Source organism: Oncorhynchus clarkii, chromosome 4 (genome assembly GCF_045791955.1).
Source record: "Oncorhynchus clarkii lewisi isolate Uvic-CL-2024 chromosome 4, UVic_Ocla_1.0, whole genome shotgun sequence".
NCBI lineage: Eukaryota > Metazoa > Chordata > Actinopteri > Salmoniformes > Salmonidae > Oncorhynchus > Oncorhynchus clarkii.
The window spans coordinates 37,628,496-37,740,328 of NC_092150.1; the positions used below are offsets into that span (position 1 = coordinate 37,628,496).

General features: G+C 42.5%; 2 protein-coding genes and 1 pseudogene across 3 annotated transcripts; 2 read left to right on the forward strand and 1 right to left on the reverse strand.

The window, feature by feature from the left end:
- Positions 1-1,912: 1,912 nt before the first annotated feature.
- LOC139407976 (fibronectin type III domain-containing protein 7-like) lies at positions 1,913-25,392 on the reverse strand. The gene is given in 14 exon segments (XM_071151832.1): positions 1,913-2,211; positions 14,817-14,854; positions 15,017-15,046; positions 15,373-15,633; positions 15,943-16,077; positions 16,080-16,196; positions 16,386-16,643; positions 16,827-17,084; positions 17,371-17,625; positions 17,932-18,186; positions 18,453-18,710; positions 19,409-19,669; positions 20,023-20,280; positions 25,245-25,392. Coding segments are annotated over 13 exon segments (2,526 nt in total). The 3' UTR covers positions 1,913-2,211; positions 14,817-14,822.
- Positions 25,393-30,869: 5,477 nt separating this feature from the next.
- Positions 30,870-44,393, forward strand: LOC139407977 (syntaxin-binding protein 3-like; annotated as a pseudogene).
- Positions 44,394-45,126: 733 nt separating this feature from the next.
- LOC139406784 (G-protein-signaling modulator 2-like) lies at positions 45,127-68,669 on the forward strand. 2 transcript variants are annotated; one of them, XM_071149818.1, is made up of 14 exons: positions 45,127-45,309; positions 59,042-59,263; positions 59,730-59,865; positions 62,930-63,069; positions 63,282-63,405; positions 63,593-63,708; positions 63,966-64,121; positions 64,321-64,429; positions 64,735-64,906; positions 65,339-65,415; positions 66,363-66,560; positions 66,818-66,980; positions 67,280-67,518; positions 67,742-68,669. In XM_071149818.1, the coding sequence occupies exons 1-14, from the start codon at positions 45,281-45,283 to the stop codon at positions 67,925-67,927; spliced, it is 2,067 nt and encodes a 688-aa protein (XP_071005919.1). In that variant the 5' UTR covers positions 45,127-45,280; the 3' UTR covers positions 67,928-68,669. The 2 variants fall into 2 exon arrangements, with proteins under 2 accessions (XP_071005919.1, XP_071005918.1); XM_071149817.1 differs by lacking the exon at positions 45,127-45,309 and adding an exon at positions 54,279-54,717.
- Positions 68,670-111,833: the final 43,164 nt, after the last annotated feature.

Here is a 111,833-nt window from a genome sequence, read left to right on the forward strand (position 1 = left end):
TGAACACTGTTCTGGCCAAACCTGTTCCTCTTCAACTAGAAAAGAGATCGTTTTGCACCAGGTGAAAGTTGATTGTATTAGTTTTGGAACAGGGCTGCCTCTTGGGCGCACAAAGTACTTAAGTAAAAATACTTTAAAGTACTACTTAAGTAGTTTTTGGGGGGTATCTGTAATTTGTATTTGACAACTTTTACTCCACGACATTCATAAAGAAAATAAATGTACTTTTTACTCCATACATTTTCCCTGACACCAACAATTCTTGTTACATTTCAAATGCTTAGCAGGACAGGAAAATGGTCAAATTCACACACTTATCAGGAGAGAATCCCTGGTCATCCATTCTGCCTCTGATCTGGCCTGGCTATCCGTAAATTGAAAACAAGAAAATTGTGGCGTCTTGTTTGCTTAATGTAAGGAATGTCAAATCAAAATCACATTTTATTAGTCACATGCACCGAATACAACATGTGTAGATTTTACAGTGAAATGCTTACTTACGAGCCCCTAACCAACAATGCAGTTAAAAAAAAAGTCTGGGTAGCCATTTGATTAGATGTTCAGAAGTCTTATGGCTTGGTGGTAAGAAGCCTCTTGGACCTAGACTTGGCCCTCCGGTACAGCTTGCCGTGTGGTAACAGAGAGAACAGTCTATGACTTGGGTGGCTAGGGTCTTTGACAATTTTTAGGGCCTTCCTCTGACACCGCCTGGTGTAGAGGTCCTGGATGGCAGGAAGCTTGGCCCCAGTGCAGTACGCACTACCCTCTGTAGTGCCTTGCGGTCAGAGGCCGAGCGGTTGCCATACCAGTCAGGTTGCTCTCGATGGTGCAGCTGTACAACCTTTTGAGGATCTGAGGACCCATGACAAATGTTTTCAGTCTCCTGAGGGGGAATAGGTTTTTTCGTGCCCTCTTCACAACTGTCTTGGTGTGCTTGGACCATGTTAGTTTGTTGTGAAGAGGGCACGACAAAACCCTGTCCTGGAGGGCCAACACACTTGTGGTTTTCATCCTGTCCTTCTAATAAGGGACTAATTCAGACCTGGGACACCAGGTGAGTGTAATTCACTACGAGGTAGAAACAAAAAAAGTGTTTTCGGCCCTCAAGGGCCGTAATTTAACAGCCCTGGAGGCAGAAAAAAATCAGTGGCAGAGCAGCAGTTTAAGGGTTAAGAGTCTACTCAAGGGCTTAATGGCAGCAGATGGCACCTGAGATTCTGATGTCAGAAATCCACTGGTTGCCAGCTCACTCCCACCAAATTTCCCCATCAGCCCTGGGATTTGAACCGACAACCCTCCGGTTACTGGCACTGGAGATGATGAATACATTACATTATTAATTTGTTTAAAAGGTTTCATCACTTTAGAATACGCTTTCTTAGGAGTTATTGCGTTCATGTTTGTACGAAATGCTTATTTGCATTTGATTATGTGATTAAATAAATGTCAGGCTGTATGAAGAACAACACAGCATGGACATTTGGAATTGGTTGCAGCCAGGTTGTGGTTTTGAGAGCTTCAAAGTTGAGAACCCATAGACCTTCAGAAGTGTGTCAATTTATTGGAGGAAGTATTAGAGGAGGTCCAGCCATGGTGGATTGGGAGTTGAAGGGAAGTGAGTGGTGATTGGGTTGTCTGCAAGTCCATCAAGGAGTGTGGTGCTGGAAGTGAAGCATGATGGGGTTGGGCTTGGAAAGTACTTTTCTATAACAGCCTGAACTCTTTTTATCAATCTCTGAAATGATATTACAAATATCCAAACAACAAATAATTAATGTAAGAAATGTGTTTTATTGAAAGGAAAATGCAACAGTTTATACAACTCAAAAAATACATACTCCAAAAATTCCTTATCTTTTAAGTAGCAGTAGTAGTAGGTACTTTTTATTGCATTTTGCTGACATATATCCAAATAAAAACATTTAATTTCTCATTCTTATTAAAAACGATGCAATCACGTAATAAAAAAAGTGTTAGATAAAAAATAAAGCTACTTATTCAGGATGAATTTGTTGTTTTAATTCAGTATATTTGTTCAGATCAGTAACTGTAGATGTTCTGCACATCCAAAAACAGGTCTTAAACTAAACTATAATTTAGGCTGGGATATTTTGTAGAGAGGTTGGTTCACTTCCTCTTGGGGTTTAGGTAGACTTGTTGGGGGAATGAGAAGCTTGTTTCTGCTCCTCCTGATATCTACGGGACTGGGAACTGTGAAAGCAGAGAAGAATAACATGAAAAAAAAAACATTTATTATGCATGTTAAAAGGACAATTGCACTTCCTGATTTGGCCCAGTTTTGAAGATTGCTCATTAAGTAATGATTGCGGCCATGACTGAAGCCAAACGAGAGTTGTCTTGGTGGTGTGGTTTGATGTGGGTATGTTATGTTTGGATATTGTACCCTGGCAGGTTATGTTTGTCCCTCATGAGTCACCATAGCAACAGCATAGCCATTTCTTTAAAATAGCCATAATTAATTTAAGATCAATCAAAAAAAGCTGTAACTAATTTAGACGTTTTAGAGGTCTTAGTAGTGCAATTTGACATCGAGCTAAGGTCTTTGGTGCAGTATTTCTGAAGTTAAAACATGTGCATGAAAAACTGGTCAGTGCACTGCTTAGCATTCTTTCGAGTTGGGAAAGTCTGGCTGCGTGCTCAGGACTGATTTCTGAGAACAATAACATGTCTACAACTTCATAATCGGCAAGCAGTAAAACTATCATAGATAAAGCACAAGCTACACACTGTTTATCAGTACCTGAATCACTTAATAGCTAGCTAAGTTCCAACTGTTTGTCAATGAAGCTAGCAAGTAGTAGCGAGCAGGCACATTGAGCAGCCAGGCCACAATCAACTTATTAATGGCAAATGGTGTGTAACGGCTTTCTTCTATCTCCTCTTCTGATGAAGAGGTAGAACAAGGATCGGACCAAAATGCAGCATGTAGATTGCGATCCATGTTTTAATGAACAAACGTAAAACACGAATCAATGCAAACACTACAAAAATAAAGAACGTGATGAACGTAACGAAAACCTAAAACAGCCTATCTGGTGAAAAACACATAGACAGGAACATAGAATGCCCACTCAGATCACACCCTGACCAATCAAAACATAGAAAATACAAAGTAAACTATGGTCAGGGCGTGACAGTACCCCCCCCCCAAGGTGCGGACTCCGGCCGCAAAACCTGAACCTATAGGGGAGGGTCTGGGTGGGCATCTGTCCGCGGTGGCGGCTCTGGCGCTGGACGTGGACCCCACTCCATGACAGTTTTAATCCCCCTCCTAAACGTCCCTAAATAGGTTACCCACCACAATGATAACATGGGACAGAGGGACAGCTCGGGACAGAGGTAACTCGGGACAGATGGGTAGCTCAGCACTGAGAGGAAGCTCAGCACTGAGAAGAAGCTCAGCACTGAGAGGAAGCCCAGGCAGGAAGTAGAAACTACCAGAACCTGGCTGGCTGGCGGTTTCAGCAGATCCTGGTCGACTAGCAGATCTGGAAGAATCTGGTCGACTGGCGGATCTGGGAGAATCTGGTCGACTGGCGGATCTGGGAGAGTCTGGTCGACTGGCAGATCTGGAAGAGTCTGGTCGACTGGCAGATCTGGAAGAGTCTGGTCGACTGGCAGATCTGGAAGAGTCTGGTCGACTGGCAGATCTGGAAGAGTCTGGTCGACTGGCAGATCTGGAAGAGTCTGGACGACTGGCAGATCTGGAAGAGTCTGGTCGACTGGCAGATCTGGAAGAGTCTGGTCGACTGGCAGATCTGGAAGAGTCTGGTTGACTGACAGCTCTGGCTGCTCCGTGCTGACTGGCTGCTCCATGCTGACTGGCAGCTCTGGCTGCTCCATGCTGACTGGCTGCTCCATGCTGACTGGCAGCTCTGGCTGCTCCATGCTGACTGGCTGCTCTGGCTGCTCCATGCTGACTGGCTGCTCTGGCTGCTCCATGCTGACTGGCTGCTCCGGCTGCTCCATGCTGACTGACTGCTCCATGCTGACTGGCGGCCCTGGCTGCTCCATGCTGACTGGCGGCCCTGGCTGCTCCATGCTGACTGGCGGCCCTGGCTGCTCCATGCTGACTGGCGGCTCTGGCTGCTCCATGCTAACTGGCAGCTCTGGCGGCTCCTTGCAGACTGGCAGCTCTGGCGGCTCCTTGCAGACTGGCAGCTCCTTGCAGACTGGCAGCTCCTTGCAGACTGGCAGCTCCATGCAGACTGGCAGCTCCATACAGACTGGCAGCTCCATACAGACTGGCAGCTCCTTGCAAACTGGCAGCTCCTTGCAAACTGGCAGCTCCTTGCAAACTGGCAGCTCCTTGCAAACTGGCAGTTCCGAACAGGCGGGAGACTCCGGCAGCGCTGTAGAGGCGGAAAGCTCTGACAGCGCTAAACAGGCGGGAGACTCCGACAGCGCTGAAGAGGAGGGAGGCTCTGGCAGCGCTGGACAGGCGAGGCGCACTGTAGGCCTGATGCGTGGTGCTGGCACTGGTGGTACTGGGCCGAGGACACGCACAGGAAGCCTGGTGCGGGGAGCTGCTACCGGAGGGCTGGGGTGTGGAGGTGGTACTGGAAAAACCGGACCGTGCAGGTGCACTGGAGCTCTTGAGCACCGAGCCTGCCCAACCTTACCTGGTTGAATGCTCACGGTCGCCCTGCCAGTGCGGCGAGGTGGAATAGCCCGCACTGGGCTATGCAGGCGAACCGGAGACACCGAGCGCAAGGCTGGTGCCATGTAAGCCGGCCCAAGGAGACGCACTGGGGACCAGCTGCGTAGAGCCGGCTTCATGGCATTAGGCTCGACGCTCAATCTAGCCCGGCCGACACGCGGAGCTGGAATATACCGCACCGGGCTATGCACCCGCACTGGAGACACCGTGCGCACCACTGCATAACACGGTGCCTGTCCGGTCTCTCTAGCCCCCCGGTAAGCACAGGGAGTCTGCCCAGGTCTCCTACCTGGCGTAGCCATACTCCCTGTTAGCCCCCCCCCAAGAAATTTTTGGGGCTGCCTCTCAGGCTTCCATCCGCTACGTCGTGCTGCCTCCTCATATCTGCGCCTCTCCGCTTTCGCCGCCTCCAGTTCTTCTTTGGGGCGGCGATATTCTCCTGGCTGAGCCCAGGGTCCTCTTCCTTCTAATTCGTCCTCCCATGTCCATACCTCCTCTTTGGGCTGCTCCTGTTGCCTCTTTGGGCGGCTACACTCCCCTGGTTTAGCCCAGGGTCCTCTCCCGTCGAGGATTTCCTCCCATGTCCAGAAATCCTTATTGCGCGTCTCCTCGCGCTGCTCCTGCCTGTTGACACGCTGCTTGGTCCTTTTGTGGTGGGTGATTCTGTAACGGCTTTCTTCTATCTCCTCTTCTGATGAAGAGGTAGAACAAGGATCGGACCAAAATGCAGCATGTAGATTGCGATCCATGTTTTAATGAACAAACGTAAAACACGAATCAATGCAAACACTACAAAAATAAAGAACGTGATGAACGTAACGAAAACCTAAAACAGCCTATCTGGTGAAAAACACATAGACAGGAACATAGAATGCCCACTCAGATCACACCCTGACCAATCAAAACATAGAAAATACAAAGTAAACTATGGTCAGGGCGTGACATGGTGACTATACTTCAGTGCTGTTTAAAAAAAAAAAAAACGTTTACACTATCTATTATAGGCCTGCCGACTTTTGAAGATAGGAAATTTCACTCCAAGCTATCTTGAATGTCAATGCTCCTCCCCTAGCCGGGTCAGCACCCCTACTTCCCACGGTTAGGAATGCAATGTGAATATAATGTAGCCTATGGATCTGGGCTAATTCAAGTGGTGGGTTAAATCACTAGTAAGCCTAGTAGGCTGTATAGCCTGTTATCACATACTGTCATAAGCAGGGATGTAGTGCTGCCATAGCGGGAGTCACTTTTTTCAGTTTGAGAATACACAGAGCTGCATGGTAAAATAATTTATGGAAAATTAATTCTGATAAATTCTAAATAAAACATATTTAGGCCTGATTTCCACTAAAATGCCATGAAAATGATAGAACGCCAAACTAAATAAATATGTAGGCTATAGATGCCTATTGGTAGCTAGTCTAAATGGCAGTCTGGTGTCATAGACTGGACCTAACATAGTAAACATAAATCCCGGAGACTCAAATTAGTTTGATATGTTGCGTTTGCTATGGTTACATAAGACAGATGGTTACTTAAGGCAAAAACGAAAGTAGGGTGGTTGCTCGGGGTGGAAGGTGGTTGTATAAAAGGAACGTCTAGCAAACAAAAGTTTACGAGTTTGAATCTTATCATGGACAACTTTAGTATTTTAGCTAATTAACTTTTCAACTACTTATTACTTTTTTATCTACTTTGCATCTACTTAGCATGTTAGATAACCCTTTCCGTAACCTTAACCCTTTTAGCTAACCCTAACCTTAACCCTTTAAACTTAACCTCGCTTTCGTATCGTCTGAGGTTCCCATAGATTGGAAAGCTGCCTCGGTCATCCCCCTCTTCAAAGGGGGAGACACTCTAGACCCAAACTGCTACAGACCTATATTTATCCTACCCTGCCTTTCTAAGGTCTTCGAAAGCCAAGTTAACAAACAGATCACCGACCATTTCGAATCCCACCATACCTTCTTTGCTATGCAATCTGGTTTCAGAGCTGGTCATGGGTGCAGCTCAGCTACGCTCAAGGTCCTAAACGACATCATAACCACCATTGATAAGAGACATTACAGTGCAGCAGTATTCATCGACCTGGCCAAGGCTTTCGACTCTGTCAATCACCACATTCTTATCGGCAGACTCAACAGCCTTGGTTTCTCAAATGATTGCCTCGCCTGGTTCACCAACTACTTCTCTGATAGAGTTCAGTGTGTCAAATCGGAGGGCCTATTGTCCGGACCTCTGGCAGTCTCTATGGGGGTGCCACAGGGTTCAATTCTCTGGCCGACTCTCTTCTCTGTATACATCAATGATGTCGCTCTTGCTGCTGGTGATTCTCTGATCCACTTCTACTCATACGACACCATTCTGTATACCTCTGGCCCTTCTTTGGACACTGTGTTATCTATCCTCCATACGAGCTTCAATGCCATACAACTCTCCTTCCGTGGCCTCAAACTGCTCTTAAATGCAAGTAAAACTAAATATATGTTCTTCAACCGATCGCTGCCCACACCTGGCCGCCCATCCAGCATCACTACTCTGGACAGTTCTGACTTAGAATATGTGGACAACTACAAATACCTAGGTGTCTGGTTAGACTGTAAACTCTCCTTCCAGACTCACATTAAGCATCTCCAATCCAGAATTAAATCTAGAATTGGCTTCCTATTTTGCAACAAAGCATCCTTCACTCATGTTGACAAACATACCTTCGTAAAACTGACCATCCTACCGATCCTCGACTTCGGTGATGTCATTTACAAAATAGCCTCCAACACTCTGCTCAGCAAACTGGATGCAGTCTATCACAGTGCCATCCATTTTGTCACCAAAGCCCCATATACTACCCACCACTGCGACCTGTACGCTCTCGTTGGCTGGCCCTCGCTTCACATTCCTCGCCAAACCCATTGGCTCCAGGTCATCTACAAGTCTCTGCAAGGTAAAGCCCCGCCTTATCTCAGCTCACTGGTCAACATAGCAGCACCCACCCGTAGCACGTGCTCCAGCAGGTATATCTCACTGGTCACCCCCAAAGCCAATTCTATCTTTGGCAGCCTTTCATTCCAGTTCTCTGCTGCCAATGACTGGAACGAACTGCAAAAATCACTGAAGCTGGAGACTCATATCTCACTCACTAGCTTTAAGCACCAGCTGCCAGAGCAGCTCACAGATCACTGCACCTGTACATAGCCCATCTGTAAATAGCCCATCCAACTACCTCACCCTCTCTTATCCTACCTCATTTGCACATGCTGTATATAGACTTTTCTACTGTATTATTGACTATGTTTGTGTATTCCATGTGTAACTCTGCGTTGTTGTATGTGTCAAACTGCTTTGCTTTATCTACGACCAGGTTGCAGTTGCAAATGAGAACTTGTTCTCAACTAGCCTACCTGGTTAAATAAAGGTGGGGGGAAAAAATCATAACCCCTAGCCTAGCTAACGTTAGCCAGCTAGCTCACTTTAGCCACCTAGCTAGAATTCATAACATATTGTACGTTTTTGAAAATTAATGAGCATCTCGAATTTATGCACAGAATAATACGAAATGCTCTGAGACCAGGTTGTAAATGGTTGTTTCTTCCATGTATTCTTTCTCTATGGCGGTGGCACAAATGATGAACTGTAGGCGTGTGTGCAAAGACCAATCGATCGGAGGCTTGACCACTGTGTGGACCAAATCCAACGTAACAAGAACAACCACAGGCAGAAAACTCCACCAGGGGCTTGCTAAAACGGCTGTCATCAAAAGAGTCTTCTACAACGCACTTGAACTCGCCCTACTGTCCGAGTACTGTCCTTACACCAACGAGATCTAGGATCCAATTCACCGCGTGTCTGCCATGAAGTTCCTAAAACCCCATAGACCCCCTTGCGCAGTGGAACCCAGAACGATACGTGACCACTGCTGCCTTTCAGCACCACAATTCGAAGGCCGCTCAAATCGTTTAAAATAACTCTTAAAACCTTTTGTGACTAGGGGGCAGTATTTTCATTTTTGGAAAAATAACGTTCCCGTAGTAAACGGGATATTTTGTCAGGACAAGATGCTAGAATATGCATATAATTGACAGCTTAGGATAGAAAACACTCTAAAGTTTCCAAAACTGTAAAAATATTGTCTGTGAGCATAACAGAACTGATATTGCAGGCGAAAGCCTGAGAAAAATCCAATCCGGAAGTGCCTTGTGTTTTGAAAGCGCTGCGTTCCAATGCGTCCCTATTGAGCAGTGAATGGGCTATCAACCAGATTACTTTTTCCCCGTATTCCCCAAGGTATCTACAGCATTGTGACGTAGTTTTACGCATTTACGCATACATTGCGCAAGTGGTCACCTGATGCTCTCAGAGTGATTCTCGTGTAAAATACAGAGGTAGCCATTATTCCAATCGGTCCTACTGAAAAACCAATTGTCCCGGTGGATATATTATCGAATATATATCTGAAAAACACCTTGAGGATTGATTATAAACAACGTTTGCCATGTTTCTGTCGATATTATGGAGCTAGTTTGGAATATTTTTCAGTGATTTCGTGACTGCAATTTCCGGGTGATTTCTCAGCCAAATGTGAAGAACAAACGGAGCTATTTCGCCTACAAAAATAATATTTTTGGAAAAAATGAACATTGGCTATCTACCTGGGAGTCTCGTGAGTGAAAATATCCGAAGCTCATCAAAGGTAAACGATTTAATTTGATTGCTTTTCTGATTTCTGTGACCAAGTTACCTGCTGCTAGCTGGACAAAATGCTATGCTAGGCTATCAATAAACTTACACAAATGCTTGTCTAGCTTTGGCTGTAAAGCATATTTTGAAAATCTGAGATGACAGGGTGATTAACAAAAGGCTAAGCTGCGTCTCAATATATTTCACTTGTGATTTTCATGAATTGCAATATTTTCTAGGAATATTTATATCCTTTGCGTTATGCTAATTAGTGTCTGTCGATGATTACGCTCCCTCATGTGGGATGGGGAGTCACTAGAGTAAGACTAGTAGGCGTAGGCCTCATCACTTATTATTATTATTACTAGCAATACAAATATGATTACTTCTCATAATGGTGCTCGCTGCTCATTTAATAAAGTTAAATCAAAGCTGAATCAGATTCTGTCAAGATCACAATGATAAATTAGTATTTTACATAACAGATCCAAATATAATAATAGCATATAAGCAGGGGCACAAATTTCACTGGGGATGGGGACATGACATATAACCTATTTAGTTTAAATGGTATAGAAGCAAACGTGTAGATCAATCAATCAATCAAATGTATTTTATAAAGCTCTTTACAGTGCTTTACAGATACTCAGCCAAAACCCCCAAAAGAGCAAGCAATGCAGAAGCACAGTGGCTAAGAAAAACTCCCCAGAAGGCAGGAACCTAAGAACAGACCTAGAGAGGAGCCAGGCTTGGAGGGGTGGCAAAGTCCTCTTCTGGCTTTGCCGGGTGAAGATTTTATGAGCACATGTGGCCATTAAGGCAAGATCGTCAGTCAAGATGTTCAGAGATTAGGGCAAGTAATAACCATAAAAACGTTGTAGTGCTGATCATTGTCTCTGAATATACTGAAATTGTCTTTAAGGCCTTCGACTCCTCTTTCTATTCTGGTTAGAGGCAGTTTTTTGCTGTTCTATGAAGGGAGTAGTACACAGCGTTGTATGAGATCTTCAGTTTCATGGCAATTTCTCGCATGGAATAGCCTTCATTTCTCAGAACAAGAATAGACTGACAAGTGGCCATTTTGAGCCTGTAATCGAACCCACAAATGCTGATGCTCCAGATACTCAACTAAAGAAGGCCAGTTTTATTGCTTCTATAATCAGCACTACAGTTTTCAGCTGTGCTAACATAATTGCAAAAGGGTTTTCTAATGATCAATTAGCCTTTTAAAATGATACACTTTGATTAGCTAACATAACGTGCCATTGGAACACAGCAGTGATGGTTGCTGATAATGGGCCTTTGTACGCCTATGTAGATATTCCATTAAAAATCATCCGTTTCCAGCTACAATTGTCATTTACAACATTAACAATGTTTACACGGTATCTCTGATCCATTTGATGTTATGTTAATGGACAAAAAAATGTGCTTTTCTTTCAAAAACAAGGACATTTCTAAGTGACCCCGAACTTTTGAACGGTAGTGTATGTGCTGTCTTTCCAATTGATGTAAACTTTTCAAACAAATATTCATTTGAAAGAATCTAAAGACTTTCACAGTGTAGGTCTGTTGTTTTAACAATGTAATAACAATTTCTAATGTTATAAGTGTCTTTAACATTCAGTAACAGTAAGAATACGTTTATAGCAGTGTAACAGAACTGATCTACCAAGGCACAGATGCGTTTCAAGAGCATAAACTATTTTGTTTTTGAATCCTCAGACCTCTGACTGGGAGCAGCATGGGGGACGGTGTCATCTAGCGGAATAGAAATTAAACTATTACTCAGATATTATTTAATGAAGATTACTGAACTTCCAATCATTAATTCCTTTTCAACTAATTCATATTTAGCATTGTTTTTTTTAATACACATTTTGATGTCCCCTGATTTACATAATGTTAATTACCTTTTTGAACATGTACTGAGGGCATATTTAATTTAATTTACCCACCTTGGCAGAGCGCCTATTTACAAATAACCACCAGAACTCAACAATAAGCCTCAATAGCTCTAAAATAGCATGAAAAGTAGAGGGTAGGATTAGAGCAACAGAACGCATCTTAAAGCATCAATCAGCAGTAGAAACAACAGCAAAGCGGCTTCCCTGGTTCAGTAAAAAACTGAGGTATGGGGCTGGAGAAATTGTATCAGTCAAATTCATAGACAGAGCTATGGATGCAAGGATTGACCATCAATGATACAGTGCCTTGCGAAAGTATTCGGCCCCCTTGAACTTTGCAACCTTTTGCCACATTTCAGGCTTCAAACATAAAGATATACAACTGTATTTTTTTGTGAAGAATCAACAACAAGTGGAACACAATCATGAAGTGGAACGACATTTATTGGATATTTCAAACTTTTTTAACAAATCAAAAACTGAAAAATTGGGTGTGCAAAATTATTCAGCCCCTTTACTTTCAGTGCAGCAAACTCTCTCCAGAAGTTCAGTGAGGATCTCTGAATGATCCAATGTTGACCTAAATGACTAATGATGATAAATACAATCCACCTGTGTGTAATCAAGTCTCCGTATAAATGCACCTGCACTGTGATAGTCTCAGAGGTCCATTAAAAGCGCAGAGAGCATCATGAAGAACAAGGAACACACCAGGCAGGTCCGAGATACTGTTGTGAAGAAGTTTAAAGCCGGATTTGGATACAAAAAGATTTCCCAAGCTTTAAACATCCCAAGGAGCACTGTGCAAGCAATAATATTGAAATGGAAGGAGTATCAGACCACTGCAAATGTACCAAGACCTGGCCGTCCCTCTAAACTTTCAGCTCATACAAGGAGAAGACTGATCAGAGATGCGGCCAAGAGGCCCATGATCACTCTGGATGAACTGCAGAGATCTACAGCTGAGGTGGGAGACTCTGTCCATAGGACAACAATCAGTCGTATATTGCACAAATCTGGCCTTTATGGAAGAGTGGCAAGAAGAAAGCCATTTCTTAAAGATATCCATAAAAAGTGTCGGTTAAAGTTTGCCACAAGCCACCTGGGAGACACACCAAACATGTGGAAGAAGGTGCTCTGGTCAGATGAAACCAAAATTGAACTTTTTGGAAACAATGCAAAACGTTATGTTTGGCGTAAAAGCAACACAGCTCATCACCCTGAACACACTATCCCCACTGTCAAACATGGTGGTGGCAGCATCATGGTTTGGTCCTGCTTTTCTTCAGCAGGGACAGGGAAGATGGTTAAAATTGATGGGAAGATGGATGGAGCCAAATACAGGACCATTCTGGAAGAAAACCTGATGGAGTCTGCAAAAGACCTGAGACTGGGACGGAGATTTGTCTTCCAACAAGACAATGATCCAAAACATAAAGCAAAATCTACAATGGAATGGTTAAAAAATAAACATATCCAGGTGTTAGAATGGCCAAGTCAAAGTCCAGACCTGAATCCAATCGAGAATCTGTGGAAAGAACTGAAAACTGCTGTTCACAAATGCTCTCCATCCAACCTCACTGAGCTCGAGCTGTTTTGCAAGGAGGAATGGGAAAAAATGTCAGTCTCTCGATGTGCAAAACTGATAGAGACATACCCCAAGCGACTTACAGCTGTAATCGCAGCAAAAGGTGGCGCTACAAAGTATTAACTTAAGGGGGCTGAATAATTTTGCACGCCCAATTTTTCAGTTTTTGATTTGTTAAAAAAGTTTTAAATATCCAATAAATGTCGTTCCACTTCATGATTGTGTCCCACTAGTTGTTGATTCTTCACAAAAAAATACAGTTTTATATCTTTATGTTTGAAGCCTGAAATGTGGCAAAAGGTCGCAAAGTTCAAGGGGGCCGAATACTTTCGCAAGGCACTGTATATCAATGTAATAGTTTTAACCATGTTTTGAGGCTATATTTTATTTGTTTACATGTTCTTTGTTTACTAACATTGGAGTAAAAAAAAGCTTATATTTGGGGTTCTGATGGGGTAAGACATTTGAACTAAACTTATGAGTTATTTTCTTCTAGCCTTTTAAAACAGGCAAAATATACTACGATTTGTGAACTTGTGCTCAAGTAGAGGGAGGAATTTTATTTTGAAGCTTTTTGCATGATGTCGCTGATTTCACGGAGCTGTTCTAAGGGGCAGTTGACTTTTAAAGAGTCAAGGAAAATTTCACTGTGAACTCAAATGTAATGTGGAAATGTTGCCTTCCTTGCAATGTCTGTGTATGACCAGCAGAGGGAAACTGATACTCTTAATCCCGAGAGAACCACTACAGCAATGCACTCCATAGGACTCACATTTACACCCTAAAGATATGAGTATATTTGTTGGGCCCCCATCCTACACACATTGGTCATTGTAAGGCAGGAGCGGACTGGGACCAGAAATTGGCTATGGCATTTCTAACATACCAGCCCATTTTTCCCTTGAGGCACCCACACTGGACCATTTTCTTCCCTCAAGGCCTCCACACCGGACCATTTTTTTCCCCTTGAGGCCTGTGTTATTAGCCAGATAATTATAATTTCACCCCCCAAAAAAACTAGTTAGACAGGCCCATTGGGCAAAACATTTGCACAAAATGCCAGATGGCCAGTCTGCTCCTGTTGTAAGGTGGAGACTTGTAGGGAGGTGGCTATCTGAGTCAGTTTTTGTAATTCTCATAATAGTGTTTTATATCAACTATCTATTTAATAGAAAGTTTAATTTTCCCTATATCGATTATGTTACTTCAACTATACTACAGCTGTCCCTGTAAAATAACACACCCTGATCTGTTGCACCTGTCTTTGTGATTGTCTCCACCCCCCTCCAGGTGTCGCCCATCTTCCCCATTATCCCCTGTGTATTTATACCTGTGTTCTCTGTTTGTCTGTTGCCAGTTCATCTTGTTTGTCAAGTCAACCAGTGTTTTCGTTCTCTGCGCCTGCTTTTCCCAGTCTGTCTTTTTCTCGCCCTCCTGGTTTTGACCCTTGCCTGTCCTGACTCTGAGCCCGCCTGCCTGACCACTCTGCCTGCCCCTGAGCCTGCCTGCCGACCTGTACCATTGCCCCACCTCTGGTTTACTGACCCCAGCCAGCCTTGACCTGTCTATTGCCTGCACCTGTTGGATTATTAACCTGTTGTTAATTCAACGCTGTCTGCATCTGGGTTTTACCTTCATACCTGGTACACTGGATAGGTGCAGTGAAATGTGTATGTGACAATAAAACATATAAATACTGTATATAAAGGTCTATGGCTGAAAACCCTATTCACTCTGACAGGGTATTGACCCATAAATTCAGTTTAATACTTCCTGTTGTGCTCTGCTGTGATTCGATCTGCAGCTCAAAGGCTATTTATTCCTAGAGTGTGTTCAGCTGGGATGACACGGGAGCTACTTTGGGAGATAATGGTAAATGCAGTAGTTATAGTATTATGAGTGTATGTTTGGATTGTGTACTAGGGGTGCTCTGATTCAAACTGATGAGAAATTGCATGATACATACCATCTGCTAGTCCAGACTTCTCTTTCCTCGATAGATTACTGTGGGAAAGAATATATTTGAGAAATGTTAGAGAAGTGAATACATTTTGCACTGATGCATAATTTCCCCTCCATTTTATCCCACAAAATACCATAGGCTTGAGTCTGTGAAAACCAATACTAGGCTACAGATCATTTATGAAAAAAAAATCAAAAACATACCCATTCCAACATTGCTTCCCGAGCAGGAAACTGAAATCAGACAAGAATATGTTAATCACATTTATTTGTAAAGCCCTTTTTACATCAGCTGATGTCACAAAGTGCTGTACAGAAACCCAGCCTAAAACCCCAAACAGCAAGCAATGCAGGTGTAGAAGCACGGTGGCTAGGAAAAACTCCATAGAAAGGCCAAAACCTAGGAAGAAACCTAGAGAGGATAATAATCTGGTATATGCCAATGACTTTGTAAAACCATGCTATACAAACAAAGCAAAATGAATTTGACTGAAATGTAATTTCCTTTTAGATTATGTATGTAGATCTTTCAAGTGGTATTGTGGTATTGAGTAGCCTACCTGAGTACATCCTCTGGGGGCAGAACTGGACCATGGCTCCGTCCTGGGAGAGAGGGGCCACCACTACGTTGTAGACGTCCCCACACATGATCTCCGGCACTTCACAGGTGTTGCCCCCGGGGGGAGGGGTGCAGGTGTAGTTGGACTGGCTACCAACCATCTTGGCCGTGTAGTTATGGAGACCGCCAGTGGAACGCCAGTATACACGCAGTGTGTTGTTGGCCATCCTGTACAGCTTCACGCCCGATGGACAACAAGCACCTGGGAGGGAAAGATAGTTCAGTAAGGCACTAGAGTGGCAACTGTGCAGGGCGCAATGGTATGTGGATGTTAAAATGTACTTGGCTATGATCAAACTCTGACACTCTTCTGTAACTTAATGCTATAGAAATGAATTGTGTGTAATTCACCTAGAGTGTAATTCACCTAGAGTCAGTAATTCACCTAGAACGTTTTCCATTTTTCGATTCCACTGACTCAGTGGTCCCATTGTTGCTATGATAGGTGCCTCTGTCTTTCACTCATTGGATGAGAAGCTGGGATATATTAGTCTATCTATCTGTCACTCACTGGATGAGAAGCCATGATAGGTGCACTCAGACATGTGTCCAGTGCGGCTGATGGCCTCCATGCTGACGGTGTAGTTTGTTCCGCAGGTGATGCATCCCATCAGGCAGTGGGTGTCCAGGGTGTGGCAGCGGGCGGGCCTTTCGGTGAGGTCAGAGAGGTCATGTAGGTGTGTGTGCCTCTCGCCATCGACCAGGTGACATTTGTCATGGCCTGAGTCACCTGTTCAACGTTAAAGGTTGCCGGGCAACAGGGTGCTAGAGGACGAATGGAAAGCACAATTGTGAGAAATGTATACTTCTTTTTTTTAATCTATCTGCAGATAACTGAATGAACAACTTCATAAAATGTTCACCACAACATCACCAGTAACAAGTGATACCAGTAGTCCAAACGAATTAACCAAAACCTTTCCCTTTCTCCATATAGTTTCCATGGTTCCCTACCTGTTTCCAGTGGAATACTGTAGCTGGGAAAACTGTCGCCCACGGTGGTGGTTGCTATGGCGCTGACCTCATAGACCTTGCCACAGGGCAGGTCAAGTATCTCACAGGACGTTCCTCTGGAAGTGCAGGTGTTTCTGTTGTCCTGGGCCACTACGCTCACTTTGTAGGTGGTACCTGCTCTGTTGGGAGTACTAAAGCTGACATTGACACTGGTGGTGTTGATCTGGGTCACATTCAGGATCTCTGGCATACAGGGAGCTGAGAAAGAGAAAGTGAAGGAGAGAGGAAGTGGCATGGGCAGGGTTAGCGTCACAGTGATCTTTTACCTGTGGGTGTAATGACACACATCATGTTTTCCCATTCATCCAAATAAACTGGTGATATGATTAGTTAGCAGACACTTTTCTATGTGGCAATTTTTCTTAAAGATGTTTGTGTTACCTGTCTCCTTAGTGTGTGATCTGCAGGTGTGGTTGCACCCTCTAATCTCATTACAGGGGATCACCACCACACTGTAGGGGCTGTTACAGGTGAGGTCGGAGAGAGCGCACACTGGTGCTGTGTCGTTACACAGGATGACCTCTGACCCTTCCACCGCCCGCGTCTCGTACACCTCAGCCCCGCGCACTGCTGACCACATGATCTCCAGGGTGCCGGGGGAGGCCAGGGAGATGAACACATCCTCGGGACAACAGGGTACTGGGGACGGACAGAGAGAGAGAGAGGGAGAGAGTAAGAAAGAGAGAGAGAGACATGGAATATATTTATTTCAGTATTTATATCATTGTCAATATGAACTGATGTGGGCTATCTGAAGAACATCTATCAGCATTCATATTTATTTAGATCCCCCATTCAATGAGCTGAATGAGACTTGTGTGAACGTTTTTTTATTTATTTTTTAAATAGCGTGATTTCAGAGGCACATTATGTGTGCTGGGTCTCTGGCACACCGCTAGACTGTAGAGCTAAAGCTTCTACTTACAGGTGGTGTAGTTGAGCACGGGGCCCGGTGGGCTGGATCCAGCCAGGCTGAAGGCGAACACAGTCATCAGGTAGGTGTATCCACACTGGCAGTGATAGTTACAGCTGGTGGAGCTGGTGTTGCACCTCTCCTCCTGACCATCATCCCTCTTGATGAAGGCCACGTAGGTGTCGGTGTAGGGTATGGCGTCCCACAACACAGAGCAATTACCTGCCTTGGTCTCCTCCACACGCAGAGGCTCTGGTGGGCAGGGAACTGAAGGGAAACACACGGCAGGGTGTGCAGTTATTAGATGTTCATCATATGGTTATTACATGTCTGTAATAGTGGCTAAAGGTCGAGTTATTCACGTTACTTTCAATGAATTCCTGTGTTGTTAGTACCTTACATATGCATCTCATGCGTTGATGAAATAGTAGAATGATCTCAAGTGTATCAATATGCTGTGCTTTACATAGCAGGTTTGTGTCTTCTATTACTAGATGTCACAAACCTGCCATATAACAAACAATCGATTTGTTTGCTTGATTGATTGACTGATTGATTGATATGTCTACGCACAGGTGATGAACTCCTCAGGAGCAGAAGGGATGCTGGGTCCTCCCTCGTTGATGGCTGTCACGGTGACGGTGTGTCTCTGGCCACACCCCACGGGGGCCAGGGTGCAGGCGCCGGTGGTAGAGGTACAGTTCAGCCCCTCTGAGCTGAAGGCCAGGTACTCCCCTGCCCCCTGAGATGGAGCCCAGGACACCGACAGACCGGCCTCAGAGCCCACCATCCTCACCTCCAACTCAGTGAGCACAGGGATGCATGGACCTGGAGGGAGGAGAGAGAAATAACATGAGCACACACACAATTAGGTACAGACCTAGACGAATCCTAAACGTGCTTACAAATATACTGCACAAATTGGCGCTCTTGCTTGCCATTTGCTCCACCCTATCCCTATCAGGTCTCGAAAAGGCCTCATTAACTGAAAGTTAAATAAAGCTAGATCAGGTACATTTTCTGAAGAAAATGAAACAGGGCAGTGTAACACTGAAGAGTGTACTTGCTAACCAAAAATCCCCTCTCTTCCTTACGTGTGATCTGGCAGACGGTGAAGTCGTCTCCCTGTCTTTTCTCGGGGTCCCAGGCGTTGCCCTTGATGCAATAGGTTGTCCCAGCCTCCAGGCCAGAGAAGGTCACGCTGGTGTCAGTGGTGTTGAGCTTCACCCTGCTGTCTGAGCCCTCCATGATGATGCTAATGGTGTACAGGAAAACGTGGTCCACAGGCTCCCACCCCACCACAATGGTGTCATTGCTGGGAGAGGTGGAGTTGAGCTTGGGTGCAGCAACCACTTTAGGAGAGAGTCAGCAATGAGACATGTTATGTAGAGTGTGTATTTGTTTGTCTGTGTTGGGGGTGTTCATGGTTTGCCTTTTAATTGTGTGATATCATTCAGAAAGCTCTAAAGTGTATTTTCTGTTCTGTGGGATCACTTTACAATGTATTACAACATGACTGAGATTTGAGACGATCAAAATTCTCTCCCTCTCCTCTGCCTTCTAAAGAAGGTCAAACCACAACACAATAGGATGAAACTGCTGGTGGCTTGTTTTGGTACATGAAGATATCCGATAGGCTGACTAACTCAGGTCCTATTCCCAGGGTAACCAACGCAGTGTTCTCAGTTGTCAACCCAGTTAGGTTTATTCTTTGTGTATGGAGAGGGGTCAGATATAATTACAGCGGATACCTCCCTCCTCAGGGCAGCAAGATCATCTCACTAATAGAGGAAAGTACCGGATTTGCAATACCTCATCTGAAATCAAGTTTTTAAGGTCAGGTATGTAGCTACAATCCTCTTCCTGGCTTTGGCTCATTTACGTCAGCAAAGAGATCGAGTGACTTATGGTGGGGGCACTGGAGATAAAGGTTGTTACTGTTTTCCCTATCAATGACTAATTTCTTTATACCAGGCTTTCATGCTCTTGTGTTTTTTTTTCTTTCCCCCAACAGACGGTGAATGTGAATGTGAGATACAAGGGACAATACCTGTCTTTGCTACCACAGGGAGGGAAGGCTGGCTCCTGCCTCCGCTGTTGATGGACATGACACTGAGAGTGTAGTCAGTGTAGGCCTGAAGGTTGAGCACGGTCCCAGGGGAAGAGGGCACCTCGGTTTCGTAGAAGAAGGACATGTCGGCGGTCTCGGCACGCAGGATGTAGGAAGTGGCACCGGACACCTGAGTGAACTCCACGGTCATGCTCTCACTCTGTTTTGATGTTGCCATGTTGATGGTGGGCACCTCAGAAGCTACAGAAGGAGAAAAAAACAAGAAGAGGGAATTGTTGAAACTCAAGTAAGGAGATACCCACATGAAAATGTAAGGATTGTAACCCGTTACACCACAATAATCATACCTGGTTTTATTTTTCACTATAAGCCCACTGTTATAATACACTTTATATTTCTTATGAGAGGTTGTACCTTAACATTGCTCTAAATATTTTTTTTTATATATTCCCTTATAGCTCTGATGAGAGAGAAAAACAGAACTGGCCCTGGAGCGGTGATTAATGACAGAATGTTACGAGATCACAACATAATGTATAGCCTATTGTTTCACCATCATCTCCTTAGGGTCACATAGGAGACACTGATTTTACCGGTGGTCTCTTCTACTTCAGCCTGGCTCAAAACATTCAGGCTGTTATCCATGGCCTCAGCCCTGATGATGTACATGTTGTTGGGGGTTAGAGAGTTGATGGAGCCCATCACAGAGTTGGCACCGAACTGGGCGAAGGCTGAGGCATCCAGGGAGTTCTTGGAGGTTGCTGTGATCTTGTAGGAACTGGCTCCTGAGCATCTGCTCCACTGCACTGTCATACTCTTAGATGTTACGGTGAATATCGACACTGTGATTTCTATATGAGGTGAGAGATAGAATCACTGTCAAATGCTGGGTTCATGTCTGGATCAAATTAGAAAATATTATAGCACTGCTATTGCATACATGTATTATAATTACATGATCATTCTAGTGTAATAATCAGGATTCTTTTAATCCACTTTCATCCGACCATCATTTTCTGCAGTTGAAAAAACTGTTTAGGAATTGTATTGTGGAATTGAATTGGAATTGAATTGTATTGTGACAAAAAATATAAATGTTTTACCTGATGAAGCTGAACTCTGGAAGTAAAAACAGAAAAGGAAGTAAAAACCGTAAAAAAAAAATATATATAATACTTTTAAGGGAATGTAAAACAAATTATATTACACAATGTTCATACCATGAGAAGTTTTATGAAATTCAAGCAATCACTTTCCTGGAATGAACGTTCCCTACTCAAGGTTAATCTTACAGTACACCTGATGGCAGGTATGCCAGTCAATAAGGCAGTGTTCCCTCTAGATAGCTCATTCCTTTTCCTCCAACAGACTATTCATGTTCTTCTGATGTTATTGCAATAGTAATGTATTTGAAATATATGCTATGTCCTACACAAATAGCACAGGTATAAAGCTTCACAGTAAAAAAAAAAAAGAAGTAATCCTTCTTACCTGAGAGCCTATGCCTATCAAGGCGAAAATCACCATCCAATGAATAAATCCCATTCTGTTTTTTTCTTCTTGATGTTATCCTTTTCTGTTGTTTCTTGCACTCCAGGGCTTCTCTTGATTAGTTGAAAGGAGCTATTTGAGAATTGCTTCACGTTCTACGTTTATCCTTTCTTTAACACATTTCTGGTCTGTGTTGACTGAAATACCTATATGTGACCCCGCCCACTGCAGCCAATCATTGGCAGGGCCAGAACAGCTACCTGCAGGCAGGGTTGTGTTCAGTTCGCTCCAACGTTTGCTACGTTTGTATTGAATGACACATTTCCCCCAAAACGGTGCACGGGTACGTTTCTGTTTGCTCCCGTTTGGTGGGTGTGGTGAGGTGTGGCCTGATCAATATGGGTGTGACCATATGGGTATGACATTATCTCACATTTCTTTTAGACTAACATTTAGTTTTCAGCAGCCAATCATTGGCAGGGCTAGAATTTGTATAAACCTTGCTGTCTGTCTCTCTGATATTTGCAACATTGTTTCAATATTAAAATTTGATCTCCAGCTGTCCATAGTAATGAACGTGCTGGGAGTCGGGACGAGACAGACAGGCAGGCAGAGTTTCACAGCCAGTCGAAATCATGAATCAACGAAACGAAGTGTAGCTAGTTTGCAGTCTTTCCAGCTTCAGTTTGAAGTGATTGTGCTAGCTATGTTGTTGGCTAGCTCCTCTGAACACCAGTGTCCTGACGAGAAAGTACATTTTCTTGCCAGGAGAAATCGCACCTCATTGGCTCATTGTTATTGATGTATCCAAATAAATGTTACAAGAAAACAGCATAAACAATTAAAAATGCAGCTACTGTTGTTATTCTGGCTGCACTGTTTGACGTGACTAAGTTAGCCATAGTTGGCGAGCTAGCAAGCAAGGGATAAGAACATTGCCAGCCAGTTTGGCAATAAAAAAATTGAACATTTCGAACAAAACAACAAGACTGAACTACTGGTTCGTGTCTCTGGCAAACGGATAGAAAACGAACGACCACCCGACTTGGGTAGCAACCCTAAATTTGTGTCGGGACTGTTTCTTGTGAAAGGATGAAATAGTATGAATAAATTCATCCACATTTTTTTTTTAAATTAAAATATGTAATATGTTATTTTAATATGTTGGTAACCCATTGTATAAAAGTAATAATGCCATTTAAGTCAGTGTTTGGAAAATACAGTAAATTGGCATGGGTGTTGTTAGGCCCGAGACGAAGTCGAGGGCTGGCAAAACGTGCCACTATATCCTCCAAAGACCGGCTTCTTGGGCATTATCACTTAATTATGAGTGCGATATCTCATGTGGGGATTTGCTAGGATCACCTACTCTCGGAATAACCTTTCAAAAGCATTTGTTGGAGACAAGACAGGTAGAATGGTGAATTAGGTTGTCCCACACATCCTTTAATAGGAGGTATTTTCCCACCTTCTGGTTATTCTCAAGCATCCTTCTCTTCCTCATGCTCTTGTGAGCAGGGGAATACGGTGAGATATCTCACCCCTAATATCAGTGAAACTGGGGTTATGCAAGTAACCTTAAGTTGTCCTTCAATTATTTGTTTTGATATCTCACATATGGGGATATGGCCAACTCCCATATCGCAAAGACATGCTCTACAAAGCAGTGTTAATTTCGTCAACAGCAATAGTGGGAAAAATATTAGTTAAACACCTATTTTTCTGTGGCAATTGAGAAGACTATAACTGACTATACCCAAAGAAAACTAAAAACAAAAATAATTGTTCATTTCAGTTGACTAAAATGAGACGAGAGGAAATTACCTCTGTGACAAAAATCTGACCAGAGAGTTTTTGGACAAGAGTTGAGAGCTTTTCAGTGAGTAAGCACAATGAAATATTAGCAGTACAGATGCGCAGCTCTGTTCAGCAGTGGGAAGGACATGCCACACCCGGCACACACAGCCTACATCAGCTGTTGAGTTGCGGGGAAGCAAGCGATGAGTGTAGGCAGACAGGCAGACAGGTGCCACCTCCGCCTCCAACTATACACATTGTGCAGGTGACTCTCTTGCTTCCCCGTAGCTACACTGTTTGCCATTTTTGCAATTTTATCAGTAGCTTACTGTATTAATCAACTGTATAAACTGAACACAGTAGATTGCACAGTAAAATATAAAAAAAACACTGCAAGACTGCAAGACCTTTCTGTAATTTCAACAGTAAAACACTGTAAACTACTGTAAATGTGTTTTACAGTATTAATTATGGTGCATTGTGGGAAAATGTTGTGGGTGGGGAAAGAGTCTCTGCCCCATTAAAATATTTTAAGGCGTGCCTTGTAAAAGGCTATATTTGTCAAGTACCCCTGACTGCAGTGGCCAGGCTCAATGTGGATGGAATCAAACATTTGACTCCATCCAAAACGTTAGACTTTTTTTTTGTCCATCTGAGGTCGTTTGCGCAAGGCACACGTTGAATACAAAAGGTATTTCATTTTTGAAGATCGTAAGAAATATTATATGAAGTGGTAACAGCAGATGTGTTGTAACACTTTTTGCTTCATGCTATATTTGAGACAAGCTACTGATATTGTTGCAGTGAACAACAGACTTGTAATGTATGTCATGTACTGTTAAAATTGTATTTATAAATGTTATAACGTTGTAATTATATTATTTCATTGAGCACATATAAACATACAGTTACTACCTATCCTGATTTATAATGCTATTTACTTTCCTCATGAGAATGGACACAGACTACAGCTGAATGTGCTTTGTACATTAAGTCATACCGGCTCCAGTAAAGAGATCAGAGACTCGGGTGACTTCTACAAGTGATTTTAAGGATGCAAATGAAACGTTTTTATAACGTTCAAGACTTCCGGCAAGGGAAAGTTCTGCAGGAGAACTAGGCACCACCATTGCCTAATTTGCTGCATGTTTTCCTTTGAAAAGGAAAATCACACAATCGGATGGGTATCCCAAAAACCATTATATCCACTAGTGATGAGAATTTCATAATTTATTACATACCTCAGTGAATGCATCAGGAATATATTTCAGGATGTAGAAGACATCGCCCCCCCCCCCTCACAGCATGTCACATCAGCATCCAGCTCTGCTGGAGTTTGATGTATGAATTGTGTACGTAGTGTAAAAACTGTGGGAAATAGGTCCCAAAAAGTGTCAAGAATAATAAACAAGAAAAAGTATGAGCAATAACAGTAGTGTGCTTTGCGTGCTGCAAGCACAGAAATAATAATCACTTTTCATATGTTATAACAGAAAATAAATAGGACTAATATAATATACTGAATAGCCAGCATCTTACCGTCACAACAAACACCCCACAGTTGTTTGTGAAACCTTGCTTTGGTAGGCCCTGTGGTGTGAACAATGTACCATATTCAATAAAGGAATGACAATTAAGACTTTTGGTACAGTTCAGTGGAATCATTTAAAGGAATATCTAACCTGAACATCATCCACACCAAAAGTCCTCAAAGGTCCAGGGGACAAGATCCGAGCACTGTTTCTGTGAACAGTGTATGTGAAGTAAAGGAAAAGTACAATTCAACAGCTTTTTATACTCCAGCATGCTTAACAGTTTTGAACACAGTTGGAACTGAATTAGCCCAAGTATGTTTCACAACATGTATGGGATGTTGCTGGACCAGAAAATGTATTTTCGACTGCAAACACACCATTTCTCACATCAATGCACTCACATGTCAAAGATCTTTCATTGGACACTGTTTCAAAGCAATGTGTATACTTTCTTCGTAAATGTGTTTTGAAGTTTTTCTTATTTAACTTCAGTTTGCAGTGTGGACAAATTACAATGACTTTTCTTGACTTGCCATGTATGTTGGGACCAGGTGATTTCATTATTGAATATACTGTGTTTAGGCTGTGTAGACTCGCTATGTGTAACTAAGGGAATGGCATCAACAATAAACATTTAGAGCCAAACACAACAAGGCAGACATTGAAGAAACACAGAAAATCAACACTCAAATCGATTACATAACTGTACATGGCTGTACTAGGCTTATTGCTCAAGTAGGCAAATTTGTCCAAATAAGATTCCCTCATTGTGAGCAATTAGCTAGCTCACGTGCAAATCGGTGCTAATTAACGCTATGCTAACATCGGTACGGTATTTGGTCATATAAAAATATACCACTGCACTGGTATAACATGAATATTACAAAGTACATTACACATAATGACAGTCTCAGTTACTTCCATGGTTTATATTTTTATCCATGTAGGTTAGGTTAGGTTTGATTAAGGTTCGCTTTCGTTGACGTTGATACCTTCGACGTTTACCTCAACTTGGGTGACCTTGAAGGAGCCGGGAAGGGTTCGGGTTATATGCGTTTGACTCCGCCCACATTGAGCCCGGCCCTGACGTTTGACTCCGCCCACATTGAGCCCAGCCCCGACGTTTGACTCCGCCCACATTGAGCCCAGCCCCGAACTGCACACTGCAGTCAGGGGCTTCTCATATTTTTTGCACCCTTGAGTGAGAATGCGGTGCCCCCACAAAATATGGTATTATAGTGTATTTCAGAAATTCTACAAACCTCTACAGTGACTTACTGGCCAATTGCTGCCAGTCATTTACTGTAATTCAGAATACATTTTGGAGCACCAAAAACCTTTTGAACATTAGTGGGTGTGTGGTATTGGTTCTCACTCATTAACATATTTTGAGGCGTGTCTTGTAAGAGGCTATATATGTTGCTGCGGTGAGGGAGATTGCTGTACAGATGTAAGTAATACTTGAGTGTTTCCCCAACAAATACCTTTATATTTATAGGGGACACATCAAAGTGGCAGGAAATCTCAAACCTTTAATGTTTGAGTGGCTAGCCATATCCTTTTGATCTGTTTTGCCCTGTAGTCACTGTCATTTTAGAAGCCTTTGTTAAGGCCTAAAATGCAAGCGATATAAAACCACCAAATATAAGTTGGTATGCTGTAATATATCATTAAAGTGGAACTAACAGCGTTTAAAATACTTTGCAGATAAGAAATAAACAGATAATTATATCAATAAAAAAAATCTAATTCACAGTTTATGCTGCAAAACCAACTTTATAAGAGGTTTTAGAAAAAGGTTATATTTGGCTCAACATTCCATGACATACACTAAGGCATTGTTGGCTGAATAGATGGATGCAGTTCAATGCATGATTAATATAATTCACCGATACTTTTCTTAGTAGTCCAAAAAATATTGCTATCAGGTTGTAAATCACAGTTGGCATGGTACATTGTTTGCTGTCTCTATTCGGGATACACTGTTTCAGTTTCAATGACTCAATATGTTCGACAAAAACGGACGATTGTAACTAAGGCTGGGAATATCAATACAATCAAACTAGCAAGGGCAATTGTCACAAGTCAGTCATAACTTTGCTAATATGCTAGTGTACATATTTATGGATCAAGCTAGCTGCTAGGAGGACATCATGTCATTGGGTGAGTGACTGACCTTTTCCCCTCGTATTGTTTTTCAGTGGCTACACAGCTAGAGATGCACGTGTCATTTGGTTTGGTGGCAAGAAATGTGACTCACTTTGCTAGCTATGCTAAATGACTGTTATCCAGTTAGCATATCTCTTGTGTTTTAAAATTCACTCTGGCTAGCTATCTACTCTGATTTCAGAGCACTCTTGTTTGAGTGTGCCAGAGTGCAGAATAACTGATGAATTTACAAAGGCACAAGACTCGCTGAATATGACTGGTGTCAGTAAATGTAGGCAAAAAAGTAATAATTATTGTTAGAGTTCTGGTATCTGGATAAATATGACAATGAGTCACCGATTGTATACTATGTATTTTTTATTAGCTAAGCAATAAATGGCAAATGCAACTTTTGTATATACGGGCTCACTGTAATACCACGCAGGGCAGAACAGGGAACTGGCAGGATGTACGTAAACAGTGTTCTTATACTGTGATAGACGTAGTTCCAACCCATCAGTTGGCCTATCCCAGTAGAGGCTGAGCGTGGTTTAGACTTGCTCAGCCTATCGCAGGCGCTCAGGCTGGTTCCCGCCTCTTGGCGCTTCTTGGAGTCCTCCCTCCGTCGATGTATAGATTCTTACTGTTCTGGTATCACAGCCTAGTTATAACAGTTGCTCAGTTCCTGCTATTGTGTTGTTCAGTATTTGTCCATCTCAGTTAAACCTCGTGATGACCACCCCTCCCTATACCTGATTAACCACAACTTTGTAAGATACAGCAAGTCACACCATGTGCTCAATATTGTCACATACAAACACAAGGACAAAGCATCTGCTGTGTTGTTATCTACAGTTTTGCAACATGCAGGTCACACCATGTTACTCAGTTCTTGTCACACACACAAACAGGCAAGTAGATGTAGCAAGCAGTTGTTTAATCTCAAGGTGATGCTCAAGTGCACAAATGCAGATACTTCACACAGCCAACATCAGATAATATTTAATCATATATATATAATATATATATATATTATATATATAATATATATATATAATATATATTTTATATATATATATATAATATATATAATATATATATAATATATATAATATATATATAATATATATATATATATATATATATATATATATATATATATATATATATATATATATATATATATATATATGGTAATGGCTATAATGTAAAACACAGAATCCCACATTAGTCAGGAATGCTCTATAAAACATGTGTATAGGCTAACCAACTCTGCTAGGGCGAGTAAAAGGATAATTGAGGTGTTCTCTCATTTGTGTCTGGAAGTAGCTAGCAAGCTAGTCAACTTCAGCCAGTTAGCTTGGTTGCTTGATTGGGACAACACGTGCATTATTAGCAGGCAAAACCGCATTGCTGCTTAAGGGCTTGTAAGTAAGCATTCCACTCTAAGGTTGTATTCGGTGCCTGTGATAAATAACATTTTATTTTATTTGAAGCTGCAAATCAAATTGCATTTGTCACATACGCCGAATACAACAGGTGTTGACCTAACAGTGAAATGCTTACTTACAAGCCCTTAATTAACCGACAATGCTTTAAGAAGTTAAGATTATTTTTTTTAAATAAGTTTTAATAAGTAGAACATAGAAAATAAAAGTAACAGATAATTAAACAGCAGCGGTAAAATAACAAGCGAGGCTGTATACAGGGGGTACCGGTATACAGGGGGTACCGGTATACAAGGGGTACCGGTATACAGGGGTACCGGTATACAGGGGGTACCGGTACACAGGGGGTACCGATACACAGGGGGTACTGGTATACAGGGGGTACCGTTATACAGGGGGTACCGGTACATAGTCTTAACTCTTAATTAACTCAATGTGTGAGGGCACCGGTTAGTCGAGGTAATTGAGGTAATATGTACATGTAGGTAGAGTTAAAGTGACTATGCATAGATTATAAAAAGAGAGTGGCAGCAGCGTAAACGAGGGGTCTGGGTAGCCATTTGATTAGCTGTTCAGTCTTATGGCTTGGGGGTAGAAGCTGTTAAGACACTTTTTGGACCTAGATTTGGCGGTCCGGTACCGCTTGCCGTGCGGTAGCAGAGAGAACAGTCTATGACTATTGTGGCTGGAGTCTTTGACAATTTCTAGGGCCTTCCTCTGACACCGCCTGGTGTAGAGGTCCTGGATGGCAGGAAGCTTGATGCACTGGGCCGTACGCACTACCCTCTGTAGTGCCTTGCGGTTGGAGGCAGAGCAGTTGCCATACCAGGCAGTGATGGTGCAGCTGTAGAACCTTTTGAGGACCTCAGGACCCATGCCAAATCTTTTCAGTCTCCTGGGGGGGATAGGCACTGTCATACCCTCTTCATGACTGTCTTAGTGTGTGTGAACCATGATAGTTTGTTGGTGATGTGGACACCAAGGAACTTGAAGCTCTCAACCTGTTAAACTACAACCCCGTCGATGAGAATGAGGGCGTGCTCGGGCCTCCTTTTCCTGTAGTCCACAATCATCTCCTTTGTCTTGATCACATTGAGGGAGAGGTTGTTGTCCTGGCACCACATGGCCAGGTCTCTGACCTCCCCCTATAGGCTGTCTCATCGTTGTCGGTGATCAGGCCTACCACCGTTGTGTCATCAGCTGATTTGATGATGGTGCTGGGGTCGTGCCTGGCCTGCAGTCATGAGTGAACAGGGAGTACAGGAGGGGACTGAGCACGCACCCCTGAGGGGCCCCCATGTTGAGGATCAGCGTGGCGAATGTGTTGTTCCCTACCCTTACCACCTGGGGGCGGCCTGTCAGGAAGTCCAGGATCCAGTTATAGAGGGAGGTGTTTAGTGGTGAAACATAAGATATTACAGTTTTTAATGCCCCGTTGGTAGGATATACGTGCTCGTAGTTCGTCTATTTTTATTATCGATTGATTGTACATTGGCTAAAAGGACTGATGGTAAAGGTAGATTGCCCTCTCGGCGACAGATCCTTACAAGGCACCCGGATCGGCGTCCACGATAACTCTGTCTTTTCCTCCTGCGAATGACGGGGATGAGGGCCTTGTCGGGTGTCTGGTGTAAATCCTTCTCGTCCGACTCGTTGAAGAGGGGTGTGGTATTGATGGAGTTTGATGCGCCATGAGTTTGTGCTCATGGTGCATCAGAACATAACAGAACATAAAAACATTGTGGTTATTTATACATATAGAACATAATTAATGAGAGACTGGGTTAGCGAATCGTACTTGCAACCATGAATCTCAATGTATGACCATGAAATTCTAAATACAATCTCAGGTAGTTCTGTCATCATTATAATCCCAATTAAAGTTGTGGTGTTGCAACTGCTTGTACACACACAGTCCAGTTCAAAGTGAATGATATCAGGCCCTTGTTGGCAAATACAGTACAGAGTGTGTTCTTAGTGCCAGCATCATTTTGTGTTGGTAAATGGAAAGCTACGAAAAATATAGATAAACTCTCTTGGTAAATAGTATTGTCTACAGCCCTCAAACTCAACTCTAGACCTCGAAGCCAGTTCCACTGAATTTAATTGTTCCCCTATAATCAGGGACTGATTTAGACCTGGGACACCAGGTGTGTGCAATTATTTATCAGGTAGAACAGAAAACCAGCAGGCTCCGGACCTCGTAGGGTCTACAGGAAAAGGAGGCCCGAGCACGCCCTCATTCTCAGCTGATCATAGGGTATTCTAACTCAGGCGAGCAGAACCTCAAATCTTCCATAATATTTGAGATCGCGCACTAGCTGTTGTTAACAGAGACAACCCCCCCCCCCTCCCGAGTTTAACCAACGCTTCCTTTCTGTCCTGCCGATTGTATAGAAGAACCAGCTCGGTTTATGTTTTACACGTCCTTGTTCATCCATGTCTCGGAGAAACATAGGATATTATAGTTCTTCAAATCACGTTGACAGGATAGTCTTGAACGGAGGTCGTTCAGTTTATTCTCCAGTGATTGCACATTCGCCAATAGAATGGAGGGTGGAGGCGGTTTATTCACTCGCCGACGTAGTCTCGTCAGGTATCCCGCACGCCGGTCTCTATAACGCCGCCTCTTCCTTTTTGAGTGTCAGGGTTTTGGGCCTGGTCTGAGCAGAATGTCCTTCGCCGCCGACTCACTGAAGTAGAAAGTCTCGTAGAAAGGATTGCGGAAATGTGTGGACAAAAGTTAAGATCTCTTATGCAACTGTTTGGACTAATGATTGCACCCCTTGACAGACAGCTAGGTCAGTGTATAGCCTTGGTCAGCATTGGTCAGTGCACTGTCAAGAAATATACAAATATAATGCACTTGAGTGTAGGGTACCTTTTCCAATATATATATTTTTTTATGGCCTGAGAAATAGTATCTTTCATTGATTGTTTTGCCAGTTGGATCGTTTGTGGGAGGGGGCAGCTCTGACAGTCAATAACGTAGCCTAGGGATTGACAAGTAGAACGTAATAAATGCTAAAGTTAAGCTATCTGCCATTCATCTTTCAACTAGGAATAAAGGAAACGATCATTGAGGATTGCAAGAAGTCAGAAATATGGAAAGTAATGGGACTGGACCTGTTTATTTTGACACAACCCTCACTATTGCATTCTTGAATGCATTGACTGCATTCCTTCACCGTTCCATCACTTAGACCATGTTAATTGGGTTACGTGCTGTATTCCCGACTGCACACTACCCAGTCATTGTTTTGATACACTGCTGCGTGGGAATGCATTGTATGCTCTGTTTATGATGGACATCTCTCTTGTCTAATGTGAAACATTCAACACAGTGTCTTAATCAAAAGGTATCATATCAAGGTCATAACATACATATTTTCTTTCTCAGATATTGATCCTGGGCCACTTCACCACCAAGCTTCTGTCGACATGCTGCAAAACGTCTGACCTGATGCAGGAGGGAATCACCAGTATGTCACACTAATGGGAATTATAATTTTCATAGATGTCTACCGTTTGGCCTTACTTCCGACCGTTGCGGATTTTAACCATGATTTCAGGACAACAATATGACAGCAATTGTGGTGGTGCACAATCTGTGGTTGACTTCGTTTGTAATTGGAGAATTACATTGCGTTTTCACACCTCAAAGTGACGCTTCTGTTTCATGTAGAAGGGATGTGAAAATATTAGATCCCTGTAAGGCTGTCTGTTTTGTTACATGCAAGATGGATATAAGAATGTGTCCCCACAACAGCATAAGCAAGACTGACATATCATTAGCATAGAACTTATTATGTACTCAATTAGTACAAATAACCAAAGGCTACTTAGAATATGTTTAAAACAGTTGAAAGTGGTGTTATTGATATCCGCACCATGAACTGAAATTAAACTATTTTCTCTTAGTTGTGGAGGACCTCTACAAAAGCAGAGAGCCTGTACTGGAAATGAAGGCCATCTACTTCCTGAGCCCGACAGCAAAGGTTCGACATCATTAAATGTCTCTACACCATACTCCACCTCAATATGAAAACGTCTATATTGATCATCATTCCAAACAAAATAGTACAACTTGTTCTTCACGTGTTCTAGGTTTGACAGGGCTGCGAATGTGTATTTGTAGTGAAATATTTCCATTCAGTGTTGACAGTGTGTGGATGCCTTCATTGGTGACTTCAAGCTGAAACCTAAGTACAAAGCAGCCTATGTTTATTTCACTGACTGTAAGTATGTACTGAGGGAAGAAATATTCAGTCTTTTTTTATTATAAACCCCTTTATTGATGGTCAATTCTGGAACTCTCCCCACATCAGATTGTTCTGATGAGTTGTTCAGCAAGATGAAACAGTACTGTGCAAAATACATACGTGTCTACAGGGAAATAAACATTTCCTTCTTGCCCCAGGAGTCCCAAGTAAGTTTTTTTTCATTTTCCATTCACATAAGAAACTGTTACTCTCCCTTACAAAATAACTTGCACCATGTCAGTTACAGTAGGTTATTCATTTTTGTTGGTCTGTGAGTGTCTGTTGGTGCTGGATATCCGTAGGGAAAAAAGGTACACAAAATCCTGGAAGGGCGTTGCTCTAAAATCTTAACATGATGTTATGTGGCAATCTGTCAACGCTAGGATTCTGTAACGGAATATCTGGATACAGTAACACTTGTAGATTTATTCAAAAGACCTGTTCTGTTGTCAGGAGAAAATGCTTGAGGGGGGTGACTTGGATTATATGATCTGTGTTTTATCCCTCTAAAAAAAACTGCTTTTAAGAATGCAGAAGCATGGGAAGATTATCAGTTACCGTGTGTTGATGGCACCTAGTATTTGAGAGTGAAGCCGAACACGATGAATTCAGTCAAAATTATTGGCTTTTGTAAATGGCATAAACACTTTTCTGGATGTTCCTCTCATCCATGTACAGTGGGGAGAACAAGTATTTGATACACTGCCGATTTTTCAGGTTTTCCTACTTACAAGGCATGTAGAGGTCTGTATTTTTAATCATAGGTACACTTCAACTGTGAGAGACGGAATCTAAAACAAAAATCCAGAAAATCACATTGTATTTTTTTTTGTTTTACCCCATTTTCTCCCCAATTTTGTGGTATCCAATTGTTTAGTAGCTACTATCTTGTCTCATCGCTACAACTCCGGTACGGGCTCGGAAGAGACGAAGGTTAAAAGTAATGCGTCCTCCGATACACAACCCAACCAAGCCGCACTGCTTCTTAACACAGCAAGCATCCAACCCGGAAGCCAGCCGCACCAATGTGTCGGAGGAAACACCATGCCCCTGGCAACCTTGGTTAGCGCGCACTGCGCCCGGCCTGCCACAGGAGTCGCTGGTGCGCGATGAGACAAGTATATCCCTACCGGCCAAACCCTCCCTAACCCGGACGATGCTAGGCCAATTGTGCGTCGTCCCACGGACCTCCCGGTCGCGGCCGGTTACGACAGAGCCTGTGCGCAAACCCAGAGTCTCTGGTGGCACAGCTGGCGCTGCAGTACAGCGCCCTTAACCACTGCGCCACCCGGGAGGCACATTGTATGATTTTTAAGTAATTCATTTGCATTTTATTGCATGACATAAGTATTTGATCACCTACCAACCAGTAAGAATTCCGGCTCTCACAGACCTGTTAGTTTTTGGAGGGAGCTGAAAGTCCGTATTGCCCAGCGACAGCTCCGAAACCTGAAGGATCTGGAGAAGGTCTGTATGGATGAGTGGGCCAAAATCCCTGCTGCAGTGTGTGCAATCCTGGTCAAGAACTACAGGAAACATATGATCTCTGTAATTGCAAACAAAGGTTTCTGTACCAAATATTAGGTTCTGCTTTTCTGAGGGGCTTTGACCCTGTGACCCCCATCCTTTTAGCTTGCCATGTACCTTAAACATGTTCTTGAACAGAAATACAGTGCCTTCAGAAAATATTCATCCTTTGTGTCACTGGGCTACACGCAATACCCCGTAATGTCAAAGAGTATGTTTTTAGACATTTTTAGACATTTTTACAAATTCATAAAATATGAAAGGCTTATTTCACTTATAATTCACTGTTTCACAATTCCAGTGGGTCAGAAGTTTACATACACTAAGTTGACTGTGCCTTTAAACAACTTGGAAAATTCCAGAAAATGATGTCATGGCTTTAGAAGCTTCTTCTAATTGACTTAATTTGAGTCAATTGGAGGTGTACCTGTGGATGTATTTCAAGGCCTACCTTCAAACTCAGTGCCTTTTTGCTTGACATCATGGGAAAATTAAAAGCAATCAGAGCAATTTCCAAACGCCTGTAGGTACCACGTTCATCTGTACAAACAATAGTATGCATGTATAAACACCATGGGACCACGCAGCCGTCATACCGCTCAGGAAGGAGACACGCTCTGTCTCCTAGAGATGAACGTACTTTGGTGCGAAAAGTGCAAATCAATCCCAGAACAACAGCAAAGGACCCTGTGAAGATGCTGAAGGAAACAGGTACAAAAGTATATATATCCACAGTAAAACAAGTCCTATATCGATATAACCTGAAAGGCCACTCCAAAACCGCCATAAAAAAAGACAGATTACGGTTTGCAACTGCACATGGGGACAAAGATCGTACTTTTTGGAGAAATGTCCTCTGGTCGGATGAAACAAAAACGGAACTGTTTGGCCATAATGACCATCGTTATGGTTGGGGTAAAAAGGGGGAGTCTTGCAAGCTGAACAACACCATCCCAACCATGAAGCACGGGGGTGGCAGCATCATGTTGTGGGGGTGCTTTGCTGCAGTGGGGACTGGTGCACTTCACAAAATGGATGGCATCATGAGGCTGGAAATGATGTGGATATATTGAAGCAATATCTCAAGACATCAGGCAGGAAGTTAAAGCTTGGTCGCAAATGGGTCTTCCAAATGGACAATGACCCCAAGCATACTTCCAAAATTGTGGCACAATGTCTTAAGGACAACAAAGTCAAGGTATTGGAGTGGCCATCACAAAGCCCTGACCTCAATCCTATAGAACATTTGTGGGCAGAACTGAAAAAGTGTGTGCGAGTAAGGAGACCTACAAACCTGACTCAGTTACACCAGCCTTGTCAGGAGGAATGGGGCAAAATTCACCCAACTTATTGTGTGAAGCTTATGGAAGGCTACCCAACGTGTTTGACCCAAGTTAAACAATTTAAAAGCATTGCTACAAAATACTAATTGAGTGTATGTAAACTTCTGACCCACTGGGAAGGTATGTTTTTTGTTAGGGAGAAATGTTTCCTCCTGTGTCACCAGCAAAGCACCCCCACACCATCACACCACCTCCTCCATGCTTTACGGTGGGAACCACACATGCAGAGATCATCCTTTCACCTACTCTGCGATTCACAAAGACACGGCAGAACCAAACATCTCAAATTTGACTCATCAGACCAAAGGACAGATTTCAACCAGTCTCTAATGTCCATTGCTCGTGTTTCTTGGCCCAAGCAAGTCTCCTCTTCTTAATGGTCCTTTTAATAGTGGTTTCTTTGCAGCAATTCGACCATGAAGGCCTGGTTCACGCAGTCTCCTCTGAACAGTTGATGTTGAGATGTGGCAGATACTTGAACTCTGAAGGCTCCAATTTGAGGTGCAGTTAACTCTAATGAACATCCTCTGCAGCAGAGGTAACTCTGGTTCGTCCTTTCCTGTGGCAGTTCTCATGAGAGCCAGTTTCATCATAATTCTTGATGGTTTTTGCGACTGCACTTGAAGAAACGTTCAAAGTTATTGAAGTTTTCCGCATTGACTGACCTTCATGTCTTAAAGAAACTGTCGTTTCTCTTTGCTTTTTTGAGCTGCTCTTGACATAATATGGACTTGGTCTTTTACCAAATAGGGCTATCTTCTGTATAATAACCTTATCACAACACAACTGATTGGCTCAAACACATTAAACAGGAAAGAAATTCCACAAATTAACTTTTAACAAGGTACACCTGTTAATTGAAATGCATTCCAGGTGACTTCCTCATGAAGCTGGTTGAGAGAATCCCAAGAGTATGCAAAGCTGTAATCAAGGCAAAGGGTAGCAACTTTGAAAAATCTCAATTGTAAAATGTGAACTCGGCAAAAACAGAAACAACCATTTTTCAGAACCCTGTCTTTCAAAGATAATTCGTAAAAATCAAAATAACTTCAAGGATAGGGTTTAAACACTGTTTACCATGCTTGCTCAATGATCTACAAACAATTAATGAACATGCACCTGTGGAATTGTTGTTAAGACTAACAGCTTACAGACGGTAGGCAATTAAGGTCAGTTATGAAAACTTAGGACACTAAAGAGGCCTTTCTACTGACTCTGAAGAACACCAAAAGAAAGATGCCCAGGGTCCCTGCTCATCTGTGTGAACGTGCCTTAGGCATGCTGTAATGAGGCATGAGGACTGCAGATGTGGCTAGGGCAATAAATTGCAATGTCCGTACTGTGAGATGTCTAAGACAGCGCTACAGGGAGACAGGACGGACAGCTGATTGTCCTCACAGTGGCAGACCACGTGTAACAACACCTGCACAGGATCGGTACATCAGAACATCACATCTGCGGGACAGGTAGAGGATGGCAACAACTGCCCGAGTTACACCACGAACGCACAATCCCTCCATCAGTGCTCAGACTGTCCGCAATAGGCTGAGAGAGGCTGGACTGAGGGCTTGTAGGCCTGTCGTAAGGCAGGTCCTCACCAGACATCACCGGCAACAACATTTTGTCTCACCAGGGGTGATGGTCAGATTCACGTTTATCGCCGAAAGAATGAGCGTTACACCGATGCCTGTACTCTGGAGCGGGATCGATTTGGAGGTGGAGTGTCCGTCATGGTCTGGGGCGGTGTGTCACAGCATCGTCGGACTGAGCTTGTTGTCATTGCAGGCAATCTTAACGCTGTGCGTTACAGGGAAGACATCCTCCTCCCTCATGTGGTACCCTTCCTGTAGGCTCATCCTGGCATGACAATGCCACCAGCCATACTGCTCGTCCTGTGCGTGATTTCCTACAAGACAGGAATGTCAGTGTTCTGCCATGGCCAGCAAAGAGACGGATCTCAATCCCATTGAGCATGTCTGGGACTTGTTGGATTGGAGGGTGAGGGCTAGGGCCATTCCCCCCCAGAAATGTCCGGTAACTTGCAGGTGCCTTGGTGGAAGAGTGGGGTAACGTCTAACAGCAAGAACTGGCAAATCTGGTGCAGTCCATGAGGAGGAGATGCACTGCAGTACTTAGTATCTGGTGTGGCCACCAGCTGCATTGACTGTTACTTTTGATTTTGACCCCCCTTTGTTCAGGGACAGATTATTCCATTTCTGTTAGTCACATAGTCACACGTCTGTGGAACTTGTTCAGTTTATGTCTCAGTTGTTGAATATTGTTATGTTCATACAAATATTTACACATGTTAAGTTTGCTGAAAATAAACGCCGTTGACAGTGGGAGGACGTTTCTTTTTTGAGTTCATTTCTTTTGGTTACTACATGTATTATTTCTTAGTTTTGATGTTTTGTTGTCTTCACTATTATTCTACAATAAAGACAAACCCTTGAATGAGTATGTGTCCAAACTTTTGACCGGTACTGTACGTTTTGGGGTATGTTTTTTTTTAACGTACGCACGGTTTATAAATGAGGCCCCAGGACCTGGTGTCCCTGGAGGTGTTAAAAGGACAAATGGATGAACAGGTTGTTGGGACATCTAGTTGTCACCTGATGTCCCTAGTTTACGTGGCCTTTTGTAAGGAAGCATGTTTTACTTTACACACACCACACATATGCCTACACACACGTCCACTCACTGTTTGTTTACTGTTGTGTTTGTGCTGTTGGCAGTGTCTTCAGTCTTTGTCTGTTTTGTCTTAAATTGATTTTTTTGTTCGTTTTTATCCCAGCCCCCGCCACCACAGGAGGCCTTTTGCCTCTTACCAGGCCTTCATTGTAAATAAGAATTTGTTCTTAATTGACTTGCCTGGTTAAATAAAATAAAGTAAAATCATTGTTTTTATCATTATTTTCTGTTTTCTAGATCACAATAAGTGGCTTATCGCAGCTTATGAAAAAGATGCCCCACTCCCGCAAGCAGGTGGCTCAGGTATGTAGCACCATGTAACCTGGTCCGTTTTGGTTGTCATCCTGAGTTGGTCTGCTCTGTTTGGGTGTGATGCCTCTGAGGCCCAGTATATTGTGGTGTTTCTTTTCCACCTGCTCTCTATGGTAATGATACTGTGGAAAAACAGGTCAGTCCTCTATTATGTGACTGGGTTTGTATGGAAATTAAAGCTGTTCACTTATACTGCCATGTGGGAAAATGTATTGATATTAGAATAAAATATTAGACTTTTTCTCAGCCATGTTTCTATGTCAACCACAGAAAAATGTCCATCTGAATTTGACTGAAGACTGTATGAACCACTTCCAGAGGAATGTGCAGAAACTCTGCAAAGCTGAGCAGGTATGCGTTACAGCGTCTCATATTTTTGTGAGATGTCACTGTTGTAATGTACATGTCCCTTATGTATGACTTTGTGGTTTCTGACTGATGCTGTGTGTTCACTGTTGTGTATGACCTGGCAGTAGGGTCTGATGTGGAGGGTCAGAAGGTGAAGGACCCGATGAGGACACTGCTTCCTGTGCTGTTGCACCCCCACGACATCTACGGCAAGATCAGAGCTCTTCTACTCTACATCTTCAGCCTCAACGGCAAGTCTGCTGCTTTGACTCACCCTGTGCCCTCACAGTTTTAAAGAGGATCTTTAAATGTACATGTAAACATTTAGACGCTTTTATATGGCATCTATTCAATTGAAAATTCAAAAAAGTTTACAGTTTTAAAATGGAAGATCATGAATTCCTTATGTGCCCCTTGACAAAGGTACCATTGGAGCTTCAGCTATAGGAATATTCCTTCAATAGAATCTATTTTCATTTGGCCTGAGGTAACTTTAGTCAATTACTATTTTTAAAACCTTTTTCTTTCTGGTTCTGAACAGGAACAACAGAGGAGAATCTGAACAAACTCATCCAACACCTTAAGATCGAGGAGGACAGAGTTTATTATCAACTGTAGAGAACTGGGAGTCCCCATCACATCTTCGGTTAGTGGGATTTTATAGGGCATAGCTGTATGTAGTTTGCTAGATCTTAGCATGGTCATAGCCCAGGTGGATTATACAGTACCATCAGTGTATTGTATTATAGAGTGGAACTTAACTAGTTTTATGTTTTTTATTGCTATTCTTATTTTGTATCTTCTTACCTTAAACTTTACTTTTATTTATGGTTTCGTTTCTATGTCTCTCTTTCACTCTCTCCCTCTCTCCAGCCAAGCTTGTTCCCACTGCTTAGGTCGTCTCGAAGGGAGCGATTTCAGGAAGAGACATACAACCTGTCCAGATGGACACCTGTCATCAAAGACCCGATGGAGGTCAGCGTAATGCAGATGATGATAACGTTGATAAACCGTTTCTTTGTCTCACAGAACAGAACTGTGTCACTTAGCTTTTTTCAGGCACAGGGAGGGAGGGAGTTACAAGGGCAGGGTGGAGCAGGAAGTGATGGGCTCAAACAGAGCCTGTATTCACAAAGTAGGAGTGCTATTCTAGGATCAGTTTACCCTTTTCAGATCTAGGTTCCATGGACAGTTTGGACCTGATCGTAGATCAGCACTTCTTCTCTGAGACACTTTGTAGAGTTCGAGGTGTCAAAAAAGCTCTGAATGTGAAGTTTTATTACAGTTTTCATGAGTGCACCCCATAAAAGACACACCGGTAGCCTACACACCCGTTTCACACGTCGTTTGTTGTTGTTATCTGTCAAAGCGGCACTACAATCAGAAGCTCCATGTGTAGCAACTGAAGTGGGAGATGAATAATCAATGCCGAATGGAAGGAGTAGGCTACAATGATCAGCCAACAGTTAGGCTGAGGTATACTATGAATAGAGTGTTGATGCAGTCAAGACCGGCACTACCAGATGGTATGATAGATGGCAGCAACAACTTTGTCAAACTAATGCCAGTCAGGTTGGCCACTTTGTTTTCTCTATTTCTCTCCCTCCTTGCCACACACACCTGCCCCTGAGTCTTCATTGAAATTTCCCACCCCCAAAAAGGTTTTCTTTAAAACGCATGTATTTCGATATCCGAAAACACATCATGATATTATTCAAATAGTGAAATCATTTCAAATGCCCATCCCTAAATTGAACAAAGGCTCTGGTTACTCTGCTAGGGATGGGCATTTGAAGTGATTGCACTATTCAAATGTTCAGATAGTCCAAATACATGTTAAAATTTCAATGGAGACCTGCTCACGCTACGAACTTGTTGCTGCCATAGGTTATCTATCATACCATCTGGAGGTAGTGCCTGTCTTGACTGCATCAAATCGTTGTAAAGAACTAGCTAGCTACAGTAGTCCGCTAAGTTAGCAAGCTAGCTCAAGTAGCAAGTGTAATTTAGGCTATTTTGCTACGCTCCCCGTACTGGTCTACAACAACTCCTTTCATATGAAACAGCAGCCTACCTTTTGATCATTGTAGCCGCCTCCTCAATTAGCCAACTTCATTCTGTCATTTTTTAAATTACCCATGGAGCCTCTGTAGCACCTCTGATTGACCGACAATAAGCTACACATGTGTAGGCTACCAGTGCGTACTCATAAAAACTGTCTGTTAGGAATTGTATGAATAAATGAGTAAACAATATCCCCATTTTAAATAGAACTTTAACTATCTGATTATTAATGTTAGTTCATAAGAAGGGATTATGTGGCATGAACAAGGAGTAATTAAACATAATGAACACCATTCCAACTAGTCTGGGTAGGAATGGGTTGTGGGTTAAGTAAGCAGATAGGTTAATGACCCTATGGTTGAACCGACAAAACTTAGCTCTGGGGTGTTTTAGATAAGGCAGTGAGTGCATTCCTAGGTTTTATGTTAACTAGAACTGTCAGCTAAGTGGTGATCGATAATGGTGAGGGGTCAAGAGTTAATTCAGTTGTGTTGTGTGTCCGCGTTAGTGAGTCGGAATGAACCTTTAAACTTGCTTTGTCTCGGTCGAGAGGAGGAGATTCATTCACCAATGACGTCATATTTTGTATATAAACTGTTGTTCGTGGTAACATGTTGTAAGGGTTTTCTTCTGTGGACGAAGGATCGGACCAAAGCGCAGCGTGGTTAGAGTTCAACATGTTTAATAAAGACCATAAACACTACAAAATATCAAAACAGTCCTATCTGGTGCAAAGACAGAAGACAACCACCCACAAAACCCAACACAAAACAGGCTACCTAAATATGGTTCCCAATCAGAGACAATGACTAACACCTGCCTCTGATTGAGAACCATATCAGGCCAAACATAGAAATGGGAAAACTAGACACACAACATAGAATGCCCACTCAGCTCACGTCCTGACCAACACTAAAACAAAGAAAACACAAAAGAACTGGTCAGAACGTGACACATGGTAGCGCGCTCTGAGAATAAATACTATTATCTAGTATTGATAAGACTGGTCTCTGTCTATTTTATGCAAACAAGAATCTTACAAATTCTCATAAAATAGATTAAGTGAATTCAATTAATGAAAACATATTGGAATAATGAAATTACGTTAACAATGTCATAGAACAATTTTATTAACATTTTGAATGTAGTGGCCTTTCCTTGTAGGCTATGTTTATTTAATTTAACTAGGCAGGTCAGTTAAGAACACATTCTTGTTTACAATGACAATGTTTACAATGACAATGTGATGCAGTGCCTTAGACCGCTGCTCCACTCGGTCCCCTTATGAAGCAAGGTCACATTGATAATTTAGTTTAATTTTAGACAAAGCCTTTTCATTGTTAAAATAGGCCTACAGAGAGGATGGGGTCCATCCAAATCATCTTGGTGCCTGGACCCTGTCCTCACATTTCAAGGCTGTGCTGAGACATTTACTTATTAACACTCCAAGTCCCCCTCAGGTAATCCCAACTGTAAATTGTCAGCATTGTCTTTATACTGCCGGCCTGCACCAGGTAACCTTCATTGACTCTTGTTTTAACCCACGTCCTCGCTCGAGGCATAGGCCCAATGGTTCAGTTCTATACAATCCTGTACCTATTCCAATTGAAACCAATCCCATGGTATTTTCAAATAATGGGACTCCATAACTCCATCTGACCTGAAATCCCGCAGCTGCGGTCTTGGAATTTGTTCATATAAATGCCAGAAGTTTGATTTCAAAGATGGATTTGATTTTAAATTCTAGCTTCTCAATCCAACGTGAACATTCTGGTAATTTCGGAAACTTGGTTGAATCATTCTGTGCTGGACTCTGATGTATCTCTGTCTGCTTATAATATTTACAGATTGGACAATTTGCAGAGGTGGTGGTGTAGACATATTTATAAAGGACAATTTAAATGTTACAGTTTCTCTTGCTGCCTCTCTCCCTAAGCAGTTTGATTGTCTTGTTCTTAATGTGGGCCTTGGTCATAATAGCCAGCTGACACTAGTAGGAGTGTATCGCCCTCTCTCGGCTCCCTCATGTTCTCTTAGCAATTCAGATACATTTATGTTATCTAAGTATGCTAAATCTGAACCATTCATTTTAGGCGATTTCAATATTGATTGTGGGACGCCAGTGTCAGATACATTGAAAGATATTTGCTATGAGCTACACCTGTCTCAGCCTATAACTGAACCTACATGGCCACATCCTAAAGATCCATCAATCTACCCTGATTGATATTATTTTGACGGATACTCCAGATAAATATGTTGCTAGTGGGGTTTTCCCAGTGAATTTGAGTGACCGTTGTCTATGTCAGAGATGTGAGAATGCATCAATCTAAGCTTCGTGTCATCACTAAGAGGAACTTTAAAAACGTGTGAACAAGCTTTTTTTTACATTATTTTAGTGGCCTTGATTGTATCCCAGCTATCCCTGCCTGGACCTGATTTTGCTTTAATCTTTTTTGCAAATGTATTCAATACTATTGTAGATAATCATGCATCCTTTAAAACTAAGAGTTAAAGGTAGATCGAATGCCTGGTTCACTCCTGAATTATCCGAAGTCATTCATAAGACATGTTGCGTGGGTCAAGGCCAGGAACACTGGTTTAGGCCCAGATTGGAAATATTTTAGGCCTCTGAAGAATCAATGTGTAAGACAGAAAGGCTAATCAGAAAGGCTAAATCTGATTTATTATGTAACCACTGTTTCTGATTCAGGAAAAATTCAGGAGTGGCAGGGAGCATTGACACTCAAATTAAACTCAGAGGCTTTTCCCATCCCTGGCGTGTGTTATGCCAGTTTGTGACAAAGAGTGGTTCACGTTATTTTGCTGCATGTAAGTTATACAAGCTGAACTCTATAGCAGAAATTATCAACTAGATTCAGCAATTTATTTATAGAGCAGCTGATGGGGGGGGGGGGGGGAACTACAATTTGTAGACCGCAAATTGACCACAATAATCCCAGATATAGTATTTAACTAAAACACCATTTCAAATCTTGCTCACATTTGTAAATGATCTCTCTATAATGCTTGGTAATAGGGATTGGGACCAGACTTCCAAAATTAAAATCCCTTGGAGACAATTTCTGGTATTGTTAGTCTTATGTCCAAGAATGAAAATCCCCCCAAATATTAATTATTTTGTGGATTTGTTTAGGGCTCAGAGAACTTTTGTGGGGTGGGGGGAGGCAGGCAAATAAAAAAAAACACGTGCCAAATTCGGGTCTGCGGGCCGACAGGTCGGGAACCCTGCTTTATAGTCTAGGTCTCGGATATGAAAGAGATGCAGATAATTATTTTTTAATTAATAAAATCATATATGATAATGTAACTTATTAATAAGTTTCAATCTCACACACACCCTCTCCATATCTTAATCCCTCTCTCCTCTCCTAGTGCCCGTCAGAAACACAAGGCCAGTTCTCAGGATGAGCGGAGGAGTGGCTCCAGGCTCATCATCTTCGTCATCGGAGGGATCCGCTACTCAGAGATTCGCTGTGCCTACCAGGTCACACTGTCCATCAAGTCCTGTGAGGTCCTCATAGGTGGGTACCAACAGCAGTGGGTGAATCTCAAAAGTATTCACGGTTAGTTGCGTCCTCTCTCGTCGCTTCCAAGGTGAATTGAGACTTTTGAGATTCACCCAACCATTGCTATTGTCCCAAACTACAGCCCAGTCAGTACCTGTTCTAGTGCTTGACACCCCCTGCTGTAAATACACGGTAGTACAAAAAACAAGAGGTAATGAATGAAAAATGAAGATTCACAGTACAACAGTATGGTTCTGTCATGGTCTTGAATGTCAGGAAAAGCAACACTACAGAATCTTCTTCATCTGTGATTTTTATGACATTATTTTGTTAGTAAACAAACATGTAATTTTCATTATATCTCCAGGATCATCCCACATTGTGACACCGATCAAGCTCCTAGACGATATTCAGGCCCTGGGCAAACCAACCTCCACCAAGGAGTCCTTTACAATAGTGAAGGAGTGACCCACCCTGTAACCCTTCCCCCTATGTAACACCAACCACACTCCCCTTTCCCTGTACCCCTTCCTCAAATGTAACCCCCCCCCCCCCCCCCCCCCCCCCCCCCTTCGTTTTGGTCTCCCCTTAAAACACTCATAATGTTCCACGTTGGAAAGCCTGTGAGAAATGCTTAGAGATGTAATTTGGATGAAATAAGACGTTGAAGAGCTGAGCTAATGTTGTACATATCTGCTGCTTGCTAAACTCTCACCTAAACTCTACTGTTTATATTTTCTCACCTGTATTATGATTATCAACAGTGTTTTTAACAGATTATTTATCTTGCTGTGTTGAACAACTGATAAACACATGGATGTGGTTCAATGGTGCCTTATTCTTTGGAGTGATTGCTCACTTTGTTAAAAAGTTCTGCTATGAAAAACAACTATACTTTAGTGCTAAAGCCATTTAGGTGGACATGCATGTAATGTCTTCCATTTGCCTCATAACAGAGTCTTGTGAATCAGATTGCATTTCTTATTCAAATATTAGATTAGTTTATAGACCCAAGTCCATTGACAGTAGTAGTCTAATGCTGCCTTTGTTTCCAAATTGACCTTGAAAACAGTAACAGAAAAGTAAAAATTACAATGTATCTCGACTATAGTTATGTCGAAATGTAATTGGTCAAGGATACCAGTGTTACTATAAGGCGTGGTTTGCTTCAAGTTGTGTTTAGCGCCATTGGCCAATTTGGGATTTTGTGGGGGGTGGGCACTGGCGAAAGTAGTGAGGCAAACATTTTTCACTTCAATGAAACGGTCTATTTGCTAAAAATCGACATTACCGCGAAATTGAAAATATGTATAGGATATGCTGTTAGGTTTCTGAAGTCTAAGCCACATTGAATAATGGGCGAATCCGAATACACAATTATAAGGTAAGTTTATCAGGCTACTAATGCGAACGTGCCAGACGACTCCACGCATGAAAACAGTTTCTTATTAACTTTGGGGCTCATATGGAAATGTGCATGGAATTGAAGTCTAAATGCATGAATATGTACGCTACACTATGTTTTATTGTTCTGTGCTTGAGACGCCTCTTGCGTACTTTGTACTGATCTGGTATACACTAACAGCGAAAAATGGCATACTACCAAGTGGACCAATCAACAAAATGTAAACAAGGGAGTAAAATGCTTGATTGGTCCTAAGATTATGATAAGGGTAAAACAGTTTTAATCTATAAGGTAGGTCATATATTTCGAAATCAACTGGTATATTTCATTAGGTTTAATTACTGTCTGAATAGGACACAATATTGGGCAATGGGTGGTGTGTCAGATCTGACTTTGTACCAGTTCCTGACTCCAGCATGGTGGGCATGTTCATGATGTTTTCATGTTATTTATTTTTTTTACCTTTATTTAACTAGGCAAGTCAGTTAAGAACAAGTTCTTATTTACAATGATGGCCTACACCAACCAAACCCGGGCAAATTGTGTGCCGCCCTATTGGACTCCCAATCATGGCCGGTTGTGATACAGCCTGGATTCGAACCAGGTTGTCTGTAGTGATGCTTCTAGCACTGAGATGCAGTCCCTTAGACCGCTGCACCGCTCGGGAGCCCATTCATAGCCACACAGTGCAACCCAAATCCACAGTACAGCAAATTTCCCATCAGGTCTTGATGACTCGTTTGCTTATCTGTGGTGTTTCGCGCTTCTTTCCATCCATCTAGAAAACCAAATAACTTGCCCTGGCCCACCAGCTTGTCTTTAATCAGTCTTGAAAGTAGGTAAAAGAAGCTAAAACCAGGGTTGAGAATGAGAAGCCTTCCAAACATCCAAACCAAACATCCAAGCTGAAATGCAGGCAACCCTAATACAAAGTCTTCTATGAATGGTTGCCTTTTACACACTACTGGGCCTGCAGTCTCACTCCCTTGTCCCCTTGTTGTGATTACGTTGAACCCTCTACAGCAGGGATTGGCAATTTTGATGGGGCTGGATGCCACAACAAATCTGAACTCCTCATGAGGGGCCGTAGTGACTCTCCGGTCTGCATCCTCTCATTCAGAGTGACTGACAAATCAATGTGGGCCTCCCTGTCCATAATTCGAACTTGATTATTACAAATTCAGATAGCTGGCTCGGCCAATAGAACATGTTTTAGCTGACATGGGCTAATTGAGTGGCTGACATAACAAGAGAGGAACTTCTGATGCACAACCAAATTTGTGTATTATACTACTCTAACCCAGTAAATTGACACCCTGACTTTTATTAGGGCATACAAAAGGGGGGTGGTTGCCCATCCTGCTCTACAGGATTCTGGCCCTAATCCTTCCAGTACGAGGCCTGGTCTTACTGTATGTTACTGAGAGAGCACATTGAAACTTCAATGCTTTTCTCTGTTAAGCCACCATAACATTGGAGTTAGTGTGCTTTACAAATGAGCCGTTTTGCCTATAGGTGAAGCTTGCTTGATATATGAAACTCTCTGACCTTGACTTTTGGCGTACACAGTTCTGTTCAAGCCCCTAACCCTTTACACGCTGAATGTGTGTATTCCTTCGTTGAATGTCTTGCCCGACCACTCTATAGTCTGGTCCAAAAAAACTCCAGGTGTTGTGGAGTTTAACTGACAGACTGCTCAGCTGATTCCGCTTTGTCCAGCTGATTCTGCTTCTGGTTGCTGCTACTGTACCTGTGTCACTGAGTCTGTGTTGCTATTGTGCTGCACATGGAGAATAAGGCCTTTTTTCTCACCCAGAATCTCCAGTTTCTCTCTAATGAAACGGAGAGGGGGTAATCAAGAGATATGGGGGGGGGGGGGGTTACTTGTGAGGTCTTTGCTGTTGTTTTTCCCCTTGTGCAACGTTTGTGTGGTGTATTTTTCCACTGTCTCGCTTACCCTTTGGCAGTCGCACAGCAGTGTCTGCCTGACTTCCTTTTGAAATGGTTTGCATCTGGTTTAGTTTTTATTTGAGCTACTACATTTTATTTCTTCCAAAGTGTATGGTTGGCTGTGATTCCTCCACCATGCTCTCCAGCTCTCTTTTTCTCTGCCTGGTTTTTAATTTGGATCATAATGACTTCTGTACTTGTTATGCACCCAAAATGGACAGCAGTGTTTCTCTGCTTAGCGCGCAGGACGAGGAGCAAGTGCTTCATTCCCGCCACATATCTATATAAAGTATGTGTGTTCTCTCCTCTTATTTTGGGGCATGTAACTATGCCACCCTTTTGGAATGTCATTTGATGTATTGGTTAGTTCAATCTGTGTTCCCTGTGGTGACAGTGACCGGAGGTAGGCGATTCTCTCCTTCAGTCTCAGTACACCGACATCCCAGTGGTAGGCCAGTGATATGGAGTTGAAGTAGCCTTAACAGGCCTGAGGTTGTAAGCAGTGTTAAAAAAAACTTTTTTTTTTAGTTTTTTTTTTTTTTTTTTGTCTTTATAGTTTGGCCTCGGTCCTCCACAGTGCAGACTGAATGTTCTGCTCTCCATTTTGGAGCTTGTCTCTGAACTGAAGCACATTTCAAAATGTGTCCAACTGTCATCCGCAGACCGGTTTGCCTGGAAATGGAGCAAACCGGTATAGTGTAGATTACATAGCAACGTCTCTCTTCCTTGTAAAAAAAATAACCCGCCCCATTTTACTGGGAGTAAAGATCCTGGTCAATAGACAAATAATCTGTCATTGCCATGTGCATGACTGAAACCTTAATTCAATACAATTTAGACCGGAGGTGTGACCTAACCAGTGCTTTGTTGCCACCTGTCCTTGTGAAAGCTAATAGGTAAACATAGTGGTTCACCGTAGCATACACCCAAGCCGAGGGCACCTTGGGCCAGGACAGTCATTACGGTCGTTCCATGTCATTTCACCAAGCCATGACAGCCACCAACCTCGGATTGTTCTGAAATTATTTCTGTATTTAGAAACAGATAAGATTCACATTCCTGTAACATTATTTTGTCAATATAATATATTTTAAAAATTCAGCTAATTGATTGCACCCAAATTGGCCATTTTAATTTATACGATTCATATAATTTTTTAATAAATACAGTACCAAAATCTGTTTTGGACCAACATTTGTTTTTAGACAGTGAGTTAGACATATTCCTTTCAGACATAGCTGATACTATATACTTGTTGAGGTGGGATTGGCGTTGGGAATGGAGGGTCCCTGGGTGGCTTTTAACCATTTCATTGGATTCCTCATGTCTAACTTGGTTAGAAACATGTTTGGTACAAATCAGATGTTAGGGACTATATTTATTGAATATTATATTAATCCGATTTTTTTTTTAGTTTTATTTTTTACATTTTTTTTTAAATGTGTATATATATTGTAACAATGTTGCAGGAATTATAATCTTATCTGTTTCTAACAGAAACAATTTCAGAACAATCAGCGACGGTGGGTGTCAATCCAATTGTATTTATTTTTGTGCTTTTTGAAGTGGAACAACCCATTTTTAATGAGTTAATGCACTAAATACAGACAAGTGGATTTCTTCAGATTGGCCTTATTTACCCAACTGGAGGATAAGTAGTGGGCCACCACAGTGCCTTGTGGGAAATTGAGTTCTTACCCTGTTCCTGTTGTGCTGCTGTAGTTGTGCAGCAGATACTATCTCCATCATGGACATTTGACTTCGTTATATCCGTCAGTTGAACCTTTCTCCAAAGTTCATATCAGGGGTGACTGAAACTCGTGTAGGGGTTACCTGAATCATGGGCATTAATATGGAATTGGTCCCCCTTTGCTGCTATAACAGCCTCCACTTATCTGGGAAGGCTTTTTCACTAGATGTTGAAACATTGCTTCGGGGACTTGCTTCCATTCAGCCACAAGGGCATTCGTGAGGCCCAACACTGATGTTGGGCGATTTGGCCTGGCTGGCAGTCTGCATTCCAATTCATCCCAAAGGTGTTCGATAGGGTTGAGGGTCAGGGCTCTGTGCAGGCCGTCAAGTTCTTCCACACCGGTCTCGCAAACACCATTTCTGTATGGATCTCGCTTTGTGCACGGGGGCCATTGTCATGCTGGGACAGGAAAGGCCCTTCCCCAAACTGTTGCCACAAAGTTGGAAGAACAGAATCGTCTAGAATGTCATTGTATGCTGTAGCGCTACGATTTCCCTTCACTGGAACTGAGGCCTAGCCCGAACCATGAAAAACGGCCGCATACCATTATTCCTCCTCCACCAAGCATTACAGTTGGCATTATACATTCAGGCAGGAAGCATTCTCCTGGCATCAGCCAATCCTAAATTAGTCCATTGGACTGCCAGATGATAAAGCTTGATTCATCACTCCATCACTTCAGCCGACGCATGGCATTGCGCATGGTGATCTTACCCTTGTGTGCAGCTTCTCGGCCATGGAAACCCATTTCATGAAGCTCCAGACGAACAGTTATTGTGCTGACGTTGCTACCACAGGCAGTTTGGAACTCGGTAGTGAGTGTTGCAACCAAGGACAGGCGATTTTTATATGCGCTACACGCTTCAGCACTGCGGTCCTGTTCTGTGAGCTTGTGTGGCCTACCACCTACCGCTGAGCCAGTGTTGCACCTCGATGTTTCCACTTCACAATAACAACTTGCAGTTGACCTGGGCAGCTCCAGCAAGGCAGAAATTTGAGAAACTGACTTGTTGGAAAGATGGCATCCTTATGGCGGTGCCACGTTGAAAGTCACTGAGGTCTTCAGTGAGGCCAATGTTTGTCTATGGAGAATGCATGGTTGTATGCTCCATTTTTATACACCTTTCAGTGACAGGTGTGGCTGAAATGACCAAAGCCACTAATTTGGCCATGTAGTGCATCTGTCAATAAGTGTCCAGTATTAGGCCTATGACTAACTCCTTTATTGTGACACCATTCTTGCCACCTCAAAAAGCACAAGAAAGAGGAAAAAGATGGGTGGGGTTTAGGCTGAAGAGGGTGTGACCGATGCTGAATAGGTTTAGACAGAGAAGCTCTCCAGTAGGTGTACCAAAACATCCAAGAGCCATTTCTTCCAAAGTGGGGTTACAAGTTGATCAACTTTCAAAGCATAATTACTTTCCCATTGTTCCCCAACTGCAGTGTAGGATATACCATTTTCTATAGCTCTGAGCTATATACCATTTTGTATATATACCATTTTGTAGCTCTGAGTAAAAACACAAAAAAAACAACACTTTCAAATTTTACTACATAAGATCGAGGCAGTCGGTCACTACTCACTTCTACAAATTGTGCAGATGGTCTCTGTTTCAAAATATAACTTTTTCCTAGAATATCCATGGATCTGTGCGTGTTGCTCAAAGGCTACTGGTGACAATCAGCTATAGACATTTCAGAAAAATATCAGATTTTCTTCTGTTATATTCTTACTGTTAAATGTGTATTGACAAGTTGATTTCATTGGCATGCCATAGAAGAGCATGGCACAGCCATAGCCTTGGCTACTAAGCACAGATAAATAAAACTCAACATGCTATTCTGTTCTTTTCTATCATGATTTTCATAACCTTCCTCAACTAAATATTGATTGATTTCTTTGTGATTGTGTATATTAACAGTGAGATTAGTACCGAGCAGCCTCTAGTAAAGATGAGGTCAAGCGCATTGTCTTGTGAGTTGGAGGGGATTTGGGGAAGGGTGAGGTCAAACGAGGCAAGAAGGGGGAGATGGAAAGAAATGAATTGAAGGCAGACGTCTGGAAGTTGGAAGTCGCCCAGTATGAAGAGCGGTGAGCCATTGTCAGGAAATTAGCTTATCAAGGTGTCAAGCACATTGAGGAACTCTCCAATGGCACCTGGACTGTTTTTCGATGATGATCAAATAGCACCACAAATGCCAGCCAGAAGGGTGGTTATAGACATGAGCAACCCACTGAATGATTTTGATGAAATCAATTTCAGGGACCGTTTCCGTATGTACAAAGAAAATGCAGCTAACATTTGTTTGCTTGAGTCATAACTTTCATCAGACTCTCTTCTGGGAAGGCCCATCCCTCCTTCACTTCACTGGGATTTTTGGCAGGGTGTCACGTCTGCTGCAGGTGCAGTTGATGAAGTCAGTTGTTCGACTGGAGCTAGCTAGTGTGTTCATGTTTCAAACATGTTCTCAAATGCCATTGAAATGGCAGCAGCGGTATGACGGCTAGCATATTCATGAGCCCGACATATGACTTCAGTACAAAATCCTCGACGACCCACTGCGCTGTCAGACTCAGCAATGCTCATGGGGCTGATATCGCTGGTCCAAATGTCAGTCGTGAAGCTAATGGCAGTAATGCTATTACTGTGTAACTCCGGTAGAGCAACATTTGGAAAAATAGCGTGTGAACCGGTGATCGACCAGTAGGCGAAGAGCCAACATCACCCACGACAGAGAACAGTTGATTGTCAAGGGCAATGATTTCCATTATCTTGGTGTTAATGGATTTCGCCTTTTGATTTGTCTCGCTGAAATTGTTTTACTCTTTCAAATGACTGCTCGACTTGTTGACTGCTTGATCCACACAGCAGACATTGTGGGCTAGGTTAGGAATGCTGTGTAGCGCTACATTTTACGTGGCGTCATGTACCTACGTTATAGAGGTATGCATGTCAGCTTTGACATCAGCTTTGCACATTGGCGTTAAACTAGACATCGGGTCGACGGTAGCATTTTTAGCTAATATCATCTGATTCCAATATATCGTGCATCCCTATAACACATTGTCATTGTTAGAATCTTAATATGACAAAAATGTAATGGTTATAACCAGTTTGGACATATCATTTTTTTTTAAATGGTTTTTCCCATTGCCCCTCCTGACATTAGGGCCTGCTCCACTCCTTTTTCCTAGAGTTGAAGGTGCTGTGCCCAGTTGATAATCACCCCCATAATTGCTTCAAAACTGAATCAAAACTAATTTCACAGATATAACAATAGATTAAATAAAGTACAGTAGCATGGGGGAGAATGGGTGTTGATGAGCGAGGGGAAGCGAACAATGCATAATTATGTAATCACCAATTGTGAATGAAGAACAGGGCGGGTCATTGTATTGCATTCATCTTTTCTAATTATAATCTCAAAATGGTGTACCCACTATCACTCCACCAAACACCAGCAGTTTTTTAAGTTGTCAGCATGCTTCAGTTCGCCTAGTAGGTGACCTGAATGATTGTGCTTGCGTACTCCCTTAAAATACCTTTGAGGGCCTACCGAGTGGCGCAGCAGTCTAAGGCATCTCTACAGACCCAGGTTTGATCCCGGGCTGTGTTGCAGCCGGCCAAAACCGGGAGACCGATGGGGCGGTGCATCGTTGTCCCAGCATCCTCCAGGTTAGGGGAGGGTTTGGCTGGCCGTGATGTCCTTGTTCCATCGAGCTCTAGCGACTCTGGCGGTCCGGGTGCATGCATGCGGACGCAGTCGCCAGCTGGACGGTGTTTCCTCCGACACATTGGTGCGGCTGGCTTCCGGGTTAAGCGAGCAGTTTGTCAAGAAGCAGTGCAGCTTGGCAGGATTGTGTTTTGGAGGACGCCTGGCTCTCGACCTTCACCTTTCCCGAGTCCGTACGGGAGTTGCAGCGATGGAACAAGACTAACTGCCACTTGGATATCATGAAATGGGGGGATGTAAATAAATAAATGCATGTTTTAAAGACCTTTGCTTGAACAATGTAGTACCGTTTTGTCAATTTTGAGATGCCGTAACCAGTATACACTCCCTCAAAATAGTAGGATTTCTGAAATCTATCATTCATTTTGACGTTTTTTACCGAGGAGATTCTAGTCGTGGAATTTTACATCCAATATGTTTGGTGCAGTGTTTCTCATTGAAAAATATTTAGCATCTGATACTGTTTTGCATTATATGATACAAAATGCATCATACAGGGATTATTTCCTTATTTTGAAACTAAAATATCTTAACTTGATTGCTGACAAGCAAAACATTTGGGAATTATCTCAGCAATGGAGTAATGAAACAAATACCAAAAGAGTTTTGGGGTGGAATTTTCCTCTAGACCGTAATGGAGTATGCTACACAGTGAGAGCATGCGTAATTTACTATGGCAAGACCAAGACGAATGGATGCACATGCTGCGTTAGCTTTGCTACAAGATCTAAATGAAAACGTCTCAGATGATCCAGACATTTCTGATTCATGCTGAACGGCTTTCCATATCTGGGAAAGGATCAATATCAGGCAGCAGGTGAGTGAGTGTTGGATAATGTTTCGGATCAGATGGCATGGCTGTACTTGGTGAAAGGAGGAACTTGCTGCTGACCTGTTGCTGTGTTCTACAACATGCTTGACTTGGCTGCTATCAACGCACAGGTGTTGTTCACAGGGCTACGGCACGAGTCTGACACACAGGGCTACGGCACGAGTCTGACACACAGGGCTACGGCACGAGTCTGACACACAGGGCTACGGCACGAGTCTGACACACAGGGCTACGGCACGAGGGCCAAAGCAGCAGCAAAGAGTCTATGTGAAAACTGCCAGGTGGGCAGATGCACTTGAACAGAACCCATCACCATGGTCAATTTGGGTGCAATCAATTAGATTAATTTCTCAAAAATCAAAATAAATTTGCAGGAATGCTGATCTTCTGTTTTAGGGACCACAGCGTTTGGTCCCTAAAACAGTGTGCTGAACGATCAGCAGACGAACACTCGATCCACATTCGTTGAGGTGTCATAAGGAGTGGGTATGCCAGCCTCAGTCAGAATTCACAGGTATTTTGTAACAAAAAGCATTAGTCAATCCCGGAGCCACTTAGCTATCCCCTGTAATTACCTCTGAACATGCTGGCTAATGAGATGTGACACGCACCAGCAGGTGGCCAAGAGGAGGGAGGAGACGATATGCTGCCGTCGGCTAAGCCCTGCTTACTGTGGTCACTACCACAACCCCTGATCCCATTCCTGTATGTGAAACCTACTTTTACCTCAACTGCAGCCCTGACTAGTCTGTCAACAGAAGATTTGATGCTCTGGACGTCTAACTGGGAGGGGTTAGGAGTCCAGGACAGAAGGCAGTTATAGCCTGAAGTTGTGCTGTTACTGCAGGTCAGAGAGACGGTTTTAGAGACTGTGTCGACATTGGAGAGTCTTCCTGGGGATATATATATTTATTTTTATTTTTTGTTGTTGCTGTATCTGGGCTAGCTAACGGTTCACCGCCGTTGGTATGTGTATGCACGCCAAAGGACAGCAACTGAGTTGTCTCTCCCTGAAGGAGCCGGTCTCGATCAAAGCCAGTGACCGAGTGATCAAGAAGCTTGCGATGTCTGTCCTATCAAGGGTCCGGGAGTGGGTTAGGATGAAGAGAGGCAGCAGGTACTGTATGTTAGCTATAGGTGCAGCACTGAAGTCTCTGGATGACTGGCCCATATGTCCGATTAGCTTTGCATGGGTGTGTTGGGCATTTATATTCTAATCGAACTCTAATCACAGTAATGATTTGTCTTGGACATTGGTTGTGGTTGTTCATTAATGTACTATTTTCCTATCAGCTAATGTTCATTGACGTTTGAATCGGATGCTGGAAAATGCTTGGTTGGTAGTGAGGAGAGCAGGGGTTTACTGTATTGTAGGTGTTGGATTGAGTTGACCATGTTTTTGCCACTTCAGGCTGTGTGCCTACAGCATGTTATATGCTGTGCTGTATGGAGGTGGGGAGTCATGCTTGGACAAAGCCATGCTAATTATGGGTAACTATGATGTGACATAATAATAATCCTATAGTTTACTCTTCCCTCAGCAGTATACTCTCCGGGTAGGTACTGTAACCTCGTCCTCAGGCTAACCCAGGAAGAGTCTGAAAGGCACTACTCTTCTGGTGAGACCATTTTTTAGAAATGCCTGTTGTTGTTTTGCTGCCTCTATGGTGGCATCCGAGGAAGCCTGAAGCTGTACTTTTTAATAAGAAAGCAACAGAACTTCCCTGAGGAGTAACCAACCACAGCTGTTTTTAAGCTGGTGGTGGCAGGGTGTGGACTGTGTACTTCTACAGTATAGATGCAGATCCTAACCACATGCACGGATGGGTGTGCTGTGGAGCCGAACTGTCTTCGTGGAATGATCTTTGGTTCGGTATACCAACATGACAAATGTATTTCAGCAGTCCATGTCATTGGTCTGGTGTACCCGGAGTGCCCGTCTGTGCTATCATGCAAACAATTGTCATGCCATGTTTGGCTTGAAAATGACAGCAATTACCATGAGCACAAACAGATCTGGGACCAGGCTAGGTCTGGTATTCTCTGATTGGGACAGCACTTTGACCATAACTGTTATGTTTGCGATTTACGATCTTATGTGTGTTTGTTCTGGTGATGGTGGTCGTTGTCGGCATTTAACACGAGAACCGCAATAGGCCAACAGCCACTGATGTTTGCTTTTGTAGCTATGACCTGCTCCTTCCATGACTTTTCCTAAATGTTTGTATTTTACACTACTCATTTGTCTGAATTTTTAAATCATCAACAGAGAAGTATTTAGTTTTTTTTTCCCCACACTTATTCCTAACATAATCCGTCAAGACGATGTGCTGTGGGACGTTGGTACCCAGCCACGCTCTAATGAGTCTCTCTCTCCTCACTGAATGAATCACAACTGGATGAAGGGGTGGTAATTGTGCACCTTACTTGACAGTTGAATTTAAGTTAGGCCTAACTGAATGAGGTTGATTTTTTTCATTTAGAACAACAATGGTATAATGTTGAGTTTGTTATGCCTTTATCAGCACCAAATAATTTGACCATGCCTTTGGGGTTGATAACATTCTCTTTTACATTTTACTTTGTAAAAATAAGCTGTTATTTGACTTTTATTTACTATAACTCTATTACTGATCGAATGTATTGTAGGGGAAATGATAACATGCTACATGTTGGAGTAGGCCATTAGAATAATGAAAAACATATCCTTGACTCTATCCAGTGAAACAATTGATGCCAGCCCACTGAATGAATGACAAATGCATGGAATAGGTTATAATTGTGCAAGTTGCTAAACATCACATTTTTAAAGTAGGCTGAATGAGGAGGTTGAATATGTTGATTTTAATTTAGAACAACAATGGTGTAATGAGGAGTGTGTGCCTGTTTATCAGCTTTGGCGCTCATGTTAATTTGACAGCACGCCTTGAGGGTTGATACCATTTCTCTTATGTTTTAGCTGTTACAGGACTATGTTTACTTTAACTCTGTTACTAATCTAATTTATTGCAATGGAAACAGGAACAGGCTATGTGTTGTTTTAGGCCTTCAGAATGACGCAAACCATATCCTTGACTCTATCCAACTTGATGAGCGGAAAACAAACGATGCCACCGGCCTGCAACTAATTTTGTACATGATGAGTTAGCCTGTAGACTAGATTCAATTGACAATCTGATGAGCATATTCTGCAGTTTCGTCAAATACAGTGCATTTGTTATTTTGTTACTTTTTTAATTATTTTTTACTTTAGTTTATTTGGTAAATATTTTCTTAACTCTTCTTGAACTGCACTGTTGGTAAAGGGCTTGTAAAGTAAGCATTTCATATTAAGGTCTACATTTGTTGTATTCGGCACATGTGACAAATTAAGTTTGATTTGGAAGTATTCAAACCCCTTGACTTTTTCCACATTTTACAGCCTTATTCTAAAATGTATTCAATAGTTTTTTCCCCCCTCATCAATCTACACACAATACCCCATAATGACAAAGCGAAAATGTTTTTTTTTTTTTTTGTGCTAATTTATAAAAATTAAATAATGGTACCTTATGTAAATAAGTGTTCAGACCCTTTGCTGTGAGACTCGATTGAGCTCAGGTGCATCCAGTTTCCATTGATCATCCTTCATGTTTCTACAGATTGATTGGAGTCCACCTGTGGTAAATTCAATTGATTGGATATGATTTGGAGAGGTACAAACCTGTCTAAATAAGCTCCCACAGTGTCAGAGCAAAAACCAAGCCATGAGGTTGAAGGAATTGTCTGTAGAGCTCCGAGACAGGAATGTGTTGAGGCACAGATCTGGGGAAGGGTACTTAACAATTTCTGCAGCATTGAAGGTCCCCAAGAACACTGCAATCATTCTTAAATGGAAGAAGTTTTGAACCACCAAGACTCTTCCTAGAGCTGGCCAAACTGAGAAATCGGGTGTGAAGGGCCTTGGCCAAGAACCTGATGATCACTCTGATAGAGTTCCTCTGTGGAGATGGGGATAACTTTCCAGAAGGACAACCATCTCTGCAGAACTCCACCAATCAGGCCCTTTATGGTTGAGTGGCCAGACGGAATCCACTCCTCAGTAAAAGGCACGACAGCCCTCTTGGAGTTCGCCAAAATGCACTTAAAGACTCTGACCATGGTCTGATGATACCAAGATTGAACTCTTTGGCCTAAATGCCAAGTGTAACTTCTGGAGGAATCCTGGCACAATCCCGGCGGTGAATTGTGGCGACATCATGCTGTGGGGATGTTTTTCAGCGGCAGGGACTGGGAGACTAGTCAGGCTCAAGGCAAAGATGAATGGAGCAAAGTACAGAGATCCTAGATGAAAATCTGCTCCAGAGTGCTCAGGTCCTCAGACTGGGGTGAATGTTCACCTTCCCACAGGACAACCACCCTAAGGACACAGACAAGACAACGCAGGAGTGACTTTGGGACAAGTCTCTGAATGTCCTTGAGTGGCCCAGCCACAGCCCGGACTTGAACCCGATCAAACTTCTCTGGAAAGACCTGAAAATAGCTGTGTAGCAACGCTCCCCATCCAACCTGACAGAGCTTCAGAGGATCTGCATAGAAGAATGGGAGAAACTCCCCAAATACAGTTGTGCCAAGCTTGTAGCATCAGACTCGAGGCTGTAATCGCTGCCAAAGGCGCTTCAGCCAAGTATTGATTAAAGGGTCTGAATACTTATGTAAATGTAGTGTTTTTTGCTTTGTCATTATGGGGAATTTTGTGTAGATTGAGGGGGGGTCTATTTTAGAATAAGGCTGTGGAGAAAATCAAGTGGTGGGAATACTTTCCGACTGCATTGTATGCTAAAGGGGACGCCCAGGCAATGTTTTCTAGCGGGTACTTATGCTGAAAGGGCATGCGGTTCTGGTGTTAATATTGTTTTACCCTGGCTACCACACAAAATGTCCAGGTGCAATAAAAATTCCTTTCATAAAGATGTTGGGTACGGTTAAATTTCACGTGCCCATAGGCAGAACTTGGCGTCTTCCGAGGTTGAGTTTCTAGCTGTCAAATCCGCTATAGTAGTCTTAGAATGATCTATTATGTGTAATATATGGTCTACTTTGAACCAGATGGATTATAGGCTAGATTTATGTTATGTTCTGGGCCTGGCACTGGGAGAATGAACGGATAAGGATGTTCATGTAGTGAGTTTTTCGGGGAGAACGTGACTGACTCTGTTGCATACATTTTTTGTTTTCCCCCTTTGTTCTGCACCCTGTTTTATTCAACCTTTTAAAATCCAGAAGTGTTTTGCCTTATCCTTCTGAATATATAATTTCCACACCTGAACCATCTAAAATTCAGAACTGATGGAAGTATACCTCAACTTTCCTCCTAAATGAGTTTCTGTTCCTAGACTGTCTGATCACACACACACACACACACACAGAAATTGGGCTATAAAGGGTTTTTCTCCTTCTAGGATGGAGATGTCCTGTCTGGAGCTGGCCCTGAAGGGAGAGAGGCAGTGTAAGGTGGGGGATTACCATGCTGGGGTCTCCTTCTTTGAGTCGGCCATCCAGGTGGGCACAGAGGACCTCCAGATCCTCAGCGCAATCTACAGCCAGCTGGGCAATGCCTACTTTCACCTGCAGGAGTACAGCAAGGCTCTGGAATACCACTGCCATGACCTCACCCTCACCAGGTACACACACTTAGCACGACCTCTCACTGATCAGGTACACAGCACCGCCATGACATCAGAACACCGCTACAATCTCACTCTGACCTAACCTAATGTAGCAGGTGTAAAATAAACACGTGAAACGAAATGCCATATATTCTGGTCTTGACGAGAAGGGGGGAACACTTTTGGGAGGTTCTCTTCTACACTGCTCAACCAATCCAGTAAATGTGGAGGAGGAGTTAAGATGGAGTTGTTGGACTCTACAGAGGCTACTGGGGGACTGGCGAAGTGATACGTTTGTTGGTTTGGGCAGAAAGTAAGCAAAGCACCCAGGTCACAGTATCCCATGGGGATACTCGAGTAGGGAGACAAATGCTGATTTGTGAAGCAAATTCTAATTTCTCTTTTCTCTGTCAAGAATGTCTCATGGTACAGTATGCCATTGACGTTTCTCATTCTGTGTTTGGGTGTGATTTCTCTCCAGAACCATTGGGGATGAACTTGGAGAAGCAAAAGCCAGTGGCAACCTTGGAAACACCCTGAAGGTTCTGGGACGGTTTGATGAAGCAGTGGTCTGTTGCCAAAGACACTATGACATTACCAGAGGGATGTACGATAAGGTGAGACATTCAAACGTAATAATTAAATCACAAGTGTTAGGTTCTAAACAGAGTAAAAACTCAAATGGAATACTAGGAAAAGCTCAAAGTTTATTCACCCACTAGGTCAAACAGCTGCTAAGACAAATACCTGTTTACACAAGCACATATACAGTATTTATACACTCTTACTAGGTGGGGTGTCAACTCCTTCCATCTAGACAGCCAATACATCTGTTGCTAGTCAGGAACTTAATTGGTTCCTCTCGTTGGTGTAGTCATGGCCCCTCCTCCTGCTAGACCCTTTGTGTGCATGTAAGTATGTGTGTGTGTAACAGGACTGTTCCTTGTCACTTCACCTGACCTGACGCCAAAATCCTCACTCCTCTCTAATCCACGGCTGTCCTACCTTATCAGTTACTGAAACCAAACTGTTGCCCTTTGCCTCCCTCCTTAGGAGCCATGAGATTTGTCTCTTACCCCCTTTATCTCTCCAATTTTGATCTCATCTCATCGCTGCAACTCCCCACCGCCAAACCGCTCTATTTAACAACCGCCAGCTGCACCAATGTGTCAGAGGAAACACCGTTCAACTGAACGGTCAGCCTGCAGGTGCCCGGCCTGCCACAAGGAGTCGCTAGAACGTGATAAGCCAAGTAAAGCTTCCCCAGCCAAACCCTCCCGTAACCCAGATGATGCTGGGCCAATTGTGTGCCGCCCTATGGGACTCCTGATTACGGCCGGTTGTGGTACAGCCTGGGATCGAACCCGGGTCTGTGGTGACTGCTCCCGGGTCTGTGGTGACTGCTCCCGGGTCTGTGGTGACGGCTAGAATAAGTGATTAATAATTACAATTGAAGTCGAAGTTTACATACACCTTAGCCAAATACATTTAAACTCAGTTTTTCACAATTCCTGACATTTAATCGCAGTAAAAATTCCCTGTGCCTTAGACCGCTGCACCACTCGGGAGGCCCAACAACACCATGTTTTGACAGAATGTCAACTTTATTCACTCCCCCTTCCTCACTAAGTAACTTTCCATACACCTAGTTCTCATCCACCCTCCATTGACCTCAACATAAACCATCCTCACATGTAACGTAATCAATAAGTTCTAGTATGGTAACATGAATAAGTATATTTCAAGCTAGAATCCAACACAAGTAAATAATATTTTTGTATTGTAATTAGTAGTACTCAGAAACCCTGGTCCTGGAGAGAAACATGCTGTTCTAATCTTGGTTCCAGCCCAACACATATCTTATTCAAACGTTCAATCATAACATCAAGACCTTGTTTAATGAAGATTTAGTGCTAGACTGGATCGAAAGACCACTGATTGTGGCCATAATGTATTTAGCCAAATACATTTAAACTCAGATGTTCACAATTCCTGACATTTAATCATAGTAAAAATTCCCTGTCTTAAGTCAGTTAGGATCACCACTTTATTTTAAGAATGTGAAATGTCAGAATAATAGTAGAGAGAATGATTCACTTCAGCTTCATCATATTCCCAGTGGGTCAGATGTTTACATACACTCAATTAGTATTTGTTAGCATTGTCTTTAAATTGTTTAACTTGGGTCAAACATTTTGGGTAGCCTTTCACAAGCTTCCCACAATAAGTTGGGTGAATTTTGGCCCATTCCTCCTGACAGAGCTGGTGTAACTGAGTCACGTTTGTAGGCCTCCTTGCTTACACACGCTTTTTCAGTTCTGCTCACAATATTTTTATAGGATTGAGGTCAGGGCTTTATGATGGCCACTCCAATACTTTGACTTTGTTGTTATTAAGCCATTGTGCCACAACTTTGGAAGTATGCTTGGGGTCATTGTCCATTTGGAAGACCCATTTGCGGCCAAGCTTTAACTTCCTGACTGATGTCTTGAGGTATTGCTTCAATATATCCACATAATTTTCCTCGTGTTGCCATCTATTTTGTGAAGTACACCAGTCCATCCTGCAGCAAAGCACCCCCACAACATGATGCTGCCCCCCCTGTGCTTCACGGTTGGGATGGTGTTCTTTGGCTTGCCTAGACTCCCCCTTTGTTCCTCCAAACATAACGATGGTCATTATGGTCAAACAGTTCTATTTTTGTTTCATCAGACCAGAGGACATTTCTCCAAAAAGTACGATCTTTGTCCCCATATGGAGTTGCAAACTGTAGTCTGGCTATTTTATGGCGGTTTTGGAGCAGTGGCTTCTTCCATGCTGAGCGGCCTTTCAGGTTATGTCTATCGGACTTGTTTTTACTGTGGATATAGATACTTTTGTACCTGTTTCCTCCAGCATCTTGACATGGTCCTTTGCTGCTGTTCTGGGATTGATTTGCACTTTTCGCAAAGTACGTTCATCTCTAGGAGACAGAGTGCTTCTCCTTCCTGTGCGGTATGACGTCTAGGTGGTCCCATGGTGTTTATACTTGCATACTATTGTTTGTACAGATGAACGTGGTACCTTCAGGCGTTTGGAAATTGCTCCCAAGGATGAATCAGACTTGTGGAGGTGTACAATTCTTTTTCTGCGGTCTTGGCTGATATCTTTGATTTTCCTATGATGTCAAGCAAAGAGAGACACAGTTTGAAGGCAGGCCTTGAAATACAACAGGCACACCTCCAATTGACTCAAATTATCTCAATTAGCCTATCGGAAGCTTCTAAAGCCATGACATCATTTTCTGGAATTTTCCAAGTTGTTTAAAGGCACAGTCAACTTGGTGTATGTAAACTTCTGACCCACCGGAATTGCGATACAGTGAAATGTAAACAATTGTTGGAAAAATTACTTGTGTCATGCACAAAGTAGATGTCCTAACCGACTTGACAAAACTATAGTTAACAAGAAATTTGTGGAGTGGTTGAAAAAACAGGTTTTAATGACTCTGACCTTATGTATGTAAACTTCTGACTTCAACTATATGTGTTGATGTCTAGACTAGTTTGACGCCCAACCCTCTTTGTGTGCTGGGCAAGTATTTACAATGTTGGTTGTGTTGGCCTGTTCCTCTCTGTGTGTGCGTGTGTGTGCGTGTGTGTGCGTGTGTGTGCGTGTGTGTGTGTGTGTGTGTGTGTGTAGGTTGGGCAGGCCCGAGCGCTGTATAATTTTGGCAACGTTTACTACTCCAAGGGGAAGAGTATCTGCTGGACTGGAGCAGAGCCAGGAGAAATCCCAGAGGAGGCCAAGTTTGCGCTAGTCAAAGCCACAGAGTATTACGAGTGAGTTAATCAGTGGGTTTCTATAATGGAGTTTGCCTATGATGTAAAGAAGAGTGTAATGGTGAATAAGTATGACTTTTTCGAATGTCTGTGACCTTTTAAATACTTTATATGATGGCGTCGGCTGATAAATGACAGTGTACATTACATTACTTACATACGTTACTTTTGGTGAATGGTACCCTTAATACTTTTGTCTGTTTATTGTATAGATTAAACCTGTCCATTGTGAAGGACTTGGAGGATCGGGCAGCACAGGGACGAACCTATGGTAACCTAGGTAACGCATACTATCTGCTCGGAAACTTCCAGAAAACTGTGGGGGCCCATGAACAGGTACATACCCTAAATTAGTGGCATCACAAGTCTTAGTACATGACTACCAGGGTTATTATATATTTATATATATATGATGCATGTGTGAATATTGTTGTATGATATTATATGTTCTCGTTACTTTATTTAGTAGAAAAGAGAACATATCACTCGGACCACTCAAATTCTTCCATTATTTGTTTTGAAGCGTCTCCTCATCGCTAAGGAGTTTGGCGACAAGGCGGCTGAGAGGAGGGCCTACTGTAACCTAGGGAACGCCTACATCTTCCTGGGCCAGTTTGGAGTGGCAGCTGAACATTACAAGTGAGTGGACTTACTTCCTTAGACCAATTGACCATCAAAGGCCCAGGGTTTTCTCAGACACTACTGCCAAGTTAGTACATGTATGTTTGGACGTGGGAAAGAATAAAAACCAAAAAAGAAGGAAAAGTGTGGGGGGGTGGAATTATAAGTGAATATGTTTCTGGAAATCTCTTACCAAAGCCCCACAGTTAGGGGCAAGCAAGATTAGTTTCTGGTGACCTCTTCCTTATCATCCTTTGACCTCTGCCCCCCCCCAGGAGGACTCTGCAGCTGGCCAGGCTGCTGAAGGACAAGGCTGTGGAGGCTCAGGCCTGTTACAGCCTGGGGAACACCTACACACTGCTGCGCGACTACGAGAGAGCCATCGACTACCACCTCAAACACCTCATCATCGCACGGGAGCTCAAGGACAGGTACACACACTTGGTTGCTTATGGTTGTCGATCGTGTATGACCATCTTTAATTATGAGTCCTCTGATCGAGACCATCTTCTTTGCCTAAGACATGCATTGTTCAAAAGGCTTATGCAAAGTGTTCACAGTAGGGAAGTGTACTTTCTGAGTTGGCAATTACTCAATCTCCCTTCTGTCTGTCCTTCTGTGTTTGTTCAGAGTCGGGGAGGGAAGAGCGTGCTGGAGTTTAGGAAATGCCCACACGGCCCTGGGGAATCATCAGGATGCCGTTCACTTTGCTGAGAAACATCTGGAGATATCCAAAGAGGTATACTGCCTGGTCAATGTTTACTCCACCTCCCTATTTAATGCATGTTACCTATCATCTAGTCACAGATCTTTCTTCATGGAATGAACCTGCTCGTTATTGTCCGATAAGTCACAACTCTAGGAATTCCGTATGAATAAAATGAACGAGGCAATCTCTTCCAGTACCGAGGGGAGGGGTGAGGACAACAACACCTCGACTCTCTATATGGCCAGATTATTCCCCAGCTGTGTTCAAGTTGTGTTCTTCTTAATGCAGTTATGTTTTTTTTCTCTAATACACTTCTCATCCTGTATTTGGTCCAGACTGGAGACAAAAATAGCGAGGCAACAGCCAGGATGAACTTGTCAGACCTGAAGTTATTGCTGGTTCTGGGTCAGAACCCAAGCTCAAGCCTCAACACCAACAGCAGCTCCAACTTTAACAGCAACAGCTCTGTTCGGACTGAGAACCTCAGGAAGCAGAATACCTTACCAGGTACAAGTCCTTACCGTCCTACCAGTAACAATGCTACAGTATTATTATGATGTACTTATATATATATATATATATATATATATATATATATATATATATATATATATATATATATATATATATATATATATATATATATATATATATATATATATATATATTAATTAGTGTAAATCAATATGGTCCTGTGTGGCTCAGGTCACCCATGCGAAAATGTACTGACACGGGTTACTGTAAGTCGCTTTAAATAAAAGCGTCTGCTAAATGGCATATAATATTATTATAAATAACCATTATTCCATTTGAACTCATTATGCTGAACCTTACTCAAATCTGTAGTTCAAAGTCAGTCCAGGTGCAAGCCTGGCAAAGTGACACATGCAAATAGATACATATGGCACACACACCGACTTCTGATTTTGTTCGTTTCAGGCCTTAAGTCAGAAGGAAGGAGTAACAGTATGGAGAACTTGGAGGTGGTAGGACTGAGTCCTGAAAAAACTGTGGAGGTGGGTACAAAAATATGTACAGTACACATGCATATTAATACATTTACATATTCTTATGAGCAGGAATACCCCCTCTCCGTCATGTTACTATTGTATTGATTTACACTACCGTTCAGAAGTTTGGGGTCACTTGGAAATGTCCTTTTTGCAAAGAAAAAGCCATATCTCAGACCGGCCAATAAAAAAGAAAAGCTTAAGATGTGCACCGGGGCCTCCCACTCCACTTTCTATTCTGGTTGGAGCCAGTTTGCTCTGTTCTGTGAAGGGAGTATTACACAGCGTTTTACTAGATCTTCATTTTCATGGCAATTTCTCTCATAGAATAGCCTTCATTTTTCCGAACAAGAATAGACTGATGAGTTTCAGAAGACAGGTCTATGTTTCTGGCTGTTATGAGCCTGTAATTGAACCCACAAATGCTGGTGCTCCAGATACTTAATTAGTCTAAAGAAGGCCAGTTTTATTTCTTCTTTAATGAGCACAACAGTTTTCAGCTGTGCTAACATACTTGTAAAATGATTTTCTAATGATCAATTAGCCTTTTAAATGATCAACTTGGATTAGCTAACACACCGTGCCATGAGAACATAGGAGTGAGGGTTGCTGATAATGGGCCGCCGTACGCCTATGTAGATATTCCATAAAAATTCAGCGGTTTCCAGCTACAATAGTCATTTACAACGTTAACAATGTCTACACTATTTCCGATCAATGTGATGTCATTTTAATGGATAAAAAAATTGCTTTTCTTTCAAAAACAAGGAAACGTCCAAGTGACCCCAAACTTTGAACGGTAGTGTATGTAAATTTTGTTTTTATTGATTGGTTATATAGCGATGGTGACGTCTCGACTAAACTGCCTACACACACCACCTATCACGCCCCCATCCTCCATGTTTCCTTTCATGTACCGGTACACTTGTCTTCATGTACTGCCCTTACAACAGAACTGGGACGAAGGCGTGTTCAGGCCTCCTAATCCTAAATCCAGCATGGCCAAGGCCGCCTCCAAGCTGTTCTTTATCAACCGGCTCAGAGGAAAGAAACACAAGAAGCACAGCTCTCCTACCAGAGACAGAGTTCTCCAGGACACCAGGAACAAACCCACAGCCCCAGAGATGGAAACACAGAAGTCAGAAGCCACGGTAGCTTCAACCGTAGAGATAGGCCTACATAGTAGCGTAATCATATAATTGGTCTATTGCTATTATTTTAAATGCATTCCTACGGGTTCAACAGCCTACTTTGGTTTAGCTACAGTAGATGACATGGAGGCTGGGCATGTTGTGCAGTCTATTGTAGAATTCTTGTCTTATAATGACAACCATAAAAAGGATATCCTTTTTATCTGAGACTTTTCTGGTTGTTTTAGTGGGTGTTTTGTGCCTCTTTTCTCCTGTAGATTGGAGGTTCTGACACTCTGGGTGATGAAGGCTTCTTCGACCTCCTAAGTCGTTTCCAGAGCAGCAGAATGGAAGACCAAAGATGCTCCTTATTGGACGACCAGAGCAGTCTCATCGACCCACTCTCTCTCTGTACCACCCCACCCGTAGCCATGAGGAAATGTAAGTTAGTCTCGCCCACCCTCTGCATGCCATGTGTCTGTCTACCAATGTGCCTGGTTGGCACTTTGTGACCTACGCATCGTCCAATGCCTTTCCTGTACGTGCCTTCCTTATCCTATTCACTGGTGGTAGGAGCTCATCTACTTGTGATTTTTCCTCCTTGAATTTTGTGTTCATAATAAAAATAATATTGCTTTGGCAAAGGAGATGTAGCTTTCAGGCTAAACTGAAACTACTCCTTCCTTTCCCTCTTTCTATCATCACCCCTTCCTCACCTCTCTGTCCTCTGCTACCTCAAGTAACTACTTCCGTGTGCGAGGCCAACCTGGAGCCTGGGCATTTCCTGGACCTGCTGGCCACCTCCCAGGGCCGTCGGCTGGACGAGCAGAGAGCCAGCGTGGGCAGCAGCTTCCCCGGTCTACGTCTCTGCAGCTCCAATCATTCCCTCAGCCCCCCCACCACGTGCAGTCCCCTGATGACCAGTACTGACCAGCCTCAGGCTGATGACGTTTTCTTCGACATGCTAGTCAAGTGCCAGGTAATCAAGACAGCCTACAGTAGGCAATTTTAGGTGGTTCACTGAAAATGACTTTACTATTCAGAAGTTAGTAAAAGCCTCATTTGCTTACACCTTAGTACTGATTGTAAAGATGATGAATTGTAACTCATGGACCAAATTTATTGAAAAATACTATATTTCAGAAATTGACTGACTGTTGATTTGAGATCAAAATCTGGTCTGTTCCAATGTGCCTGTGTAGGGTTCTAGACTGAATGACCAGCGGTCTACAGTGCCCCCTCTCCCCACTAAGGGTTCTACTGTCCCAGACGAGGACTTCTTAAGCCTCATCCTGCGATCCCAGGCCAACAGGATGGACGAGCAGCGGGTCCCACTACCACTACCTCCCAGCTCTGACGCTGTCCCTAGCCAGCCCTGCCCAGACTGATGCCTTATGTCTGCCTACCTATCCTCTAACTTCAGCTCATTCCTGAACTCCTCACAGCCTGTTCCAGACTGACTATCCCACTTTTACCTGCCCAGGCACGAGCTTCTCAAGATTGATGCAATCACAGTGTTTCCTCTACCACAGCTGAAAAATGTATCTACCCTGTGAACCCAAATAACCTCTGCCAGACATTCATGACAGTATTCCCCTTTACACTCTGGATTCACACAGTCGGGCTCACACAGTCAATTACATGGGTCTCCAACTCCACACAACTTTCAATGGATTAGTGGACCGTCTTCTCTGCAGGGAAACAGGATCTGAGCCCCCACACTACTGTAGAATCACCAGGTTTGAGTTGGAAGAAGCGACATGAACTTGACTCCTGCTGAAATGTTTGAATTGTGTTTTTATTTCTATATAGTGTTTGAGTTGACACTTTCTATTATTGTACAGAAATGTTATTCTGGCAGAGATTTTCATTATTTTTTTTATATGGTGACGGCTATATGGCTTTCAGCTGTTCTCAGTATGTGAAGATTCAGACATTGCAATGAACTTTGACACCAATTTACCAGACATGTCATAAACACCTTTTAATTAAATTTAGACACACAATCTTATGTTGATAGAGTAACAAAAATATGATGCGCAAAAAATGTTTTTGTGCAGGCCAGCAATTATTATTTTTATTTTTTTCCCAGTTTATGCTGACCATGGGGAAATAAATCATTTTAACACACTTTTTGTGCTTTTACCACATTTTCTCCCAAATTTCGTGATATCCAATTGGTAGTTAGTCTTGTCCCATCTCTGCAACTCCTCTACGGACTCGGCAGAGGTGGCTGTCGAGAGCCATGCGTCCTCCGAAACACGACCCTGCCAAGCCTCACTGCTTCTTGACACACTGCTCGCTTAACCCGGAAGCCCAATGTGTCGGAGGAAACACCGTCCAGCTGGCGACCGACGTTAGCTTGCAGGCGCCCGCTACAAGGAGTCACTAGAGTGCGATGGGACAAGGAAATCCCGGACGACGCTGGGCCAATTGTGTGCCGCCTCATGGGTCTCCCGGTCGTGTTCGGCTGTGACACAGCCTGGGATCGAACGCGGGTCTGTAGTGACGCATCAAGCTGTTTCCAGTATCCTAATCCACTCTGATTCAATGCTCGCTCATAACTAGAAGCAAAATGTCCTTTGGAACTCCAGCTAAAAAGCTACAATCTACTGGGCTAAGGAAAAATATGTTTAGGGAAAGGCAACTTCTGGCAACATTAATCAAATGAATGGTGGAAAGTCTTTGAACGATTCACTATTTAATGTTTACAGTACATTCAAATAATCATCTCACCTATAAAGCTGGTGCATATCAGTGCCTATGTTCATGTGGTCATAAAATGTAAAGAAGTTGATCAGGCATTTTACTCCGTGACTATTCATAACAGGTCCTACCTCATCCCCAGGCTCGATGCTACTGCTTAGAGAGTTGGCTGGTAGATGTGATTTAAAATGGGTCTAGAAGTCCAGGACAATAACATAGTTTTGCAGGACTAAACCATATAGTAATGTGCTGGTCATGGTTATGTACACGGTAAGGTTTCTTAATAATCTCTAACTTCAGGAGACAAAGGTCCACTATGGCTCAGTCTATTGATTCAGATCTGTTTTTCTCGTGAGTCGGGGGGAACAACTTTTCAGAGGTTAGTTACGTTGCATTGGTTGATTTTGAATAAACATCAAACCCCTGTGATGTCACTCAGGTTGATCTCACTTGGCGAAGCAGCTGGTTATTGAGGAGCAGGTACTGGAGCTCGACTCCCCTCGACCTGGTAGCATGCTGAGGTGGGCAGGTCTTTGCACTCTGACATGAACACAGGCAGAGCTGACACTGGGATCCACTCCTGTTGTTGCAAGACAAACAACAGGAGGATTGTTCTGATTTAATATTTTGAATAGAAAGAATTGTAAAAAGGAAGAAAAATCAGGTGAAATGTAATAACAGAAGTGCATATTCGAACAGCAGATCAAAATATTAGGCTTAGAAATCACTTGACGTTAGGGAAAGGGTTCATGTCTGCTGGCTGTATACACTGCCTGTAATGTTTCCTAACCTTGCTGGTGTCGTAGGTATCAATGATTAAGAAGGAGATGAATGTGTAGAGGTAGACTCTGCTGAACAGCCACACCAAATAACTAATCTGCTGTATGTCCTTGGAAAATAGGATATGTGTCATCTCTGTTGGTCAAGGAGAACAGGCACTCTTGATACTGTGTTCCAAAACTCACAGCTAAACAAAATGGTTAATGTAATAAAATAAGTTTTCCCAGTTAGGTCTCCTTTTTCTGTTATCACTCAACCACACAGGTGCAGGTGTCAACACTCAAAACACAAAGATCAATTCCAGTTTGATCTTGTGGCAGGGCCTGAGCACGATCCAGCCACAGAAACGGTACCCCAGGTAGAAGATTCTGGTACTGAAACGCTGCTCTCAGGGGTCAGAGTGGGAATCTAGGAATACCCCAGCACAATACACACATCAATGGAATTCTGGTGGAATTGATCAAATATTCCACTTAACTAAATAATAGGGCTTGTGCGAAGCATCAAGTGTTGAATTCAACATGAGTGTCTTACATTGTACCTCTTGAAGTAACCCATGTAGTGTATGACTCCCATCAAAATGAGAAAGATGCTGCAGACATTGTAATGGGTCAGAATCGAATGGGGGAAAGAACAAACGCTGTCACCACAAATTAAACATGTATGTGAAGGCACAGACACACAGTACAAAACTTTACCTTTGTCTGGATTTTGAGAATGGAGCCGATGAGGATATACCAGCCTTTCAGAAACTCCAGTCTATCTGACCATGGAACCTCAACACTGGCAGACTATACAGAAGTCTATGTACTCCTGTCAAATCACACAGACAGGTTTACACAAAGGTTTACAGACAGACATTTCTTTGTAAACTCAGCAAAAAAAGAAACGTCCTCACTGTCAGTCCAGCCTCTCGTCCTCAGTCCAGCCTCTCTCAGCCTATTGTGGACAGTCAGCACTGATGGAGGGATTGTGCGTTCCTGGTGTAACTCAGGCAGTTGTTGTTGCCATCCCTCACCTGTCCCGCAGGTGTGATGTTCGGATGTACCGATCCTGTGCAGGTGTTGTTACACGTGGCCTGCCATTGCGAGGACGATCAGCTGTCCGTCCTGTATCCTTGTAGCGCTGTCTTAGGCTTCTCACAGTACAGACATTGCAATTTATTGCCCTGGCCACATCTGCAGTCCTCATGCCTCCTTGCGGCATGCCGAAGACACGTTCACGCAGATGAGTAGGGACCCTGGGCATCTTTCTTTTGGTCTTTTTCAGAGTCAGTAGAAAGGCCTCTTTAGTGTCCTAAGTTTTCATAACTGACCTTAATTGCCTACCGTCTGTAAGCTGTTAGTTTCTTAACGACCGTTCCACAGGTGCATGTTCATTAATTGTCTATGGTTCACTGAACAAGCATGGGAAACAGATCTTTTGAAGTTATTTGGATTTTTACTAATTATCTTTGAAAAGATAGGGTCCTGAAAAAGGGACGTTTCTTTTTTTGCTGAGTTTATATATCAATAAAAAATACGCGGATTCATGACTGACTGGCTGAGAAAAGACGTTCCTTGTCCTGATGTTAATTCTCAATTGGAGATCGAATTTCAATATTGAAACAATGTTGTAAATGTCGATGGACAGACAGCAATGATTGTACAACCGCCTGTTGTTGCAAACCAAATGTTAGGCTAGAAGCAAGGGGAAATAATATCTAGATGCTTTTTACAGTGGAGATCAAGTTAATTAATTGGCTGGTAGGACATTGGATGTGCAGGAATTTCTCAGATGGAACAGAAAACAAGATGTACATTTTTGCATCGTAGGCTAACCTGTGCTAAACAGGTTTTTCGCTTAGAACGCGTCTCAACCAACGAGTCAGGTTTGTAGGCCTCCTTGCTGGCACATGCTTTTTCAGTTCTGCCCACAAATGTTCTATAGGATCGAGGTCAGGGCTTTGTGATGGCCACTCCAATACCTTGACTTTGTTGTCCTTAAGCCATTTTGCCACAACGTTGAAAGTATGCTTGGGGTCATTGTCCATTTGGAAGACCCATTTGCGACCAAGCTTTAACTTCCTGACAGATGTCTTGAGATATTGCTTCAATATATCCACATCATTTTCCCTCCTCATGTTGCCATCTATTCTGTGAAGTGCACCAGTCCCTCCTGCAGCAAAGCACCCCCACAACATGATGATGCCACCCCCTGTGCTTCACGGTTGGGATGGTGTTCTTCAGCTTGCAAGCCTTGACCTTTTTCCTCCAAACATAATGATGGTCATTTTGGCCAAACAGTTCTCCAAAAAGTACGATCTTTGTTCCCATGTGCAGTTGCAAACCATAGTCTGGCTTTTTTATGGCAGTTTTGGAGCGGGGGCTTCTTCCTTGCTGAGCGGCCTTTCAGGTTATGTCGATATAGGACTTGTTTTACTGTGGATATAGATATTTTTGTACCTGTTTCCTCCAGAATCTTCACAAGGTCCTTTGCTGTCGTTCTGGGATTGATTTGCACTTTTCGCACCAAAGTACGTTCATCTCTAGGAGACAGAATGCGTCTCCTTCCTGAGCGGTATGACGGCTGCGTGGTCCCATGGTGTTTATACTCGCGTACTATTGTTTGTACAGATGAACGTGGTACCTTCAGTCTTTTGGAAATTGCTCCCAAGGATGAACCAGACTTGTGGAGGTCTACAATTTTTTTCTGAGGTCTTGCCTGATTTCTTTTGATTTTCCCATGATGTCAAGCAAAGAGATACTGAGTTTGAAGGTAGGCCTTGAAATACAACAACAGGTACACCACCAATTGACTCAAATTATGTCAATTAGCCTACTAGAAGCTTCTAAAGCATGACATGATTTTCTGGAATTTTCCAAGGTGTTTAAACTTAGTGTATGTAAACTTCTGACTCACTGGAATTGTGATACAGTGAAATAATCTGTAAACAATTTTTGGAAAAATTACTTGTCATGCACAAAGTAGATGTCCTAATCGGCTTGCCAAAACTATAGTTTGTTAACAAGAAATGTGCGGAGTGGTTGAAAAACTTCTGTTGGAGTCATTAAAACTAGTTATGTAAACGTCTGGCTTCAACTGTATGTACAAGGTGGGCATTTCTTAATAAAACAACTTTGAAGCACTGACCTTCGGCAAATCGATGTAGTTGGAGCTAGATTCCACAACGCCTGATCTCTACTCCATGCCATTGGTGAGGTTCATCAGAAACATCCTTCACCGGAGTGGAGATTATTCTGCTACTGTTACTCAAACGTTTAATACTAGTAGGAGTTAACCTTAGCTAGCCAAAGAAGAACATACAAACTTTGTCATTTCTATCCTATCCATCAAAGTGTTTTTCTCTACCCTGTTTAGTTTCACCATGTGCCACCCAATGTCTCTACAACTAGTTTTAACAGTTAAGACAGTAGCAAGTATTTGCCATCAGATGTCGCCACAGCACATGTTTTGTTCTGACTAGCTGGCTCTGTAAAATGGGCTGAACATTACACTGAGTACTTGTGAACAAGCCTCAATCGATTTCCATGGATTTTTTTCACACACCAGACAGAAAGTAGACAAAACAGACTAAATAAAGTAGGTGTCGTAGGGTGTTTGATACAGCATATTATTAACTCTCAATACCTTATTCTCCACTTCAAATATCTCTGTGAGTAGGCCTAAATGCAGGCATGACCAACCACAAAGAGACCCATCAGCACAGCCAGTGTGGGCAGTAAGGTGAAAGCCAAAGGTGTGTATGACCCCCATATATAATAAGTATATGGTATAACCTCTTGAGTATATCTAACTTTGGATCACCATATTTATTCACCTTTTTATATAACGCTAATGTAATTTAAATGAAAAGTAAAGTAAATAAAGTATGACAATTCAACATTTCTTCTGTTTTGAATCCATGTAGACAAACAAGGCTGATGAGTCTCCTGTAGGAAGTGTTGCAGGGTCTGGTAAGATGTATTTGATGCATTATACAGGCTAATAGACATTTTCCTGAATGTTCCTGGCTCATTTCCTGTAGATCAAACTCATGATACTGCAATGGCTAACACTTAAATATAGAACAATAAGCGGGGACAGCCCGGGCATGAGTTCACTGAAATTCACTGGACTCTCTTCTACTGCTCCAGAAATGTAGACCACTGACACTATTTCTTGGATGTTTCTATTGAAATTCAATAAATCATTAGCAACCTGAATTCTGCTTTCTGAATAGGCCAGTGATGGGTCTCTAACACAAAGGGTTGTGTGAAAATGCTTTGCCTAAATTACTGCAGCCTTCGCTATAGTATAATCTCACTATAGCCTGACTGATTTACAATTTGGTAATAAGGACATAATTTCCCTCTGAAACTATCAAGTCTGTCTGATAAACACCAGCATGATCTACATCTGGTTTCTCATCAATTCACATTACTTTCGCAGCAGAAATAAACACAGTACTCTCACGTGCTTCTGTTCCAAAACAAACAGGACAGAGAACAGCTCTTTGCAAATTACCCTCCTGATTGAATGGCAAGCCTGTATATGAATGCTTGGCTGAGAACATGTGACAGACGTGACAGTCTGGAGACGCCGTGGAGGGAGGTCATACAGGCACGTGGAGGCTACACACACTACTGAGCCTCATTTTGACTTGTTTTAAGGACATTACATCAAAGTTGGATCAGCCTGTAGTGTGGTTTTCCACTTTAATTTTGAGTGTGACTCCAAATCCAGACCTCCATGGGTTGATAAATTTGATTTCCATTGATAATGTTTGTGTGATTTTGTTGTCAGCACATTCAACTATGTAAAGAAAAAAGTATTTAATAAGATATTTCATTAATTCAGATCTAGGATGTGTTATTTTAGTGTTCCCTTTATTTTTTTGAGCAGAATTAGAAAGAATAATGAAATGAAAGTAAGCGATTAAAACTCAAAACAGCTCATGAAGAATGTCATCATTCCTATTCTCATCATTTATAATGTGTGCCTGACTCATGCAGCCCATAGTGGCCGTGTGGGATGAGTAGGCTTTGGAGCGAGAGTCATCTGAAGTGTTTGCAGCACAAATTCAACAATGAGTTGTTTGGAAGGAATCGGTGACAGTGGCTAACCGCAAGCCTTGCAACTAGTCATTCAGACTGGGAAAATACGTTTTGAACGGGCATCCAATTCGGAATTGTAAAACTTTTTCTTTGATGACAAAATTTGCCATCGAAGGACCACCGCTCACAACAAGGTCAGTCCAAAAATGTCTTATATGTTGCTGCATAAATTATGTAATAACGGCAGAGAGATATGGTCAGTCATATCAGCTATGTTTTTTTAAAAGGCAGTAAACGTGGCTGAATGAATTGTTTCGCTGCCAGACAATGCTCCGCTGATAGTCAGGTGTAGCAGTGGTAAGATGTTGGGAATGCTGTTGGGACAGCTTTATGTACGCCCTAAAAGTTTGTGGGCACTGTTTGTCACCATTATAGTGCAATCAATGTATAGTTTAGTGTTGTGTAGTGGCTTTGCTGGCATACATCCCACTTTCATTTTTTTTTTGCCCCACCAAGATTTACATGCTAAAATCACAACTGAATACTGCATTCTGAATTAAATTACTTGTAGCTATTGGCCAGTAAGTTACTGCAGAGTTTCAGGACTAGGTTTAGTAAAACTCCTAAAATACAGTATGTTACCATTTTGTGTGGTGGTACAGAATTCTTAATCATGGGTTCAACAAGTATAGCCACTTACAAGGCACGCCTTAAAATATGTTAATGAGCCAGAGACTCTTTCCACCGCCTACAACATTTTCATTCTACATTGTTTTACTTTTGAAATTACAGAAAGGTCTGACAGTGTGCTGTAAAATGAATGTATAGTGTTTTACGGTGCATTATACGGTAATCTGCTGTGTTCAGTTTATACGGTAAATGACCGATCAAATGACAAAAGTGGCTAACAGTGTAAGGATTACATTAAAAACGACCCAGCTGCTCGGTCAACCCAGCATGAAAGTAAAAAATACCCAACTGATGGTTAAATTAACCCACGTTTGCTATAATCGCAACAAGCCAACATGTTGGGTTATTCACGCAACCCAAGTGTCTGGGTCAAAAATAACCCAGCGTGTGTTCTGTCCAATATTTATGAAAAAATATACAAATATGCACATCCAACTTATCAGGTGCAGGACATAAGAACGTGTCATGACGAAGATCTAACACGGATCAAATTTTTTTTTGTTGTGTGTGTATGATAAAATCACCATCGGAGCATAGCAGAGTTGCAGACATTTCTTTTTTCTCTGTCCAATATTTTCCCAGCACTGGGTTACCAAAGAACACAAATTGGGTTGTTTTTAAACCAGCATTTTGTAGGTGTTGAGATACAGGTGTTGACACACTCTGACTAATAAACTTCTTTGTGCTGTTGTCATCTCAGGTTGTGTTATGGGATATATCCGCCCACGTAGAACAATTACAGAGTACACGCACCAGCAGTGGAAATAACATCGCAATGAACACTAACATACAACCAGAATGTCCTAAAAACACTGATTTGATCCCAGTGGTATGTCTATGGGGTCATATTGCACTTCCTAAGGCTTCCACTAGATGTCAACAGTCTTTAGAACCTTGTTTGAGGCTTCTACTGTGAAGGGGGAGAGAATGAGAGCTGTTTCAACCAGGTGTCTGGCAGAGTGCCATGAGCTCAGTCTCGCGATATATGGAATCAATCTTTAGGATGTTTTTATCGTAAATCTTCAATAATCTTCCAAGGTGGCGCACAATTGGCCCAGTGTCTTGAAGGTTTGGCCAGTGGAGTAGGCCGTCACTGTAAATAAGAATTTGTTCTTAACTGACTTGCTTAATTAAATAATTATCCATCTATCTCTATCTCTGTCTATTACATTCTTAGAAGTAAAAGAGTCTCAAAGAACATTTTGGGATTCAAAAGAGTGCCACACAGTTGTTTTTTATTGTCACATACACCAGATAGGTGCAGTGAAATGTGCTGTTTTGCAGGGTCAGCCATAGTAGTAGTACAACACTACTGGAGCAAATTAGGGTTAAGTGCCTTGCTCAAGGCACATCAACAGATTTGTCACCTTGTCGGCTCAGGTATTCAAACCAGTGTGACCTACGGTCCCTAACCACTAGGCTACCTGCCGCCATTTGAGGAACTAGAATCCTACCCGGAAGCCAGCCGCACCAATGTGTCAGAGGAAACACCGTGCACCTGGCAACCTTGGTTAGCACGCACTGCGCCCGGCCCGCCACAGGAGTCGCTGGTGCACGATGAGACAAGGACATCGCTACCGACCAATCCATCCCTAACCCAGACGACGCTAGGCCAATTGTGTGTCGCCCCACGGACCTCCCGGTCGCGGCCGGTTATGACAGAGCCTGGGTGCGAACCCAGGGACTCTGATGGCACTGCGCCACCCGGGAGGCCCCTTGTTTTACCTTTTTTTAAATATATTGTAGTGGTGACAGCCTATCATAAGATTGGAAGCGTGGATTATTGGACATCTGGCTTTCAGATAGTTACTTTTGGCCACCCGTGAGAGTAAATGTAATTCCTGTTCATAATGTTAAAGGACACAAACAGTCAAAATCATGTTTTTCAGTAAATTGGATGATATTTGTATGAACCAAATCAATGTAGGAAAAATGACTGTTGCTTCTACAGTATGTTGATCAAGTTTGATCATAAAGTTACTGTGCCCCTCTCCCATGTCAAACACTTGGATTCAGGAGGCGGGATTATTGAGGGGATATGGTGACATCACCCTAACTCTCATTTTAATACACCAATGGTAACATGATAATCTCTTACCTAATTTAAATAAGTACTGCCAACATCTGAGAAGTACTGAAAGGGAAATTAACCTTCCTCAAGCATTGATGGTTTCCAGCCAATTGTATCGGAAATAGATTAATTACTCAAGGTATTAAAAGTTTTAGTTTAGTTTATTAATGCGACCATTTAAAAAAAACAAGCACACATAAAACTTGAAAAAGCCATACATGCACATGAATAAAATTATTGAGGATAACAAACAAAGTCTGGGACTTATTTCCATTGTGGTCCTCTTGAGACGAGATGGCTAGACAAGATGGAACACAGTATGGAAGTGAAATAATTAAACAAAAACAGAGAAGAACATCTATCTCATCATTCCAGTTACATCATAGGGGTTATTCATATGGGCACAGAAGACATCAAACATATTTTTACTTTATTTTTTAAAGCTGCCCAGAGAGGATGTTGTTTTTATGGGCAGGGGGAAATCATTCCATTCTGAGGCTCCAGTATACAAGAAACAACCTTTCCCAGCATTACTCCTGAACCTGTTTAAGCACACATCAGCAACACCTGATCTGGTGCTGTGATTGTGTGCTTCCCTAACACGATATCTGGGCGCAGGAACATAAATACTCCTGTAAACCAAACCTAGTCTAATCTGGGACACCCTAGCCTCAACATGCAGCCAGTTTAGTTCCTGGAAGCAGCTCCTGCCTATGTGAGTAAGTGGACTCACCTTCAATACTACCCTGATCAGCTTATTCTGGGCTATCTGGAGCTTCCCCTTCATAAGTTTAGATAAGCCACCAAACCAGTAAGTACTAGCATAGTCAAAATGTCATTGAATGTGGGCAGTAGCTAGCACTTTCATGGAGTCCTTGGACTTTCTAGCCAAAAACTTAGTCCTGGCATTAACCTTCCCTAGCACCTTATTGGCGATGCTCACACCTCCCAAGCTTCCATCAAGGATACATCCCAAGTAGCTAACAGAGGTTTTAGTAGTCAGCACCTCACCCCCTAACTCCACTCTGATTTCAGACGACCTACACAATTTAGGTCTGGATCCAAAAATAATTGCTTTAGTTTTCCCTAAGTGCAGAGATAGCTTATTATCTCCAAGCCATTTGCTACACTATTTATCCAAGGCAAAGATACGTATATGTCTCCCCTTTCATCTGTGTCTGGTGTTAGCTAGTTATTGACTAGCTAGGTCTTCAGCCAGCATAGAACAAAAGGGGGGCATGGGTCGTTTAAAACTCTGACGCAGTTGTCATGTCAACACATCCATCATTGCATCTGTGAACCGCTGAACAAGAGACATGCCAAACAGGAAATGTATAAAAAAATAATTGACATCATTGATGCAATGTTGCTTGAGGTGATTTTACTGCAACTATGCTCACCACATCCATTATTCTTGTCATAGGCATTTCAAAGAGCTGTCAGTCAAGGTGATCTGATGAATATAAGTTCCCCGCCCACTCAGCCTGTCTTTTCAAACTTCCTGGTAGTTAGCCACGAGAGAAAACTGAAATGTTCTCATATGTTTTGACATTTTGCATGTGAATCAGAATGACTGTTTAAGTTTCTAAACTCAACATTTTTGTGTTCCTCTCCACACTCTTTTCTCTCTCTTCAATTAAATTTTCTTTCAACCGACTAGGAGACAGTGCTAGTGACAGTGGCTTGACTGCGGCTGGTGCTGTTCCCCTAGTCCACGGACCACTCCGACACCTGAATGACTGGGGACAAAGGAAAGGTAACAGTCTAGTCCCCCCCGGACCCTCTGAGCTGCCTTCACCAGTCATATCACCCTCGATCGATCCAACAAGACAGTTCAGGGGGCCACCAGTCAGTCAGACCTGTGAACAGCCAAGAACCACCGAACAACAAAAACTACCCGCCAGAAGCCCTCTCAAACCCAGTTACCCATTACCATGACCCTGACAATACCATCAGAACAGAAAGACATACTCCAGTTGGCTGTTCATAGTTGCATCCCCACTAGGGAATCCATCCATAGACACCACAAGGTACGTAGAGAGAACTGCCCCCACGGATGCACTCACACTGAACACACGTCCCACCTGTTTGTGAGTGCTCGGTGGCCAGGTGGGTCTAGGCCCTGTTTATTCCCTCTGTCCTCCAGCGTCCAGCCTTGCCGCTGCATTGCACTTTCTCCAGCACCAGTCCCAGCATCAACTCAGTTCCCGGTTTCCAGTACCAGACCACGAAACGAGACACAGACCTTCACTCAGAGCGAGCAGGCCACAAGGGAGTGCCACCGTTGACTTCCAGATCTTCCTTGTGTGTCTGTTTGCGCCTCAGATTGTCCTTCCTCCCCTATATAGATCCGGTACCCAGCCATGGTTACCAGCCCCTTCGTCAACCCTGTACACAGCATTGGTCACCACAACCGCCACCTCCACCCAGCCATCGAATATAAGTTTTTCTGTGGTGTTCATACATTTTTTTCAGCATGCCTTTTGATGAGCAGTTGATTAGATTCTTCTGCTATGATTTCATGACTTATTGATGTAATTCCTTATTATTTATTAAACTGCTTATTTACTGAATTATTGATTATCTTTTAACTTGACTGAAATGTGTACATGTTTTGACTTAATATACAATATAATATAAATAATATTAACATTGCTGTTTACGTATAGCAATAAAGTGGTAGCTACTCCAACATTGGAATTTGCATAGGCTTTTGAGGAACACAGGCACCTCTATCAACCTCAATGGAACTACAAATCTTTGCATCCAGCCTTAGCATGTACTTGACAGTACAACAAAACCGATGAACATGAATTACATTTACTCTACTGGGTAGCCCAAAATGATCTACAGTGCCTTGCAAAACTATTCACCCCCACCTCTCTATTTTGTTGCATTACAACATGTAAATTATAAGGATTTACTTGGATTTCATGTAATGGACATACACAAAATAGTCCAATTTGGTGAAGTGAAATGAAAAAAATTACTTGCTTCAAAAAAGTATTTTTCAAAATAAATGCAAAAGTGGTGCGTGCATATGTATTCACCCCCTTTGCTATGAAGCCCCTAAATAAGATCTGGTGCAACCAATTACCTTCAGAAGTCACATAATTAGTTAGATTGCACACAGGTGGACTTCATTTAAGTGTCACATGATCTGTCACATGATCTCAGTATACATACACCTGTTCTGAAAGGCCCCAGAGTCTGCAACACCACTATGCAAGGGGCACCACCAAGCAAGCGGCACTATGAAGACCAAGGAGCTCTCCAAACACGTCAGGGACAAAGTTGTGGAGAAGTACAGATCAGGGTTGGGTTATAAAAAAATATCAGAAACTTTGAATGTCCCACAGAGCACCATTAAATCCATTATTAAATAATGGAAAGAATATGGCACCACAACAAACCTGCCAATTGAGGGCCGCCCACCAAAACTCACGAACCAGGCAAGGAGGGCATTAATCAGAAAGGCAACAAAGATTGGAGTATCTGTCCATGGGACCACTTTAAGCCGTACACTCCACAGAGCTGGGTTTTATGGAAGAGTGTCCAGAAAAAAATAAGCAAACATGTTTGGTATTCGCCATGTGGGAGACCCCCCAAACATGTGGAATAAGGTTCTCTGGTCAGATGAGACTAAGATTGAGCTATTTGGCCATCAAGGAAAACGCTATGTCTGGCACAAGCCCAACACCTCTCATCACCACGAGAACACCATCATGCTGTGGGGATGTTTTTCATCGGCAGGGACTGGGAAACTGGTCAGAATTGAAGGAATGATGGATGAGGGAAACCTGTTTCAGTCTCCCAGAGATTTGCGACTGTCTTGGAATGTCCTAGACCCAGACCTCAATCCAATTGAGAATATGTGGTATGACTTAAAGATTGCTGTACCCCACGGAACCCATCCAACTTGAAGGAGCTGGAGCAGTTTTGCCTTGTAGAATGGGCTAAAATCCCAATAGCTAGATGTGCCATGCTTATAGAGACATACCAAGAGACTTGCAGCTGTAATTGCTGCAAAGGTGGCTCTACAAAGTATTGACTTTGGGGGGGTTGAATAGTTATGCACACTCAAGTTTTCCGTTTTTTTTGTCTTATTTCTTGTTTGTTTCACAATAAAAAATGAAACGCCACTGAAACACCAAGTGCTTTGAAGTACACTGCTCAGCGATTTTGACGCATACTTCGGAGCTCAGGAATCAAACATAACAGCAGACAACATAATGTGACTTTCAGGCCTGATGTGTTTGGTAAACTATGAGCTTCAGGGCACTGTATTAGGGTAACACACAACACCCCATAATGTCATAGTATAATTATGTTTTTTGAATTTTTTTACAAATTAATAAAAAATGAAAAAAGCTGAAATGTCTTAAGTCAATAAGTATTCAGGAGTAAACATTTGCTTAACAAGTCACGTAATAAGTGTTTCACATGATTTTTGAATGACTAACGTATCTCTGTATTCCACACGTATGTGTGGAGTACAGAGATAAGGATGGATCAACAATGTTGATACGGATGGATCAACAATGTTGTGGTCCCGTGCAGCTCAGATGGGAGAGCATGGCACTTGCAACGCCAGGGTTTGATGTCCCCCGGGGACCAGTACGAATGTACGTACTTACTACAAGTCACTCTGGATATGATTCTGCTAAATGACGAAAATGTAAAATTCCACAATACCATCCTAATTGATAGAGTGAAAAGAAAGAAGTCTGTACAGAATAAAAAACATTCCAAAACATGCATCCTGTTTGCTGGAAGGCACTACAGTAATAGTGCAAAAAAATGGCAAAGCAATAAACGTTTTGTCCTGAATGCAAAGTATTATGTTTGGGGCAAATCCAATACATTACCGAGTACCACTCTACATATTTTCAAGCATAGTGGTGGCTGCATCTTGTTATGGTTTTTCAGGATAAAAAAGAAACAGAATGGAGCTAATCACAGGCAAAATCCTAGAGGAACACCTGGTCCACATTTATTTTAGCAAAAAAGAGCTACAGTACGTACTTCCAGTATTTAGCTACTCCGCTACATGGCAAAAAAAGTAGTTAACTACTGAAAACACTACCAAGATTTTGAATTTAAATGTATTTAAATTACTAGCTGAACTACATATTCACCTTGGATATCTCTTGGTGAAGGCCACAGGACTGAAAATGAATGCATGTAACAGCCATAAGGCTGCATCTTCTCTCCCTTCATTAACTGTGTCTCTGTTTACTCCAGTCAACATCCAGTATCCAGAGTCAACAACACTCACACACACCACACTCCAGCTCTTAACTAAGCGCTGTATGTAGGCCCCTGATAGGTTGGTTACAGCCGATACCACACACACGTACACAAACACACGGCTGACATAAAACACACATCTGATTACATTTTGGCAGAACGAACATGGTCAGTTCTATCAGCTAAAGGCCAATTAACGACGAGTGCTTTGAAAGGCATGCTCTTACTAGCACCTGCTACTAACTTATCAAGCGTAGTGCACAGTATAGGGAATAGGGTGCCATTTGGGATGAATCCAGTGACATACATCAAGGCCCATCCAGTAGACATGCAGTAACATATAGAGCATCCCCAAGCATGCAGCTACACTGTTTAGTCTAGATCTCTTTCCAATAATCCAGTGATCTCAGCCCTCATGAGAAACAGAGCCAACTGTGGTTGCCAAAGTAAAAAGTTCAATCGCATGCTCTGTTTTAGGCAGTATGTACAGTAATATAAACCACAGTCTGGTTTAATTTAGACTGTTAACAAAGCAACTAACTACAGTGTTTGATTTCGGTCTTTGGTGGAATATAATAGAATATAAATGATAATTCTGTTACAATGAAGTATGTAGAATTATCTATGCCAAAGAGAGAGTTCAAATACTGTACATTTAGTTGTTTTGTTACGAGTGGAAATTCAAACCAGAATGTGGTTTATATTATAGTTGTAACTCTGTATCTTCCATAGTACTATTATGTTGTGGAGACTATTGATTGACCTTTTCAGTGTGTATGACATCCTGCAGTTTGCTGTTTGTTCTTTGCTGTTTTGTATGACTACCACACTATAAACCCCAAGGCATTTTTAACTCAAACACTTACAGTAAGTTGAACTCAAAGTCAATGAACAGTAATCATTACTTAAAATGTTTATATGGTACTGACTCAAAACTAAATGAGAAGTCACATCAAGTACCTATTTTTAGGTTATGATAACAAAATCACTTTTTATCCAGCATGCTCTACTGTAGGTACATTTTTTTCATGAATTGTTTATAATATCTGCGTTTTTGCATGTACATTGGGTGATTGATTGAATAATCCTATGCTACACAAAGATAAATAACATACATTTTTCTAAACAGAGCCACTGTTGGATTTTTTTTGCACGCGTTACTGAAATGGTTGTTCCAGTTTTAATGGCTTAGCTAGTCTCCTCACACTGTCCCTATCTCTAGCAGTCATTATGAAGATAAAAATGCAGGTCAATAAAAATTCCAACTATTGGATATCCTAACTCTGGCTGGATTTCAATTGGAATTACATGTCCCATGGCAAGTCCGCATAATATGACTTGAAGGTACGATTGTGGAATTCTGATGAATTTCCCAGGTTTTCCAGAAATATCTGTTGGAAGATTAAAATCTGGGAATTTTGGTTAAAGTTACTGGAATTCTGCAACCCTACTTGAATGCCTAATGTGGCCTATAAACCAGGAATGTTATGGCACTGTACTAGAGTAAAGCTAGGCCTCAACAAGGCCTTACGCGTTATGTATTGTCATAAAGAGTTTAACGATAATGTTCACCTTGGATGAAGGCCACAGAACCATGTCTCTGTCACTAACAAATGCAGTCATGGTTAGTAACTCTACAATTCACTTGAAAAGGCACACTGGGAAATTATACTGGAGCTGTGGCTTAGTGGGAGCGTTACATTTGTGTTGATACAACTCAAATTTGGACACCGTACAGGGTCACGGTGACTCTATTGGTTTGAGTAAAGACTACACTATCACTTTAAGTAAATGTACTCAGATATATCAAGTACAACAGGTTTCCTCAAAAGTATTGAGTAATGACAGCCATTGTGATTTACAGTTTGAAAGGATGCTGCTTCCACTGTAGAATACAAATCTTCTATTAGATCATGTAAAAACATTTATCATTTTTGTTGGTTCTTACCATGGGAAAAATACTAATGTATTTTGTGCTTGGCTATTTGACTTAGATAAGTTTTTTTCTACTTCTAAATTCTAAATTCTTGAAAGTTTTCCTGATTTCCAACTCACTCGGCTCCCACCTTATCAGATCTAAAGTAAACACTAACAAAGTGCCCAAAATACCAGAGAATGGGAGAACTACTCAACTCGACACAAAGCCGACGCTTTAAAGCTTTCACGCCTAATTTACACACTGACATTCAAACACTTACGTGAAAAGGGTCAACTAGGCCCTCTTATCGATCTAATGATTTCAGAGTCTAATTTTGGAATGATGACCCTGTATAAATTGCAATCCAATCGGACTTAAAAGCACTTTGACCGTTATGCAATTCATTTTTAGCAGGATCTGAGATGGTGGATCAGTGAAAGCAGCTACAGCAGAGAAGGGCTATAGTAAGAGGTTTATAGGGTGAATGTTACAATTGGCTTTTAGACATATTACTGTGGTCCATCTACAGTCAGGGGTCCTGTCAACACAAGCCTCCCCAACAGGTCAGAGCATATAATAACAGGTGACACATCTTCAAGTAACTTGTCATGATGCCTTTATAGTGCTGTTGTCTAATGATATCCCTAGCTACATGCCTTTCCCACAGCTTCATTTACCAAGGAAGAGAAGAGGTGTTAGGCAAGATTTTGAAACACAATGTACTGTATGTGCAGTAATAATAGCAATGGAGACTTACAAGGCAACCCTTTCTTCATGCTCTATGCTTGCATGGAGTGAACATTAGTTCATTAGGCAAGGATTTTCTACTAGAACATCCCTGGTCATCCCTACTGCCTCTGATTTGGCAGCCCCACTAAACATAAATGTAAATTATGTCTGAGTGTTGGAGTGTGCTATCCGTCAATAAAAAAATTGATGTCTGGTTTGCCTTACCCTATTGGATTAATAAATATTGTAAGACTCCAACCATCTGCATCTGGGTCTCGCCTTGTGTCATGATACTGACTGGTACAGTATAGGCTCAAAGTGACATAAACATAAAATATCTGACTAAATACAATCATCCTATTTAAAAGAAATACTGAATTACCCTCTGTCTGTCTCTGTCTGTGTCTGTGTCTCTCGGTCTGTCTCTCTGTCTTTCTCTGACACCGCAGTGTGATGTTTTGGGACATCTGTGTTCCCAGACCATGGCCGACCAGAGGAAGGCAGAGGAGAAACCCCTGGAGAATCCTCACAGAGTTCCCAACACCTTCAAACACCTCAACCTGGAAACCACTATTCAGGGTACGGCATAACATACTGTAGCATTACTGGTTTGTAACAAACCCTGTTGTTTAGTGGTAACACTCCTGGCACATATAATGTGAACCCAGAGACCAGGGTTCAATCCCCATGGTAACCCTTCTTACCTTCACATCTACCTTCCCCTCCACGTCTAATCTGAGTTACAAATACAGTAGAACATAATGAAAGATAGTGGTGTTTCACTCTTTTTTAAAAATATATATGAAAAAATGCCTGATTTAGTAATGCACTCTGTGTTTGACAGTTCTCTAAAGGTATTAGATATATGTCAAAGCTATTCTCGCTGTTATGCCAGGTTTCCCTGCCTAAGATCAATACCGACACAGAGTATAGCCCTTTGAAATTCAGCCTGCGAGACAACACCTGTGACAACCATACAGGTAGAAATGCAGGTGAGCATCTCTCTTCCCTCTGTTCATTTCTCTTGCTGTTAGTCTTCTTTTCCTCTTCTCGTGTCCACGCTTTTTTCTATCACCTTGAAGCAACATAGGTGAGCAGAACACTGAACTGTGAAGGCAGGAAGACCCCCAAAACAATCTGTCTTTAAATCAGGAATCTTAGGAGAAAGATATAACAGATATAACAGATACGAGACTGGTTACTCTGTGTCATGGACAAGCAGGGCACACACTATTTTTGGATTGTGTTTGCCAGTGTGTGGGAGTGTGTGTCTGTACATTGCGTACGACCTGCTTGTGTATGATGTGTGTGAGTGTGCACTGTCTCAGTTTCTACTTTGGATCAGTGAGCACCATGATCAGTGGGGCATGGCCGCCCAAACCGTCTCGGCTCTCTCGCATCTGGTTTCACACTGTTTTTAACGATCCGTCACAGACCCAAACAAGGCTCTCATAGTGAAGGGGCAACAGCTTTATTGACTGTCAGCTGTTTGCAATATGCTGCCAAGCCCCTGGGGCCAAAAGATGTCCCTTTGTCCTGGGTGATACATCAACAAGAAAACCAGCTTTGATGAAGGTTATGGAATTAATACACGTTCCTGAGCCCAAGGTCAGTTTACCTTGTGTTGTTCATTTACATGACTTTCCTTGATCTGTCCAGCCCTTATATTTAGCCTCACAACACAGTGCTTTACCATTTTATTTTCAGGACATCCAGGGCTACAAGTAGAACACAAACAATTTGACATAAACAGTTGCCTTCATGAGTTTTATTGACAAATGTCAAAAAACAAATCTGATTAAAATGAACGCATATGAATACTGTACATTCAGAAATGGTTTGCTCAGCGGGAAATTAGTATCCAACCAGTCAGTGACAACTGTCTGGAATTTGGAGTTTGTAACATCAACTATGTGAGCTTATTACAGTATTATAGACACTATGTTCTTGTATTTCATATGATTTTCTATGTAGAGGAACCCCTTACCTTCTAATGACTCTTCAGTAGCTCGTGAGCGTCATAGAGCAAAACATTTCATAGATAGCTTTTAATAGTTTGTAGCTCCAATCATTCTTACTCTACAGATGCGCCCCTGCCTCACAAACACCGCTCTAGCTCAGCCTGTGTGTTTGTGCTGCAGACGTCTGTAGCTCAAACACACCATTTTAAAAGGGGTTAGCACTCCACATCGTGCTGGCGTTGTGGTGCGACCGACCCTCATATTCTCCATCTCCCTTCTTCCTCTCTCCTGCTGATGGACAGATGACAGAGCTGGCACCTATCATCACATAGCTGCAGGAGGACCCTGTCTGTACTGTGGTCAACTGCCCTGTTCCACTCACAGTCATCAGGATAAAGAGAACAGGAGTAGTGGGGGAAAAGCTACAAAAACTAAGCTACTGGGGAAAAAATGCCCTAACCATGATGTTTAACTACTTCACAACCTTGCTCACTCTCTGCTCCTTCTGATAACCTCTGTTGGACCTCACAGACAGGGCCCACCTGATTGCAGAGAGATCAGAGGTTGTTCCAAAGTATGCCCTACTCAGAGTGCCTTCAGCCAAACAACTCAAGCCACTGGAGGACATCAGCACCAAGTTCTATGCAGGAACCGAGGTACAGTACTGTAGGTTCTCTTGCCCATATCTCCTGTATACATGGATGGATGGAGGTTTCAAAGGAGAAACTAATATCAAGAAACTCAAAAGTACATATTACTAGAGGAAGAATGAGTTTCATGAAGTTATGGAGTTAATACTCTCCCGCATCTATCATAAAGTAATCAATTCAAGTCACATATCTTGTCATATGCCAACTATACACTCTCCAACCTGGGGCTTAGTCACAGTAAGGTAAAAGCTCTGTTGCTCTTTCTATCATGTTTTGCCCCCAGGACAGGGAGATTGTGTACACAGACTGGAAGTTGGAGAAGGGCAATGACTCTGGAAGACTGTTCAGTAAGGTCACCGTAGATTAGGCTTGACCTAATATCATTATATAATATACTCTAACTTGAGTGGTGTATAGTACTTAAGTAAAAATACTTTAAAGTACTACTTAAGTATCTGTACTTTACTATTTCTATTTTTGATGACTTTCACTTCACTACATTCCTAAAGAAAATAGTTTACTCCATACATTTTCCCTGATACCCAAAAGTATTTGTTACATTTTGAATGCTTAGCAAAAAAATGGTCCAATTCACTAATTATCAAGAGAACATCCCTGGTCATCCCTATTGCCTTTGATCTGGCAGACTCATAGCACACAGGCTTTGTTTGTAAATTATGTCTGAGTTTTGGAGTATGTTCCTGGCTATCTGTAAATGAAAAAAAAAACAAGAGAATGGTGCTATTTGGTTTTCTTAATATAAGGAATTTTAAATGATTTATACTTTTACTTTTGCTACTTAAAACAAAATACTTTTACTCAAGTAGTATTTTACTGGATTACTTTACTTGAGAAATGTTCTTTATTTTTTTGTGTATTTTACCCCCCTTTTCTTCCCAATTTTGATCTTGTCTTATCGCTGCAACTCTCAAACGGGCTCGGGAAAGGCGAAAGTCGAGCCATGCATCCTCTGAAACATGACCCACCAAACAGCGCTTCTTAACACCCGCCCGCTTAACCTGGATGCCAGCTGCACCAATGTGTAGGAGGAAACAACGTTCAACTGATTACCGAAGTCAGCCTGCAGGCCCCCGGGCTGCCACAAGGAGTCGCTAGAGCGCAATGAGCCAAGTAAATCACCCTCTGGCCAAACCCTCCCCTAACCCAGACAGCGCTGGGCCAATTGTGCACCGCCTTATGGGACTACCGGTCACGACACACCCTGGGATCGAACTCTTAGACCGCTGCGCCACTCAGGATGCCCTACTTGAGTCATTTTCTGTTAAGATATCTTTACTTTTACTCAAGTAGGACAATTGAGTACTTTTTCTAACACTGTCTAACTCACTTTGAACAGCTAACAACAATCTCCTAAACCTCTAGAGCTTTGAGTAATGGGGAAGAAATGAGTTGCAAATTTAATATATTTTGCTTTCATCAAGAATTCCTTAAGTATGATGAATGTAACCTCTCTTATGGAAAAAACACGTGTTCACATATGGAAAATCACATGATGACCAGGGAAATGTGGCAAAAGGTCGCAAAGTTCAAGGGGGCCGAATACTTTCGCAAGGCACTGTATATAGAAAACATGGTCCTTACCCTTACGGAAAAACCTCATGAATTTCACGTGTTTCTCATGCGATCTTATTTGGTTAATATGAGAAGCAACATGTCATAAGCAACATGTCATAACATGAAACTACACATGTGAAATAATGATCTCATGAAAAATATATGTGAAATAAATGTGACACATTTGATTTATTTTTGATTTATTTTTTTACAGAGATGAAACCTCCCTAAATCATGGCATTGAACAGTTCCGCAGACTTTTAGCCTTCCATAACTGGCTACGAGACTGTTGCAGATCTGTGAGTGTAACATTTATTGACAATGTTGATACCTTCTGGAAACAAATCTTGTATTATAAGGAAGCATGGGATCCTTTCACAGCATTATGAGGCTGCGTTGAGACAATGACTTATCAATGATCCAAGCCCAGCTCATTTAATCACTACCGTTGTGTCGCTGAGTTGTCATAACGCTTCAGCAAATGTACATTATCCCAGGGGCGCTGGAAGACACAATGTAAGTAACCTAATTTATGTCCCTCTTACTGCCCTGAAGGCCTCTGCTGATCCTACAGCTATTGTATGCCGTAATCATATGCCTATGAACCAGAGTTATACTGTTAGCACTGAGGTGGTGTGCCCTAGCAGGAAGTACACTGTGTGCAGCTCACCCTTCTCTAACATAAATAACATCTCTACCTTTATTTGTTATTTATTTTATTTCACCTATATTTAACCAGGTAGGCTAGTTGAGAACAAGTTCTCATTTGCAACTGCGACCTGGCGAAGATAAAGCAAAGCAGTGTGACACAGACAACAACACAGAGTTACACATGGAGTAAACAATAAACAAGTCAATGACACAGTAGAAAAAAGAAAGTCTATACAGTATACAGTGTGTGAAAAAGGCATGAGGAGGTAGGCAATAAATAGGCCATAGGAGCGAATAGTTACAATTTAGCAGATTAACACGAGTGATAAATGAAAAGATGATGATGTGCAAGTAGAGATACTGGTGTGCAAAAGAGCAGAAAAGTAAATAAAATAAAAACAGTATGGGATTGAGGTAGATAGATTGGGTGGGCTATTTACAGATGGACTATGTACAGCTGCAGCGATCGGTTAGCTGCTCAGATAGTTGATGTTTAAAGTTGGTGAGGAAAATAAAAGTCTCCAACTTCAGCGATTTTTGCAATTCGTTCCAGTCACTGGCAGCAGAGAACTGGAAGGAAAGGCTGCCAAATGAGGTGTTGGCTTTGGGGATGATCAGTGAGATATACCTGCTGGAACGTGTGCTACGGGTGGGTGTTGTTATCGTGACCAGTGAACTGAGATAAGGCAGAGCTTTACCTAGCATAGACTTATAGATGACCTGGAGCCAGTGGGTCTGGCGACTAATATGTATCGAGGGCCAGCCGACTAGAGCATACAGGTCACAGTGGTGGGTGGTATAAGGTGATTTGGTAACAAAACGGATGGCACTGTGATTGACTGCATCCAGTTTGCTGAGTAGAGTGTTGGAAGCTATTTTGTAGATGACATCGCCGAAGTCGAGGATCGGTAGGATAGTCAGTTTTACTAGGGTAAGTTTGGCGGCGTGAGTGATTGAGGCTTTGTTGCAAAATAGAAAGCTGATTCTAGATTTGATTTTTGATTGGAGATGTTTAATATGAGTCTGGAAGGAGAGTTTACAGTCTAGCCAGACACCTAGGTATTTATAGTTGTCCACATATTCTAGGTAGGAACCGTCCAGGGTGGTGATGTTAGTCGGGCGGGCGGGCGGGTGCGGGCAGCGAACGGTTGAAAAGCATGCATTTGGTTTTACTAGTGTTTAAGAACAGCAGAGGCCACGGAAGGAGTGTTGTATGGCATTGAAGCTCGTTTGGAGGTTAGTTAGCACAGTGTCCAAGGAAGGGCCAGAAGTGTACAGAATGGTGTCGTCTGCGTAGAGGTGGATCAGGGAATCGCCTGCAGCAAGAGCGACATCATTGATATATACAGAGAAAAGAGTTGGCCCGAGAATTGAACCCTGTGGCACCCCCATAGAGACCGCCAGAGGTCCGGACAACATGCCCTCCAATTTGACACACTGAACTCTGTCTGAAAAGTAGTTGGTGAACCAGGCGAGGCAGTCATTAGAAAAACCAAGGCTATTGAGTCTGCCGATAAGAATACGGTGATTGACAGAGTCTTTACTATTTATATTTTTGACAACTTTTACTCCACTACATTCCTAAAGAAAATAATGTACTTTTTACTCCATACATTTTCCCTGACACCCAAAAGTACTACTACATTTTGAAAGCTTAGGAGGACAAGAAAATGTTCCAATTCACACACATCAAGAGAACATCCCTGGCCATCCCTACTGCCTCTTATCTGGCAGACTCACTAAACAGCAGTGCAGCAAATGTCTACATTTCTTGTTTCTTCTTCTTCTTCTTCTTTTCTGTATTACTTTTGTACTGTTAGACATTCACTGCACTGCTGGAGCTAGAAACACAAGCATTTAAATTAGTAAGAAAAAAAGAAGAAGAATCAAGAAATTTAGAAATACCAGAACGAGCAATGTCAGAATCCAAAATAGAAATGTGTGGTGTGTATAGACAGAATAGACATTATAGAGTGCATTTACTTTTTACACATTTTGTTACATTACTGTAAGGACAGGCGCTTGGAGACGAGAAGTAAGTACATGGAGCGAACATTTAATGAATTAACAGACATGAAACAGAACACGGTCAGTGTCTGGACAAGGGAAAACAAAACAACAATAATGCTGACACGGAGATGAAACAGAAGAAACAGACAGACATAGGGAAGGCAACCAAAATGTGAAGGAGTCCAGGTGAGTCCAATGAGCGCAGATGCGCGTAAGTATTCTTGCCGTTTGCTATGAGACTTGAAATTGAGCTCAGGTGCATCCTGTTTCCTCTGATCATCCTTGAGATGTTTCTACAAATTGATTGGAGTCCACCTGTGGTAAATTCAATTGATTGGACATTATTTAGAAAGGTACATACCTGTCTATATAAGGTTCCACAGTTGACAGTGCATGTCAGAGCAAAAACCAAGACATGAGGTCAAAGCAATTTTCCAGAGAGCTCCAAGACAGGACTGTGTCGAGGCACAGATCTGGGGAAGGGTACCATACAAATTCTGCAGCATTGGAGGTCCCCAAGAACACAGTGGCCTCTATCATTCTTAAATGGAGGAAGTTTGGAACCACCAAGACTCTTCCTAGAGCTGGCCTCCAAACTGAGCAATTGGGGGAGAATGGCCTTGGTCAGAGAGGTAACCAAGAACCCGATGCTCACACTGACAGAGCTCCAGAGGTTCTCTGTGGAGATGGGAGAACCTTCCAGAAGGACAACCATCTCTACAACACAATCAGGCCTTTATGGTAGATTGGAGAGAGGGAAGCCACTCGTCAGTAAAAGTCACATGACAGCTTGCTTAGACTTTGCCAGAAGGCACTAAAGACTCTCAGACCATGAGAAACAAGATTCTCTGCTCGGATGTAACCAAGATTGAACTCTTTGGCCTGAATGCCAAGCGTCACATCTGGAGGAAACATGGCACCACCCCTACAGTGACGGATGGTGGTGGCAGCATCATGCTGTTGGGATGTTTATCAGCGGCAGGGACTGGGAGACTAGTCAGGATCAACAGAAAGATGAAAGGAGCAAAGTATAGAGAGATCCTTGATGAAAACCTGCTCCAGAGCGCTCAGGACCTCAGACTGGGGCGAAGGTTCACCTTCCAACAGGACAACAACGACCCTAAGCACACAGCCAACACAACACAGGAGTGGCTTCGGGACAAATCTCTGAATATCCTTGAGTGGCCCAGCCAGAGCACAGACTTGAACCTGATCTAACATCTCTGGAGAGACCTGAAAATAGCCGTGCAGCAACGCTCCCCATCGAACCTGGCAGAGTTTGAGAGGATCTGCAGGTGTGCCAAGCTTGTAGCGTCATACCCAAGAAAACTCGATGCTGTAATTGCTGCCAAAGGTGCTTCAACAAAGTACTGAGTCAAGGATCTGAATGCTTATGTAAATTAGATTTTTCAGTTTACATTTTTTTATACATTTGCAAACATTTCTGAAGTACTGTTTTTGCTTTGTCATTATGGTGTATTGTGTGTAGATTGATAAGGGGGGAAAAAAACAATTTAATCCTCCATTTTAGAATAAGGCTGTAACATAACAAAATGTGGAAAAAGTAAAGGGGAGTGAACTGTATAAGTAGGAAAAAGGTATGTACAGTTGTAGTTATATAGGATGAGCTATTTTGAGAATACAGTATGTACATATGAAGTGAGTAATCAATAAGCATAGTTTCTCAGAAATAAAATACAATTTCAACAGAATAATGTTGCAGGAATGCTCATCTTATCTGTATCTAACTACAGAAACTATTTCAGAACAATAACCATTATGTAAACATTATTAACATGACCAGTGTTAAATGACTCTGTGTACCTATGGCAACAGTCAGTCTCTAAGGCGCAGGGTAGAGTACTGGGTGATAGCCGGCTAGTGACAGTTTCTAAGGTTCAAGGCCAGCTAGTGATGGCTGTTTAACCAGGCAGGTGCCGTGGTACAAGTCAGTAATCGGCGTCCCTCCATGTCTGATGAGATCGGGAGATGACGTGGAAACTGGCCACTAGGGGGCGACCATGATCACTCTTTACCTTCAATAGGTTTCGGTTTTGCTAGGGTGTTGTGGATTGTTGTAAGATTTTGTTCAAGATTTTGTTTTAGGCCTGTCCCAAACCTTAACCCTAACTTTAGCCATTCAAAGTTAATGCCTAACCTTAAGAATTCAGAGTTAATGTCTAAACTTTACCCTAACCTTAAAAACTTGGAGTTAATGCATAAACAAACCATAAACACTTTGAAATTTGACGCTTGGAACAACTTTGAAATTCGATTTTTGAGGAACATGGATGAACGTCTAATTCTGATATGACACTGTGAAATCTTGATGAGTTTAACAGCCAGATGGCCTAGAGATAGAACCTAAACTCATAGGAAGGAACACAATTGAAATCATCCCCAAATTGTACCTTAATGTATCTTTGCCACCCCAAAATGGAATGTCTACTAATCTTAACCATATGCCATTGTAGAGCACTAAGGGAAGATGACAGTGATTATGATCGAAACCTGCGTTTAGCCTTTTTATTCAGAAATGATACCGTATTTGGCTCAGAGATTATGTTTATTTATTCTCTTTCCTCTCAAATAGACAGAACAAAATGACTGTTATGGCATAAATGAATGTCAAGATGATCGAAGACTAGCTTAGGGCTAGAGAATACATTTATTTTCAACTCAAACAAATCTCTCTCGTCCACCCATTGTTTTTGCGCTCAGTTGGAGACACAAACACACAAATTAAATTCCGACGAGAACAAATACTTTTACGACTAAGCTACAAAGACGCCAACCTCGAAAATGTAAAAACAAACACAGTAATTACTGTTTTCAGAAACGTGTTTTGATTTCCTTTCGTCTGTCCCTGATAAGATTGAAATTCAAAATGCTCTTTATTGAAATAACTCTCTCACTTTCTCACTCACACCACACGCTGCATTTGTACTTGCTAGTCCTGGCCTGCTGCTAATGAGTATGTGGACTGGGTTGTGGATATGAAACTAGAGTTAAGGTTAGGGTTGAACCCGGGATGTGGGACATGAAGCTATGGTTTGGGCCAAGAATAGGCCTCTTGAAATTCAACCAGAGCACTGTTGCGGTGTGAGAAAGAACAGTCTCTTGATGACAGTATGTCCATGGCAACTCTGTGACATTAAGTGACCTCCTGCTGTCCTCCTACCAGCACAGCATAGCGGCCTCCATCGGACTCCTTCCTGTCATGTGAGGTTTCACGCTGCCGCTTTAGTGTTCACATCCACTCCAAGAAGGGGTGTGTGTGTTCGTGTGTAAAAAATAAACGTGTTAAGTGAGTGTATGTTCGTGTGTAAAAAATAAACGTGTTAAGTGAGTGTATGTTCGTGTGTAAAAAATAAACGTGTTAAGTGAGTGTATGTGCGTGTGTAAAAAATAAACGTGTTAAGTGAGTGTATGTTTGTGTTTAAAAAATAAACGTGTTAAGTGAGTGTATGTTCGTGTGTAAAAGATAAACGTGTTAAGTGAGTGTATGTTCGTGTGTAAAAAATAAACGTGTTAAGTGAGTGTATGTGCGTGTGTAAAAAATAAACGTGTTAAGTGAGTGTATGTTCGTGTGTAAAAAATAAACGTGTTAAGTGAGTGTATGTTCGTGTGTAAAAAATAAACGTGTTAAGTGAGTGTATGTTCGTGTGTAAAAAATAAACGTGTTAAGTGAGTGTATGTTCGTGTGTAAAAAATAAACGTGTTAAGTGAGTGTATGTTCGTGTGTAAAAAATAAACGTGTTAAGTGAGTGTATGTTCGTGTGTAAAAAATAAACGTGTTAAGTGAGTGTATGTTCGTGTGTAAAAAAATAAACGTGTTAAGTGAGTGTATGTTCGTGTGTAAAAAATAAACGTGTTAAGTGAGTGTATGTTCGTGTGTAAAAAATAAACGTGTTAAGTGAGTGTATGTTCGTGTGTAAAAATAAAGGTGTGTTCGTGTGTCTGGACGTGCACGTGTTTGCGTTACGTGTGTGGGCTCTAGAAAACATTATTTAACCTCTGCAGCTGGGCCTAAGAGCTGAGATGAGTGTGTGTGAAATGTGTGGGGAGAGATTTAGACTTCACAGAGAGATTTAGACCTCCCCGTGCAGCCCCCAACCCTCTACCCCCCTCCCTACCCCTTCCCTGGACCCCCACACCCCCACTAAGAGCAGCTAGCAGCGATGGCCAGCCCAGCACAATGCCCCAGCCGATGGCTTCATTTGACAGATCAGATTTACAGGCCTGCCCGTTATTTCCCAGGATTTGGAGGAGAAAGCTCATGAGGCAGCTAGCTGTGATAAAATAGGAATGTAGCCCAGGCCAGGCAAGGAAAGCGTCCCCCCGTAGTTTCTTCAGATGTCTCGCAGTTACAGATCTCTTATTTTTATGTTTGGGAAATCTCTGTGGCTTAGATGCTTAGATGAAGAAATCAACTGAGGAAAATCTGACAACATGAATACTCTCCTTCTCTGGAGGGGGGGGGGGGGGGGGGGTTATGGTGAGTTCAAAAGGTTTATGAGAGTTGTTGTTTACTGTTCTGTGAGGGCTACCATGTGACCATCTTGGTAGCAGCTACAGCATACTTTCTGTGTTTGACTGACTAGGTTGAACAATGTAGTTTGACAATGCATACTTTCTAAAACTACAACTAGCCAACCCATGTATGCTTGTATGGCATGCTTAGTCAAGTATCCCTTCATGAGCTTCTCAACTATAACTAATGAAAACAGTGTCATAACTGCATTAAAACGGATTATAACCACAGATATATGTATGTTGGAGCACATTCAATAGCCAGCCTGGGAGTGCAGCAGTCAGATCAGGTCCCAGGGAGAGTTGGGGACAGAGTGTTGGGAATATGAGGGGTCCTTTGTCACCCTTCGCTTGTTGGTGCTCGGGGGACATATGGATGCCTGCCTGCCTGCCCCATCCCTCAGACCCCCTACACCTGCCTCACTGAGCCTTCTCACCCCACCTCCTCCCTCCCACCCCTTCCACCTCCTCTCTCTGACAGGTCCGTGTGAGTAAGTCATGAAGAGTGAAGTCACCTGTGCGGCGTTTCATCTGTCCGACATTCTTTCCCTTGGTGTTCTCCATGCTTTCTCTTATACTCTGTGTATTTATCTTGCGTTCTCTCCCTCTCCCTCATTATTGCTCGCTCAGAGATGGTATCGGACCCATGGCGTGACAACCTGGCAAAGGCTAGCTGCCTCCGCATTTTGCAGTATCCCCTCCCTCCCCTAATCCATCCATTGCTCTCCCTCCCTCCCCTAATCCATCCATTGCTCTCCCTCCCTCCCTCCCTCCCTCGGCACCTCCAGTCTCTTTCATGGTAACCACCGCCTGTCACTGGTGACTATGGAGCTGTTTACCCACTCTCGACCTCAAATGTAACCCTGTCCCCCCCCCCCCCCCCCCCCCCCCAGGGAAGAGTGGCCCCATAACAAACCAGACCAAACTCACCCCATTCATTCTAAACTCATAAAAAGTTCAGGCAATGCTTTTTATTTTTTGTCCCATGCTACAGACGTCTATATCGGTCCACTAATACAGGACTAGTAAAGGCCCAGTGCACTAATCACTAATTTTGTGATTTAAAAAAAATCTAAAAAAGTTGATTTATTCTGCAGCACCCTCAGCACCCCTAATTCCCGTGGCTATGCAGACGTGTGTGTGCACGTGCACGTGTGTATGTGTGAAAAGCTCACTCATTATTTATGAGGAAGCTCTCCCTTCCCTGCATGTACCTACTAGCAAAACAAAGATTCACACGGTTTTCTGAGCAATTTAATGAAAACAAATCCAGATTTCAATAGTGTACATAGAAAATATATAGAGTGTAACAAATGACATTTTCAATCGAATAGACACTTTGTGAGTTGTGTGGGCGGGGGGCCACTGGTCTCAGAAAGCATCAGACTGAACACTGAACACTGGACACCAGAGTTGGGGTCAATTCCATTTCAATTCAGCAAGTAAGCTGAAATTCCAATTAAATGAACTGAAATGGAGTTGACCCCAACCATGCTGGTCACAGGGTGTCTTATCAGGTGTCAGACTGAACAGTGGGTTAGGGTAGGATGTCAGATGTCAGCCTTGTTGTCCGTGTCAGACAGCAGACCCATGTCCTTCAGTATGACTTTCTCCAAGGACAAGTATTCCTGAAGAAAAAAAATCTGAGATGAACATGTGTGAAATGTGTGGAGTGCTTTTTGCATAGAGATTTAGACCTCCCTGTGCGACCCCCATAGCTTCATGTCCCACATCCCGGTTCAACCATAACCTTAACTCTAGTTTCATATCCACATCCCAGTCCACATCCTAGGGTTAGGGTTTGGGTTGTGGTTGGTTAGGATTGAACCAGGAGGTGGACATTAAGCTAGGGTTAGGGTTGAGGATAGGGTTAGATTTACACCAGGATGTGGGCATGATGATAGGGTTAGGATTTGGGTTGTGGTTAAGGTTAGGCTTAGGGTTGAAATCCTAACCCTGGCTTCATGTCCACATCCCGGTTCAACCCCAAGGTTAGCCTCAACCACAACCATAACCCTAGTTTAATGTCGACATCCTGGTTCAACTCTAGCCCTAGCGACAACCACAACTATAACCCTAAGCCTAAACCTACCTTCATGTCCACATCCTGGTTAAACCCTAGCTCTCAGCCAACACTGGTTACATTGTACTGTAATTACACAGTAATAACAACACTGTAATGTAAAGTGTTTGACACTTAAGTTGATTTTACAGACTGATCATGAATTTGCTGCTTCATCACAAATGTCGCCACACACATAAATCACTCAAGTTTCCTCTAAAGTCCCCTCAGGGATGGGAGGTAAATTTCATTAGTTGACTTTTGAACCCATAAGAGATCAGGTGGCCAGGGTATTGGAATGGAATGTTACCTCTTGATTCCTTCATTTTCTCTTTTTAAAGCTATGTTGAGTTTTGACCAAAGGCTAGGCCTACTCTCTCCACCATAAAGCTGACAGCTGAGGCACACAATGGGAGGGATTTGAAGGTGTGTGTGTGTGTGTGTGTGTGTGTGTGTGTGTGTGTGTGTGTGTGTGTGTGTGTGTGTGTGTGTGTGTGTGTGTGTGTGTGTGTGTGTGTGTGTGTGTGTGTGTGTGTGTGTGTGTGTGTGTGTGCCTGCCTTACAGTCCCAGTGCGCTCTGGGAAACCTGATCTGAGACTATTTAAGCAGAACTTTGAGAGGAGACTGGGTGGTGTCATCATCGCAATCTGGAATATCACTGCACTTCCTCCTCTGAGGATTGAATCATCACCACAACCAATATTGTATCAATCAGGCCAGGGGAAAATGTATGAGAAAGGAATGAAGACAGAATTTGTGGTGAATAAGCGGACGCTAGTTGAGATGTTCCGCTTGCAAATTGTAGGGGTCCAAATCTCGATGAGTAAGACCAACGCAGCTGTCAAGGGTTATTTTAAAGCTTACCGTTCATTTTGCTTTCTCCTTCATCCCACCCAAAGCCAACGCTGATCCTCATACTGTTCTCACACTGAAAGGAGATTGCTCTCCTGAAGAAGGGAGCGAGGGAGAGAGAGTAAGAGAGGGAGGGGAGAGAGAGAGAGGGGCACAGAGAGAGACAGGAGGAGAGAGAGGGATAGAGAGAGGTGATTCCTCTAAGCGGAATTATTAGCCTTATTAAAATGAAATGTACAAGTCCTGAGTGACAGACGAATGGTGGCGGAGCCTCAGAGGCCAGGGGATAGTTGAGGAGCCAGTTTGGAGACAGCGAGCAGGGGTACTCTATGTTGTGTGAGGCCCCGACCACAGGATCAGAAGCGCCGCTTCTCTGTTTTTTCCTCTCTCCCTTTCCTCTTGTCCTCATCGTCTCCCCATAATAACCCTGTCTCCTCTCATCCTTTCTTCTCCCTCTCATCACACCCCTTCTCTGTTCTCCCCTCTCTCCATTCTTCACTTTCAACTCTTTACTCTCCTATCTTCTCTAATTATACCCCCTCTCCACTCATCCTCTCTTCCTCCTCTCATCTCACCACCCTGCTCCTGAACACAGCTAGCTACCAGAGGAATCTGTCAGGGATTTATCAGAGATATGCTCTACAGGCTTTAGATGAGCTTCCAAGTAACAGGGCTGCCACCCGCAGGAAGAATAGACCAGAAAAGAAACACATCAGAAGGAAGCACGGCTTTGGGTAAAATGTGATTAATAGTCGTCCTATTGAAGGACACTGCATGTTTGGAATGTCTATCCTGGCTGCAGTTTTTCGAGAATGTTAAGGTTCACAGACATTATGGAGGCTTAACTCCAACTAGTACATTTTATTCCCTGGCCATGTTCATTACAAAGACATATATTAATTAGTTCGGAGCATATTAGCCTGAATCAACAAACAGTAAGCTTCTCTGAACAGTGACCAGTGATTGTAAGATGCTGTTTTGTCTTTGTAATGAATGCAACGATGAATACAAGGATGAGACAGGGAGGAGATCAGAGAACTGGTGGTGTGTGGTGCAAGGACAACAACCTCTCCCTTAATGTGAGCAAGACAGCTAACATTAGGAGCTAATCGGGGACTACAGGAAAAGTCAGCTGAACAGGCCCCCATTAATATCGATGGGGCTGTAGTGGAGCGGGTCGAGAGTTTCAAGTTCCTTGGTGTCCATATTATCAACGAACTATCACAACAAAAACTTTCCCCCCTCAGGAGACTGAAAAGATTTGGCATGGGTCCCCAGATTGTCAAAAATGTTCTACAGCTGCACCATCGAGAGCATCTTGACCGGTTGCATTACCACCTGGTATGGTAACTGTTCAGCATCTGACCGTAAGGCACTACAGAGGGTAGTGCGTATGGCCCAGTACATCACTGGTGCCAAGCTTCCTGCCATCCAAAATTTGTCAGAGACCCAAGTTATAGACTGTTTTCTCTGCTCCTGCACGGCAAGCGGTACCGGAGCGCCAAGTCTAGGACCAAAAGGCTCATTAACAACTTCTACTCCAAAGCCATAAGACTGCTGAACAATTAATAAAATGGCCACCGGTCAATTTACATTGACACCCCCCCCATGCATTTGTTTTATACACTGCTGCTACTCACTGTTAATTATCTATGCATAGTCACTTCACCCCTACAAATTACCTCAACTAACCTGTACCCCTGCACACTGACTCGGTATCGGTACCCCCTGTATATAGCCTTTATATTGTCATTTTATTGTGTTACTTTTTATAATTTTTTAATAAAATTGGGAAATATTTTCTTCTTGAACTACACTGTTGGTTAAGGGCTTGAAAGTAAGCATTTCACGTTAAGGTCTACACTTGTTGTATTCGGTGCACATGACAAATATAGTTTGATTCTATTTTTTTTGTATTTAATACAGCAGATGGGGCCACGGTGGAGAGCATAAGAAGCTTCAAGTTCTTCAGTGTGCACATTACTAAGGACCTGAAATGGTCCCTTCACACCGACAGCATGGCGCTACAGCGCCTACTTCAACCTCAGGATGCTGAAGAAGTTTGGCCCCTAAGTCCCTTACAATTTTCTACAGATGCACCATTGAGAGCATTCTGTCAGGTTGTATCATCACATGGTATGGGAACTGGTAAAGCCCAACGCATCATCGGGGGCACACTGTCTGCCCTCCAGGACTTCTACAGCACCCGGTGTCACAGGAAAGCCAAGAAAATCATCAAGGACCTCAGCCACCTGAGCCATGGTCTGTTCGACCCACTACCATCTAGAGACAGTACAGGTGCATCAAAGCTTGGACAGAGAGACTGACAAACAGCTTCTATCTCCAGACCATCAGACTGTTAAACAGTCATCACTAGTCAGTTTCCGCCCAGTACCCTGCCCTGAACCTTAGAGACTGTCACTAACCAGCTACTACCTGGTACACTACATATAACCTTAGAGAGTGCTGCCCTATGAGCCATTGAACACTGGTCACGTAACAATGTTTACATACTGTTTTACCCACTTAATTTGTACTGTATATACAGTGCCTTGCGAAAGTATTCGGCCCCCTTGAACTTTGCGACCTTTTGCCACATTTCAGGCTTCAAACATAAAGATATAAAACTGTATTTTTTTGTGAAGAATCAACAACAAGTGGGACACAATCATGAAGTGGAACGACATTTATTGGATATTTCAAACTTTTTTAACAAATCAAAAACTGAAAAATTGGGCGTGCAAAATTATTCAGCCCCCTTAAGTTAATACTTTGTAGCGCCACCTTTTGCTGCGATTACAGCTGTAAGTCGCTTGGGGTATGTCTCTATCAGTTTTGCACATCGAGAGACTGACATTTTTTCCCATTCCTCCTTGCAAAACAGATCGAGCTCAGTGAGGTTGGATGGAGAGCATTTGTGAACAGCAGTTTTCAGTTCTTTCCACAGATTCTCGATTGGATTCAGGTCTGGACTTTGACTTGGCCATTCTAACACCGGGATATGTTTATTTTTGAACCATTCCATTGTAGATTTTGCTTTATGTTTTGGATCATTGTCTTGTTGGAAGACAAATCTCCGTCCCAGTCTCAGGTCTTTTGCAGACTCCATCAGGTTTTCTTCCAGAATGGTCTTGTATTTGGCTCCATCCATCTTCCCATAAATTTTAACCATCTTCCCTGTCCCTGCTGAAGAAAAGCAGGCCCAAACCATGATGCTGCCACCACCATGTTTGACAGTGGGGATGGTGTGTTCAGCTGTGTTGCTTTTACGCCAAACATAACGTTTTGCATTGTTGCCAAAAAGTTCAATTTTGGTTTCATCTGACCAGAGCACCTTCTTCCACATGTTTGATGTGTCTCCCAGGTGGCTTGTGGCAAACTTTAAATTACACTTTTTATGGATATCTTTAAGAAATGGCTTTCTTCTTGCCACTCTTCCATAAAGGCCAGATTTGTGCAATATACGACTGATTGTTGTCCTATGGACAGAGTCTCCCACCTCAGCTGTAGATCTCTGCAGTTCATCCAGAGTGATCATGGGCCTCTTGGCTGCATCTCTGATCAGTCTTCTCCTTGTATGAGCTAAAAGTTTAGAGGGACGGCCAGGTCTTGGTAGATTTGCAGTGGTCTGATACTCCTTCCATTTCAATATTATCGCTTGCACAGTGCTCCTTGGGATGTTTAAAGCTTGGGAAATGTTTATGTATCCATATCCGGCTTTAAACTTCTTCACAACAGTATCTCGGACCTGCCTGGTGTGTTCCTTGTTCTTCATGATGCTCTCTGCGCTTTTAACGGACCTCTGAGACTATCAGAGTGCAGGTGCATTTATACGTAGACTTGATTACACACAGGTGGATTGTATTTATCATCATTAGTCATTTAGGTCAACATTGGATCATTCAGAGATCCTCACTGAACTTCTGGAGAGAGTTTGCTGCACTGAAAGTACGCCCAATTTTTCAGTTTTTGATTTGTTAAAAGAGTTTGAAATATCCAATAAATGTCGTTCCACTTCATGATTGTGTCCCACTTGTTGTTGCTTCTTCACAAAAAAATACAGTTTTATATCTTTATGTTTGAAGCCTGAAATGTGGCAAAAGGTCGCAAAGTTCAAGGGGGCCGAATACTTTCGCAAGGCACTGTATACTGCAATGTGCTGTCATTACTCAAAACGTTTGAGGAAACCTGTTGCACTTAATATATCTGAGTACAGTTACTTAAAGGGATTTTTTTAGTCTTTACTCAAACCGATAGAGTCACTGTGACCCAGTAGGGGGTCCAGATTTGAGCTGTATAAGCTTGAAAAAAATACACCCCCACTAAGCCACACGTTCAATATAATTTCCCAGTGAGCCTTTTTGAGTCAATTGTAGAATTACCACCCATGCCTGTATTTGTTAGTGACGGAGAGATAGTTGTTGAATAAAAAAAATTCAGTCCTGTGGCCTTCAAGTGAGTTTCTAGGTGCATGTGATCATTATAATTGATATGGTTTTGATAGTACATTACATATCCCATGAGTTCTTATTTTGAGGCCTAATACAGTGGACTGAAAATCATGGTTTACAGGCCACATCTGGCCTGCAAGTAGTGTTGCAAAATTCTGTTAACTTTCCCAAAAAAACCTGCTTGAGGCCTCCCGGGTGGCACAGTGGTCTAAGGCACTGCATCGAGGCGCTAGCTGTGCCACCAGAGACTCTGGGTTCGAGCCCAGCCTCTGTCGCAGCCGGCCGCGACCGGAAGGTCCATGGGGCGATGCACAATTGGCCTAGCATCGTCCAGGGTTAGGGAGTGTTTGGCCGGTAGGGATATCCTTGTCTCATCGTAGGACTAGCGACTCCTGTGGCAGGCCGGGCGCAGTGCACACTAACCTGGTCGCCAGGTACACGGTGTTTCCTCCAACACATTGGTGCGGCTGGCGTCCGGGTTGGATGCGCGCTGTGTTAAGAAGCAGTGTGGCTTGGTTGGGTTGTGTTTCGGAGGACGCATGGCTCTCGACCTTCGTCTCTCCCAAGCCCATACGGGAGTTGTAGCGATGAGACAAGATAGTAACTACTAACAATTGGATACCATGAAATTGGGGAGAAAAAGGGGGTAAATAAATAAAAACTAAAATCCTGCTTGAAGGAGTTCTGGAAAACCAGGGAAATGTACCTCTATCTGCAAGTCACATTTCAACTGCTTATTCACCTGCAATCTGCATTCATAATGACTGGCAGGGTCGGGAATAGTGTGAGGAGACTACCTCAGCCATTTAAACTGCAGCAACCATTTCTGTATTTATTTTGGTGCGGCATCAGATGAATCAATCAACAACTCAATTTACATGCAAAAACACAGATGTTAAAAACAATTCCAAGAAAAATCGACCTGCAGTAGAACATGCTGGGGAAAATTTTTTATCATAACTTCAAAAAATAGAGTAGATGTGACTTCATCTTTAGGTTTGAGTCAGTACCACATAAACATTTTAAGTAATGCAAACTTCTCATTGACTTGGTGGTCAACGTACTAGTAACATAAACATTTCGCTGCACACGCTATAGCATCTGCTAAACTGTGTACGTGACCAATAAACATTGATTTGATTTCATGCAATCCTATTCTAGACTTCTAAGAATAGACTGAGGCGACCACTGACCAACTTTTGGTAAGCCGAACTGGAACTGCGGGATCACCAGTTCTGCATCTCTGAGCAGTGACAGGTGACAGAGAGAGATTTTAATATGTAAATCAATTTTCTTCTTCATTCTTTATGAGTTTTATTATAGGAAATGACAGTTACAGGGAAGGCAATCATCATTCCCCAATCAGTCATCAATCTGAAGACACACCTCCTCCTGTTTCCAATTCCCAATCACATCCCCTTTCCCTTGGTTTAAAAACCCATTCAGTTGTTTTCCCCAGGTCTCTCTCCCTCTCTCTTTGTATGCAGAGATCTCTCTTTTGTTTTTGCAACGACATGTCACTTTGTCTGTTATCCTGTGAGTATTGTTTTGTTATGGTGGTTGACACTTTTTGTTGATGGTGGGAAAAGGGGGTACCAAGCCAAGTTGCCCATGGGCCTACATTACACGTAGGAATACTTTGTCTAAATACCCGAGTTAGAACTGGGTGGACCACCCGCTGTATTTTTTTGGTTAGGTAGTTCGCTGTATTGAAGCAGGCTAGTCTAATTTAGGGGTGTTTTTTGGATATTTGTTTTATTTCCTTGGGTCAAGCTCCGCCCCTTTTTCCCGCCCCCCGTTTGACGGTAGATTTAAGTTGTCTGTTTTTTGTTCTCACTGTTCCTTTTCACTGGTATAATTTGCATGAGGATTTGCATCCTAAAGGATTCGTAACAGTTTTTTTTTAACACATCTGTGTATCTGTTTAGGGATGACACTTGCTGTGTTACTTTTAACACAACCACTGCATTGGCACAACATGATTTGTATTAATGTTTTGTGTCAATTCCTGCAATTAATGTGTTAAAAGCTGAATACACCCTACATGTGTTAGATTATTGACCAATCACATTGCGGATCCAAAGTCTTTATGCATCTATGCTGCGGCCACACGCCCTCGCCCCCATGCTCTTAAAAGTGATGTGACAACTGACAGTCTGGATTGAGTCTCAGCCAGCCAGCAGGCGGAATACGAAACAAGGTAGATTTACTCGTTATCTGAATGAGGTAACCATTTTAAGCTAATGCGGAGCGGACACAGCAACATTTTTGCCCTGATTTATAAAAATATGTCTGAAGAAGTTAGGCACAATCTTACAATTATCATAATTCCCAGCATGCTCTACTGCAGGCTGATTATTTAAAAAAAAAAATTGGGGGGGTAGATCAGCTTCAATATTGTAGCTTACATTTATGTTATTGTCTGCATCATGTCCAAATGTGTAAATATATACACGAATATAGTGCATTCAGAAAGTATTCAGACCCCTTGGTTGTTACATTACAGCCTTACTCTAAAATTGATGAAATTGTTTTTCCCTCATCAGTCTACACACAATACCCCATAATGACAAAGCAAAAACAGGTTTTTAGAAATTGTTGCACATTTCTTAAAAATAAAAACATTTAATATCAAATTTACATACAGTTGAAGTCGGAAGTTTACACACACCTTAGCCAAATACATTAAACTCAGTTTTTCACAATTCCTGACCTTAAATCCTCATAAAAGTTCCCTGTCTTAGGTCAGTTAGGATCAGCTTTTTTTTCTTTCATCACATTCCCAATGGGTCAGAAGTTTACATACACTCAATTAGTATTTGTTAGCATTGTCTTTAAATTGTTTAACTTGGGTCAAATGTTTCGGGTAGCCTTCCACAAGCTTCCCACAATAAGTTGGGTGAACTTTGGCCCATTCCTCCTGACAGAGCTGGTGTAACTGAGTCAGGTTTGTAGGCCTCCTTGCTCGCACACTTTTTCAGTTCTACCCACAAATTTTCTATAGGATTGAGGTCAGGGCTTTGTGATGGCCACTCCAATACCTTGACTTTGTTGTCCTTAAGCACTTTTGCCACAACTTTGGAAGTATGCTTGGGGTCATTGTCCACTTGGAAGACCCATTTGTGACCAAGCTTTAAAACTTTAAAACTTTAAAACTGATGTCTTGATGTTGCTTCAATATTTGCACATTTTCCTCCTCATGAGGAATCTATTTTTTGCCATCTATTTTGTGAAGTGCACCTGTCCCTCCTGCAGCAAAGCACCCCCACAACATGATGCTGCCACCCCCTGTGCTTCATGGTTGGGTTGGTGTTCTTCGGCTTGCAAGCATCCCCCTTTTCCTCCAAACATAACAAGCGGTACCGGAGTGCCAAGTCTAGGACAAAGGTTTCTCGACAGTTTTTACCCCCAAGCCATAAGACTTCTGAACAGGTAATCAAATGGCTACCCGGACTATTTGCATTGTGTGCCTCCCCCCCCAACCCCTCTTTTACGCTGCTGCTACTCAGTTTATCATATATGCATAGTCACTAACTATATATTAATGTCCATATTACCTCAATTGGCCCAACCAACCAGTGCTTCCGCACATTGGCTAACCGGGCTATCTGCATTGTGTCCCGTCACCACCCGCCAACCCCTCTTTGACACTACTGCTCCACTGTTCATCATATATGCTTGGTCACTTTAACCATATCAACATGTACATACTACCTCAATCAGCACGACTAACCAGTGTCTGTATGTAGCCTCGCTACTGTATATAGGCTCGCTACTGGTATTTTTCAATGTCTTTTTACTGTTTTTTATTTCTTTACTTACCTATTGTTCACTTAATACCTTTTTTGCACTATTGGTTTGAGCCTGTAAGTGAGCATTTCACTAAGTCTACACCTGTTGTACTCTGTGCACGTGACAAATAAACTTTGATTTGGTCGTTATGGCCAAACATTTTTTTTGTTGATTTCATCAGACCAGAGGACATTTCTCCAAAAAGTACAGTCTTTGTCCACATCTGCAATTGCAAACCATAGTCTGGATTTTTTTATGGAGATTTTGGAGCAGTGGCTTTTTCCTTGCTGAGTGGCCTTTCAGGTTATTTCGATATGTCTATAGATACTTTTGTACTTGTTTCCTCCAGCATCTTCACAAGGTCATTTGCCGTTGTTCTGGGATTGATTTGCACTTTTCGCACAAATACGTTAATCTCTAGACCGAACACGTCTCCTTTCTTGAGCGGTATGGCGGCTGCGTGGTCCTATGGTGTTTATACTGGTGTACTATTGTTTGTACAGATGAACATGGTACCTTCAGGCGTTTGGAAATCGCTCCCAAGGATGAACCAGACCTGTTGTCTTAAAAAAAAAAAGTATTGGCTGACTACTTTTGATTTTCCCATGATGCAAAGAGGTACTGAGTTGAAAGGTAGGCCTTGAAATATATCCACAGGTACACCTCCATTTTACTCAAATTATGTCAATTAGCCTATCGGAGGCTTCTAAAGCCATGACATCATTTTCTGGAATTTCCAAGCTGTTTGAAGGCCCAGTCAACTTAGTGTATGTAAACTTCTGACCCACTGGAATTGTGATAGTGACATAATCTGTCTGTAAACAATTGTTGGAAAAATTACTTGTCACACACAAAGTAGATGTCCTAACTGACTTGCCAAAACTATAGTTAACAAGAAATTTCTTTAAGTATTCAGAATCTTTACTCAGTACTTTTGTTGAAGCACATTTGGCAGTGATTACAGCCTCAGGTATGACGCTACTAGCGTGGCACACCTGTATTTGGGGAGTTTTTCCCATTCTTCTCTGCAGATCCTCTAGTTCTGTCAGGTTGGATGGGGAGCATCACTACAGCTATTTTCAGGTCTCCAAGTCCGGGCTTGGGCTACTCAAGGACATTCAGAGACTTTTCCTGAAAAGCGTTTTATTGGCTGTGTGCTTAGGGTCGTTGTGCTGTTGGAAGGTGAACCTTCACCCCCGTCTGAGGTCCTGAGCTCTCTGAAGCAGGTTTTAATCAAGGGTCTCTCTATTCTTTGCACCCTTCATCATTCCCTAAATCCTGACTATTCTACCAGTCCTTGCTGCTGATAAACATCCCCTCAGCATGATGCTGCCACCACCGTGCTTCACCGTAGGGGTGGTGCCAGGTTTCCTTGTGGGGCCGCTGTGTTGAGCATCAGCAAAGTGAGGGTGTTTCCTTATTCCTAAGCTAATTTGGAAATGGTTGGGCGCTTATTTCTCTGTCCTCTCTGTTCGAAACGGTGTACACGTTCGAGTTGGATTTTGTTCACTGCTTCGCGTGGGATTTGAAGCATGGTAAGAAAGAATTCCTTCACATCATTTTCAGGAACTTCACCATATTTTTCTTGGATTCCATTAAGTACCAGGTTTAATCTCATAGATCTGGTCTGTATATCAAGTAAGGCTTCTCTCAGAAAGATGTTCTTTTTAAGTTCATTAATGTCCATTTCAATCTTATTGACTGTCCCTTTTAGCTTGTTTGTTTCTTTTGAGGTTCGTCTTCAACTCCTTTTATATCTTTACTGACTAATTCAAGTATGCCCAGTTTGTTATTTATCAATTTTAACAGATCGTTTTCCACCCTTACCATTCCCAGTGGTGAAAAGCATAAATTATCTGTGTTTGTTGAGGCATTGTTTTTTATTTTGGAGATTGGTTCTCCTTGTTTATGCTCCGTCATGTTGGGTGTTGCTTGTTTTCAGTCCGTTCTCCTGTATCAAAGGTACGACATTGTCTGAGTTGGTTATCTAGCTATCAATAACGTGTATGCAATCTTTCAACAATATTTTCCATGTCCACAATTTGTTTCATTTAAGATTTTGCATATGGAGCACTGTATTAAAGATCCCGAACAGTCATTCTGATCCCCATGTAAAATAGGCTTTTGAGTGACTAAAATATCACCCATAATGTTTTTGGAGGGATAGAAATGCAAACAAATTGGCATCACGCGATGACATGGTGCGTGCTCCTCCCACTACGACTTGGGAAACCATGCAGTTTATTAGACTACAGATTAAATGAGTTATGCTGAACTTCACAGGATGGTGAAAGTGCACGGTATGAGCTTGATAATCCTTTCCAATAAATGTTGATGGTTTTATTGTGGTGACCGGCTAATTGATGCTTGACTACTGTTTTGAAAAATGTACATATCCTCTCCAGGCTAGGGGGCGGTATTTTCACGTCCGGATGAAAAAGCGTGCCCAAAGTAAACTGCCTGCTACTCAGGCCCAGAAGCAAGGATATGCATATGATTAGTAGATTTTGATAGAAAAAACACTGAAGTTTCTAAAACTGTTTGAATGATGTCTGAGTATAACACAACTTAGTTGGCAGGCGAAACCCCGAGGACAAACCATCCAGGATTTTCTTTTTGAGGTCACTCTTTTCAATGGGTTTTCTATGTGGATCTAGATTTCTAAGGTACTTGCTTGCAGTTCCTATTGCTTCCACTGGATGTCAACAGTCTTTAGAAATTGGTTGATGTTTTTCCTTTGAGAAATGAAGAAGGGCTGTTCAGAACGAGGGTCGAGTCTAGTGTACTGTTGTGGTTGGGGCGCGCGACCTGAAAGCTCGCTCCACTTAGTTTTTATCCGCTATTGAACGCAGTTTATCCTGTCTTAAATTAACTTATTTACGTTAAATACCTGATTGTATTAGAAAAGTTGTTTGAAATGTTTGGACAAAGATGACAGGTAATTTATTTGATCTATTGTAGTCATGTTGCGCGAGTTGGAACCAGTGTTTTTCTGGATCAAACGTGCCAAATAAATGGACATTTTGGAGATATAACGACGGAATTAATCGAACAAAAGGACCATTTGTGATGTTTATGGGACATTTTGGAGTGCCAACAGAAGAAGCTCTTCAAAGGTAAGGCATGAATTATATCGTTATTTCTGAGTTTTGTGTCTTTCCTGGCGGGATGAGATTATTGTCTGTGTTTGTTTGATAGGGTGCTGTCCTCAGATAATCGCATGGTTTGCTTTCGCTCTAAATCCTTTTTGAAATCTGACACCGTGTCTGGATGAACAAGAAGTTAAGCTTTATTTTGACATTGCATGTGTATTTTCAAGAATGTTAAATATGTACAATTCTGTAGTTTGAATTTGGCGCCCTACACTTTCACTGGCTGTTGGTCAGGTGGGACGGTAGCGTCCCATCTAGCCTAGAGAGGATATTCCATAATTTCATGTAGACTAACCAACCCGCGCTGTATCTGCGAGCTGTTGGCTAGAGCACGTGTCAACTAGACTAGGCACATTTACTATTTAACACAACTGTATTTGTGACACAACTATCAGTATAGTTGGAAACATTCTTGGACTTTATTC

Excerpts from the sequence above, each read along its gene's own strand:
- LOC139406784 (XM_071149817.1), top strand. The coding sequence starts at position 54,569 with ATGTGTATGCACGCCAAAGGACAGCAACTGAGTTGTCTCTCCCTGAAG. Across the intron at positions 63,406-63,592 it reads CTGTGGGGGCCCATGAACAG|CGTCTCCTCATCGCTAAGGA; the intron begins GTACATACCCTA and ends TTTGTTTTGAAG. Across the intron at positions 66,561-66,817 it reads CACAGAAGTCAGAAGCCACG|ATTGGAGGTTCTGACACTCT; the intron begins GTAGCTTCAACC and ends TTTCTCCTGTAG.